Source organism: Saccostrea echinata, unplaced genomic scaffold (genome assembly GCF_033153115.1).
Source record: "Saccostrea echinata isolate AGI-Se365-2 ecotype Australia unplaced genomic scaffold, CSIRO_AGI_Sech_v1 ptg000014l, whole genome shotgun sequence".
Taxonomy (NCBI): Eukaryota; Metazoa; Mollusca; class Bivalvia; order Ostreida; family Ostreidae; genus Saccostrea; species Saccostrea echinata.
Window position 1 is genome coordinate 2,860,211 of NW_026889763.1, and position 144,179 is coordinate 3,004,389.

General features: G+C 32.4%; 4 protein-coding genes and 1 pseudogene across 4 annotated transcripts; 4 read left to right on the forward strand and 1 right to left on the reverse strand.

Annotated features, from left to right (window-relative positions):
- The first annotated feature begins 9,028 nt into the window (after positions 1 to 9,028).
- On the forward strand, positions 9,029 to 10,657 carry LOC133186993 (uncharacterized; annotated as a pseudogene).
- A 7,206-nt stretch (positions 10,658 to 17,863) lies between these two features.
- LOC133186632 (probable sodium/potassium/calcium exchanger CG1090) lies at positions 17,864 to 48,027 on the forward strand. The gene is made up of 11 exons (XM_061321866.1): positions 17,864 to 18,098; positions 27,105 to 27,302; positions 28,399 to 28,499; positions 31,184 to 31,270; positions 37,178 to 37,278; positions 42,232 to 42,446; positions 43,086 to 43,178; positions 43,605 to 43,829; positions 45,606 to 45,707; positions 46,276 to 46,407; positions 46,785 to 48,027. The coding sequence occupies exons 1-11, from the start codon at positions 17,942 to 17,944 to the stop codon at positions 46,982 to 46,984; spliced, it is 1,611 nt and encodes a 536-aa protein (XP_061177850.1). The 5' UTR covers positions 17,864 to 17,941; the 3' UTR covers positions 46,985 to 48,027.
- Positions 48,028 to 63,652: 15,625 nt separating this feature from the next.
- Positions 63,653 to 65,185, forward strand: LOC133186635 (short-chain collagen C4-like). Its single transcript, XM_061321868.1, has 4 exons — positions 63,653 to 63,881; positions 63,971 to 64,048; positions 64,256 to 64,492; positions 64,941 to 65,185. The coding sequence occupies exons 1-4, from the start codon at positions 63,653 to 63,655 to the stop codon at positions 65,183 to 65,185; spliced, it is 789 nt and encodes a 262-aa protein (XP_061177852.1).
- Positions 65,186 to 66,919: 1,734 nt separating this feature from the next.
- On the forward strand, positions 66,920 to 81,435 carry LOC133186638 (uncharacterized). Its single transcript, XM_061321873.1, has 6 exons — positions 66,920 to 66,965; positions 67,324 to 67,403; positions 78,450 to 78,681; positions 78,779 to 78,859; positions 79,073 to 79,309; positions 81,191 to 81,435. Exons 1-6 carry the CDS (start codon positions 66,935 to 66,937, stop codon positions 81,433 to 81,435), a joined length of 906 nt encoding a protein of 301 aa, XP_061177857.1. The 5' UTR covers positions 66,920 to 66,934.
- Positions 81,436 to 97,719: 16,284 nt separating this feature from the next.
- LOC133186994 (uncharacterized) lies at positions 97,720 to 99,294 on the reverse strand. Its single transcript, XM_061322370.1, has 4 exons — positions 99,091 to 99,294; positions 98,928 to 98,999; positions 98,476 to 98,712; positions 97,720 to 97,964 (listed from the first exon to the last, which is right to left on the reverse strand). The coding sequence occupies exons 1-4, from the start codon at positions 99,242 to 99,244 to the stop codon at positions 97,720 to 97,722; spliced, it is 708 nt and encodes a 235-aa protein (XP_061178354.1). The 5' UTR covers positions 99,245 to 99,294.
- Positions 99,295 to 144,179: the final 44,885 nt, after the last annotated feature.

Genomic DNA, 144,179 nt, shown 5'->3' on the forward strand with positions numbered 1-144,179 from the left:
AATTCCTTTACATTACAAAGGGTTCTCCATCATATCAATTGTTGTGGCGCAGACTTGAGGGAAGTGGAAAAATTAGCGGTCTTTTCGAGACCGAATTCGCGGAGAAATCCTGAATGAATTGAAAAAGACACAATTCTTCTGTATCACCAGTTTTATTCACGAATACTATCAATCATTTCGAAATAAGATTATGATTTTAAGAATAAAAAATCTATTACGGAGTGAACATGGTATAAACAATAATAAGAAATCAATGTTTTCAATACTGTAAAAAACTACAATCTATCATCCCCCCACTGCCACCACCACCTCCAACACAACTACACACAATTAAGAAATATATAAGTTAATACAATCTGACAATAATAGTACAAGTAACTTATTTCAAGTGTTAGACAAATTTTAAAAACTTATTTTGTTTACAAACTGTAAATAATACGTCTTCAGTTACATTTAAATTTGAAGAAATTCTGGTAGCTCACATAATCAAACTTTTCCCAATACATTTGCAACTATTGGTGTCAGTTGACTAAAGTTTCAGAGAATTTGTAAATTAAAAAGCACTTCAGCAGTTTAAAGTCACAAAATACGATTTTTGATGGATCTTTCGGTAATTATAGAACATTACATCATTAAACGAGAACGATACACGCACTATGTATGACTCACAGCGCCACACAATTTTAGAGACATAGTTATCTATAAAAATAAGGCTTAGTATTAATTGGTATTTTAAAAAAAATCATATTCAATTACTGAGAAGTGTGAAAACAAATTGCTTGTCTCTTTTCATTCATGAATAAAGTCCGGCGAGGGTGTAGAAGATAATTGATTGCAAAAGTCAATCCATGGGCCCTAATCGGAGTAAATTTACAATTAAGCATTAGAAACTAAAAACAATTGTACTTAATTGAGAGTATCATTTATAAATTTGTAAATTTATACATTTATGTTCCTAATCGACGATGATCTTACTGTGGTGCTACTTTTTTTTTTACTGTGGCGGTACTATGGCGAAAACTTTTTTTACTGGGGCGGGGCCACCACTTTAAACGACCCATGGAGAAGATGGTTTACAGCTATCCAATTTTGGCAAAAGGTAAAGATAACAAACAGGAATCAAACTCATAAATCAAGTAAAGAATATAAATCGTGAACAGGGCAAAAACACAGACACCTGGAAACACCAGAGGTGGGATCAGGTCCGTAGTACGAGTATTCATCCCTTGTCGATCTGTATTACGCGCCGTAGGTCCTATGTATTGAACAGGTGGACGGAGTAATCCATAGTCAAAATTAGTACAAAACAGTGGTTAAACAATTGGTATGAAACACGTCAGACTAGATACGATCCAACGATAAGTTGTAATTGCAAACAAGGCCATTATAAAGATCATAAAATTTGCAAAATGCTGACTTTAATCACGGTTGTTGAAATTGCACATAACATCAACTTATGTGTTAGTAGTCTACTTCTGTTTTAAAATTTATAGCACTCAGACCATCTCTTGTGTATCGAATCATTCGGGAGACATAAACACACTTTGCAGGTAAATATAACTAGATAAAATAAGGTCAGTTGACGATGGAAAGGTTTGTCATACTTTTAGTTGGCCATCATCATCTATTGTCAGTAAATCGAAATTTGAAACAGAAGTAGTAGATTCTGTTGGGTCTGCTATTTTGAGTTTGCTTGGATATATCAAGTCTATACATAAATGAAAGTAACTATTGTTTATTGATAAGTTTTCTTTCTTTTATGTTTAGGCTTTTGAATAAATTCTGCTTCATAGAAATATAAAAACAGGTCGGCAGACAAAGGAGCACAGTAAGTGATAATCGGAATTGCAACAGATGTTTTGAAGTCCTGGTTTCCAAACACTACATAATAATTTTCAATGAGGAACTCCAGCATTTTTTAATATCAATCAGATTACTTGTGAATGGAATCAGAATGATTTTTAACCAAGTAATTTTGTAGATAACCAATCACAAGATGGAAATTTACGAGTTCAATTTATTGAGGAAGCAGTTTTCGACGATTTCAAAAGCAAGCTCTTCAGTTTAAATGAATCTATAAAACGTTGAAAAGTTTTATATTTTGATGCTTTTAATTTTTGATTTTTTTTTTTTTTCAAAAATTCTTTTGAGTTTCTGAAATCAACATTTCATTATCACCACCTCTTGAATATGTTGTAGAATAGTGCGTTTGAAGTCTCTCTTTAATTACAGTTTATATTTTGCTCAGTAAACATACATGTAAATTAGAATTACCTTGATCAAAGCAATTGCCAGATCAAATATCACAAATCCATCTAGACTTGGTCCTAAATGTGCTTTTTATGCAGAAATCTAAAACCTTTACTGTGTTTAAAAATTTATAAGCGTTGGTTTTTTTTTTTTTTTTTGGTTTTTTTTTGTATCTGTGATCTTCATGATTTAGAAATCATGTACATGTATGAAGGGTGAACCAAATATAATAGAACACCATTTTTAGCCAAAAAAATGAGACAGGCGGCGTAATGCTATCTGACTAAATATTCATCTATTAACAGTATACACCGTAACTATTATAAAATATAACGAGGCATTTTCTTTTCCTATTTCCCTTTAACATTCATACTTTTAACTGTATGATAAGTGTTTAGGTTTGTGTAAACAGGTTATTTACCTTAATTTACCAAAAAAGGCCTATAATCACATTACTTTTAAAAAATGTAATGTGTTGTGTTGAGCGTGATGTTTCGAATGACCTCACAGCTGCCCATTATACAATTTACTAACCACATTTGATTAACAGTAATGTTATTTATATTCATTTATTTATATCTACAGGATTATGTTAAGAAGAAGAATGCAAATTATTTTTTCTGTTTACTTGTTTCTTTAGGGTTGTAATTACAGATGCAAACAAATATAATATGTATTTCTTTTTCAATGGAACATTGATATATGTTACAACGCTAAACGCATAAATTCACGTTCTTTGGAAAAGAGGACAATGAAGACACTAAAAGTAATACCGATTTTTAAAAAAAAATATATATCATATATTTTTATAATTAATTCTTGCCCCTTGATCAGGAAATTCATCAAGATGAAACATTGTTTTTAAAAGGTGACATTCATGCTAATATTTTAAGGATAATAGATAGCATGGGTAATTATATTTAAGGAGGGATTCTTCTCATATTTCCTGTATTTAAAAATTAATGAAATTTTCATAGATTCAAGAAGACATTACCATTAAGTAATATAATCAATTAGATTAAATTTGATCGGTTTATTTCAAAAGCAAGGTCAGGTCAAGGTTATTATCTTTTTCCTTGACCTTAGGAAAAAAAAATACTGTTGCCAATCATGCAATGCTTACTTCTATTTCAAAAGATTAATTTTTTTCTTTTTTCATAAAAAGATATAACCATATAGGGTCTATCAGATGATACTACCAAATTGACATTAATAATTTTACTAAAATAGATATTGGCTAATCCGAATTTCCTCTGTTTTTCTTAGATTTTTAGGATATATTAGTTATTTTTTTATGCTTTGTATATTTAATTTTTTTCTTATTTTCATATATGGTAAAGTAATCATATAAAAACAAAAAGTTTTGACCGTTTACTAAGCGAGAAAAAACACTTTTTACGGATTTTGGCTCAAATCTGTACTTAGATCGGAAGCTTTTAAAAGTTAACAAAATTGTAGTTTGTTTGGAAAATCATATTAATTTGATATATTTCAAAACTTCAGTCCATTATTTTTAATTTTACTTACATTTGAAATTTTCTTTTAGTCTGATTGTTTAAAATTTTTTAACTAAATTCATTTTTCTTTAGTAATTTTGAGATGCAGAAAAGGAGATATTTTCATACGCCGCCGTTCCGCCAAAAATATAGTCCCTGCTAGATTTCAAACTCAGTTTACCATTTCTATTTAATGTTGTACAATTATGATGAGGAAAGAAAAATATGATCTTTTAAATCTCTTACATCTAATTATATAAGACATATAACCAAATATACTTTGAATATTTCATCTAGTAGGAAACCAGAGAAGAATCCCTCCTTAAGAAACCTTTAACCGTCCTTCAGGAATATTGATGCAATCGTAAACTTACTAGTATATAAATTAATCTTTTAGTATTTAGAAATGTCTAAACGACTTAAGGTCAAGATCTACAAATACGATGCTAGGTCCATTATGACGTGATAATGAATTTATACTTACACCCCCCCCCCCCCCCCCCCCGTACTTTATGGCTGTAATAAATCTATACTAGAAAATGAAACACTTTCATAAAAATCAATTTGAAATCATGCCAAAAGTAATGTCGATCCTATATGAATTCATCATTATTTTAAACAAAAGGCCAAGAATGCATAAGTTAACATTATTTTGAGAGATTAAAGGCAATTTGGATACATTTCATTTATCAAATATAGGGGGAAAAAAACTCTATATAATATATGGTTTTCTTCATTTTGCATTAAATATGAGATTTTCAAAATATGTTGTTTTTTTTTTTTTTGTTTTTTTTTTGTTCTTTTTTGCTGTTGTTGTTGTATTTACCTTAAAATTATGTACCGATACACCTTAGTTTATCAAGACATAGTTATAGAGCAATGCAATTTTCATTGCAGTGATAGAGTTAAATGTTAGTAAAGGAGCGACAACTCTGTGTAAAACACTATTAGCTTATCCATAAATACTTCCAAAATTTTGTATGAATATAAATTACATAATCAATATGAAGAATATTTAATGTGCTTTTTGTGCTCGTTTAAAGTCATCATTTCGTAAGTTCTATGGTCGATACAATGACCTTGACAGCAAATACAATTTATCATTGAGTCAAATGCTGACTGACGTTTTTCATACTTATTGTTAGGCCATTATTTACATACTGAATTGTCGACGGATTTTTCCGTTATTTCCCGATCATGACAAGGAGCACACGGCGGGTGTGACCAGTCGGCAGGGGATGCTCACTCCTCCAAGGCACCTGATCCCACCTCTGATGTTTTGGAGGTCCGTGTCTGCTCTGCACCTATTTTGTAATGTTTAATGGACTTCTGAGCTTCAATACTGTTCGTTATCTCCATATATTTCATTTCATTTTTTTTTTTTTAAAATAGTCTATACTTAGGAGAAGGGGTTGCAAAGAATTCATTTTCCAGCAGCTTACATCAAACATATAAAATCGCAACTAGAAATCCTGCATATTGTGCAAAATATGAAGATTTAAAGGTTTTTTCCCTATAAATGCTTATATTTTCTGTTTTATGCTCTCAAAAGCGCTTAAATTTGAGACAAAACTAAATTACTGGATTATGATTTAGCTTCCTAACAAGGTAACTCTTGAAAGTGTGACATATAGTGTATAATTTGAAATCTGTCATACTTGCGCAGGATAAATCTGTTAAAGAAATATTTTTCAACGTCGTTCCTCTGAGCATTTTGGTTCCTCTGTGTATTTTAAGTTATATGGTAAATATTTTTGTATTAAATGGACGAAGCCTTGCAGTGAGTAATCACAGTGGAATGGATTTTGACTTACATACTTGAAGTTAAATATAGGTCCTTGTATATATATTATAAATAAGCTTTTTTTAAAAAAAAAAAAAAAAATAATTATTACTTTTGTTAATATAGACTTATGTTTTCATTTTTTAAATTATTTTTTCCATCTTTTTTCATCCATCTAAGTTCACACAGATTGTTTTTATTAGACGCACCAAATAATTCGCAATTATATCATTTATACTAGTTTATACACAATGTACTAAGCTTTGAAAGAAACATTTCTTAATGTATAACCGTTTATTTGAAACAGGGAATCAGTAATATCAATAAAATTTAATTCAAATAAAAGCTCAAAATTAATTTAATTGTATCCATAAAAATCAGTTGCATAATTATTATATTTAAATTTTAAATATGTTGCAGTCATGGTACCTTTTTTACTTTAGTACAAGCAAGGCAACTTTTTCTTACAAATTCAAACTTAAGAAGGGCACGGTTAAAGTTAAATTTGTTTCTTTAAAAAAATCAATAAATAAAACTTGATAATTAAATGATCTGGGTGAGAAGAAAGCTTTGGGAGAAAATTGTATAAATTTTGTACAAGACAATTTTAATTCATTTTTTTTTTTAAATCATTTATCGTACATGGAGAGATTTCGTATATGTTTTCAACAACTTAACCTTGTAGTTTTACTTACATATACTGTAATTTGGTTAATACAAGAAAGGCCCGATTGTCAATTGAAGATATCTCATTTCCATCCAAATAATTGCAGGAACCAACGAAAAACAGTACAAGTCCAATTCAAATAAATCATGCTCAGCTTGATATTTTAGCAGACGCATTCAGGAGTATATAAGGGAAAAAGTTTAAACAAGGAGAGTTTAATTCGAATTAAACATTAGCTACTGCAACATAAATTTGAACAACCTTCACACAGAGAATTTAATACGAATTAGTTTAATTCAAATTAATTTACTGCGTATTAAATTGCTTTGCATTAGCTCCGTGTGACCGCTAAGCAAAGCTAATTCCAAATAGATTTTGACGATTGCTTAAACGGCAAAATTAAGTCAAATACCACATGTTCGTGGTCAGAACTATTTTTTTAATGGAAAACAAAGAAATGATGTGTTAATCAATCTCCAAACATTATGTCAAATGGCTCTTGCTTTGCATAAGGTGACGTGATTTGCAAAAGACGTCATAATAGTCTAACTCAGAGAGCCTTTCTGTAGAAATAAATTTTAATGTGCATTAGTTTACTTTGTATTTACTGTCGTGTTAACGCATTTTAATACGCATTATTTTATTTCGCATTAATTCACTGCAAATGAAATATTAACTTCGCATTTTTTTGAACAGGGCACAACCAAATGAAGGGTCAATATAATTTATTTTATAATTTGTTTTTATTTATCCTTCTTTTAATATTATTTATAACAAATATAATACTAACACTGTCCTATTGCTATGAACATCATTTTTTTATCTCTCTCTGTATATATATAATATATCTAGTTAAATCAACCTTTAAGTTTCTACCTTCAATCGCCGTCTGTGAGATTGGTAGACAATAAGAAAGCTCGTAATAATAATAATATATATTGTGTATATGAGCAAATACTTACAGTCTCTGCAGATTAGTCAGGTTAACAAAGGCTTCCCTCTTAATCTTGGATATTCTATTCCGAGGTAAGGACCTTGAAGTTTGAAAGGAAGAAGAAAAAAATGAAAATCTTGCACATGTTTTATATAAACTGTATACATATAATTTTCAATCTGCTTCAACCCCTTTTTAGGAAAATGGAAATAAAAATGGCATTACAGTACAAGTATTAAAGTTCCTTTTTGAAGAAACAAATTAATGGAAACTGCATGATGCTTTATTTTGCAAAGAATAAAAAGAATTAAACTCCATATATTAGAATACTATAAAACTTAAAATAAAATTTATTACAATACCAGAATTGCACACATTTCGGTTGTTCAAACTTTTTTTAAATTTCCTAATGAAATAAATTAATCCATTCAATTTATGTCTTATTTTTCTAAACATTTAGTTCAAAACCCGCTAGATATATATGTACACTTTACGGTGTTTTGCTTCATTTCTTTAATATCTGTTACCCACATGAAACAGTCGTTAGATCATTTCGTTCTAGAATTGGGAAGTAAAAAATGACTTGAACTTTATGTCTTGGGTTCAAATCCTTTTACAAGAGCTTTGAATGAGACCGTGTAAATCGAAGCCCCGCGTTCTTCGTAGGTGGTAAGAAAAAGATTCCGCACTGCTCAACGGCCGAAGGTGCCAGGTACAGGTCTAAAATGCAGCCCTATAGTGGTGTCCCAATTGCAACTTGATGGAAATTTTTCGAAGGGACGTAAAGCCATCAAACAACTAACCAACAATATCTTAATGTATATTATTAAAGTTAAATTTAAAAACTTAAGAGATTTTTTTTTTTTTGTATATTAATTATTATCTTACACACACTACTTACAGTTCACATGTATTTCGTGGATATCTATCTGGGACAGTAGACAGTCCTTTATAATAACAGAATACATAGATTCCCTGGCACACATCCGATGAAACACACTCGCACAGATCAGGACAGTATTCCGTTTCAAGGCTATATATCGTAACTAGAAGGGACAAAACGTCACAAGAAAAACTTCCCATATCTGCTATAAGAACAGAATGACAAATAAATTCGATGTATGTTTAGAAAATAGTGTCCATGTCTTTTAAAACTGAAATGACTTTGATAAATATTCGATTTCATAATTTATGACATTTAACCAAATTAGTCAGACTTCCGTCTTTTAAGTTAAGTAGATTTTAGAGCCACTAAAAAGTTGTAATTTTTAATAGAGTATATGAGACACCTTGTGACCTGAAGAGACATATCTCGAATACTGAAAGGGTGGAAATATTTGCAATATTTTTTTAGATGTTTAGAGAAGGTATATTTTTGTAAATAAAAAGAAAATAGGTTGTTTGTTAACAATCTGAAAATTTAAATTGTCTCAAAAATACAAAAAAGTGTGTTTCAAGCATTCCACTTCAATGCTTAAGAAAGTACACACACGATTTAGTATATATATACATGTATATATATATATATATATATATATATATATATATATATATATATATATATATATATATATATATATATATATATATATATATATATATATATATATATATATATTGATCACTCTGTAAAGTATGTGCAATATTCATAAATTGTAAATGAGTTCTTGACATATCTATTTTCATAAAGAATTATCTTCAAAATCAACCTTAAAAATGTTTCGGGAATAAATTTTATACTAGAATTAATTACAACGATCACTCAATATGCTAGGTTTAAAAATATGTAACCTCAGAAAGTTTTATGATTGTTATAATTTAAATAATGGATTTGAAATATAATTACAGTGAAAAATGATCTTTTACTGTTACATGTGTAAGGTGAACTGTTTGCAAAGATGACAAGGTGAAGATAACGAACAGTGATCGATTTCGTAAAAATCTACAAAAAATACAAATTTGTGAACAGGGCATGAAACACGAACCCCTAAAAATTCCGCAGGTGGGATCAGGGGCCTAGGAGAAGTAAGCATTCCCTGTTGACCAGTCACACCCGCCGTGAGAAGTATTGATCAGGAAGACGAGACATTCTGTAGTCAAATTAAGTTAAAAAAAAAAAAGGCAAACGCGTCAGCCAAAATACGACCCCAAGTGAAAACTGTGAAGTATATGACAAATTTTTACTGCATACCACCATTTTGCTTCAGCATATCCCTGTTGAGGGAGATTACTTCTTCAAAAGACAAGATGCAAAACGAATCATGATAGCTATCAAAATCACAGAGATGAACAGTGTTAAAAAAGACGGTTCAGAAATCAATTAAAAAATTACGGAACTAGGGGTAATGGAAGGAGATATGGTGGTAAGGGTACAGCACCTTCAACCTTATCTTACACGTGAATGGAAGGCTAGATTGCCGCATAATATAGAAAAGGTTTTTACAAAGTGCTACATGTAATGGTGATGAAATTTTCACGATTATGTTCCAAGATTGGAAGGGCAGAAAGAAGTTTGAGAAATTATTGTTCCATACCCAAAAGTTAAAAGGTGTTTTTTTTTTTTTTTTTTTTTTTTTTTTTTGGCTGCCTTTGATATACAATACTATGGAAACTTCATATCAGCTTACCCCTCTGAATGTCAATTTGATGTCTCAAAAACACAATCTGATAATAGGCTTCTTCTTGGGATTCCATCTGAAAGATTTATCCATCCAGATCATGAAACCATACATGACTTGGTGAGAGATGTTCCCACGGGTCTAAAGGATCTGGAAAAAAATGTTTATCTGGTAGGTTTATAAATTAAAAAAAACTTTCAGCTTCAATGGACAAGTTTGTTATATACCCAGAGATCCAAAATTTCATGGGAATTGATTACTTTGTATACGTGAGAGTCAAAGATGAAACGGTCGCCCGTGTGGCGCAGTGGTTAGAGCGTTCGCTCTAGAGTCGCGGAGTAAGGAGTTGATCCTTACGTCGCGGGTTCGAATCCCACTGTTAGACCGGTCATTCGGATGAGGCAATATAAACCGAAGTCCCGTGTCGCAGTAGGTGCTTTCAAGAAAAAGATCCCTCACTGCTCAATGGCCCTGAGTGCCGAGTATAGGTAAAAAAATTTGCAGCTCTCCACCGGCAAGTGGTGGCGTCTCCATATGAGTGAAAATTTCTCGAGAGGGGCGTTAAACAATAAAAACAAAGGAAGATGAAACGGAAGCATGCACCCCTGGTAAGATGTCACGTCCTAGGAAAAGTTCAGTTCTTTACCTAATTAAAGTTGCAACTGGTGCGGAAATACAATAGGATGAACTTTGAATATTATGAAGACAGTTTTTTTTTTCAGATAACACTGTTACATGTACCATCCACGTTGTTGTGATTATTGCTAGAGGTGACTCACATACATATCCTTTATCAAACATCACAATCTTGAACTTGTATGAGAAAACTTCAAGCTGTCTCCTCTTAAATTGCAGTCAAACCATCTCTTGCACAATTTTTTCTTACGATTGATGGGAAAGAAAAATGATTATAAAAAAAACTGTTTTATAATTTGAAGAGTGAACAGGTTTTAAAATTTATCTTAACATAATTTCCCATGCAGGTTTCATTTGATTCCTGTAAACTGTACTCAGATTGAAAGATATCCTTGTGATTTCTAGTGATGTTTTTGTGGATTAGTAAATATCATATATTTCATGTTAAACTTATTTAGTCTTTTTAATACATTTTAGCTCACCTGTGCTGAAAGTTCTGATCACCTTTTGTTGTCTGCATGTCTGTAAACTTTTTACATGTTTTACTTCTTCTTGAGAACACTGAGTCACCCGGCCAATTTCAGGCGAAGTTGGCACAAAGCATTTAAAGAATGATGCTACCACAAACATGATGGTAATACCGGTAGATTTTTTACCTGTAAGTGCTGAAAATGGAATTCACTTTATAGAATGATTTGGATTCTACATGGAATTTCAAATCATAAACAAAATTTTGACTCGCAGTGTAGAACGATTATAGGCATCCATGCCTACTGTTCAATCCGTGTCAAGTAGCACTGAATAGAATATCCTTTTAAAACAAAAGGACGAATCATAAATCAAGAAGTCCGTGGGCCAAAATGCTCTTCGAGGTAAATGAGGATACGACGATGTTGGTCTCATTAAATCTTTCGAGTACAAAGATCTGGCTTTTTTGATGAATTGATATAATAAGGGACTTCAATCTATACTATCTAAAAATGGTTCCAAATTGTTTTCAGAAATGTATCATTGTTTTAAAGAAGATTGTTTTTCCTTGCGTAAGTCCAGAGAGAGAGAGAGAGAGAGAGAGAGAGAAGTGTTTATAATGTCTATCTACCGGTTCATCAAGTTGCGTTTGAGTGCATGTATTTTGAAGTCAATGATTTCAACAGTGTACATACACGATATTTTTGGGTTTAAGCAAAAGCATCGTACAATTTAAGTATTAAGAAGAATTACATGATGTTTTAAATACTTTTGGTACAATTTCAGTAAAAAACGAAAGAACAAGCGTTAATGAGCTATCCATTAAGGTAAGCAAAAGTAAAGAGGGATTTTTAAAAAAAAAACATACATGTACTGCAAGTAACACTTCCATGCAAAGGAAAAGAGTCAATAAGAGAAAAACTTGATTCAATATTCTTATCTCTTCCTCAGCGTGCACTTGATCCATATGCTTTATACATTACCATATTTAATTTTTTGGATGCTCTCCTTTATCAAAGGAATGATTATTTTTGTCCAAAGACGAAACATCAAATCTGTTCGGACTGATATGTTATTCGCTGAAATGTCCAAGGAAATATCCGGTTCATCCGAACAATTTCGAACAAAAACATTTTAATCTACTTTCTTCTAAAGTGCGATTGTATTTAATTCGTCCGAAGGAAGAACTTCTTTGTCCACACAAATACTTGTTCGTCCGAACGAAGAACAAACTTAATTGTTTGAACTATTATGATCTCATTTGTCTGAACTATTATCCAATTTGTCAGAACATGTATCTAATTCCTTCGAAAAATTATATTTTTCTGGGCTTCAGCGGCACCGTACTATTGCTTGGAGTTAATGCCTCCCTGTTGATTTGATACGCAAGAACATGCTTTGCATAAGAACAATTTTCAAAACGAGGCAAGATATTTACAAATAATTTGATGATACAAGGATATCAACAGTCTCATTTGAAGTCAACATTTTGCAAATTCTATGGTCGATACAATGACCTTGTCAGCAAATATAATCTATCGTTGTAGAATGTTGCCTGACGTTTTTCATACAAATTGTTAGAGGTCGTTATTTTTTCACTGAATTGTCTACAATTTTTTTTCCGTTTGCCAAATTATGACAAGGAGCACATTGCGGGTATGACCGGTCGACAGGGGGTGCTTACTCCTCCATGGCACCTAATCCAACCTCTTATGCTTTAAGAGGTCCGTATTTGCTCTGCTCCCAATGCGTATTGTTTCAATGGTTTATGTTCTTTTAACCACTGAACATGTATCTCTGCTTGTGGACAGTCCGTCCCCGAGGTTACTTGAGTACTTGTAGTTCGGTACTCATTCATTCATAAGTAGTACACAGTATGGCGAAATGATACTGGCAGACGCGTCGGCTTGTAAAATGTGTCACTTTTTTAGTTTATAAGGGGAAACACACACACAGAGATTTCAATTGGTGAACCTCGGATAATTCTCCAGGATATTAAACATATGTTATGTGTGTGGTCTTCATATTCCTAGGTATAAAACCAATAGTTTGTACAAAAAAATTGAAAGAATGTAAAGTTTCTAGTAGAGATAAATTTGATGAATCCTTTTCCGATCCCGTATTATCTATATATTACTAAACAATCTGCCATAAACTGTAAAACCTGTGATGTTTTGATAACAAGCTATTCTTGTACTAGTAATCATACCCGACAAAGCTTCTATTAACAAAACTTGGGAAATACAGTGTATAATCTGCAAATCTTCTAATGTTGTCTTGGAATAGAATGCACTCTTTGTGGGCTAAAAATATTTATGTTGGTGAAACCAAGGGTTCACTTAATAAAAAAATATCGGGGCATATAGATTTCAATTTATCAACGGGGCTAGTATCTTCTCTACAAGCACTTTAATTTACCTGATCATTCTATTTTGTCGGTGAAAGTTTTTGTTTGTTTATCGTTTAACGTCTCTCGCGAGAATTTTTCACTCATATGGAGACAAGGTGGATGGCTGCAAATTTTGACCTATATTCGGCACTCAGGGCCATATAGCAGTGAGTGATCTTTTTTCTTGCCAGCATCTACTGCAACACGGGACCTCGGTTTATACGGTCTCATCCGAAGGACCGGTCACCACGTCCAGCAGTGGGATTCGAACACGCGATGTACGGATCAACTCCTTACTCTGCGACTCTAGAGCGAACGCTCTTAACAGTGCGCCACGCGGGCGACGTCAGTGAACTTTGGAATTCTAGAAAAGATAAACCATCTCTAATAGACCATCATTGAGTAAACCTTTCCATAGACAACGAGAAATATACTAGAAAACTAAGCATGGTCTTTCCATGTGGTAACAATGACAATGTCGATAGTGTTGGGAATCTTTCAAGTCCACAGTGTAGCAATATGAATATGATGTGACTTTTTAACAACACACAGAGACGTATAATTAAGCGAAGTAAAGAAAATCGGGTTTACAATAAACCAATTTTATGTCTCTCGATACTGTACTTCCTTATATATGCAAATAAACATTTAGGTTTTCATCACTTTACTCCGTCTCTTTGAAAGTTTGAAATGATCTATTTCAAAAGGTCCAGGAAAGTCCATATTTGGATTATTCAGTGGCCATCAGAATACAGGCTTGGATCTGTGATTATCGATATAGCATCATAGGTTTTTTTTTTAACCACCACGCTTTACGGAAGAGAAGTTAGTGCTCAAGCAGCTCATATTTTCTCAAACTTCAATTTGTCAACAAAGGAATTGACGCATTAAATATTAGTAATAAACTTTATCGCAAAAGGTCCAGTCTTGTATTCCACTATATTTCATGTTGAAATCCACACCTTGTATTTCCTACAGATTTTCATCCACTATTGCTTTCAATCATTTTATTTACAAAAAAGTGCCTAGATATCGAATATCTAAAACATAATCCTCCTACGTGTTCATGTTGTTCTTTACCCTACATCTATAGCCCTGCTGGACACGTCATTACTGATGACGTAAATATGGCTAATAATGAGGACCTTAAATCACTTATTTTCTAAGGGCCAAAATTTAGGGAACCACGATCTTTCAATTGACGTCATAATTTCATAAATATTATGAATTCTGTGGAAGATAGACTATGAGCCAAACGTGACAAAAAAGACCTTTACACTTTGTCAGAATGGATGGATGTTGAAATCTCGCATTAAGCGATTGAGGGGCAATATGAAAACCATCTATCCTTCTGTCTTCAGTAATTCAGAGGTGAAAAAAGAATTAGATTACACAATCAATATGCACTGGTCCCAGCTGAAACATTCAATTTGCCTTGTTGGTAATTAATGATTATTACTTAACTTGTATTTTAAAAGAATTTGGATTTAGTTCTGCAAGTAATCCAACTTTTACTCATGAATAGCTGTATAGTTCCCTTTTTAAAGAAGAAATTCTTCAAAATCATTTTTCCAGTTTTTTTTTTTTAATATTTACAATCGAATTTGAATTACCATGCCTATAATAGTATCTAAACTTCATAAAAATCCTTACAAACAAAAATATATACATATGTACATGTAGCTGGTTCCAGTAAACGTTCTACTAAGCCTCTTTCTTTACATATAAACAAAATACTACCAACAGTGAATTAGAAACTTCAGGAGTACTGCACAACAATTTATTACATTTTCAACAGTGAAATACTGTAATTTATTTACTGAAAAAAAGTGATATTCCGACACAGTGTGAAAGGGTATCAAAATGGTATTCTCACAGTGTGAGAATATCAGAAGTGTGGCAAATTAAAACGATTTTCCTTCGCACTCGTGAAAATATCAAAACACTCTGTCCCACTCGTGAAAAAATTCCTTATTCATCTACAAAACATTGAATATCCTCTATGTATTTAAGAAGTGGTGTTTATCAGATAACGGTAATTCCAAGGAACTTTTAATTTAAAATCACAAAGTTTGGCGAAAAAAACGTACGACTTTTCAACACTTTATACAACCATTCCCAACGACAACTTTAAGTCCAGGCTTTTTGACATCATTGACAGCTAGCTGCTTTTTCAATAAAAATGGAACTCGTAAATTTACTTGCCTTGTCATTGGTCATTTGTAAAATTATTTTATTAAAAAACATTTTGATTGTATATATACACAATTACTCCGAAGATGATATTAAAAAGATGCTGGAAAAGGTCTAAGTCTATTTTAATAAGGAAATAGGTCCTGACCATTTTCTACAGTGACGTTTTAAAAAATGTTTCTCGTTACAGTAGCATTTTTATTACGGCAAAGTCAAAAAACTGTTCTGGATAGTAGTTTTCGTAATAATTGAAAAAAAAAAAATCAAATCAAAGCCACATACAGAAATAGAAAATCCATTGTTGATTCGCTATATTAATTGTTCAAAGTGAACCAAATGTCGACATTAAAGCAGCAGATGAGAAGAACACTGTATCTGTGTTCTTATCTCTGTAAATGGGGTGATTGATATAGGAAGCACTTAAAGTACTCCAAGTTCACGTGCAGCAAACACTCATCAAGCTTTCAACACTGCTTTAAATATCTGCTATGATTTTCCTAGAACATCTTTTCGCTTTCAATTCCCCGATCTGTCAGTTGGTCTAATATTGCATTTCATAGATTATTTTTTCCCGTAGTAATTTCTGTTTTAGGACAGTTAAATTATATGTTAGTGCCCTTTAAAATAACCTGCTAATGAATTAAAAGTTGTCAGAAAGTTACCAAAACCTTAGAGTGTCTAGGGATATTTTCTGCAAAATAATAATGGAACCACTTGAAAATTTTACCATCTCAAGCATCACCTTTCCCTAGTAACATTTACTTGCAACATTGTCTTCTTCGGTTTACGACCAATTCGTCACTAAATAATCCCGAGAACTATAGCACGATTCGATAGGGCTCATAATCCTTAAATAATTGGCCAGGTCAGCCATTAATATCTTTATATTCCAGGGATTTATACTTTCTTTTCTGAATAGGTACCTCCCCATTTGTTATCTCAACTTGTATTTACCTTTTATCTTCATCTTTTATAAGTTTCATTCACTAGTTAAAAGAGTTAAAACGTTGACAAATATGTTGCAGAAAGAAAAAATCTCAGGCCTCTGTCGAACAATAGTTATCTCTCTTATCTCTCTCTCTCTCTCTCTTTAAAGTAATTTTCAAATTTATTGATTGAGTGTCAGAGTATTTTTTTTTCTCGATTGGATTTATTTAATTTTCTATTCATTATATTTTATCAACTTATTCCTACTGACTTATTTATATTTTTTACCATAATACTTCTGAAAGCATTGAAGATACCTTTTCAAAATAGCAAGCCATGTCCCACGACCACTTTTATAATATATACGGCATGTACCGAATGCGCTCCAGCAGAGAGGTTTAGAAAAAGTTTATACACCGGTAATGTCTATGTTCTTTTTCAATCAGTTTCTTGAAATAATTCAACGAGAGGTTGTCATTAATGTCCTTGTAATTAAAAAAAAAATCACACAAGTGCTTTAATGGTACATGTACTGTTCCCATAAAAGATGTGGTGATTACTATGGAAATTAGTTAAGAAACATAAAAAAAAAACAGTTACTTTTCATCAAAGATAATAAATTAATTACGAAATTAAAGCAATTGGTGTCGGTAATTATTTTGTTACAAAATATACTTCAATTAAAAACAAAAATGAGGGTTTATAAAATTCTGTTTTTCATAATTGCGTTGGAAAAACTTTTAAGAATCTCTGATTGGTGCAAAATTACACTATTGTCGTCCTTTACAAAGTTAGATTTCTCAATATACATGCACTAAGACTCTGTATTTCTGAGTAATTTTTTTTTCTTCAGAAATCGGAATAAAAATGAAATATGTATTCTGGAAGTATGTTTGCTCGTGTATTTTGTAAGGATATCTGGAGGATAATTTATATCATTCTTACTTTAAAATCGTCAATCATATGGGCAATTATGCAAAAAAGCTATATCCCATATATTTCGAATTTGTTCCATTGTTTACATTAGGAACAGTTCTCATATTTATCATTGCAAATAAATATTTGACATTTTTTTTAGAGAAATGCATAGTTTGCATTTTCATGTAAACTAAGGAGGAATATAACCAATAAGATAGCTTGAGAATATAAATAAATGAGGAAAATATAATATCTTTTCCTTTTTAATCCACAAATCAAGTAGGAAATTTATTAAGCAATAAAGCATAAAGAATCACGAGTGACGAAATTTAGAATTCCGGGATAAGAAAACCTATCTCAATCGGAAACGAATTGCAGACACAACACTTATATTTTGTAGTTTTTTAATGACTGAAATTTAAGAGAGATATATGTAAAATAATAAACAAAGTTTAAAGGTTTTGCTTTTATTTAACTCATTTTGTTTAACAAGAATAAAGGATACACATACAGACCAGATCAAAGCTGTCCTCCCTCGGTTGATCAATGAACTCGTCCAAAGTGTTTGTCGGCGATAAACTGCGGTAATGCTGTTTCGTGATAGTCTGTGAATGGACACGATGGACAATATACCACAAATTTGATTTCGTTTAGATAACAGGATGAAAAAGGGCGACATTCGTCTCCTTGTCGGCTGTTCCGTGATTACAGCAACGTGTATATTATTGTGTTTTGTTGATGTGCGAGGGTTCTCGAGTCTGGAATCGCCATGGTCTCTAGCGGATGCTTTCTCGGAGGCCGATTCCTGGGAATCGATAGGTAGGTGTACTGTAAGGTTATTCGCTTATTCTATAAATCTTTGTAGATCTTATAGCCATTTTTATAAACACCATTGTGATAAAGGCTTATATTGAGTATTAAATCAGCACGTGTAGGTTTTCTATACTTCAGTAGCACATTTATAGTCATCGCTCATTAAGTATACTGTACAGTGTACTATAAACCTATTTCACAGATAAGGGGCACAGTATTGAAGTCAATGGTTTAAGTAAATGATGTTTAAATTGAATTAAACTACAAGCACTTGTTTCTGTAATAAAATTCCACCCAGTAAAAGTATTGTAGTTATTCAACTGGGTGAATTTTATCACAGAAACAAGTGCTTGTGAACATGTTGAATTGAACATGTTGAGTAAGTCCAAAGAAAATTTTTTTTTCCTTGTAATGTTTTATAAAACTTTTAGGCTTTCAAAAAGATTAGAAACATGGCACTTTTACAAAAATAGGAGGTACCTTGTGGAAATGATTTAACTAAATATTACGTTTTATTACTTATTAAAATTTTTCTCCATCGAATATTTTGGCCATTATAATCATGATTTCAGTAGGGATCAAAGTACTTGGTACTGGCAGATTTTGAAAGGTTTGACTTAGGGTAAGAATGATTTTTTATGCCCTCTGCCATGAAATGGTTGCAGCATATAGTGTTACCTTTTCTATCTGTCATACTGTCATTGTCTTTCCATCATTATTAGTTTTCTGGATATTTTTTTTTTTTTGCTGTGCTAGTAGATATTGAACTGACTTTAAGGAAGAGTCTTTATATTGATGACTTTGGATCAAGTTTGTGAGTTTCAGGTGGATTGAGGCATTTTTCCAAAAGTTACCATGCTTTGAGTTTGAAAATTTCCTATTCGGTGTTTTTTGGACTTTTTTCTAATTCGTTAGCCCTTTATACTTGTCATGATCACATTTTCATGGAGCTGGATTCTCTTCAACATTTTTAAGTTGTGGTGGGCAGGCAGATTTTATTTTAAAATTTTAATTTTTTTTTTACTAGTTTTCATTGTACAGAAATTTTTGTTGACCTTAATCAATAGGCACAGATTTATATATATATCTATTATGCCCAAATAAAAGTCATTATGGAGATCCATTTATGGGTACATTATAATTTTCTAGTACATAAAGACAACAATCTTTCACAAGCAGCAGTCCTCAATGTTTAATTAATATAGCTGAAAATCACACTCTTGGGATTAAAAACAAAAGTTGATGATGGAATGGTAAGTTGAACACCTACCCTGCTGGGGGGGGGGGGGGGGGGGGGGCTGGGCAGTTGGGAATGAGAATCTAGCTGTAGGCACTTTTTGTCAAGACAATTAGAAAAAATATTATAGTTGATTGATTACATTTTGTCATATTAGTCTGACTCTATGTGGAATAGGGCTATCTATTCAGTCTCATGCTCACAAAACTTGGCAGAAGAAATTTTGCAGCACAACTGGCACCAAACATCACTACAATTAGTCTGTGGGAAAGTTTATAAAAACTTAGTTTCACTTTAAATTCAAATTAAAAATTCATATTAAGTTAATGCAAGTTTGCAAGTGTCCAACCTGTAGATTTTCCTGCAAATCTGACATTGAATTCAAATGACTACTAGCATATCTGGTATATATTGGATAGTGTATATTAAATAGTAAGCATGAATATATTGGTAGATAAGACAGTGTCTAGGATCTTATAATTGATTTCAGATTTACATATATATTTATGTATATCTATATCTCTCAAATTATGTTTATCGTAAATATATCACTAATGTTGTAAAGTAAATCAAGGATTTATTGTGTTTACAGAAGTTTACGTATGTTGATTCAGAAACTATGGAAGATACATGTGACAAGAGGACACTCTCAGTGTTTTTCTCTGTAGAATTCCCTGTATGATAATTAAAAGCACAAATGTACATATTGATTATATAGTCTTCTGTCTGCCCTCAACTTTATAGCATCAGGATTGTATCTCTCTGGGAATATATAAAAGTTGGACAGATCCTCAGCTTCGCAGATCCAACCACTGAAAAAGTCTTTGATATAATAAGGCAACTTTTTTTGTCACAAACTTAAAGGGTATTATTTCTTGCATTATAGTTATATACAAAATCACACATACTTAAAGCATGGTATTCCTGAATTAAATATATAATTACCAGTACTCCTCTTTATTGTTCCTTCATGTACTGTAACATTTTTATAATCATGGTTCCAGATGGCCCTCTGTGTCCTTCGAGGCATATCTACTACCCTGCACTACAACTAGGGGGAACAAATAACTAACACAGGGTATTATTTAATCTCAAACCTATTATTTGGCTGGGACTTTTCATAATTTTCAAATTTCAGTTCAGTTCAGTTCTTTATTCCGTGGGATGTACATCCCATCAGTATTTAGTGTAGTAAGATTTATTAAGAAGATAGAAAAAAAAAAAATTTTTTTGAGGGGGGGGGGATATTGAAAGTCTGAGTAATACCCTGTTAACTGGGGTTTCACTACAATTACTTTTTGGAAACCTTTTTTCTTTTCCATAATGTGCGAGGAAAAATAAACTATATTGACCTTTTTGCATATCAACATGATCAGTAAGTATAAATATGAATATTAAGTTTCTTTACAGTTAAAACATTGCTGTGATGTCATGCCTTTGGTCTTGCAGTCTAAAAATTTACCTGTAGCCGTCCGATAATAATAATTAGCAGTCCAATAATATATTATCGGACGGCAGTGATAACAAAATCGGACAGTACTAGTTAAAAAACAACAACTAGAGTGAAATCAAGGTTTAATATGTCCAGAAACCTAAAAATAAAAGTTAAGGAGAAAAAATTCAGGGAAAGTAAACGCGGGCCTCAAACAGTCTGATAATTTTACATATAGAACAGTATTCAGCATATATCCATTACATATATATTTTTCCACCTTGTGTATCAATAATTCAATGTGAATTGATTGCAAGCAAATACTTTTACATGCCTATAGCTTTTGATGAGTAAGACAAATGTTCTGATCTTATGCATGAATTCATTTAATTTCCTGAAGATATTTTTACTGAGAAAGAGTTGTAGGGCAATAAAACTAAAGTTCTTCTTTGACATATATTGATTTAATTGTTCTGACCTTCCTGGATAATCAGGCGGGCCTGCAGTGTTGGTGTTTTATTGATTTATTCTTTAGTTAGTGGAACATTAAAATGACCTTCATAATCTGCGGATTAAACATGTTCAAGTGATTTCAAGCCATGCGTTTTAATTTGCACTATATATTTTATAGTGGTGTCAGAAGTTTATTAGTAACTAACATAGAGGAGGACTTGTCAAGAATTTTAATATGGATTTACTTAGGATTAACTTCTTGAGGCTGATTATACTATTAAGATGATTTGAATTATTATAAATGGGTAATTGGGTATTTATTTTTTATAGTAAACAGCAAAACACAAAGCTAAAACAAACAAACAAAAAATATTATTAAGACGAAGTTCTAGAATTACCTTTAAGATGTATTGTGAGTCCGTTGTTCACCCAGAATATTCGTCATATGAATGACTGTTTATCAAATACACACTCTTGACCATAGATAAGTTGGTAGAAGCCTAAAGGAGAGAGTAAAAATGAAAGATCTATGGTTAAAGGTTATTAAAGACTGTCTTTCTCTTTCTCTCTCCCCCCCCCCCCCCCCCCCATCAAACTATGAAATACAGTCATAGAATGACTACAGTTGTGTACCATTTTGTGAAGAGGTTGTTAATTTATAAAACAAGTGTTCCTTTAGTTTGATTATCTGTTTATCCTTTAACATATGTACCAACCAGGAAGGGTACAATTTCACATTTTATTTAGAAATCATTTGTATACATCTATCAGTTACAGTTTAATGATCTGATGTACATGTAGACATATAATTTAATACATCAAAATAACATCTGCAGGATTTGTGTATAACATTTTAAACATGTAAGAAGACAATATTTTTAATCTTAAAACAGAGTATTGTCACACTATATTGTATATATTCAAAATTAATACTAATGTAATTAATATTGATAATGTTATTCCAATTTCTCTGTGCCTAATGGTTCCCAATCCCCTAAGAAAAAAAAAAGACAGAAAGGGGTTGGGGGGTGGGGGTGGGGGGTGAGGAATCGAAGCAGTATTTTTAAGAAGGAAACTTCTTTAATACCCAGTCTGTGACATGTCTATCTGAAATTTTTATTTCAATTAACCTATACCACACAGTGGCAGTTGAGAGAACTTAATACACATGCGATAATTGAATTTGGGTCTGACAAAACTCAGGATTTGACTTTTTTTTCACCACTGAGCAGCAGCTTAGTCTGTATAGCTCTTATGTGCACTGAAAAAAAGACAACAAAGTTCAGGTTCAGTAAAATCTGTGCCCACTGAAAACTTTCATTCATTTTAATGCATGTATTGCAGTCAACTGGAAAAATGTGATAAATTCAGATGATTAATCACAGTGGTTAAGGTTATATTAGTCTGATCCCTAATTTTCCATGAAAACCTGCTCTTGCATACAATCATAACCTTATATCACAAATCTTTATTCTATATGTATGGCGATTTCTTCATTTGTGTCTATCAGGGGATGATATTTGTAAGGCCATGGCCTCTTAAAGGCCATTAAGCATGAACATTACATACGATCAATTGTTAATGTATGTTGTCTGTAAAGAAAGTAATGTCTCTTGAAATTGATAAGGCTACACCCATTTGTACTGAGTAATATATAATAAATAAATCTTTCAAATGTGAAAAGAAGTAATTTCTACTATTATAATTACGGGACTGAATAAGTTACGTTACAGTAATAGTATTGAGATGAATTGTACATGCAGTACTTCTGTGGTTTAATTCAGCAATACTTGTCGGGATCCTTTTCAGTTTTAGTTTCAGTTTTACCATGATAGTATGTCAAGAACTCTTAAATTGCATGGTTGCAATATGTTTTAGGAGGCTTCTTGGAGCTTTCATTGTTTTTAATGAAAGCTGAAAGTTGCTTTTTGTTTTGCACTATCAGATTGATAAAAATGTTGTACATGGTCAAAATACATCCAGGAACCATGTACCAAATTCCTTCTCCACCTCTTTCATTCAGTTAGGGTTGCATTGTCAAGAGAAGATCAATCCATATATTTCCAGTATAATTAAATGTGGATGACCTTCCTATTTTTTAGCTAGGTCATGATGTTGAGATGTTATATGGTTATTTGTGTGAAATTTCGAATTGTCACAGTTCATGAAATTTTCAAGACTACATTATGTTATACAGACCCTAAAATGTGCTACTACACCAGGGCTCGACAATAACGCTTGTCCGCTTGTCCGGTACCAGTGAAAAAAATTACGGACAAGTGAATATTGCTGGGCACTTGTCCGATTGGACAAGTGCATTTTAATATATAGGAGTCTCTAAATAATTAAAAAAACGACTGTTGATAGTTAATCGGTAGTTTCAAGACGGAACTGTACATAAAAACCGGACTTCGATCCCCATAGTGATCGTGAGTTCACATTCAATCGGGATCGAAGTTCACTAATTGCATACTACTGAAAAGGCATGGAACTTATGAACTTGACGAAGTTTGGTTCACTTGTGGACATTTATGTTGTTGTCAGACCAGAAAGACTAGATAAAATTTCGTTTAATGTGTTTGTTGTATTTATCAATAACATCATGAATCAATCAAGCACATGTCACGTGTAATGGACTTTATTTTAGTTTTCCAGTTGACAGTATTAGATATTTATTGAAAATTTTTCGGACAAGCGAAGTTGAAGTTCAGACAAGTAAATGTCTTGGTCACTTGTCCGAATGGACATGAAAGAAAAAAAGTTAATGTCGAGCCCTGAACACCACTTGCACGGTTCGGTTCATTTTGTTTTGTGTACGGTACGGTACGCTTCTTGCACGGAACGGTACGCTTTGTGAATGGTACGGTTCGCTTTGTGCACAGTACAGTACGCTTCTTGCAGGGAAGGGTTCGTTTTGTGTACAGTACGGTTCGCTTTGTGCACGGTACGGTACACTTCTTGCACGGAACGGTTCGTTTTGTAAACGGTACGCTTTGGTGAATGGTATGTAAATTAAGTGGGTGGAGCCTGTACGCTTTAGTTTATGATTGGCTACTTCATAAAGTCGTTTATTTCTTTATTATAATCTCTTTATTTTATATAAATGGAAGGACGGTATCGCAAGCATTTTTAATATTAAGTTGTTTTTAAGTTAAAGCTGATATAGATATTTCCTTTTTACAGCTCTATTTTCATTATTACATGTAACTAGCTGTAATAAGTCATCTTATTAACTGTATATTTTTTAATTTAATTTCTGTATGAACTACTTTCAATTTTTAAAATAAAATAATTTTACTTGTCTATTTATTATCTTATTTTGTACACATGATTACCTTATGGTTCAATAACTTGGAAATAAATGGAACATATCAACAAACACAGCATAACAAGGATGAAAAAAAAAATTTGGTTGTGTCGCCATAAAGGCCTTTCTGTATTTTTTTTAAGAATTAAAGCGTACATATGTTTTTTTTTTTTTTTTACTTTTAATTTTCCTAATTGAATACAATTATTATTTTAAATATTCACTTATCACACTTTTAAACAAATGAGTTTGATTTGATAAATCCCTCTGCTTTCATTTCGTCTACCATTCTTTTTTAAATTACCGTAACGTTCTTGTCGCTGTTGCTTCATTTAAAAAAAAAAAAAAAAAAAATTTTCTCTTGACCGAATGATCAAACAAATAAAAAATAAGTCATTATTTTCATATTTATTTGCGAGGAATTTTAATTTTTTTTTTAATAGATTGCTTACTAGGTGTTTGGCTCACTAGGAAAAATATATTGAAAAGTAATCGGTGGAAGCGCACACAATTAGTGCAAAATATTACTTAATTTTTGTGCACGGAATTGTTTTCCTTTTTACATAAATTTTACATCAATGTGTAAAAATGCTTTTTAAAGGGAAGTTACAATCAAGAAAACGGTTAAGACAGCTTCAATTCCATGTACAATGTATAAATGTATATAATATATATTGACTGCAAAGAAAGATTTCCGAACTAAATAATATGTTATAAAATGTTAGAAATAAATAGTCCGTTTTCAATTAGGTAGAAAAAAAAATAATATGCAGCCATGCATGTCCTCAAAAACTTTGAAAATGATCGAATAATGTCGGGTGCTACCCTCCTCCCTTTGTTTCCTTGTCAAACTCAAACTTTTTTATCGAAGATCTAGAAGAAAAGCTGACTGCACATGAAATTCTACTTATCTGCTGATTAAAACTGGTTCATTGTTGTAGACTTGCTGTATATAAGACAGCAAACTGTTGATACACGTGTGAATGTAGGCATATCTGGACTAACAGGATTAGATACGGTTCAATATACACAGTTTAAGTTTTTACCTGTGCACGTGTGATGACAATACTTTAAGATTAAATTGGGCTTTATGTGTAAATTCCAGGTAACATATTTTATCTGCAGGTTTCAGTGAATGAAGTAAATGAAATGGGAATATGTTTTAAATAAAAATTAATTCTGACATATATCCAGATTTTTAAAATTTTTTTTTGATCACGTGTATTAAACTGAAAATTCCATGCGAAAATGTGGCGATCGAACTTTTTGACAGTATGTTATATTGGCGATAACATCTTGGGTTGGTCAGAAGAGTGTAAACCAACACATGTTATTTGTATATACATCGCTTTTATTTATTTTTTTTTTGAGTGATTGAGAGGTTTTTCATGTCCGGTTTCAAATTGACAATTTAGTTCGTAATTTTTTTTTTCTTTGCTAAATCTGTAATCATTTCTCCCTAAAACTATTACTTACATGAATAAAAAATGATTTTAAGGGCTTGATTTCGGAAAATAGCACAGAATCCTAATACATTTTTCAATGTGTCTTGGTTTCCGAGAACTTTCATAGAGACAAGAATAGGGTAGATAAAAGCTATAGAAATAAACGATAACGTGTTTAATTCACTTTTATTTATTATAAATTGTACAAGAAAATATAAAGATGCAGCATTTAATATGAAAAAAAAAATTAGTCAAGCACAACCCGATCATGGATAGCAAATAAGGAATCGCCTCACACTCTGTCAAGTTGTTTTGAAGCTGTGACTAGTTTTGAGTAGTTTCCTTATATTAAAAGATGTACATGATGTAAGTCCAGATGCATGGTACATAATAAAAATATTCTGAATCTCTAGGGTTATTGTCCATCCTTCTTTAACGGGCGCTGCATCGAAAGAAATGAAAAAAATTACTTACTGTAATTGGTCACTGCAAGTTTGGGGCGTGGCTTGCATAATTATTTTAAAAATTATTCATGAACGGTAGGTTCACTTTGTGCACGGTATGGTACGCTTCTTGTACTGTATGGTTCGTTTTGTGTACAGTACGGTTTGCTTTATGCACGGTACGGTACGCTTCTTGCACGGTACGGTACACTTCTTGCATGGAACGGTACGGTTTGTTTCTGAGGTGTAGTAGCACGTTGTAGGGTCTGTACCCAGTAACATATATTAACTTCAATGCTTATTTGATAATATCATGATTATGTCACATACAACTGTACATCGAATGTTGTATAATAATAATTCTACAATAAACAGGATAAATTCAGCAGGACATTTATTTTATTGCATGCATTATTTACACTGTATAGATCTCTAGGTATGTTAGACTTAGAGAGATTATTATATGGTGAGATAATCATGGAAGTAATGATTTCTGCAGTTAATAAAAATAACAAGCACAACTCAAATACATACAATTGTGTGCTGCATTATTCAGAGAGTTTATTGAAAATCAGTTGATTATTAACTGCAAGTTATTTGATTACCTGTATATATAATGTTTGCTTTGATATTTTAAATGTCATGAGTAAAAATGAAACAAACATTAAATTTACTGTTTTCTTCAAATTCTGCAGTTGCCACCCGGAAGTTGAACTCCCTGACCAACTGTACTCCCCGGGCCATCAGACAGTTCCCCACGGGCCTCTTCTCCCAGAAGCAGCGGGCAGGTGGTGCTGTCATCATCCATATACTGGTGGCCGTGTACATGTTCGCGGCCTTCGCTTACATCTGTGATGACTACTTTGTTCCATCCTTAGAAATTATGTGTGATGGTAGGGGTTTATCTAAGTTACCTACTTAGTTGTAAGAATTGAAATTTATAGTCATCCATTGTGTGCAGTATACACTTCAGTGGTTTCCTTAATTTTCTTGGGGATCCAATGTTGACTGTGTTTTGGCAAAATAATTATACAATGTCTTTGATACATCCTGACCTATTTTATGATAAGTAAAATTTGTATATCATTGATAACCTTATCTCAATATCTGACTCAACCACGAAAACAACAAAAATTGATCTTCAGCCAAAAAAGAGGAAACATTCGAAGATGGAAGTATGACTGAGTTAACTTATTCATTTATTGCATAATGAGGCTGAGAACCAAATCACAGTCTCCATGCAATGACAGTTAATATTAGGATGATTTTATTTAGAATCTCTTTTGAATAAACAAAAAAAAAAAAAAAAATAAGCTCATGCTTATACATGTGTTCAGTTTAAATTTGACAGAATATGTTTTTATTAAAAAGGCAAGGTTTATGCATGCAGTGTTCATAGTGATGTATGGCAATATATCTTAAAGGAAACAGACAATAAATCACAATTGGTGGGATGATTAAATAAGTGAATGTCAACATTGGTCACATACATTGACTGAAAATCTTCATTGAATTCACATGGCTGCATATTACTGTTTGTAGGGAATGTCATTGCTTAGTAAATTTATGCAGAGCTTTGCTCGTTAATTAACAGAACAATACATCTTCATGATTATCTATTACAGCTATGCATCAATCATTCTAAAATGAGTATAATTTTAAATCACTAATCTTCAATTATGTTTATTTTAAATCTTTAATCCTTTTTTTTTTTCAAGAAAACTTGATCATGTATATATATGATCAAAGCAGATTTTTTTTTTAATTTATATGATTAGATTTAATGCTGAAACTACAGTTAATTGTCTTTTCAACATTGTTCAATAAATGTAGACTGGTCAGAGAAATAAGAATCCTATTGTGCAACTTGTGTGAAAGTCTAGGTTTCATTTTCACAGAAAAAAGATGCATGATCTTTATAAAATAGTGAGACTATCTTATCCCTTTCTTTAAAGTATGTTGTTGTTAAATTTTATTTTTTATCTACAGTGTTTCACATTCAGTCTGATGTAGCGGGTGCCACATTGATGGCTGCGGGAAGTTCAGCTCCCGAGCTAGCCACGGCAGTCATTGCTGTATTTATAGCACAGGTACAGTACTGTAGTATACGACTTGAATAACAACTAAGTCATTGCTGTATTTATAGCACAGGTACACAATTTAAACAACAGCTAATTAAGTCAGTTTGTATTTATTGCACAGGTAGTATACCACTTGTACAATGGAAGACATACTGAACAAGCAAACCCAAACATACAATAGAATAGGACCCTTAGGTTTGCCCTGCTTTTTATCATGTTTAATATGTTAAAATTCTAACTTACCAATTGATTCAAACATGTTGAGGAGCAATTATCATTAATTAAAAATTTAAAAATCCCCCCCCCCCCCCAATACAATAATGGGCATTCATGTGTTCATGTGTAGAAAAGGTTGGCAAAACAATTTGCATCAGAATTAACTCAATCATTAAACACATCTGAATTTAGCAGCCATATGTGCAATTGCTAACAGAAAATTTTCAAATGATTGCACTAAAAATAGTCTTGAATTTAGCTTAATATGTTACTGGTGTTCATCATTTTTGCAGACGCATGCATTTTAATTCATACAATTGTAATTTAGTTGAATTCTGACAAGCATTGATTAATGCTTGTTAAACATTACTTGTAACATGAGTATACAAGAACACATCTGTAGTTATCTACAATTGACATCGGAAAAATTATTGTTTTACAAATGTATGAACTGATCAATATGAAAAAAATCAATAGGTATACATAAAAATTCATGTTAGATCTATCTTAGTAGCATATGTATCAATGATAAATTTGAGGAAATAAAACAGAAAAAAAGTAGTTTTACAAGAAATGGAAACACCAATCTCTTCTTGTTTTAAGATGTATACTGGAAATAAATTAGTAATATGTAGCTGAATGAGGCTATAAATACAGTAGATCTAGTCTAATCAGGTAATTGTGTATTCTGAAACCTTGCATATTACAATGTAAATTTTTATTTCATTTCATTAATAAATTTAATTGTTTAAAATGTTGCCTAATCCAGAATGAACTGTCTAACAATGGTCAATTTGTATGGAAGCAGTGATGTCCAGAAAAGACATGTTTTACTGTATTTATCATGTTTATAATTAGATATATTAGTAAAAACTTGGAAAGATCTTCTCTTTTTATTTACATGTACTAGTACTTGTCTTCAACTTGAACTTCACCATCATATGTTATTTTCAAGTAACACCTCTTGGCAAGAGTCAAGGTCATAGTCATGACTTATATCAGATAAAGGTCAGATTAAGAGGTTAAAGGTCAAGTAGAGAATTGATACATGTACATATCTTGATAGGCTGTTATACAGGGAGTTGCACTTTTTTATTTTTACAAGTACTTGTATATAGTTTGCTTAAATTTTAACATTTTATTGCTGATGCTTTACAGGTAGAAATAATAATTATATTGGAAATTCTAGTTTGCTTAGTATTTGGTTCTGTCATAATGACAGCTGTGCATGCGTGAGAGCAGTGTAGACAGGTGCACCATATGTTGCTTGTATGTCCACTGATGAAAATCGGATTCAATGTATATTTAACAAATTTGTACTGCCTCTTTGTTTGCCTTTGCCTTTATTTTTGCTCAAAATGTCTGATTCATTAAAAGGTCTTATAAATTCATATTTTTATACATGTATATAGTTAAGAGTGGTAATTGGCCAGTATTTGTGTCATATATGACCTTGCAAAAAGAACCATTGGGCAAGGGCAGAAGAAATGATAAAATATAGAAATGTAGAATTTTTGTATGGTTCTCAGTTCTCACCATAATTCATTATTTTGTAGTCTTTAAAATGAGAAGCTATAGAAACTTGTTTTACTCACACATCTTACTCAAGACTGGAGGGGATGGTTTATGACCCTGAATTGGGGGCAATTGAAGGTCACATAAATTGACCTTTGTTAGAGTACAACAGAGGTATTAGAGTTTTTTAAAAGACTTCTTCTTGCATTCAGACTTCAAGCATTCACTGCTTCAAGTTTGCCCACTTTACTTCATGTTCTTTGGTAAAATTATACTCCTTTGCATTTATCTCCATATAAACAATATGTAAAACCAGGCAAGCTACAAGCTGATGAAACAAGGATATCAACAGTCTCGTTTGAAGTCACCATTTCACAAGTTCTATGGTCAATACAATGACCTTGTCAGCAAATACTATCTATCATTAAGTCAAATGCTGACTGACTTTTTTCATACTAATTGCTAGGCCATTATTTACACACTGAATTGTCTACAGATTTTTCCGTTTTTCCCGATCATAAGTAGAAGCACATGGTAGGTGTGATTCGTGTTTGCTTCTCCATGACACCTGATCCCATCTCTGATGTTTTTTAGATGTCCGTGTTTGTTCTGCTCTTGATTTGCATTGTTTAATAGACTTTGAGCCTGAATAATGTTCGTTATCTCCATTATTCATTTCACAAAGTTATTTTTTTTCCTTTGAGTGTTGAAGAAAAAATATTTGAATTTTAGAATTATGGAATTTTGATTTTCTTCCCCCTGTACAAATGCAAAGTTAAGAATCATGCAGTTGTATCAAACTTATTATTTAAAGTAACTTAATTTGATAGGTTCCAAAACACCTCTGAAAAGAAAGTGCAACTTAATGCAAGTGTCTCAAAAACTCATCAGTTGATAAATATTCACATAAATTTTATTATTTTTTTCAAATTCATATTCCCATTTATTTCTTGATTTTGTAGGATGACATTGGACTAGGAGCTGTGGTTGGCTCTGCTGTTTATAATGTGTTGTTTGTCATCAGTGTGTGTGCCTTCTGTGCTGGCATGGTAAGTGATGTGCTGTTTATACAATGTGCTCTGTCAGCAATGTGTGTGCTCCCTGTACTGGCTTGGTTAGTCTTATAGTGCTTTTTATAATGTGCGTTCTGTCATCAGTGTGTGTGTGCTCCCAGTGCTGTCGTGGTAAGTTTTGTGCTGTTTATAATGTGCTCTCTGTCATCAGTGTGTGTGCTCCCCGTGCTGGCATGGTAAGTTTTGTGCTGTATCGTGCTCTCGTCATTAGAGTGTGTGCCTTCTCACAGTGCTGGCATCCTGCGTTTTGTGTTTGTTTTTTTTCTTTCAATTAGTATGGCAATGTGGATTATGCATGTATTTTCATTGAAATGTGTAGTTTTAACAGATCTTCAAAACAAAAAAACAAAAACAAAAACAAAAAAACAGGGAAAAAATGTAATGTCAAGTATTTTGATGTTTTGATTGTATTTATATATTTTAACAGGTGCAGCTTATTTTAAAGCTTCCAAGAATCTCTCTTTAATTTAATACATGCCTGTTATTTTGATATATTGTTACAGGAAATTGTTAATCACTGTTAAAATAAAGATATTTTTATGCAAATCAAAGCCTGGCTGGTTTGTCTTTGCACCATGATCAGAACTTGTGAACTGTGCAGCATGCATTAATTCATGTCGGGCCCCTGTCACATGGATTCAGAATTATTTCCCCTTGAACAACCTCTCTCATAGTTCAAAAAACATCAAATGATTCTTTTCACCATTTACTCTCTGAAAATATTTTTTTCATGATCGTTTTGAACAATTTAATAAAATAACCACTGAATTTAAAGGTGCTTAGACACAGATTTGAAGTTAATATTTACTCAAATATTCTGTATAATTTCATGACTTATATGTTGCTATAGCATTTCATACGAAAATTTGATAAAAATCTTATTTTATCTGGAAGTTATTGAAACTTCGAATTTCTGGACACGTTTGATAGATACATCCTTGCACTTTCACAAATTTTAACTTTATCCTTATTACTTTAGAAAAGTAGCAATTTTGTTGTTTATTAAGGTATGTCACTCGTGAAATTTCTTATATCAAGGATTTTTTGAGAAGTATATTTTGGATAAGTACTCATATAGTATGACTCAAAATCGCAGAGAAAATGGGGTGTCAGTGTGCATCTAACTGAGCTACGGTACAATTAAGTTGACCTTTTTGCACTTAAATTGTAACTCTTTGGTTAATCACTTTAACCGTTATCATATTTTATAAGATGTAACCATGGCAATAAACATATTAATCTTATTTTACTTAAAATAGTTTGAATAATATTTATCATTGAACAAATCATGCAAATTAATGCGCGTGAATTATTGTGTTACCTTTTTGCACTAAAAAAGTCTCATATTTGGGGTATTAAAAATCTAAATAGGCAATAGAATATTTTCTTGTATCAAACTTTTTATGACTTAAGTGCTGATTGGTCAAAAGTATCGAGTAGTTTAAAATAATGAAAGAAAAAGTTGGGGTCAGTGATGTAAATTTTGAAATATTGGTCAAAATATGCGATTTTCTGGCAAAAAACTGTTTAAATTTTATCTTGACTTCTTTAATATATCTTCATTTCTTGGCAAAATTTGTTGAGCAAAGGTGTAAATTTTGTTATAAAAATATAAATTGAGACCTATATTTAATATCCCAGGCATATCATAACGGAATATGTTCTCTGAGTAAAAATATGTGAGGCTAAAGTTCCAAGATATTAAATAAAATAAATGTGTAGATTTGCAGAAATTTGTGCTAAATATCCTTCCACCACAAGAAATAGTCCCTTATAAATTTTGTTTCTTTATGAATTTTTGAGCAGTTTTTTAATTGAATGTTGAACATTTTACATTGTTTAATTTAAATATGTTATAAAGATTGAACTGTAATAAATAGTTTTTAAGTTAGAGGTTCTGACTGAACTTTTCTAAAAGGCAGACGAGTGACATACCTTAAGGAAAAATATTAAAACTGATAATGCAGAAATTTCAGAGTAGAAATGTAGAAAGCAAAATCCTCTCAACAGTATTGTCAGTCGGTGCTCAGTGGTGTGTGCAGAGTTTAACAATTGAAAACACCCGGTGAAATGTTAACATTAACAACAACAGAGCTCATGCCCTGTTTACAAAAACAGTTTACGTTTCAAAGGTGTATTCAATTTGTTAAACTCTGTACACAACTACACAACATTTAGCACGGGCTGACAATACTTATAAGTGAGTGGTTTTTGCTTTCACACACTTTTACTCTGAATTTTCTGGATTATAGATGTAATATTATTCATTAATACACAACAAAATTGCTACTTTTCTTAAGTATTAAGGATAAATTTAAAAATTGTGAAAGTGCAAAGATGTGTTACAGTCCCTGAAACGTTCTACTTTCCCACTTGAACGGTGAGCGAACGCTGAACGAACGGTGAACGAACCCTGAACGAACGCAGAGCGAACGGTGAGTGAACGATGTGTGAACACTGAACGCAACTTGGTGAACGATGTGTGAACGGTGAGCGAACGCAGAACGCGAACGGAGCGCAAACGCGAACGCAAAGTGAACGGTGAACAAACGGTGAACGCAAGATGAACGATATATTCGGAATGCCTCTGATCTTTTCCTTGCATTGAAACTATTTTATTGTATTATAATGTCAGGTGCCAAAAAAAAATAAAAAATAAATAAATAAATAAATAAGTAAACCAATAAATGAATGAATAAATAAGTAAATAAAATAAATTCTCCAAAATTGTCCTAAGAAAGACGATTCATGCACATTAAGTTTTTAATCACACGATTTTTAACGCATTAAAACATTGCAATTGTTGCCGAACGCTGAAGTATAAAAGATATTTTTTTAGTTGGAAAATAAAAATGTTTATTCTTATTTGATAACAAATCAGAGAAAACTTCTGACTTATAGAATGAATTAAATCGATTGTAACATCCATTCATATATGTATCTCCGTGTCAAGGCGATTTCATGTAAAGTAATAAAAAAAATTAATTACAAAGGTCAGTGGACGTTTTGCATTTATACGCTCGTATTTTAAATGTTTAATACAATAATATATTATGTGTCATTTCTATTTTTCATGATGATTTATTGAGCAGACTTCTACATGTATCTGTAGATGACCGTGATTATACTCAGACAAGATAATACAAAGATACATATTCATATTATTTGTTATAAATTCAATTTTCAGAACTTGATATTTAAGTAATATGCTGTTATAATTTTTATCAAACAGACAAATGAGAGAGAGAGAGAGAGAGATACATTCCGTTTCAGCCCCCCTTCCTTTCAGGCTTCACTAAATGCACCTATATCAAACAATAACTCTGATATTTTTTTCTAAATATATTAGACAGTGAAAGTAACTTTTTTTTTTTATCAACAAATCATATCCATCTGTTTGACAGTATTACTCGTTTTTATTTTCCTGCTTCAAGTTCACACGAAGTCCACGTGCTTGTCCTGTCAATCAAAATCATTCGACACTGTGCAGGTGTGAAAGTTTCGTCACATCGAAGACGAAGTGCGAGTATTTCCAACAAGTTAAAACATTTATTTTTATCATTTCTAGATTTGATACCAACATTTGAATAATTAGTGAATAAAATATATTGGGCATTAACACTTGAATTTGAAACATACTCTCTGCCAATTTCAAATACCACCGCCGACACGTGTACATTTTGAACTACTATTGTTTTGTGACTTTTTTAGATGCAAGTTTGTTTTGAGACTGAAATTTTTGTTCTAAAAAAGACCTTAACTTTTTTTTAACAGGTTAATTAAAATTTTCTGGAAATACAGTACTGACTAAGTAACCGATTTAGGGGAAAGGGGGGGGGGGGTATTAATTATATCGAATAGCAAACATATAAAGTTACGGTGAAGAAAGATTTTTTCTCTATAACTATAGACTTTACATACATGTATTATAGTAGCGAATATTCTGTAGTGCATTACATTTTAAATAAATATTTCCTTTAAACACACTATCAATTTAATTCGCTCCAAAGATAATAAATTAACAGGATATCCGCAGTACTATGTATAACTCTCAGAACTAGTTCTATCATATTTTCTGTAGTAATTGAATAAAAAAAAACGCGTTAGAAATAAATATTTTCGTAATTTTGCTGCATAATTATTTGACTTGGATAATTATATCTCCATTAACGATTTGTCGTCTTTAACAAAACATCAAAATGTTGCAGTGCTTGAAGTATTTGCACATTGGCCTTAGTTAAATTTAATATTTCAGCATCGTTCTAAATAGGTACAGGATGTGCTTATAAGAACATTTTTTTCCAGAGTAATTTAATAAATAACCTAATAGCTAAGTTAGAAAATATATATCTTAGATTTTTCCCCCATGAAATAATGATTCTTCGAACACGATATGTTAGTATTAAATTAAAAAAATCTGTAACTCCTTACCTACAAAAAGATAAGTCCCACTTGGGAGTTCCGAATGGCAATGACAACTGAACGATAGGTGAACGCTGAACGCAAGGTGAACGCAAAGTGAACGGAACGAAGAGCGAACGCTGAACGCTTTGTGAACGGTGAACGCGAGCGCACGGTGAACGGTGAACGCAAAACTGTGAACGGAGAGCGAACGGTGAACGCACGCTGAACGAACGATGAACGCATGCTGAACGAACGGTGAACGAACAGTGAGCGAACGGAAAAATGGGAAAGTAGAACGTTTCAGGGACTGTAATCAAGCGCCTCCCGAAATTTGTAGTTTCAATAATTTCCAGATTAAGTATTAAGTTCTTAGTTTTATTTTCCTGTGAAATGCTATAGCGCAACATATAAGTTGTGATACTATACAGAAAATTTGAGAAAATATAAACTTCAAATCTGTGTCTAAGCACCTTTAATGAATAAAAGGAAAAGACAGTGTAGGAGGTGACTATTAAGAGATGTTTATAAAGAGAAAATTCAGTAATTTGTAGTTGGATATGGAATTTATTTTATGAGTTGGACAGGAATTTTTTCTTGACATTTTCACAGTGAAAATAGCACATCCTTGAATATATCAAATTTATTAATTGGATGACTGTTGAACATTGTGAAAAGTTAATGATGTGGTTTTAGCAATGGTGCTCTTTCATCCTGTGCAACTAAGTATTTTCTCTTCCTTCCTATTCTTGTATTGTTTTTTGTCTTACCCTTTTCAGTATATGTACACAATTACACATAATATATGTACATGTATAGCTTGATCACTGCACATGTGGTGTACCTGTCAGCCCAAGGAATATCTGCCAAATTCAGAATCTTAGTGTTTTTTAAGTGCTTAATAAGTAATTTGTTTTGATGATGCTTTACTGCTTAAATAATTTCTTTTGATGATTTAGTGTAAGTCCACTGATGAATATTTTGATTTTCCCATCCAGTTGACATTAGAACTGCAGACTTCATTGCAAGACATTGCAATTAACTGTAATGTTATGAGTAATGCACAAATATGCCTTCATTTTACCACACAACTTTGTGTTTGAAACTTTCATTTAGTTCACGAGACAAAGTTTAGATGCCATATTATTTATATTAATCTGATCAATGGCGGCACGTTCAGCCTTGTCTTTTCAATTCTGACATATGACAAGTCCATATTACATGTATTTCAATTACCCTTCCGTAGCATATGTAAATTCTGGGGTAATTACTTTTATCACATTTTGATATTAGACACATCTGAGCCTTAATTAATTTCATTAGTCAGACTGTACAGTAATTACATGTATAATGTTGATTTTTTAATGAAAAGTACATTCATTAACAAAAAAACATGAAAGTTGGGTAGCAGTGATCAATGTTCTTATGCCTAGCCATTTAGATTTAAAACTGTGCTTTTAGATTTGATTTTATTTTTGACAGGTTGTGCATCTACACTGGTGGCCATTATTCCGAGATTGTGCCTTCTATGCCCTAAGCGTTGGAGCTCTGGCCTTTGTCATTTTAGATGAAAATGTCTTCTGGTAAGCAAAATCAATGATTTTAACTTTCAATACAAATACAATGACTCCCACTACTTTACACATGATTTTCTTGCCCTCACTATGGCAGATGGCATTTCTTAAGTAAATAAGTTAGGAATGTCAATCATTTTGAAAAATCATTCATGAAAGCTCTTGTGGTAACACTGACCATGTCATTTAGGTAGATGACTTTTACAGGTGCACAGTTTGTAGAATTTTTTTGTAGTTTAATATGACAGTAAAAAAAATAAAATATTAAAATAATATCAATTTCTCTTTCTCTGAAATGCATGTAATATCTATATATTTAATGGAAGTGCCATATTTTTTTCTTTTTTGGATAAATTCTGGAAATGCTATGTAATCTCTTGTGATTATCCTGATGAAAAATCCTGGCTCTTTAATGTGAGCAGGAGCTCCACTTTGTGGTGCCTTTGTTAATTCTAAATCACTTTTATTTGATCATAGACAAAATGCATTCATGAACTATATTTAATCTTGGAGTAATTCAGAAGATCATGAATTTGAAAGCTTATAGATGTTATTCAACCACATCTGGTAATCATGGAAATGACAGTGCATGCATCTTAAGGCAAAGTTGAACTGTAACAATATAAACTGAATGAAAAATTCTGGCTGAAGTGCATAATTCATGAAATATTGATTAGGTTTATGGGTTTAAGAGGTAACTTCTTAAGCCTTTATAATCAGATTTTGTATGTAACAGTTTGAGGGTGTTTTATTAATGGTCTTTTTATGTGTTCTGGAGAACTGCATGGTTTTCAAAGTTGGGTTTTGCTCTTTATTTGACCTGAATGTATTATGTGTAGCCATTGATATATTTTAATTATACCACCATATTATTTTCTTCAAAGGAACTGCATGTAAGATTAATTTTGACAAATGAATATAAACTGAGGTTAAAAGCTCCCCCACATACATTGAACTTTTTTTCAGTATTGATTATAATCTTAAATATCTAGCCAACTCAGGTATATATGTAGATTGAAAGATCACAAGGGCTTTATTTATTAACCAAAAAGTTTTTCTTTATTCAAAATTTTTATTGACAAAAAAAGCTTTTCTTTATTCAAAATTCAGGAAATTTTTTTAAAATAGAAATTTTACAAAGAATTACGGTAACCCGCGGGACAGGTACAATTAGAAGGAACACACATACATTTACATAAATGTATTTTATGAAATTAGTGTCTCTCAGACAATAAAGCTTGCCTTTTTAAGTTTCAAAAAGAAAATGTTGTGTAAATTAATTAACTTGATCTTTATATTACAGTCATTTTGCTTGTTGTTAAATAATTACATGTAAAAACTTAAACCAGATGGCCTTCATGCAAGTAATCTAACTGCCTGTTACACCTAAACACACACAAAAAAAATTATCATCATGCAAGTCATATGTAGAGCTATCATTATGCATGACTTTTCCCTTTTAATTTAGCCTAATTAAGGGTAATAGGGAGTGGAAGGTGCTAGCTGAAGCAAATGTTTTTTTGTCCTCATGACAAATTTTTAACTACAAACTTTCTTTGAAACTTGAACAGTAAAACTTGTCTAATCCGGATGTTCTGTATTCTGAAATTTTGCATAATATAATGTAACCTTGAAGTCCCTCTCAATAAATTCGATTCTTAAAAATGTTAACTAATCTGGAATGTTGTCTTATCCATCCAATTTATTTAGAACCAGTGATGTCTGGATTGGACAAGTTTTACTGTACATTATTTTTGAAGTGCAGAATTATTGACTGGATACCTTTTCCTGTATAAATATTAAACGACAGCTTTAGAGAAATATATGAATTAATTTGTATGGTTCACAAGATCTGCTTATAGCATTGAGAATGATAATTGCACTCATAAGATCACATCACCCAGATATACAGTAAACCTCAAGTGTCGATCAAGATAACTGTACAGGGTAGAATTCAAGTGGTTTGACTGATTATCCAGAAAATTGGCAGTTTGGTGTTCCTCCTATTGAAGTATATACGGGAACTAACATGATAAGGAAAGATAAGAAAGCTAGGCCAAAACAATGGTGGTGGTTATTATTACAAAACATTTGCAATTTATGGAACATTCTGGATGTACCAGTACTTCTGGATCTACTAGTTTACAATTTGTCTTTATTCATTATATAAATTCAAATCATAATCATGATAATTTCAAGTATTTATAAGGTTTTGAAGAAAAAAAAGTTATTTGAATACAGTTAGTAGGGTAGCATGCTAATATAGAGATACCTGCACTGTCATATACATTCTATAATAACCTTACATATAAAATGGTAATGTAAGGTAATTTAGAATGTACATGGATTGAGAGTATGTGTATCTCTTTATTAGCATGCATTCCCTACTGATTGTATTTAAATAACTTTTTTTTCCAAAACCCTATCAATACTTGAAATTATGATTTAAATTTATATAAGCATGATAAGGAAGCATTGTGAATTGTAAACTGGTATACTATAATGTTTTTGTTCATCTCTCAGCTATGTACACATGTACATTGTATATTTCATTTATGTTGCATGTTTTAAGAAGGAATGACCCATATGTGTAAAGTGAAGTACGGGTAACTCTGAAAGGGGAAGGCTTTTTATTTCCTTTAATATGTATAATATTATAATAGTTGTCAACTTATTGAACAACGTACAATTTATTTCAAATTTTGTCTGTTTATAAAAATTCTAAATTTCCTTGAATTTAATTCATTTTCATTTTTGACTTTTGTAGGAGAATTAGCATTAAAAAAAATTAGAGTATATACTTTAGAGTTTTAGAAAGCTAGGATTTACAGTTTTTTTTGTATAGAGAAATGTAAGTCTTTGTGATGTATTGGAACACTCCCTATGGACACACATTTGACAGACTTTTTTTTGTTTTGCATTCATAGTCATTCAAAAGAGTGTTTGCTGGCTGTCATATTTTTATTTCATAAAAAGAAATCTTACATCTAGGTTTAACCTTGAATGACAAACAACTTATTAGAGGTAAGAGGTTTAGGCTACAGATGAAGGGAACTAAAGTAGATGGCACAGAACTTTACTACATGTACATGATTTAAACTAGACAACAGCTTGTGTTGTAGGCAATAGTTTACAAATTTAAATCAATATATATGTCTAAATAATAAGATTTTTTTTTGAAGACTGCTCATAAATTTATTAATATTGATTCTCTAGCTGTCACTTCTGAATAAAGATACCTTTTAAAAGTTGAATAGTCCCTGTAAATTAAGGTTTCCTAGCTAATCTGTTGGTGATCTTAAAATTAAAGGGTATTTTTAATGTATTTTACATGTATTTTTAAAGGCCCTCTGATTATGGTCATACAATCCATTAAGCATACTTACACTAACTTGATTGTTTGATATGTTTTTTTTTTTTTCACTTTTTGTCCTATGATTTAGAAACATTGAAGCTGCATTTAAAAAAAGCTGCATTAAAAAAATTAAAGGGAGAGCAAATACAGGAATTACCTATAGGCAAAATAATGGGAATTATAAAATTGCTGGCTGCATTCTATTATTTTTTCAAGGCACCTCACTCTCTCACTCTCTCTCTCTCTCTCTCTCTCTCTCTGCATGGTGCAAGGCCAGTGCAAAGCAAATTGCACAAATTGACTTTATCCACACTGTAGTACTGGAAATATGTATTTTAGAATTAATCTCACTGTACTAAAAATGGACACATCGTCATTTGCATTACATATATTTGCCAAACTATAGGGAATTATGCTATTTCAAAATAAATTTATAACAATTAAATTTAACTGTTACATTGAAAATTTAAAAAAAATAGTTTATATACCTGGGTAAAAATAACAAAATCAGAGAATATTTGGTTTCATTGTTCAATGTATGATTACCATGGTAACAGTTGCATTTATTATTATGCAAAAACAAGTATACAGATTATGATAAGAAATTGGTAAAGAATTACATGCAGGCCTAATGGGTTTTTTTTAATCAGCTGAATGTTTATTATTCACTTAGTATTACCATGATTAATAGTTTTTGAAACGGAAGTTGATTACCTGGATAATAATTATAACAGTAACTTTGTAATTACTTACAGATGTATTCAATTTTTATGTCCCAGTGTAATCAAAGATTCGGGGACATATAGTTTTTGCTATGTACGTCCATTTAGCTATCTGTCTGTCTGTTTGTCTGTAAAGACTTTAACCTTGCCCATAAATTTTGACTGGTTGGAGCTGTGGCTTTCCTATTTCACATTTGTATTCCTTGTGACTTTGAGTACCATCATATTTGACTTTTTCACCTTGACCTTGGAATTTGACCCAGGTTTTGCAAAATTTTACCCAACTTTAACCTTGGCCATAAATTTTGAACAGTTGATGCAAGGGTTTTCATACTTCACATGTGTAATCCTTGACCCTTTGATCTTGACTTTGGAGTTTGACCTACTTTTGGAAAACTTTAACATTGCCATAACTTTTGAACAATTAGTGCTAGGCTTTCATACTTCACATATGTAATCCTTGTTACAAGACCTTCCTTTGGATACCAACAACTTTGACCTTGACCTTGGAGTTTGACCTATTTTGGAAAACATCGGAAAACTTTAACCTTGGCCATAACTTTTGAACAGTTGATGCTAGGGCTTTCATACTTCACATGTGTAATCCTTTGACAAGACCTTATTTTGGATACCAACAACTTTGACCCTTTGACCTTGACTTTGGAGTTTGACCTACTTCTGAAAAACATTTACCTTGGCCATAACTTTTGAATGGTTAGTGCTAGGGCTTTCATATTTCACATATATATTCCTCGAGACAAGACCTTACTTTGGGTACAAACATATTTGATTTGCATTTGAGAAAGTTTAACCTTCGCTATATTAGTTTGCCTTATGGGGGCATCAGTGTTTCACAAATACACCTTGTTTCCTTGGTATTTGCAGGTATGAAGCTCTCATACTGGTGTTATTCTATATAGCCTACATCATCCTGATGTACTTTAACTCAACCATAGAGGAATGGATTGTGCCAAAGTTCAAACACTGTTGTAGACCATTCTCAAGAAAAAAGAATGAACCCGAGTCTGTAGTTCTGTACGAGAAGCTCAGGAACCCTGGAGTCGGAAATGGGTCAGTGTCCAAGATGGAGAATGGTGGAGGTGAGTCATTATGGGAGCTCAAAAATTAAAGTATACTTCATATTTATTTAGCAAGTTTTATTAATCATTGAAGCACTGAAGATTTCATTGTAACATAAATCTAAAATGGTATAGATTTATTGTAAACAGAATATATTTTATTGCTTAATTAAGCATTTCATGGTTAAAATTAGATTTCAAAATGTCAAGTATTTGATAATGTTTAGTATTCTGTGATTGGCATGGTTTTAGGAAGTTCTACATAAATGTTGGCAGGAAATCATAGCTGTGCGATCACAAAGATTTTTGAAGAGGAACCTTTTTATGTTTTTCATGAAATTCTTTTGCAGAAAAAAACAAGCATTGATTCTATAAACAGCATCAGGAAGTTTTTTTTTTCTAACTCTAAACAATTTGTTTTTAAAAGATTTTTTTAGGGGCTGATACAGATATTTGCCTCTTCTTTTTTTTTTTTTTTTAAAATTGGAATGTTTATAATTATATGCCTATGAAATGACACTGTCAATATTGTCATGAATAAGGCTATGCAAAGAGGTTCAACTCTGATAATGTTAGAATAAAATATAGTTTATTCACTATCCATAAGAAGTTGTTTTTTGATTGAAAGGTAAAGGAAAAAATTACTTTTTTTAATTGTAGATAAATGGGATGGAGCACAGATTGCCTCCCCTGACTCGGATTACAATTCTGAGGAAGACATCAGCGAGGTTGATGTTATGTACAAAGAGATTGGTCAGTGATCTATATAGCTAACTTGTATTAATTCAGCTGCTTTATCTAGCAAATAAACTTTTTTTTGTTTGTTTATTAAAACAGATATGCCATATAGTTAATTCAGGAAATAACAAAGAAAAAAATGTCCCTTTATGATCTTTGATTTATGGACTGTTTAATACTCCATTCACTCCCATATCTCTGTGTTTTCTGGATTATAGCTAATATAATCATTATATTAAAGAAGACATCACAGTTTTTTAAAAATTAAAAGGAGTTCATAATTAAAAATTATTATTGCAAAAATTTGAATATTTATTTGATCAAGTTTTTGAAAAAAGTTTAAATAGCTGTATTGAAACAAGATTTATATTCAATTTGTATTTCAAAATAGAAATAAAAACATATATTGCATATAATAATAGAAGTGTATCCTGCTTGTAGGACCCAAACCAACAGAGGAGCCACAGTCTGTGTTTGAGATGCCCACAGGCTGTGTAAGGAAGAGTATATTTATAGTCTCTATTCCAATCAAAGTACTCCTGTACCTGACAGTGCCAGACTGCCGGCAGGCACGCTGGAGGAGGTGTTTTATTCTGACATTCTCTATTTCTCTGGTCTGGCTTTCTGTGTTCTCCTACATTATGGTGTGGATGATCACCATTATAGGTAATTGTCAGAACTACAGTAATGATATCTCAATTTTCCAGTGCTCCTACATTATGGTGTGGATGATCACGATTATAGGTAATTGTCAGGACTACAGTAGTCACCTATGTAGAACAGTGGTTAGAGCGTTTGCTCTATGAGAAGTTGATCCTTTGTGGGTTGGAATCCACTATATGACTATGACGTGAAGACTGGTCCCGAGTCACAGTGAGTGCTGGCATGAAAAAGTTCCCTTAATGCTCAAGGACCATAAGTGCCAAGTTCAGGTCTAAATTTGCAGCACTCCATGGGCAAGTGGTGGCTTTTCAGTATGAGTAAAAAGTTCTTGAAGGGACATTAAATAAGTAAACAAACACACCAGGTCCTACAGTAATGATATTTCAATTTCCCATAATTGCAGGTGATTGTGTCCTCAGGGATTGCTAGTATGTTTATTGGAGTTTTGAAATGTTTTGTCCCTCAAAATAACAAAACGGAATGTTCGATGAATAATAAAATAAAGTTGATTGTTTTGAAAGTTTTGATTTCAGCATCAGAATTGTTAAAGAAAAATGTATAATTTATTTTTTCTTCTAGTTTCAACAAAGTTTTTAGCTCACCTGAGCTGAAAGCTCAAGTGAGCTTTTATGATCACCTGTTGTCCGGCGTCCGTCTGTCTGTCTGTCTGTCTGTCTGTCCGTCCGTCTGTAAACTTTTCATATTTTCAACTTCTTCTCAAGAACCACTGAGCCAATTTTAACCAAAGTTGGTACAGAGCATCCTTGGGTGAAGGGGAGTTTAAATTGTTAAAATGAAGGGCCAACCCCCCTTACAAGGGGAGATAATCAAGAAAAGACAAAAATTGGGTGGGGTCATTAAAAAATCTTCTCAAGAACCACAGGGCGAGAAAAGCTGAAACTTATGTGGAAGCATCCTTGGGCAGTGTAGATTCTAAATTGTTTAAATTATAGCCCCCGGGAGTAGGGCGGGGCCACAATAGGGAATCAAAGTTTTACATTGAAATATATAGGCAAAATCTTTGAAAATCTTCTTCTCAAGAACCACAGGGCCAGAAAAGCTGAAACTTATGTGGAAGCATTCTTGGGTAGTGTAGATTCTAAATTGTTCAAATCATAGCCCCCAGGGGTAGGGCGGGGCCACAATAGGGAATCAAAGTTTTACATTGAAATATATAGGCAAAATCTTTGAAAATCTTCTTCTCAAGAACCACTGAGCCAGAAAAGCTGAAACTTAAGTGGAAGCATCCTTGGGTAGTGTAGATTCTAAATTGTTCAAATCATGGCCCCTGGGGGTAGGGCGGGGCCACAATAGGGAATCAAAGTTTTACATTGAAATATATAGGCAAAATCTCTGAAATTCTTCTTCTCAAGAACCACTGGGCCAGAAAAGCTGAAACTTATGTGGAAGCATCCTTGGGTAGTGTAGATTCTAAATTGTTCAAAGCATGGCCCCCGGGGATAGGGCGGGGCCACAATAGGGAATCAAAGTTTTTCATTGAAATACATAGGCAAAATCTTTGAAAATCTTCTTCTCAAGAACCACTGAGCCAGAAAAGCTGAAACTTATGTGGAAGCATCCTTGGGTAGTGTAGATTCTAAATTGTTCAAATCATGGCCCCTGGGGGTAGGGTGGGGCCGCAATAAATATTACAAAGGGGAGGTCTTGTGAAGAACAGCAGAGCCAAAGTAACTCAGGTGAGCGTTGTGGCCCATGGGCCTCTTGTTTGATTTATCAGATCTCTGTGCCAATATATATACTTTTATTCATTTTTTTTAGGTTACACAGTACATATACCTGACACAATAATGGCCTTGACCTTTGTAGCCTTTGGGGTCAGCCTCCCAGATGTGATATCTAGTGTCATTGTTGTCAGAGAAGGTCAGTAAAAAAGCACAACAGCACTAAATGTATTCTGAATTGAGGAATGTTTTTAAGTTGTGTGTTAGTTATTGAAGTGTAAATCACAGACTTGTCACGTAGGCATATTTCATGAAGCGCGCTAGCGCTTCATGAAAAATATGCCTACGTGCAAGTCTGTGTGATTTACACACCAATAATTCACACTGAACTTAAAAACATTCCTTATATTTACATATTAAATGTTTAAATGCAGCAAAAATATACTCGATGTTTGAATTTCTCGCTGCCCTATATCGTCATATTTTATTGACGTCTCTTTGTTTATATATCGTCATATTTTATTGATGCCTCATTGTGACATCACTTTAGCGCGAGTTTCATCCTTGTATATATTTCTACATGTGAGTATATACAAAAATTGCTTTCAAATCAATTTCACAGTTGGCTTAGTAGAAAAACACAGCAAATGTAAATATTTCCTTATAAAAACATTCTCTTATAATGTCATTCATTCTGGATAAAGATTTCTTTTTAAAAAAATTATGAAACAAGCAAAAACAATAATTAATTAGTTTTTAACATGCAGGTCTCGGTGACATGGCTGTATCGAATGCTGTGGGGAGCAATGTCTTTGACATTCTGATTTGTCTAGGAATACCATGGCTTCTAAAATGTGCTCAAGGAGGGTTTAAAAAGCCCATACAAGTGTACAGTGAAGGTGAGTCAGTTATTACCTCCCTTAGACTAGTAATAATGTGTTGGGAAATCCCAAAATAGTATAGGCAGTAAGTAAATACTTGGTTTGTGACCAAAAAATTCAATATTTTATTTTTGTGCAATATATGATATGCCTACATAACAAGTGAACAAGGTTTTGAAAAATAAATTTCAAAACTGAAAAATATGTGTACCTAATACATATACATACTGTGTTAAATAGTTATACTTTCTGTGCAGCTTAATAGACAAAGTTAGCTAGATCACACAAGTTTTATTTTTGAAATGATATTCTTTTTTATCTCTAAGAAACCTTGGAATTATTATTTTTTTTCTATCAAAGTGGCATAAATTGTATTAGCTATTTCTTTTTTGTAGGTTTGCTGTACTCAACCCTGACCTTGCTGTTAACCATTGTCTTTCTATTAGTGGCGACACATGCTAATGGATGGAAACTGACCAAGAGATACGGAATGGTCCTTATGATTGTGTATATACTCTTCACTGTCCTTACTTCTTTGTATGAACTCAATGTGTTTGGATATGTTCACCCTAAGGAATGCCAGAGAAGCGATTGATCTGTATGGAGGGTTTAAATTATTGTCTCTTTTTGCATTTCCAAAAAAAAAACGACCAAATATTTCTGTGATCTGAATATATATTTTTGTTTTATTTATATTAAGTTTTTTCCTGTACAAGAAAAATCTCAAAAATTTTAATTTTTACACTGTAACACAAATTGTGATCATGGTGCTTACTGGAATTCTGTTTTTTGGTGTTTTTTACACACACTACAGGGTCAAATCTTTACATGTCTCATTGTCCATTAAACACTGAAATAAAATAAAATAAATCTTCTTGGCATTAACTTGATGTCATTTTCCCCTCACCCCACAAAATATTTAAATAAGGATTTTTTTTTTTTGCACGTTATCTAGTCTAATTTGTTAGATATATTTCATTCTAGAGTAACTCAGTATTGTAGCAGCTACTTATTGCTTCTTAGAACTGCAATATGCTATCCTAGCTGCTACATAGGGAAAGCTAATTCACTGTAAGGTACTAAATTCAATATTGCAACCTTTGTTACTGATTTGTATCCCATGACATACATACATGAACTGGTGGTGTTTTCTCCTTTTTATGGAACAAAATGTTTTATTATTACATACAATTTTGCTTCATGCCCTTTGTCTAGCTTTGCTTTGAAAAATAAATAATTATTGAGGTATTTGTATTCTAAATATCACACCTAGAAGCTTGTGTTGTTGCCTGTACTATAGAGATTTAGATATACTATGTGTATCTAGTGCCTAGAGGCTAGCTAAACTGCTGTGTTCATGAACTGCACACAGTCTCTATATTCTTCTGATCCTTTTGTATAAAAGTACACGGTCATGTAGAATATCAAAATGTATTTTGCATGAATAAAATTTTATGTTGTCATTTGGTTAAATTTTTAATGTATATTTCACACATCAGATGTTAAAGATTTTGACTACTTTTGGTGTCTGAAATTTTAGAATGAAATGCATTACCTGTGATTGAATTTTTTTTTTCTGAAAAAATATATTTTTACGTGATGTTGGTCAGTGTATGATTTTCTTCTATTTACATTATACAGTGGATTTGATATATGTAAGATTTCTTTATTTCAAAATAATTTTTCATATTTAATTTGTTTTAAATAATTATGTAAAATCATTTATTTTGTCGCAATTAAGTGTTCTTACTTATATGTACAAGATTTGGATGTTAACTTTTGCTAGAAATCTTTCTATTTTCCTCTCTTCCTTTTTTTTTTTAATAACATTCCATTTTGTGATAATATTTAATATTTTAAAAATATGCGGAAATCACAAACAAGTTATTTACATTATATAGTTTATCCTTTAATCTCATTTATGGAAATTATGTTTTAAAATCCAAATAAATATATTTTGATTATTAAATTAAATTCTTGGTGCACTTTCGTTTGAACTGTTACATGTACCTATACATGTAGCTATTGGAGTGTCCTTAATATAAGATTTCATGGTCAGTATTGATGCAAGGCATTATACTAGTAGACATTTGTCTGACAACATGTTAAACATTTGCCTGGAAGAAAAGAAATTTGAACTGCTTACTGTGGAACTCTTTCTACTGAATTCACATCTTGACAGCAGCATCTGCAAAAAAATCAATGGAAACTACAATGTTAACTCCAAAAAAGCCAAAGAAAAAAAAAATTAGAAAATCAATTTTTCATTATTAGAAGTTAAATATAAATATTTCTATCTTTGATAAAGAATTTAATAAATTATGCTGTGTCTTGTATGCAATAAAAATATTACAATCAAGTAATTTCACCAAAAAAGACGGGACTTGTAATTGCAAAAAATACTACATGCAGTTTTTCATATCAATCCTTGAGCACAAACCAAATTACATGTACACGTATTTTCTGGTCAAAATGTGTTTGTATTTTCCTCCACTTATTATACTTTTCTTGCTCTCTTGAAGAGTTCTGATAGGGGACCCGTAACTAATTCAAAAATTGCGCCAATTACTGTTAGACATATTCACACTTGTCCCAATCGAAAATGATGGCAATTACATTGGAAAAAAAATTTAAAAGGATCAAATTCAAATCATATGTTCATGAATTCTGTTTATCTGATGTTTTATATCTTTTGCGTTATCTTGCTTGTATTCTACCATGGACCTATATACATATGAAGGTCCTTGATTGTACTGGATTCCTTTGAGATGAGGACCATTTCAATTTTTTTTTCATTCAAAGAGTAAGATTTTTCATCTTTAAAACAGATACACTTGAACGTTTATCAATCGGTTCAAGTGAGAAGATTTCTAGTATTATGCTGTATAGGAATATAAAAACGAAGAAGATACAATCAAACCAAAGGTGCTTGGGTTTTAAATGAATTTACATTTTAGGTGTCATGCTTATTCATACATGTATACAAGTAAATCCCAAACACCTGTGATCAAAATAGATATATCTGAAATGTCGAGATCTGAAAGGGAAGAAAAAGCAAAAAAAAAAAACAAAAAAACAACAAACAAACAAAAACAAATAAAATAAAAATCGTGTGAATGTATTAGAAAACACTCTCAGCGATCGCACACTATTTAGCTTACCTGAGCCTTAGTCTCATCATGTAAGCTGTTTTAATTTGAACGTGCTAATGATCTGTCTGCCTTTACTAGTATTTTTTTTTTTTCAAATCTTCATTCTTATAGAACTATGTTGCCAATTTATTTAAAAAAAAAAACCTAGATGAACACAATTCAGTAAAGGAAATTAAATTTAAGTCGCTATAGTAACATTGTTATATATTCGTTGTCATCCATCTTCAATTTTTTTTTTTCACATATTACATGTGTACTGTAAACATCCTTTTTTTTCACGGGGTCATGATTCTGCGGAATTACAATTTCTGTTCAATCCGCCGGAAGGAAAGAGCCATAGCTGCCTCCATGACGACACGGCCGACTCAAGAATTTAAAAGGGAATCACCTGTTTCTATTTATAGATATACCTTTTCAATTCAAGATCAAACTATGTAATATGATTTGAGGGCGAATGTTATATTTTCATAGTTGCAAGTATGTCAAATGACAATCATTTAATTTGTTCAATACTCTAATTTTGAGACAAAAGATTTAGAAAATCAATTAAAATAAAACAAGTAGCTATGAATTTGCAAACTTTAATAAAATAGTTTAGGACTATCTTTCATAGTGTAATGTGTATATTATAACTTTCTGAAATTATGTATATTATAAAACGTAATAAAGAAAAACGTAGAAAAGATACACACAAAAAAAAAAAAAAAATTAAAGAAAAGCATAAGTGGAAAAATGTGGGGCTCGAACTCGCAATCACCATATTTACATTCCAGCAATCATACCACTGCGCCAATGAAGTGAATGACGTCGAATGGATAGATTTAAGACAGATTGCTAAATCTTACGATTATATGAGAAGAAAAATTGAATATATATTTTCATCATTTTCAATATGAAGACCACCTTTAACCAAAATTATCTAAATGTAATGAAGTGCAGACATATCCAAATAAAATTATTCAAAAGTTGTTTTTCTGGTTAAGGGTGGTCTTTGGCAACAGTGTGTCATCTTTGGGTGGATACCTCAATATTTACTATATACTCCATACAAACTGGATAATTTTCATATTTATCATATGAGGGAACTATTAATATTGAAATATCAATATTGTGTGGTTTGGTTTTACGCATGTGTAAACTAAGATTGTATGACAAAATTTTGGTTAAACAATGAATTTAAGAAATCACTAGTAGAGTAGGCGAAAATGCCTATCAAATGCGCTATGGCTCTTTCGCGGATTTCCTGGAGTGCCATGATTGCATGTTAAAAACAGATGAAACTTGTGTAGAAGTTTACTTATCAATAAATATTCAAGCTTCTTTAATGCATTTCAACCATGACCCTTTAGAGCGGAGACGAGGCAAGAAAGGGGTAAAACTTTTACATTGAAAGGAAGAAATGTTGAAAAAGCTTCTTGACAACTACATGGCTTCAAATTATCTAATTGATACGCAAACAACTTCATATATGTTGTGAAAAGTAAGACTAATTCCTCATATCACTTCAATATCTCTACTAATATTTCACTTCAACTTTTGCCATGACTAAAAGATTATCTCAGTCACCTCAATATCCAAAGTAATTAATGAAATACACTGTAAATGGTATGTCAAAATGAAGTTGATTAATTATATTGTGTATTAGACAAAAAATGCAGTTCTAGAAACTAGTACTCCGAAGTTGATGTTAAAAGATACTTGAGTTTCTTATTGACAATATTTAGTATGTGTTTTTCGGAAACCAGGAGCCTAATCTGTTGGATTTCACATGAGTTCTAATTGTGCACTTTTTTGTATTCATATGAAGCAGTATTTATTCAAATACTTCTACATGAAAAGATTTATCTTGCTTCAACTTAATGATATATCAACGATGTTTTTTATTAACAATATTCAGTTTCATTCCTACATTGATTCGATATATCCTCGAAATAAAAGACGCCACATCTGTTTCATGTGATGGCAAACTAACAACTAGACTTTATGATAAACATGAAAATCCCAACTTTTCTATCGTCAACTTCCCTTGTTCATCTTATCACCTGAATATGGAGTTATGTCTCTCAGTTGATACGATACGCAAGAGCATGTTCTATGTACAAACAATTTCTAAAACGAGGCAGGCAATTGACAAATAAGTTGGTGATACAAGTATATCAACAATCTTGTTTAAAGCCAGCATTTTCTAAATTCAATGGCCTTGTTTGCAAATACAGTCTGCTGTTGGGCCGAATGTTGACTGACGTTTTTTATACACATTGTTAGGCCATTATTTTCACACTGAAACGAGTACGGATTTTTCTTTTCCGTTTACCCGATCATGACAAGATGGGTGTCACCGGTTAACAGGGGATGCTTCCTCCTCTCTGGCACGTACCTTATCCAACTTCTGTTTTTAGAGAACCGTATTCATTCCAGTCATGCAATTAAGCGGAAATATTGCCTAACCTCAAACTAATTGCATCATGAATTATTTTGTCCTAAATTATAACTATTATGTACAAAATATTACCATAAACAATCTTAAATCTTAGAAATGTAATGAGTAGAAAGTGACTTAACGACATCCGCTACTCAGCCAGGAAGGATAACTCTTAATATTATTATTTAATTAAAAAGGTCTCAAAATTAAGCTTGGAATTGAAATTTTATCGTGCAACAATTTTCATTGCATGCATCTGAAAATGAATCAAGGTTTTAGAAATAGTCTTGTAAAAAGTTGTCATTTGTACCCCATAGAAGTATAAAAATAAATACATTTTTAGAAAAATCGAACTTTCTTTAATCTAGCCTTGGATACCAATGTTTATTAGCAAGATATGAAATTAGAAGTGATCTATGTTGTTTTACAATGATAGCACAAATGTTTTACACTATGTATTATATCACAATTAAGGTATTCAATGTATAACGACCATGTTTTGTACCTAATAAATGGATGCTCCAATATTTTTAATCATGGTAGCATTTTGAAGGTGTTATCAAATAAAAATACTTCACCGAAGGAATTTACAAAATTTTGATCATTGTCCAATTAATTGCACCTTGAATTTTACATTGAAGTCTATGGGAAGCGCAAGTGTTATTTAAAAGATATTGTAAAAATTATTTGAACTTCATACAAATCTCTTGGTGAAAATATGCATAAACTCTCACTTTATTAAAATATGAAATAAAATGAATCATTTACCTCAGTTATTTTGACAAAATTAAAATTTTCTTCTTTTCATCAATGGCAGATAACTCTTAAAAAACATATAAGGTGCAAAATGGCCGGTTTCTTACATGTATATATTATCATGCAGTCATGTGAATTCGGTTCATTTCACTTTCATCGATATCTAGCAATCCTTATTTTTAAAACTAGTTTAAAATGATTCAAAATTGTTCAATATCCCTTCGTTATACATTGAATACCTTAAAGTAAATAGAAGAGCTGAAGTACCGTAAAAGTATAAAAATATGCAATTTTCTCCAAATGTGTGGACACCTAATAATGAGTATAATTCCTTATCCTAAAATATATTTGTTAATCAATTTTCATTCAGAAAATGCATAGTAGGTGGATCTATTCGCGTTTCCTGAAAGTATGTTAGAGATTTGATAATTTTCCCTGTATAATGTGATTGACTGTAGTGATGAACTTTGAAGAAATACATGTACCATGGGTAAATACACATTACTTTGAGAATTCAGAGACATTTTTGTGAGCATCTTCATCTACCCAACTCTTGATTTTTAGAACCTGAGGATCGGAATACCTTAGTTAGCTATAGGAATTAATATAAAAAAGGAGCGCAACTCTGCAAATCTTTTCATTGTTTTACTAAAGCAATTAACATAAAGTCCCTGTTATCCATGAGAGCGTAAACTGATTAAAACTCTAACAGATAATTGTTTCACATAGATAACATAAATTTGAAACGAATATTTTGAATTTAATTCCATATATTTTTTTTAAATTTGGAAATATTAGCATTTTTAGGAGACAGTGAATGCAGAATTTAAGAAAGAATAAAAATAAATAGATTTCCCTTACAGGCGCGTAGCTGCCTATACGCAAATACGCAAGTGCGTACACATCATTTTCAGGAAAAAAAAGTTACGAAAAAAGAGAGAATTGTTCGGAGAAAAAAATCTCAGTACCATCCAACAAATATTCGTGTTTCAAATTATTCTGTGTCATACTGTGTCGATTTAAATTTTAAATTATCATGGCTGTATGATAAGATTTGAAATCTTTTATTTAATAACTGGCAAATCCAAATAAATCATTCATTATTTTGTCATTGTTCTATCATACATTTTTTTTTTAAAGATCTTTGAAAAAATAAAATTCAGCCACATCGTTGAATGCTATGATCTACTAGTATGATTTACAATACGATATTTTTTGTTCATAATTAAAATTTTGTATACGTGTTTTTTAAATGTTAAGAATGATTATATGATACCAATAGACTGTTTCACGATAACTGCGGTACTGCTCTTTTGCAGGGCAAAATGATAAATTTTGGTGAAATATGACCTAAAAGCAAGTGTTTAATATACGTCATTTAATTATCTGTCATCAAAAACTTAATTCGCCAAAAGTTATTAATTTGCCCTGCAAAAGAGTAGTACCGCAGTTATCGTGAAAGGGCTAATTAATATATCGGTTAAATTTTAGTCTCAATTATATGTACAATAAGTTTCCATGGAATATTAATTTTCGTTAAAACAATAAATATTACTATGTCTTTTATTTCCTGAACAAAAAACTAAATGGCATAATTTTTTTATATTTCAAGAAAATGAATGAAATATTTGGTAAAACTCAGGAGCTTCTGGGCCCTCACCAGCAGGCACGTAGTATCAAGGGAGCCTCCCCACTATTTATTCCCAAAACCTAACCTTTTACGGGGTCAAACGCTGGTTCGAGTCTCAAGGGGTGATACTTATGCCACTAGGTCTCACCACTTAAAACCTTGAGTTAATGCCCACCGTCTCTAAATAGGTTCTGCCAGCAAGTCACATGCCACACCTCCTCGTGGTGACCCTGGAAATGCTTTAGTAGCTAAGTGGCAGTGGCAAAAGGCGAGTGTCCGGCGCCTTGAAATAACTGGAACCCGTGGCTAAGGGAAGGATACCCTGACAGAAAACCACTGGCCCTTCGAGTCCAGGGGGTTGAGCTTAGGGCTAACAACCCTAACTCATAAAAAGTATTGTTACGGAAACAGTAACGAGGAAAAACACCAAAAAAACAGAGGTCATGACCCTAAATGTAAACAACCCACAAGCGGTCCAAGTGGAAAATCACATCCTTCCATGCACCAACACCTTTACATACTTGGGTAGCAAAGTAACAACAGATAGTGGAGCAGAGACCGACATCAAAGAGAGACTATCCAAGGCAAGAGCAGCTTTTAACAACCTACATACTGTTTGGAGATCAAGTCAGTACACAACAAGAACAAAGCTGAAACTATACAAAAGCTGCATACTACCTATCCTTTTGTATGGATCAGAGTGTTGGAGAATGACAGAGAGCGACCTGAACAAGCTGTCAACATTTCATACAAAGTCCCTGAGAAGGATCTTAAGAATATTTTGGCCCAATACCATCTCAAATCAAGACCTTCTCAACAGGTGCCAGCAAGAGGACATGGCCACAATCATCATCATCAGACGCTGGAAGTGGCTTGGCCATGTACTTAGAAGGGACTCGGACAGCATCATAAAGACAGCTCTCTTCTGGACACCAGAGGGAAAAAGGAAGAGAGGAAGGCCCAAAGTCACTTGGCGGCGGACAGTGGAAGCCGAACTTAAAGAACAAAAGAGAAGCTGGGGCACACTCCAAAAGCTAGCCAGTGATAGACAAGGATGGAGAACCCTCGTTACTGCCCTATACGCCAAAGGCGTCACGGGCAGTAAGTAAGTAAGTAACCTTTTACTATTGAAAAAAACGTACATTGAAAGGGTGGGCCCCCACTATTTGTTGCACCATTGTTAAATCATGGTAATTTGTATTAATAAAAATTTGGTTTGTGAAAGATGGACACACCTCCCCCCCCCCCCCCCCCCTTTCAACAAACACACACACACACACACAAGAAATAGGACCTCGAATTTTGACAATCTTCCTTTTTCACCCTTGCTAGACAAATTTTTTTAAAGTTGTAATTTTTTCCTGGCTGGCAAAAGCTATATTACGTGCCTGATAAGAGCCCTTAAACACTGGGGGGGGGGGGGGAGGCTCAAGACACCCCCCACCCACCCAACCTCCTGCCCTTCTTTGCGTACACATCATTTCTATTCTGGCTACGCGCCTGCCCTTAGATTAAGATTTAGTATGCATGGATCATTTTATTTCGTGCATAAATGATAAATGTAATAAAAATATGCATAAAGATTTAGAGACAAAATTTGACGACCTATGTTTTGATAACCTCAGCCCTAAGAATTTAATTATTATGAGGCTTGGAAATGCGACATGCACTCTGAAGTGAGCTGAAACATCGGTAAAAAAATTGTCTCGGGTATAAAAGGTTTTACTGCATCTGTAAATGACAGTTCATTTCCTCTTTCTTCAAGTTAGAAAAAAATGCACCAAAATTTTAAAGCAATATGTGCTGTAACTCTGATGTCGAAAATGTTGCAATATTGTAATTAACTATTTCAATGACAGAAATAAAGTATGTTTATAAACTTGTATTGTTTATATTTGCAATAAAAAACTAATTCTAAGCTTTGATTGAAGCAAAATTACGTACATTATTGTCGTCCTGTACGATATTGATTTCTTTTATAATAAAGGTTTACAAATTCAAATTTTTCTTGCTAGTTGTACTCCATTTTTGAGAACAACTGAAAACATGACATCACTGATTCCATCATCAGTGAACTTTCTGGGATTATAATTTTTCTTATATTTTGCATTATCATAATTTTAGATTTATATGATTGTTTATGGTACTTTGGTATTTTTGGTATCATGCTTGATATTCAGATTATGTCCATTTAGATGTGTGACATATATTATGAAACACCCTGTACTATACAGAGCTTAGATGTGTGACATATATTATGAAACACCCTGTACTATACAGTCCATTTTACAGAAATCTTTCTTCTGAAACAATTTGATACTTTAATTTAGTCCAATTGATCACAAAGGTCTAAGTTACATATAGCTTTCTCATAATAGCACATTTTAACATCAAAATAAAATTCTCAATAATACAGCTCATATTGCTTTAACCAAAATTTACTAAATTGAAAACAGTTATGCCCCATTCCTGTAGTAATTTTCATAGAAAAATTATGGACCCTATTTAACGAGGTTCTCTCCTAAGCTTTTGAGCAGATTTTTGTCTTAACCTATATCTAAAAAATTCTGCATAATGTTTTAGTTCTTACAATAAATTTGGATTCTACAATACCAATTTAAATACATTCAGTTAAATCTCCATGATTAAATTCCATACCAAAAGCATTAAGTGAGGAACTATATTTTGTGGCGGAAGGTTTTTAGAAGAAAATGATCATTTTTTCTCTTTCGGTGTATTTAAAGTATGTTAAGTTTGGATTCCTATTTTTCCATGCAGCCTGCACACGGAGATATTCTGTACCGTGAACTGTTTTATGCTGGTCCTTAATTATTTATCAAATAAACTATCATGAATTCTATCATCATATTTGATAAATATAGCAAATTTATTGTGAAAATCCAGAAAAAAAAAATAGCCATAATTTAAGCTTAAAGTTAGCACTTTTTTCGTAATGTCTGAAAATGAACATCATAGACCCCCACTTTTAATTTTCCTTTCTGAATATATAAGATACTTTTAACCATTCTTTTTAGTTTCAGTAAAATGTCATTACTTTCAAATGATTTTATTGTTTGTTAAACTTTTAATGCCAGAAAAATAACTTTTTTGAGTGCAAAAAGGTCAAATAATTGAACATGTGAAGTAATTTGAAAATTTTTTGTTGTCACAAATTTTAATGTGTCTATTCAAGATGAAATAAGACTGTGTTTGTTTCCATAATTTATCTGAATAAAAAGATATTGGAGGAAAAACTTTTTTTAAAAATGATTTATTTGTAAGACGTATTTACAGTGCAAAAAGGTCAAACTAAATGCTCTGTAGCGCCAAAAGAAGCACATTGACCCCATTTTTTGTTTTGATTTTTAATTAAGCTATGTGTGTAGATTCTAAAAATATACTTGATAAAAAATTCTCATTACTTTTGATGGCAGGACACAACCTCCTTAATGCTTTCCTTTCATCCGATTTTGTCAGATTTTTTTATTACATTTATTTTTTGCATCCTAATAGTTTATCTATAATAAAAGTTTGAAGTTTCATGATAAATTGACTGAAGTAATTGGTTCTGCTCATAATTTGTATTGTTTGAATGGCCTTTTGAGAATGATCATTGTTCATCTATCGAGTCGACATATGATCGATGAATGAAATTAACTATTGTTAATTGATGAAAAGTCGTCAGAATATCGAAGTGTTGAGTTGAAATGCAGAATTTTCTTCTTCTTCTTAATGAATTTTTATTTTGATAAATTCAGAATTCTAATAGATTGTTGGAAGACCTGGTCTTCAAAGACTAGTACATAGATATTGTCAATTAGAAACTCAGCATCATTTTAAAGTCATATGTGGCGTATTTTTTGACAAGTTCAGATAACCAAAATTAAAAAGATCTTTCTATTTGTTTTATTACTTTACATAAAGATAGGACTTTCCTGTAAATTACACAATTTAAATCATTCGCATTTCAAAGATATACAAAACTTAAACAATAACCGATTTATTTACCGACTCCACATTTAAATATTAAGACAAAGTTCAAAGTCAGTTTAATTTAGGAACGTAAGGTTTATCAAGTTACAAATCGGTGAAAGTTTTTATTGGAACGCAAATAATTTATATCATGTGTAATCTACACTTATTCTCGTATTATTATTTTTTAGCTCAGATACGCCATAATATAGCTTTAATGTCAACTTTAGAGTACCTGCATGTAGAGTCAAAATGATTCTTAACAAAGCAACTTTGTAGATAGCCAATCACAAGACATGAAAATTTATATATTAAAATTTACGAGTTCAATTTTTACCGTGGAAGCAGTTGTCTATGATGTCAAAAAGTCTGGTCGATCTTTAATTTATCGTGAGGAATGGTTGTGTAAAGCGTAAAAAAAGTCATATGTTTTGATGCTATTTATATTCGAAAAGTTTCGAGATTTTGAATTTTCCTAAAGTTCTTTGGAGATTTTTTAGAATTCACAATTGTTTTAAACCACTTATTGAATATGTTATAGCAGAATACATCTGACGTTTTCCTTCACAGAAGTTTCTAATTTTGTGAGGAGTAAGGACAGGGGCTTTCTTGAACATTTGCTGGACCCTGCAACATATCTTTGTAAGGATTTTTATAAAGTGTTGGAATCCAATAAAGGTATGGTAAATCAAACATTTCCATTAATTGGAATATTAAAAGTATTGAATACTGATTAAAAAAAATCATTATACAAGAAGGGGTATAGGTCGGAATACCAGATGTGGAATTCAAACCAAGTTCTAAAATTCAATTGTGATGATGAGCCTTACAAGCAAAGACTACGTTATAACAAGCTTTGTCAGCCGGGACCAAAACATGTTGTTACGCTTTTGTTTTTTATCCTTAGTTTGACTATGTATTATTTCCTTTATCTGAGCAATACATTTGACTCACGGCGGGTATGATCTGTCGACAGGGGATGATTACTATCCTATGGGTACCTAATCGCACCTCTGGAATTTCCAGGGGTCCGTGTTTTATGCCTTGTTCACAGATGTGTACATTGTTTGCAGCTTTTTTTTTTTTTTTAGAATCGATCACTGGTCGTTATTTTCATCTATTTTTTGTAGTCCTTCTAACTCATTTATCACTTTCTTTCCGGTATTCTGAAAACGGAAGGATGGATGGTTTACATTTTATCCTTTGATTTTGAATGGGATTCTTTAATATATAGTATACTCCTCGCGACGAAATTCATGACAGAAATGAAGTTATGTTCCTCATGAGAATGATTTGAGAACCCTGAATATAGGACTTTTTAAAATGATAGCTTAAAGATAGTCATTTTAGACTATGTTTACATCACAAGTAACGATGTGTCAAGCTGAACTGTAGTTGAAAGAGGAGGAAGAACAAGAACACCTATATTATAGGAGTATTTTGTTTTAGATGGTTACACACTGCAGAGTTTGTTTACACTTGAAAGTTTTTAATGCAATGGTAGGGAATATCTGTTGGAAATACAAGATATAGACTTCAACTTACAAAAGGTAAAAGCGAATCAAATGAAACATCGTGTATATTTTTGGCTTGTAGTTTAAATGATATCCATGACTGCGCTTACGTCTTGACGTACTATTAAAAAGTCCTATCACATTCATATTGTCACACCACAGGCTTGAAAGATTTCCTACATTATTGATATGGTAATTGCAACCATGTACGTAGTAATGAAGTGCCTAGTGTCCTAATCCAGTATTTATTCAAATTTTCTACGGAATGGAGTACTAATAGTAAAACTGTTTGTTGGAAATGTATTTTTTTCCCCAAAAATCTGGCCCTCGTAGAAGACTTACAACTCAGATCTTCACAACTTTTGGTATTAAGTCTTTGTCCTATGAAGTTGCTTTTAAAAGACTTTCTGGTTATCAAAATAAAGGTTTTACAATTTTTGGTACAACATTTGGAAATGGAACACATGGTATCCTAATAGGAATCGTCGAAAACATCTCTGATCTTACAATCTTTTATTCTAGAGAAGGTGCAGTGTGTTTTATATTAAAATTTGTTATCTGAAGACTGTATATAAGACGAATTCTTTGTCTCCAAGGACAATACTAGGGACACCAACTACTTTGCTGGAGTCTGCCTCTTATAGACTCAACAGAGTGACAACTTTTTATACTTGACGACGTGCTAGACAATGGAGATTTCTTTTTCTTACTAAAATACACCAAACTACATGTATCAACTGGGACAGATTGTTGAAAAGAAGATTGAGATACATGATCAGTAGTTAAAATGTAAATCAGAAGTGAAGAGTAAAACAGTGATCAGTCTTATAAATCCAGTAAACAATCATAGACAGAATTAAAATCTTCATGTACTAGTATCAAAACAAGGCTTTGATGGCGAACATATTTTCTTTTCTTTATTCGATAAAATTAGGCATAAAATAAGAAACCATTTTTCACTCAGAACTTTGAAAACTTAAAAAAACGAATTTAAGATGAGGGGTTTCTGACAAGTAATAATATAAAATATGAACCTTTATCTAGCAAAAGAAAAAGAGAACAGACTTTCTTTTTTTTACACTTTTTTACCAGTCCATTTGAAAAAAAAAAATCTTTGCTTGCACCGATTCAGATAAGTCTGAATTTTATATAAAATAACATAAAATCTTTTTTTCCTTAAAAAGACTTTCTGCTTTTTATTGTTTTAATTTCTTCTCGATTTTTTTTCTTTGATTCTATAAGATATCATTTGAAAATGAAGAGTAACTTTAAAAGATAAATGTATTTCAATTTCTCATACGTAAAGAAGTGATCTGAGTAGAGACACAATAAGCTTTACAATAAGTTTTACTCATAATTTGTTTGTGAATTGAACTCCCAAAAAAGTGGAGCACTATAATAGTCTTGTTCATTTTCTTCATCAATGTAAAATACGTCACCCCCCCCCCCCCCAATTACTGCAATAAGAATTATCATATCATTATATAAGAAGAAGACATCCTTGACTTCTTTATACCATACATTCATTATTTTATGTCCCCATACTTAATTTAAATGTTGTAAGACTTATTGAGAACAAATTTGACTTTTGCTTAGAAAATTTCCACATCTAAATTTGGTTATGAGAGAAGACAATGCTCATTTGCCTACTTTAGCATTCTCCTTCCTCGACTTTATGTTTAATTAATTTCATAAACACTTTCTAACATTCGTTCAAATAATTTGAATATAACTAAAATTTTACTTCATAATTTGAATCTTAAATGCTATCAGTCATCATGGTTAACTAGACAAACATAAAATGTGCATTAAAACCTTTATAATGTAGTTAAGGAGAGATTCTTAGCATATTTCTTGCATTTAAAAATAAACGAAATTTTTATAGATTGAAGAGGACATTATCTTTAAGTGATGGTATCAATTAAATTAAATTTGTTTTATTTCAAAAGCAAGGTCAGATCAAGGTCATTATCTTTTTTCTTGACCTTAAAAATAAAAAAAAAATACTGTTGCCAATCATGTGATGCCTACTTCTATTTTAAAAGATTAAATGTTTTTTCTTTTTGCATATAAAGATCATATCACATTGACAAATAAGTTGATGAAACAAGAATATCAGTTGTCTCGTTTAAAGTCATCATTTCGTAAGTTCTATGGTCGATACAATGACCTTGTTAGCAAATACAATTTATCATTGAGTCAAATGCTGATTGACGTTTTTCATACTAATTGTTAGGCCATTATTTACACACTGAATTGTTGACGGATTTTTCCGTTATTTCCCGATCATGAGAAGGAGCACACGGCGGGTGTGACCGGTCGGAGAAGTGAAGAAAGAATTAGATAGATTACGTGATCAGTACGTACTGGTTCTTGCTGACAAAGCAGGTAACAACATTGTCTTTGTTTGTAAGGCTCATTATATTAAATAAGGAGCACACATCGGGTGTGACAGGTCGGCAGGGGATGCTCACTCCTCCATGGCGCCTGACCCCACCTCTGATGTTTGGAGGTCCGTGTGTGCTCTGCTCCTATTTTGTTTTGTTTAATGGACTTTTGAGCTTGAATACTGTTCGTTATCTCCATATTTCATAGGGTGTATTAGATGATAATACCAAATTGAAATAAATAACTTAACTATAATAGATATCATCTATTAATCTAAATTTCCTCTGTTTTTCCTATTTTTTTAGAATATATCAGTTATTTTTATATGCTTGTATATTTACATTTTTCTCATTTTCACATATGGTAAAGAAGTCATATAAAGATACAAACTGATACAGAAACAAAAAGTTTTGACCGTTTACTAAGAGAAAAAAAACCCACTCTCTACGGATTTTTTTTTCAAATCTGTTTTTAGATTGGAATCTTTTGAAAGCTAACAAAATTGTAGTTTATTTAGAAAATCATATTTATTTGATATATTTTAAAACTTCAGTCCATAGTTATTAATTCTACTCTCATTTGAAATTTTCTTTAAGTCTTTGATCGTTTAAAAATGTTGAACTAAATTCATTGTTCTTTAGTAATTTTGAAAAGCAGAAAAGGAGATATTTTCATATGCCGCCGTTTCGCCAAAAATGTAGTCCTTGCTAGATTTCAAACTCAGTTTACCATTTCTACTTAAAGTTGTACAATTATGTTGAGGAAAGATAAATATGATCTTTTAAATCCCTTACATCTAAATATATAAGGCATATATGCAAATATACTGTGAATATTTCAGCTAGTCTGAAACCAGACAAGAATCCCTACTTAAGCTTATTTCATAAATGCCATAGATTGCAAGGGAAACTAGAATGTTCGTTATTATTAATTTATTTTCCTTACTTCTAGGTGTTTAATTACAATTTGATGGAATTAACATAGATATTAAATAATGTTTTAATCTATCTTTTTCGTGTCTCACTGTGAAATCAAAATGCGTGGGTTGATACCAGATGTTAGTCCTCAAATTTTCAATCATTATATTTGATGCAAAAAGAATATAAGCATAAATATTGGCCGAAAATCACATTTCATTTTACCTAGGAAACATTCATTACGAAGGTAGGAGGCAATGAAATAAATTTTGAAAAATTGTTTTGTATACCATTGCTTTGTATACCACAGTCTGCTTATCTTTTCATGAGAAGAGATTTATCATTTAAAAATAAACATAAGAAATGATAATAAAATGTCTAATATTTTTCGTATATTTTTCTTCTTTCTTGAAAATTCATTGTTAATAAACAGCTGTACCATATTCAATTAAAAACGTAGTATCTCAGTTAGAAAATTTAAAAAAAAAAAAGCCTCATGTTAACTTTAGATAATGGCGTTTTATCTTGTCCTGGTTTTTCTTCTCCACAAGACAATTGGAGAAACACAGACCGGAAATTGTAAAGACATGTTACAGGGTTACTTAACAGGACAGCTGTCGTCTGCTCTAGGAGCATATCAGGTAGAAGCTTTAAGGCGGGAATTCAAAAGCTTCACTGGTGTCATTGAGAAATCCATGAAAAAATTCAAGGAGGAAGTAAATGCTAGCATGCAGGATGAAGGTATTCTATTCGAACACTTATATAATATTTGTATTCTTTAATATTTATCATTTGATATAAAAAAGAAATGGAATTCTTCGTTTTCGTAGGTATAGGAAACAAAAACATTGTATACACTAGATGGGGAAAGAAGATGTGTCCATCCAACGCAAAACTTGTTTATTCTGGTAAATAAATTCTATACCTCGAAACATAAATGATTTTGTTTTTATTTATTTATTTATTTTTTGAAATATGTTTTTGAATTGTATTTATTCGGGAGAAAATGTTCAACAATTGAAAAATTAGTCACTAGTAACACTGCACTTTTATGTAGATATAACGGATAGATATTGTTACATTACGAACTTTATCAAGGATTTAAACTGTTATAGGATTCTCTGGAGGATCTTATCATACTCATAAAGGAGCGGCTATAGATCCTCTTTGTTTACCGAGGGATCCGGAGTGGGGGATCTACAAGGATGGAAATGATGGAGCTAGGGCCTATGTATATGGAGCAGAGTACGAACTGGATTTTTTCCCAAATCACTTTACTTCACTTCATCACCAAGACGTACCTTGTGCTATCTGCCTTGTTCAAAACAGATCCGTTATGAAAATGTTTCCAGGCGAGTAAATCAAAATGAATAAGAATGATATGTCTACAAATTCATGTAATGTTGTGTAGAGTCATATTTTTTTTATTTTGTATCAAGATTTTGTACAATTTAATTGAAATAGAAAAAAAGTACAGTCTGTTAATACATTCCTTGTTGTCAGATATTTTTTTTGCAAAGCAAAAATCTTTTTGTATGAATGCAAAACGTCCAGATAATGTAAACTGGTACAATCTCTAAAATAAAACAACAAATCCTGTATTATTCATTCAGAATTAGGTTGTTATTCAAGTTCAAAGATATGCATTTTTTATGCTATTCTTATGTACACGTAAGTCACCACTTTTACAAAAGGCCGATTTTTGCATGACTTTAGAAATCTGTGTATTCTATCTTCTCTCCACATGGCTAATATTTTTTTCCTCTCTTTATCAAATCTTCAATTTTTTAAAAAAATTAGCAAGGAAAACCTGTTACAAAGGCTGGAACCTTGAATACCATGGTTACCTAATGGCTGGGTACCATGATCATGCAGCCAGTACAACATACAAAAGTGTAGACGGGAATCCAGACACCTTACATGGCGGCCAAACTGGAAAACATGGCTACCTATTTTATCTTGTAGAAGGTCGCTGTGGTTCATTGAAATGTCCACCATATGTTGAAGGAAGAGAACTAGCGTGCGCTGTTTGTTCCAAAAAATAAAGAATAGATATATTGCAGCAAAGTGCTTCATTTCTTTGTTTCTATCAGTTTATAATCATTCGTTTAAAGCGCATGTGTTAACCTTGTATTTGGTCTCGTTATTTAAAGGTATTTGGTTGTTAGGAACAAATGAGTTTTATCGTTACATTAATGTTCTACCATCTATTTTTTAAAGTAAATAAAACGAAAAAGGAGGATAACGGCTGGATATTCATTTTGTGACCTCCATTACATTTTCGATTCCGTTGACGTAGAAGAAAGAAAAATCTGGGTATACCCATCTATAATCATTCAGAATCAGTAGGGGAACAAAGTATAGCACGTCAAATAAAAATTTCTGAACCTGCAAAGAGTATGCAAAATTAATGGTTCAGGAAAATTGTCCACTAAAACAAAATAATTCCTGAAGTTGAAACAGTACAAGGAATAAGCAATCACCTAAAGAAAAAGGTATTGATATAAGAGTAAAAAGTAATTTCCACTCAATCGCATACTCAGTTTTTTTTAAAGAATATTTGCTAGAAAAAAAAAAGAAATTGCATAACTTAACGTATGCCTACCCTTAAGTTTGGAAACTCAAAACTTTTACATTCATTTTTATATTTATTGTCGGAAATGTGCATTTTACCGATTTCAAAGCACCTCTGACCTATTGCCTCGATGATTTAATGCATGAAAGTTGATTATAAAGCACTATGATCAATCTCATAAATCGAGCAAAAATACGAGACGTAAGCGGACGCAGCACAGTTAAGGCTACAAAAATGAGGCGGGGTCTAATTTATACGAGAAATATCTATTATATATGACATCATACAGAAATATTGTTTCTTTAAATTACCTCAAAATGAAGGATTTCTTATTTTTAACTGTAGGAGAGCTTTAAACTACATCAAAACTTATTATTGCATACTGTTTTGCTGTTAATAAAATCCTGCAAGATATAAACCATTCAATGATCGCAATGCACTTGTCAATGTGACGTCATATCGTAAAATCTATGCAGCGAGAGGCGGATCAAGTCATATTTTTTAAAATGAAAAATGTAAAAATTTTAAAGCTCGAGGGTTCTAATTAAATTTGAAAAGTTTTATATTCTATAAAAATTAGCTTAATAATTCGTCTCTCTATAAATTACTTGCATTCCCTTGCATTATACATCTACTAAGCGCTGTAAACACATTTCCGAAAACCTTAGAAATATTTAACACTGAAAAACTCGACAAAGTTACACTTAATCTTTCTACATATCAATGATGCTTCTGCAGAATGGAATTTGCTCTCAACATGAACTATTCCAATTACATCCTGCTCAATTAGAGTATTTCGATAGAAATCCTATCTTTTTCTTCTGAATAGAGTTGAACAAACAATAATTGAAAAAAAAATCAACATTTGAATTTTGTAATAGAACCGCATTATACAATAATAATAAGCTTTACAGAGCGGGGTATACAATGTTATTTCAATTAAAATTAAAGTCACGTGGTAATATAGTAGCTTTAAAAAATAAATTAAGTTTAAAAAGGTATCTATTTATGCACGTTTATATTTTGTTGATTTCTACGTGGTACACCTTCAATGCTGTGTTAATTATGAAATAATAATTAATTTTACGTCCAATTTGATTACTTCATTAAAGCAAGAAAAACTTACTACACAGGATGGAGCTAAGGTTACCTAATGGCTGGATTTTATAATCACCCAGCTGATACAACATAAAAGTTTGTAGACGAGAATCCAGACACCATGCATCGCGGACAAGCTAATGAAGACGGCTATCTATTCTATTGACCGTTCACGGTAGCTCAGTCGGTAGAGCGCTCGCTCCGTGATCGGGAGGTCGTGAGTTCGAATCTCGGCCGCGACAGACCTAAGTCGATAAAAAATAGGTAGCAACTGTTCCTTCGCCATGCGCTCGGCACTTTGAAGTGAAAGTTGCGGGTCTTTCGGATGAGACCTTAAAAACCGAGGCCCCGTGTCACGGCAGGCGTTGGCACGATAAAGATCCCTCACTGCTCAATGGCCCTGAGTGCCGAGTAAAGGTCAAAATTTGAGGCCCTTCACCGGTATATGGTGACGTCTCTATATGAGTGAAAAATTCTCGAATGGGACGTAAAACAATATACAATCAATCAATCTATTCTATTGTTTAGAAGGTCTTTGTGGTTCATTGAAATGCCCACCATATACTAAGGGAAGAGAACTTGTTTGTTCTGTCTGTTCCAAAAAGGTACAGATGAATATACAATTCAATTGTTTTTATCTGATAGAATCGTCATTTTACATGCATTGATTGAATTATATATATATGCGACCCTCGTGTTGGTCTATAGAATACCACAGAGTCTGACACATCTGTTTCATATTTGGATATTTTACTAAAAAGGACGTTAATGGTAACCTAAAAAATGGTAAACGAGATGATTTTAACTCTTCTATTGTCAACTTTCCTTACTAGTCTAGCAAAATACCATAATCACCTGCATATGAAGTTTATATTCCCCAGTAGAGCATGCTCTACGTACGAACAATTTCTAAAATGAGGCAAACAAGTAGATGAAACAATGATATCAACAGTCTCGCTTAAAGTCATCATTTCACAAGTTATATGGTCGACACAATGACCTTGTCAGCAAATACAATCTATCATTAAGTCAAATTTTTAATACTTATTGTTAAGGCTATTATTTACACACTATATTGTCTATGGATTTTTCCGTTCACGATCATCGCAGCACAGTTAAGGCTGCAGTAAGGAGGCGGGGCCTAATTTATACGAGAAATGCTTACTATGACATCACACAAAAATATAAGTTCTTCAAATTACCACTAAATGAAATGATTTGCTATTTTACACTTATGAATAGCTTTAAACTACATCATACTAACTAGTGCATGCATTATTGTCGTCGGTTAAATCCCACACAGCAATATATAAACACTTCACTGATCGCAATGAACTTGTCGATGTGACGTCATATCGTAAAATTTGACGCAGTTTGTATGCAGTGAGAGGCGGATCAAGCTATATTTATACAATGAAAAATGTATTTTGTAATTAAATAAAATATGAATTGTAGATATATAAGAGGCCATTAACTTGGATGCAATGTCTGTTTTATGATTTTATTCATATACTTCCCGTCCATTCCCTAGACAAGCGATACTGTCGTATATTTGTATGAAGTTTCATTGAAGGGTAATAGAAGGGTCGTAATAAATCGATATATTGCAAGGGCATACCCTCAATGAATTATGACAAGCTTTTACACATATACTCAAGAAGTATGAAGATATTTGAAAAGTGCTGCGAACCTGTTGAAATCTTGCAAATGAATTAATTACATCTATATTTAATGTACTTGACCAGCAAAATATTCAACATACGGTCTAACAAATGTAATTTTAGCAATTAGATAGTAGAATCTATATAGGTTCGCAGCACTTTTCACAAACTACAATGAGTGTTGAAAATAATTATATGTTAAACTTAGATTTTTAACTTCGTTATGCCCTTGCAATATTAGAATTTATAGATGACCACAATACTTCAGGTATATTTGCTAAAATCACGTGACTGCCACATCACGTGACAAGTCTTAATAAGAAATCTAATCGTCCTCAACATTTAGTTTTCAACCACATTGCATTTGTCCGATAATAGTAAAGTCCTAAAAAGAAATGCCCATCCTTGTAAAGAATGTATTTTCTATCTAAAAAATTCGCCGATATTTCCATTTGGCACCTTAACTGTGCTGCGATGACAATGGGCACACGGCTACTGTGGCTGGTCAACAGGAGATGCTTACTCCTCCATGGCACCTGATCCCACCTCTGGTATTTTTTAGAGGTCTGTGTTTGCTCTGCTCCCGATTTTTATTGTTTCAAGTGAGTTTTGGGCTTGATTAATATTCTTTATTTCCATATTTTATATGTGCAGGAAAGCTGCAGGTTAGTATTCTCAAATAAGGCGGCATACCTTATGCTGTACAATATTATACCCTATTATGTTAATTTTATAAAACTCGTCATCTAATTGATCTACACACCCGTATCATTCCAACAATCTATTGGAATTTCCATGGGTACCAACTGCGCTCCGTTATTAGCAGACCTTTTTTGTATTCACATGAAGCAGAATTTGTCCAAAATCTTATACGTGATAAGTAGAAAACACTTGTTGTGGCCTTCAACTCGAGATTTAGGTATATCGACGACGTATTGTCGATTAACAATGGGTTATTTCCATTCTTATGTCGATACGATATATCTCGGTGAGCTTGAGATAAAAGATACCACAGAGTCTGATACATCTGTTTCATATTTGGATATTTTACTTGAAAAAGACGTTAATGGTAATCTAACAACCAAGCTTTATGATAAACGTGATGACTTTAACTTTTCAATCGTCAACTTCCCTTGATTGGAAGGTCGTATGTTCAAATCACGGCTGCGACTGACCAAAGTCGACAAAAAATAGGTAGCAACTGTTCCTTCGCTAAGCGTTGGCACTTTGAAGTGAAAGTTGCGGGTTTTTCGGATGAGGCCTTCAAAAACCGAGGTCCCGTGTCACGGTAGACGTAGAACTCTCACTGCTCAATGGCCCTGAGTTTCGAGTATAGGGCGAAATTTGAAGCTCTTCACCGGTATATGGTGACGTCTCTATATGAGTGAAAAATTCTCGAACGGGATGTAAAACAACATACAATCAATCAATCATATAACTTAACTGGGATGGTAAAAGGTGGATATCGAGAAAAATAGCGAACTCTGGTTCATTTACGCCAACACGGATGCTGCTGAATACAGAGCACTAATAGGGACGAGGAACCAGCCTAGAAATATCGTATCCTATGCCTTTGGAACACTCTGACGTGTACGTAAAGCAGACTTTGTGAGGGATTCTCGTCTGGTTTCTGACCAAATGAAATGTTAAGTGCGTTTTTAAATTTTTTTTTTATATTAAGTTAGGAAATTTTCTTTCCTTCTCATAATTGTACAGCTTTAAATAGAAATGGTAAACTCTATTTGAAATCTAGCAAGGATTACATTTTTGGCAGAATGGTAGCGTATGAAAACATCTCCTTAAAAGCCTCTCCTTTTAAAATTACGACAGTTTTTTTTTTTTTAGAATAAAACCTTAACGAAATTTCCTGAAGAAATTGGAAAATACGATTTAAAAAAAAAAGTTTTGAAATTTTTTTGCTAGCTTTTGAAGCTTCCAATCTATGAAGATATTTGAGTAAAAGATCAATATAAAAATTTGCCATTTTTTTCTCCTATTAAATGGTCAAAACTTTTTGTTCTTGTCTCATTTTTTTTTAAATTTTATATAATTACCTCACCATACGTGAAAACAAGAAAAAATGAAATATATGAAGCATATAAAAAATAACTTATTTTCCTAAAACTTTAAGAATAATTCAGGAACTTTGGATTAGTCAATATCTATTATAGTTAAATTATCTATCTCAATTTGGTGGTAGCTCTGGTCTTGTTGTGTTATCTTTTTATTCAAAGAGATAAACATTTAATTTTTGAAATAAAAGTAGGCATCACATGATTGACAATAATAATTTTTGTTTTTTAATGTCAAAGAAAAGATAATGATTTGTCCTTGCTCCTAAAATAAAACGGTCAATTGTAATCTATTTCATACCGTTACAGTGAAGTTGTTTTCTTGAATGAAATATATGGAGATAACGAACAGTATTCAAGCTCAAAAGTCCATTAAACAATATAAAATAGGAGCAGAGCACACACGGACCTCCAAAACATCAGAGGTGGGATCAGGTGCTATGGAGGAGTGAGCATCTCCTGCCGACCGGTCACACCCGCCGTGTGCTCCTTGTCATGATCGGGCATGAACGGAAAAATCCGTCGACAATTCCGAGTGTAAATAATGGCCTAACAATTAGCATGAAAAACGTCAGTCAGGATTTGACTCAATGATAAATTGTATTTTCTAACAAGGTCATTGTATCGACCATAGAACTTAGAAATGATGACTTTAAACCAGACTGCTGATATTCTTGCTTCATCAGCTTGTTTCTCCGAACATCTCCGAACATTTCATTAATTTTTATATACAAAAAATGAGAATTTCTCTTTTAACACACTGGTCGCGGAAGTCAAGTGGTAGGACGCTTGTGATTGGAAGGTTCCTGGGTTCGATACTCGTTCCCGGCGCTGCGCCAGACATAAGGTGATTAACATAAGTAGTAACTGTTCCTTCGCGCAAGCATTCGGAACTAGAAGTGATGAAATCTTAGAAACAGGTCCAGTATCACAGTAGGCGTTGGCACGATAAAGACCTCTAACTGCTTCGGTTGTACGCGCTACTTATGGCACTTCACCTAAAGCAGGGAACGTTTCTAATGTTTGAACATTTCTCGAATAGGACGTTAAACAACATGCAATCAATCAACATGCAATCAGCTGTATGTCCTCCTCAGCTTTTGAAAAAATGGGTTTGTTCAGATCCTCTGATGTCAAAATTCTTAATCACAATTCAAATTTTATAACATTTAAATTAGACTATGCAAATCATATAATATTCAACTTGAAACCTCCTTGCAAAATCGTAAAGATATAAGAATTACGGGAACTATTCCTTGTGGTGGAAGGAAATTTAGAAGAAAATACTTCAAATGAAATATGAAGATTACGAACAGTAATCAAGCTCAAAAGTCAATTAAAACTATACAAATTTGGAGCAGAGCAAACACTGAAATCTAAAAATATCAGAGGTGGAATCAAGTAGCATGGAGGAGTAAGCATACCCTGTCAACCGATCACACACATTTTTAGAATAAATTTAACAAATTCACTTAAAAGTAGCTTTGACAAAAAATTGAAGATATACTAAAATTGAAAAGAAATATTCTAGATAAATATATAGTCTAACTATCCACCAAATTTCATCAAAATATGACAACCTTCGATTTGAACAGTATTGCATGGTTTTCTCGCAGACTGGCTCTTGAAATCTGTATCATCTCACATTTTCACTGAAAATTCTGTGATTCCTGTGCACATTTTACTTATACAGAGCAGTGTCTATAACCTAGGTCTTACTAGTGTTTCAAAAGTATTCAAAAATAAAATTTTTCATGTACATATACCATATTGAGAGTGATACTATAATCAGTGATCGATAAATTTGTTACACCTCCACCCTGCAAAACACTTAAATTCATTTACCATTAAATAGATATAATTATTTTCTTTAATGCATAATATGATATATATATAATATAATAACATCGAGATTCATATCAATATTGATCCATACCTTATTTTTTTCCTTTTTGAATTTTGCCCAACTGTCCTGATAAACAATAAACCATTATTATTTATTATTATATCTATTTTAGAAGGGAACAACCATTTCAATTTCATTTGCGGGTAGTGGGGGGTGTTGGTGGGTGAGTTGGGCGTTTTAAAACTACCTAGTAGATGCACATGTATATTGAATAACATTAACTTGAAAATGAATAATTTTTCCTCCATTGGGTAGAAGATAATCTGACCTTGTTTGGTGGCGCACCCCCTTCCCCTCCACGCCAACTGTTTTCAGTGAATACTTACGTATACATGTAAAAAATGATAATAATAATAATTTCTACGATCATATTCAAAATTGAATTCTGTCTGCAAGGGTTTAATTATTATCATGGTCATTCAGACAGAGTATCAAATAAATTACAAACCATAATACAATTTAATAAATAGTATCATAAAAATAAATATGACACGAAAAATTCGACAGCCCCCTCCATTTGAATGAAACCATTCCCCCCTTATTATGTTTATACATGTAATATTCAAGACACTTTTTAATTCTTACCAATTGGTATTGCAAAATGGCATATGTTTTGGCTGCAGCCATGTGTTCTTTGCACAAGCAGAATATTGTAGACGTGTATCATAGTACTTGCTTTGGCCTTGCTTGTATTAGGATGATCTTTCTATCCGCATACATGCACAATATTTGCGGTCTCTCCAGTAAACAAAACGCCATCACGATGTTTTAAAGCATATAATAAAGGTTTTAAAAAGTAGAGTCTATCACAATTTCCGTTTCTAGCCACACTGATACAACATAAAAGGCCTTAGCGCTGGGACTGTTTGCTTGTTCAAGCTGATTTGTTGTTTCCTTCTTACATTGAAAGATCTTACAAATGAGCTTTCCCACTTTAATTTCATAGTGCAATTGCGCTCAACAACTCCCTAACTTAATAAAAAATGATCATACATGACCTTCTTTATTCCATGTTGATACACTTGTCATTTTTTACCCAATAATACTAAATAGTTCCAACAAGGGGAGATAACAATTTAACTCTAGGAAATTGGTTGCAGGGGGCTAAAATACATTGTAAGCAATAAAAAGTTATATGAAGTATCTAAATCGGTTATTTCTATTTTTAAAAAAAATATATTAGATTTAGAATCCTTTTTCTTCATTGAGACATTAAAAAATAGTCTGTGAATATGATAATATACTATTATTAAGAATATGTGAAATTGTAGCGATTTATGATAGGGCCGTAGGAAGCTATTTCACTTTGAGGGGGCACAACCGTACATTTTCAAGTTGACAAGCAAAAAAAAAAAAAAAGGTCATCAGACGTCATTAATGAGGGGGCACAAGCATATAATAGCTATCTATGTTTTCTATTTCATCAGCAAAATTATTGGGGGGCACGGCCCCTCGGTTCCTACGGCCATGGTATGGTATTTCAAAGTTAATTTACAACATGAAGATATTATTTCCCAAGCTCAATATTTTAATACATATTAGACCCAAGATCATTCTAAAGATTACACTATTTATAAAATTAAAAATATAAAATAAATTTAATTGTTTTTTTTCTTGGTCTTGAGAAAAAAATGTCAAAAATATCAAAATGGCTACAAAATCATTCTCGTTGATTTAGGATCTATAAACAGTCCTTCAAAAATTAAAACATTCATTTGAATTCCGTTTTTCATCTTTAATTATATAAATTAGACCATAAATTTGAAAATGAAAAACAAAATTTGAAACTACACTGTAAATTGATGGCAGAAAAGAGAAAAATGAATCGATCAATTTGTATAGTTTTTCCATTTAATTTAGTGTAATTTTCGACAATATGCAAATGAGCTGTCACTGAAAATAGATGCGAGGTTCGAAATTTTTTCTCTCGATATTCTGATTTCTACTTTTATGTAGAAAATTTCCAGCCACTAAAAAATCCTAAGTTGCAACCTTCCATTTGAACGATTTTTTTTTGTATTTTGCATGGTTTTCTCGCAGACTGACTCTTAAGAGACAGAAAAATTGTCAGTGAGTTAAAAGATGATGACTAAAAAGCTAATAAAGAGACTCTGTAAATTAGATTCAATGTAGAACATGACGAGTAAGGATTCAGACAGGGCGCACTCTACCTTCAGAGAGAGAGAGAGAGAGAGAGAGAGAGAGAGAGAGAGCTGTTGATACATGTAAGTTCTAGCTGGACATGCAAAAATTATTTTCTGAAAATAATTTTCTTTGATTCTCGATTAATTAAATTGTAAATAAGTATAGCATGAAATTCTACAGTCTTCCCTTGCTGAATTTCGCTGATGCATCGGGAAAAAGAGAATTCAGAATTCCCTGTAAGAGTAGTGTTTTTAACTTTTTTAAACAGAGTTTTAATTTTAAGTAGATATAGACGTTCCGTTATCGTGCCTTTGTTTGCGACAATGACAAAGCGAGTATACATTTGTAAAAACAAAAGTTACAACAAAGGATAAACTGGAAACATCACAGCCTCGAGTGATAAACATAAGTCGTGCATTTGCATTGAACCCTTGGGGACATAACATAAGGGGTACTTAATTCTATGACCACGCTTAAGAAGGATTTAAGTACAATCTTGGACTTAAGACCGTACCTAGAAGCGTGCTAAGTTTTGACAATCTTAGCTAAACTTAGGCGGCCGGTAGAGTTGACTTAAGTATGTTTGAACTATTTTATACACATATTTAGAACTATTAAACGGTGAACTTCTACGTTAAAACATTCCTCTATTCGTATTATGCACTAAAGAAAATAATTATCTCTATCTAATACTGGTTAAGAATTTTAGTTTTTCGTGGGGTGAAGGTAACATGGGATATATGTAGATGGAATTTTCTTTTTTTTTTTGGGGGGGGGGGGATTTCTTTTGAAATGGGACCTAGGTTATAAACACTAATCATTATAGGTAAATTGTACACAGTAATCATGTATTTGTATGTTAACTGTGAAAATGGGAGATGAAATAGACTTTAAGAGACTGAGAAATTGTCGATGAGCTTAGTTCGTTTTATTTTACGGCAGAAGACACACTTAAGGTATGTCACTCGTGAAATTTGTTATATCAAGGATTTTTTGAGAAGTATATTTTGGATAAGTACTCATATAGTATGACTCAAAATCGCAGAGAAAATGGGGGGTCAGTGTGCATCTAACTGAGCTACGGTACAATTAAGTTGACCTTTTTGCACTTAAATTGTAACTCTTTGGTTAATCACTTTAACCGTTATCATATCTTATAAGATGTAACCATGGCAATAAACATAATCTTATTTTATGTAAAATAGTTTGAATAATATTCATCATTGAACAAATCATGCAAATTAATGCGCGTAAATTATTGTGTGACCTTTTTGCACTAAAAAAGTCTCATATTTGGGGTATTAAAAATCTAAATAGGCAATAGAATATTTTCTTCTATCAAACTTTTTACGACTTAAGTGCTGATCGGTCAAAAGTATCGAGTAGTTTAAAATAATGAAAGAAAAAGTTGGGGTCAGTGATGTAAATTTTGAAATATTGGTCAAAATATGCGATTTTCTGGCAAAAAACTGTGTAAATTTTATCTCGACTTCCTTGATATATCTTCATTTCTTGGCAATGTTTGTTGAGCGAAGGTGTAAATTCTGTTATAAAAATATAAATTAAGACCTATATTTAATATTCCAGGCATATCATAACGGAAAATATTCTCTGAGTAAAAGTATGTGAGGCTAAAGTTCTAAGATATTCAATTAATAAATTTGTAGATTTGCAGAATTTTCTGCTAAATATCCTTCCGCCACAAGAAATAGTCCCTTATAAATCTTGCTTCTTTGTGAATTTTTGAGCAGTTTTTTAATTGAATGTTGAACATTTTACATTGTTTAATTTAAATATGTTATAAAGATTGAATTGTAATAAATAGTTTTTAAGTAACAGGTTCTGACTGAAATTTTCTAAAAGGCTGACGAGTGACATACCTTAAGCAGTACTTAATTAAGCAGTTCTCAGATTGTGCCTAAGTCATACTTATGACCCTACTTAAGTCAAAAACCTACAGGCCCGTAGGAAGCAATTTCACTTGGGGGGGGGGGGGGGCACAGCCACACATTTTCGGTTGAGGGGGCACTATCAACTACCCAATATTTCTTGACAAGCAAAAAAAAAAAAAAGTCATCAGACGTTTTTATTGAGGGGGCACAAGCATACAGTTTCTATATTTTCTATAGTAATCTATGTATCGGCAAAATTATTGGGGGGGGGGGCACGGCTCTCCCGTGCCCCCCCCCCGGTTCCTACGGCCATGACCTAGCAAGCTTTATGTTACGAGCTCCTGCAGGTGACAAAGTATGAAAGTATGTCGTAAGTATCTTTAAACATATTTAGAACTATTCATTATAAAATCTCGGTATTAGAACAATTATCTATTCATATTTAGATTAACAAATTGAATATCTATAAGTAATCGTTACATATGAACGGCCTCATGAGTCTTCCCTGTGGGGTAGGAGGGGGGGGGGCGGCGGCGGAGTGGATATGTAAATATTAGAGGTATATAACATTGAATTATTAGTTATAAGAAGAGATGTATTGATCATTGATCTTTAAAATAACACTTTTAACATACATGCGAATTATTATATGGTTGGGATACTTAAATCTGTTAAAAAAAGATTTTGCGAAAATCTCATTACATTTTATTAAGTGGTGTAGGAGGAGTTTCGGATAAGAGATGGGTACCCCAAGTGTACGGACGTGAGGACGTAAGGACGGAGGTGCGTACGCATGTACGGACATCCCATCCGTGTATACCCCTGTTTTCAAGAAGGGTGGGGGTGGGTGAGTATGAAAAGAATTTGCTTGCTGACATTCAACTACAATGGGCAAAAATTACCATTATTTTGCACTTTGCGAGGGTTAGTTTAAGAACATACCTTACCTACTGATAATTTTTCAAGATATTCTTAATTAAAGATTATAGTGCCATCAGTTGTTCGTAGACATAAAATCAGCATGCATTACCAGGGGTTTAGAAAAGATATCAATTGATGGAAATTCTTGTATAATTCAAAGAAAAATATACAAAAATTACTGAATATATATTCTAAATATTTTGTTTATCCAGAATTGTTTTAGAAGAAGTGAACAACAGCATATTAGGTAGACATTAAAATGTACACACATTTCCTTCAAGTATTGGAACTCTTCAACTCCAGGGAAAAAGACAATAAGTTCAACTACGTTGCGTATTTCCTAAAGATAGCTGGAAGCTCAGTTACATGTATCATGCCAAACGAGTGAACAATCAGATACAAGAATAGGTAAACTGAAATGTTTCTATGATATTTATTTTTAGCTATCGTGATAATCAGTAAAGAAATCAATTAATTAATATATATATGTGTATATATTTTGAAAAAGAGCAACTTTAAAAGAAGTTTTACAAACATAAGTTTGACATAGCGACGATCTCGCTTAGTTCCTTTTCTGTTACGGCGTAAGACATAGGTAAGTAGTACTTAGAGAGGGCCTAAGACTGCGCCTAAATCAAGCTAATGACCATTAAGTCAAAAACTTAGCACACTTTCTGAAACGAGCCACACTTGTTTAATCACAATCCCATGGACTTCGTATCGGTGTAAAATTACATTTAAATCTACCTTCTTCGTGTTTATCTGTAAGGCAAAAATGTGTAGGTTGATATCATATGACAGGTGAATCTTCAAATAAAGAATTATTATAAATTGACAGAAAATAATATTTTTATTTCTTATTTAGGAAACATTCATTACGAAGGTAGGATGCAAGGAATTGTTATAATTTTTAAGCATACCAAGATTTGACATATTTTCAATTTACAATAGTATTTGTCTTCATTTTTCATTGGACTGTATGGGCTATGATTTTTTTTAAGTATTTCATTTAGACAATAATGCTTCATTTCTTCCTCAGATGATGGTGTATTATCTAGCCTTGGTTGTTTTTCTTTCCATGGCAAGAGGAGAAATGCAGACCGGAAATTGTAAAGACATGCTACAGGGTTACCTAACAGGACAATTGTCGTCTGCTCTAGGGTCATATCAGGTAGAAGCTTTAAGGCGGGAATTCAAAAGCTTCACTGACGTCATTGAGAAGTCTATGAAAAAGTTAAAAGAGGAAGTAAATGCTAGCATACCGGATGATGGTATAACACAACAATAAATACATGAAATATACACAGTTAATATTTGCCATTCAATGTATATTTCTTTTATGAAAGATTTTTCAATTTCTTCTTTTAGTAGGCATAGGAAACAGAAACATTGTATACACAAGATGGGGTAAGAAGACGTGTCCATCCAACGCAAGCTTGGTTTATTCTGGTAAATAAACCTTATACATGGAAACTTAACTGATCGTATTTTGCTGTAATTTTTACACGTATTTTATAATTTTATTTATTTATGGCACAATGTGAATTGAAAAGTAAGTTGCTACGTACTATGTTCATGTATGTAGGTATATATAGTATTTTAAAACAAATGAGAGATGTTGATAATTTATATAACTTATTCATGATTAAGCACATTTCAAAGGTTTTGCTGGAGGATCACATTATACGGAGAAAGGAGCGGCTGTGGATCCTCTTTGTTTACCGAGGGATCCGGAGTGGGGGGTTTACAGTGATGGAAAGAATGGACATAAGGCTTTTGTATATGGGGCAGAGTACGAAACAAGTACATTCATTAGTCGCTTTGCTTCATTTCACCATCAAGACGTACCCTGTGCTGTTTGCCTTGTTCAAAATAGATCCATTGTGAAAATATTTCCAGGTTAGAAAATAAAAATAAGAATGATTTGTGTTTAAAGAAGCCCAATCTAGTTGAAAATTACGAAAACGGAACTGCAATTTCGTTTTGAATCTTAGATATATATATTTTTTTGTACCATGCTAAGCAAAAATTAGGACGAAATTTTATTACCTTGCCTTGATTGTAGTGGAACAGGAACCGTTTCAATATATGGACCATTTTTCGAAGTTTTAATTTACACACAATTATTTGGATAAGTACCTATTAAAGCAAGAAATTAAAAGTAATAAGGATAAAATATTTTGCTTTTTACAATATATTAGGCAATGTCCATTCCTCATAAAAAAAAATGAAAAAAAAAATTGGGGTAGCCTTTATTGTAGTGAAAAGGGAGTGAATCAAAACACAAAAATAGAACTACAGATTTTATCTAAAATACTTCATAGGTCCCCAGTAGGTTAACATAATATCAACAAATAATTTTTATGCTGTATATGTTTCCCAAAATTAATTGCTTTTAACATTATGAAAGAATTATTTTCTCTACACTCTTTACTTTATTTTAACGCACAACTTTGCAGTACATGGAATAAAGGAGGGTGGTTGAAAAGGCGCTAAAATTACAAAACTTGGTTATATGTAGGTAACTGAAATATTTCTCCTTTGGTGCATGTAAATGAATCATAGAATTTTTATTTAAAAAATTAAGTTATCATTAAGATGGTAAATAAACATTTTCAAGGGGAAAGACTAAATCCGTTTACTGTTGGTTGCAATAGTTTTTCAAGCTTAAAAATTAAATAAGATAAAACTGATAGAAATAGACAGTACGTCAAAATAAATTACATTACAAAGTTGTTTATAAATTAAAACTTACTTATTAAGACACAAAAAATTATTGAAATGCCAAAATGAGTGACCTTTCAACATGAACAGTACGACCTACCAGGTATCCAAAAATAGCGATATATTTTAGTGCAATTTAACGTCATTGAAACTGTGACGTTATTGTATTTAATTATGACGGCAACCAAGGGTACTGGGACGCGTTTGAAACAAGTCTGCATGAAAACCCACGCAGAGATCAAGTAGATTGGGCATCTTTAAAATGATTTGTTGGTGTCAATATCCATAAATGTACATAAATATTCTTATTCCCATATGTCATATACACGTACCTTTAAAAATATTCAGATGGAAGCTTGTATCGACAAGCAGAGAGAGAGAGAGAGAGAGAGAGAGAGAGAGAGAGAGAGAGAGAGAGAGAGAATACATGTATTATATTTAAGTTGTTAGACTCTCCTTGTGCAGAATACAAGATATACTACATTTTGGATTTTTTTTTTTAGAATTGTCGACCTTTCATGTTCCCATAACTTTAAATACAATTCTTATATTTCACATTTTTTATAAAGCTAGTAATTACGTTTGATCACACTTAACACATATGTTTCATATATATATATATGTGTGTGTACATGTACATATTCATTTTTGTCTCATGATCATATATAATCGTTTATCGTTGGTCTAGCTTTACTTCTGTTATGTATTTGTGTGATTTACATTTCGAATACAAAAAGGTACAATCTGTCAATATATTCCTTGTTGCGATTTTTCTCCGTAAGCTGAATGTATTATGTGTATGTTTGAAATGTCAGTTAATCAACTGGTTTAATCTTAAAATGAAAGAGAACCAACATTTTCCAATTAGAATCAGATTGTACAAATTTACAAATCAGTCTTTATATGCTATAATACATGTAGATATAATACATAAAACATGACTTTAACAACACGCTATTTCTGCCGTATAGAATGTTGTACATATTAATTTTTTCCAAAAAAAATCACCATATTTTTCCCTCAAATTTTGATAGTAATTTTGATGTTTTATTAAAGCAAGAAAAACCTGCTACAAAGGCTGGGACCTCGAGTACCAGGGTTACCTAATGGCTGGATATCATGATCATGCAGCTGGGACAACATACACATGTTTAGACCAAAATCCAGATACCTTGCATGGCGGTCATGCTACAAAACATGGCTACCTATTCTTTTTTGTAGAAGGTCGATGTGGTTCATTGAAATGTCCACCTTATGTTGAGGGAAGAGAACTAGTGTGCGCTGTTTGTTCCAAAAAATAAACTACAGATATATTGATATAAAGGCAACTCGTTATTATTTCATTGATATTGTCAAGGTTTGTTGAGGATTTTGTAAATGATTTGGATCCTTGAGTGTAGAGTAGTGAAAATAAGTATGGGTTTATGTGTTACTTGAAGCATTAAATCAATTTCTTTGTTGATAATAATCTTACATATCTCCTTCCTCTTTTAAATGAGATGTTTATTATAAAGTTTTTAGTTATATGTTCGTATATAACATTTAAGTTTATATAGTAGAAGCTTTTGACATCTCATATATTTCACTCAGTCTGGTTTTTGAATTATGTTTTCTTTGTGATGTGATATTCGAGATTAATTCCTTTATTGAGATACAAAAATCAGCATGTATGAAGTAGTAAGTCTAAATAATGATTTTTTTCATCGAAAATTTGTTGTTTAAAAATTATCAAGAAATGTACAAATATATATAATTCAACAAACTGTCCTTAGATTATTATTTACTTCCCCACAATTTTCTGCACGATAAATTAAAGTCCAGGACATCATGTAAGCTGTTCTTCCAATAAAAATGGAACTCTTTAATTTATATACTTTGTCATTGATCATTTGCAAGATTATTAAAAAAACATTCTGATTCTTCACACAAACACTCCGAAGTTGATATTTAAATGATGCTAGGATTTCTTATCGAAAATATCTTCAGGGATAAAGTCCTACAACAATCTGTTGGGATACAAATTGGTACTAATTGCGCCCCGTCAGGGCTGTAGAACGCTGGAGGGGGAAGGGGCAATTGTTTCTGAGTATAGTATTTTGCTATAGAAAATTTTCATCTAATTGCTGGTTGCCCCCCCCCCCCCCCCCCCTCCGTTTTATTGCTGTATGGTTGAGCACTGGCAAATTAAAAAAAAATGAAAAAATAAATGTACCAAAAAGTAACAGAAAGGTCCAATCCTCAGCCCTCCTCCTACGAAATAGGATTTTCGAGTATAAACCCTTATTTTATGTTATTCTATTTTTAATTATTTATTTATTCAATTTTTTGTGCTTGTCACTTTTTGGGAGGTTGGCCCCGAACTTTTTTTGTATTTTTATTAAACAAAATTTATTCAAATAGTTCTACATGAAAAGAAGAAGTATCTTACTGTGGCCTTCGATTCGACATTCAGATACATCGACGACGTCTTATCAGTTAGCAATTTTCATTTTCATTCATATATTGATTCGATATGTCTCTCTGGACTCGAAAAAAAGACACGAGAGATTCTGACAAATCCGTTTTATATTTTGATATTTTACTAAAAAAAATCAGTAATGGCAACAAAACAATATGATAACCTTGATGACTAACTTTTCTAACTTTATTTATGTAGCGTTATACCATTATCACCTGCATATGGAGTTTACGTCTTCCAGTTGATTCAACACGCAAGAGCATGCTCTACGTACGAACAATTTCTGAAACGAGACAAGCTATTGACAAACAAGTTAATGGTACAAGGATATCAACAGTCAAGAATTTAGCCAACATTTTGCAAATTCTATGGTAGATACAATGACCTTGTCAGCAAATACAAACTATCGTCCAAGTCAAATGTTGACTGACGTTTTTCATACAAATTGTTAGGCCATTGTTTTTACATTGAATTGTCTTCGGATTTTTTTTCGTTTGCGCCATCATGTCAAGGAGCAGATGGCAGGTGTGACCGGTAGGCAGGGGATGCTCACTACTCCATGGCAACTTATTCCGATTCTGATGTTTATAGAGGTCCGTGTTTGCTTTGCTCCCAATTTGCTTTGTTCCGATGGACTTTTGAGCTTGATTACTTTTGGTTATCCTCAGGGATCTTATAAGCATATTTTTACTTAAATTTTTTTCGTCCAACTATGATGAAAAATCATTTGGAATATTAACTATATATTTACTGTGAATAAATGTCATTTTTATACCAATGGTTACCTGAATGGGTATCAAATATCTTTTAAATAAACAAAAGACGCCAGAATAAGCTTAATTTATACAGTCCATTGGACGGTACAACGAATGTCTTGATTCGTCGAGACGAATTTATCAAGACAACAAATGCAAAGTATATACCGTTCAGCTAGCTTTTTTCAATTACATTTACTTTTATTTGGGACAAGTATTTATATTCTTAACCATGAAATGAAGGAATTCGATCTTTAACATTTTATTTTTTCTTCCACCCAGAGGATGAATCTAACATCTGCAATATTTACTATGTTATTACTCAGAAAATTAGTCAACTCTAGCCAAAAGTCACCTATATAAGTGACAATAATATGTAATGAATATATGAAGAACAAAGCCGAGAATATCAAGATTAAAACCAGAAGACGAGAAAACCCCAGTTAAAACACTGAAATAAAAAAAAAACTGTAATGGCATAAGTTTTCTTTTGCTCGAAATATGTTAGTCGGATATGTTTTCCATCACATCATATATTTAAAATTATAAATGAAAAAAGAAAGTTTTTGTTTTTTTTTTTAATATTGGGATTAATTTTTCTTAACTAATAAAGAGCTAGGTTCACTTTATGCATAAAATTGCCCTGTAAATATACCAATTTATTGACTAATACCTCGTGTACCATTTTCAACATTAATATAAAGTAGAGACTTAGTGCTTTCAGTTTATATAACAGAATTTCCCTTGAAGAGTCCAGGCATTGAAAATCAGGTTGTGTGAAATTGCATTGTCATTGAGTTTTGCAGAAAACAGTTGTTTTTGAGAACCTTCAGCAAAGAATTAAAATATGAGCACACCCTTCGATCCAAGAATTAAAATATGTTTTATAATCTTCATTAAAAGGTCTTTTATAATCTATTTACACACTTTGGATCGGAGGTTGTGCTGTATACGAAATATTGAAAAATGGCATCATATTTTGTCCATTTTTGCAGAAGTATTCAGGATATGTGAATAATGACGCAATTCATGACGTCATAATGCATTGACTAGAAAGAATATTACGTCATTTTCAGTAGATATTCATTCTCCAAGTGCTCAAGCATTTATTTATTGCCTTGTTAACTAAAACTATACAGTTTTGAATTTTCAGAAATTCACAGGGCCAAAAAAGGCCCTAAGTGGCTCTTGCTCTTTATGTCAGATATTTAATATATAACACTAAATTATCCAAGTAAAGGATTGTAAATTCTATATGTTTATCTAATTCTAGAGTACAATTCTGATTGAGAAGACCCTGACATAAATTGGCAAAATCGACGCATAATTGAATCTATTTAGTATTTACACCACATGTACAATTTTAGGAGTTTAACTCCTAATATCAAACATAGAAAACCTGATCTAAATTTCCCCACCCGAAAACTTTTCTGATGGTGGTTGATAATTTTTGTAAAAAAAAAATTATAAGCTCTCATATGGATTTTTTTTTTTTTTTTTTTTTTACTTTTTTGCAACTCATATAAGACAATCTACTGGAAACGTTTATTGATCGTTTTCAAACGGACATAAAGGATAATAAATGATTATTTTTTACAACCTTATTAAGTACTGATATTCATTATAAATAGTGTTTACTTTGTTCTCCATTGTCAACAATAGTGGTCCCTGAGAGGTACCTGACATTTTAACTTTCATATAATTAAGATATAATAAAATAATCTTTCAATGAAAGCCATCTTTATGGATGCTAGAAACACGAATGGACATAATTCCTTATGATTCTTAACTATTAAGATAATTATCAATACAATGAACGTTTTCTGTTCGGTTGTCATTCCATAATTACAAATTCCAATAAATCAAAGATTTTTTGATAATATATTTCGAATGATTTGATGTAAAATATATGGTTGTCTGGTGAGATAAATATTATTTCTTGAAAATTCAATATACTTTAGTGGGTACTTAAAGGACAGGAAAGGCTAAGAACCCAACCAAAAAAATCTATTCTAAACTGTATTTAACTAAAGTGTCAAAGTAATAAATGTAGTTAATCAAAGTTTTTTAAAGTTTTCACTATCATGTCTCAGTGATCAATAGAGTAAATGAAAGTTTCAACGTTATCAATTTAGTAAATCTAAGGGTCAAAGTTATCAATTAAGGCATTCCATCCCTAATAGCCTCAGATTCAATACATTTGAATACATAACAGATGTTTACGAGTGGAATACTCAGTATATTTAGACATAATTCCCATTTATTACTATTAGCATATAAGAATGGAGCGTGTCCTAATTCACGACCTTGACCTTTGTTGAAGAGTTATCTCCCTCTTTTTAAAGTAATAAATATCAATTTTAAAAAATCTATACAGTAAAAAAATCGTTTTCAATTGTCATTCTATTTCTAATGATTTAATGTATCTTCCCACCACAGTATTTATTGATATTCTTATTATTTGAATTTTTATTTTAAAAAAAATTGCTTGTCTCCCTAGACTTCAATGCAGTTTCTGTTAATTAAATAAATTACTGCTTTGTTAATTACATTTTTTGAAACTTTCTCTTCGTAAATCTTTTTCTACTGTAAAATGCTTTGAACTAATATCAGAGTATTATATATATGATGGATATTTAAGGATAGAGAAAAAGGTCCTATTAGGGATGGAAAACCTTAAGTAAATCAAAGTTGAATCAGTAAAGTATTTCAAAGTTTTCTAAATTATAGCCAATCCAAGTGTCTGAGTTGTCACTTAAATCACATTTTCTGTTATAGAAGTTTCATTTAATTGCATAAATTAATAATTAAATACCAAAAAAAAAAAAAGATATCAGTTGATGTCTTTAAATTTCTATTCACCACATGAGAAATTTGACATAAATTATATCCAATACTTTTTACGCAGTGCAGCAAAGGTGACAAATGGAAATGAAGGCAAATTTTACATATGAAAAAGACATCCTTACAAGAAAGGCCGATTCTTTTAAGAACTTTTCTAGTATCGGACAAATGTTATAGTACCAACCAGACCCAACCTGTCACCTAAGCAGTCCCAGAAAGCAGCCCTCGGGATTGCTTTGAGACCGCTGTGGGAATGCTCTGGGACCGCTATGGGACCGCTGTGGGAATACCCTGGGACCGCTATGGGACTGCTCTGGGACTGCTCTAGAAAGCAGACCCAGCAGTCCCTGGGACTGCTTTCTGGGACTGATGTGTTCACTCATGCGTAAAAAAGGTTCTGAGTGACATGATAGTTCCGCCCCTTTTGTATTCTGATTTTTCTTCTTAATTGAAAAAGCTAATACCATTCTTAAAAAAGAGCACTCCATGCTATTTTTAACCGCCCTCAAATAAAACCTAATAATTTATTAAATGACCATGAAAAAAATTATTCTACCATTCTTTTGTCACATAAACAATGTGAACAATTATTGGGGGATTTTTTATGAATAAGAATAAGTTTTTAATTTATAAACAAATTATTAAAAGAGTACATTTATTTAAAAAAAAAAATAAATAAACATTTGAAAATTTCAGGAATGTGAAGTATTTCTTTTTTTTGTTTTTGTTTATGTTTACCTGGCCGATTATTAAAAGCAATACAATTGAATAAATGGTTTCAACACCTGAGGTTTCAATCGCCTTTGGGCATAAATAGCAGAAAGTCAATGTATGTTATTTGGGTATCAGTGTTACACATCACTGAACACACTGGTCAACAATGACACTAATTTCAATCTATGTACTGCAAAAAATCTTTGTTTCAATAACTGTGTATAAATTTATTTTGGGATTAACTAATTTTGAACATAATCTGAGGGTTCCATTCGTTATATTTAGAGTACGAGTTTCCTACTGTATCGGAGATACAGGGCGGGGCTTAAGGCGAGAGCGATAGCTCGAGCCGGGCCCCGCCCTGTATCTCCGATACAGTAGGAAACGAGTACTCTAAATGACTTGTGACATGACCTTTCTTATGACCTCGCTAATTTACATGTGTATTTGGGTATATATCTCAACCCATCAGATGATTTTGCAGAAAGTTGATTTAGTACCCCTTTTTTAGCAATCGCAACTGAAATGCCGAGTGAGGTGGACGTGCAGGTATCTATCAATTTAAATAATTATAATTATGAGATGCATTATATAATGTGTTTTCCCAAAATTTAATTTATATTTGATTGCTTAGGGTTTTTTTTCTTTCTATTCAGCTCTTGTTGCCTTTTTTTTTAAATCTAAGCTACGAATTTAGTGCAAAACATTTTGATACATAAGAATCATATATGGGAATGTATTTGAAGCAAAATTTTTTCGGGGAGGTCGTATTCTGAGAGAAATGTCCGAAAATGTCATCGACCGGTCGTCATACATGTGTATACAAAATTCTTGACTTCAAATTGATAAACAGATGTAAGAAAGGGGGCAGATTACCTTCATGTTTGAAACAAAATGTAGAGGAACCAAAGGCAGATCCAGCACTCACTCGCGCGCGTCGGTATCCCCCCCCCCTTTTTCGATTTTTTTTTTCTTTTTTGGCTTTCGTAAATTATGTTTGCTAAACTTGTATACACTTTTAATTTATCAACACGAAATGATCACGCACATACACTGTATAGTGTCAGGCCTGATTATAAATCTACCCCCACGAAACTCCCGATTTTCCAGTTTGGACATTTTTTTTTTTCGAAGAAAACCATTTGTGTACTGCCTCCATTCCCTTCTTTCTAAAATATTTGAATCCGCCACTGGTAACTTTACGTTGTAAAATTCTATTCTTTATTCATCTCAAATTTTGAATAAATACTAACAGCGCTATCATGCTATCATGCGATTTGATTGAGCCTTATGTCAATATCATTTAAGATACAGATTCAGTTTCCCGTCATCGCTAAAAATAAACCGTACTGTATCGTTGATATTTTTCAGATACAGTACAGTTTCTGCCCATTTGCATAAGAAACGCCCACTATAAGTGTTCTGTATCGCAGTTATTGTACGGCTGACTTCAAAGGAAAACTCGCCGGGTCATGTCACAAGCGTGATTTACAGATGTACACTCGAACATTTATATAATAAAACACTTAAAATTGAGAATCTAACGATAATTAAATTGGCAAGTCATTAAAAATAATCATGTCTGAAATATAATACTCGGTAATATTTAACAAAGAATTTTTCAAAAGCTCCAATACTTAAGAATAATGCATTCAGAGTATAGTTTGGGAATCGGCCTTGCTCTATAATTATAAGATCTATTTAAAAGCTAATTCTGGTAGAAAAAAAAACAATTTAAGTTTAATTTTATATATGGAAAAAATTAATATGAAAGCAAATATCAATCACAAAAAATAAAGAAACTGATTTATTTTGGTGAAAAATTAATATACCAAATAATTATGTTTAAATATTCATGTTTTAATAGGTGTGAACGTCTTCTTCGTTCAATAATTATTATTTGTTTCATTACGCTAACTGTGATTTTCTTAACAGTTTAGAAATGACTGTCGCGTAAGAATTGTAAATGTTTGTTGATACAACTCAGAAAGAAATGATCTGACATCAGTTTTTACAGCCTTTTATGGTTACATTGTTCAGGATTCTCCATGAGCTGTTTTACTGTGTTGGCCCCGACACAGTAAAATTTTCCCCGACACAGTAAAGATTCAATTTTTATGCGTGCGACACAGTAAACATTTTGCGACACAGTAAGATCTGATAATCAGAACATAAATTCTCTCTGACTGAAACTTTATTAAAACAAATCTACCGTCTTTCAATTTTTAAAGCACAACACTTAATTATCTCTTAATTAGGGTACTTTGTCTCGCTTCAGCTTGCATAGTCAATTATCTCTTAGACCCTCCCTCGCTTGAGTTTACGTATGAAGGAACAAAGACAAATAATTTGTTTTTACACTTCCATGTAACCATATAATTGCTAGTTGCATTTATAAGTATTATTTAGAAGTTAAAAATTTATTACAAATATATGTCTATATACTTCAGAACCACATCTCTCGAATTATGTTGGCACTATGAGTCAAACATCTACCGTAATCGTTTATTTGGTGTAAATGTGTTGTTGAAGAATTTAAAGGCACCCCTAAAAGTATTTTACTATTCTAAAGTTTCTTTTTTAATTCGCTAATTCAATCAACTGACAGAAATCACAGCAAATTTACTTTTAAAGATGGTAAGTAGATCGATTGTATCGACCAGAATTTCCCCTGCTCTTCAGAGCATGTGTAAAGTCACAAAAATATCAAGGTTTAATATACACGTACAACTTGTAGACAATGATACAAGTATATCATATGTAAGTTTTTTTTTTTTGTTTTTTTTTTTTAATTTTTTGAAGTTGTGTGTTGGGGGGTGGGTAGGTGGGGTTACAGTTGGTTTGTCTTATAGCGCATTGTATGTACATTATTATTTGGATACATTCTAATTATTTTAAATATTCATTAAATTATTTTTCGTTGGTTTGTATGAATAAACTATTTGTATAACGAATTAGTTATTCAAATAAGTTGTGTGTGTTTGCTTTTGTAATAATAATGAATAGTGGTTCAGTTGCGAATTGGATCGCGAAAATACTGCAAATATTAGAGGTTCACGTAAAGTCTGCAACAGTGTAAAATTTCAAACGATGGAGAACCCTGATTGTTTATTGGTAATCTCATTCTGAGTAAGCTCCACCCATTAAATTAATTAACCCCGCCCACTGGGACTGCTGGGACTGCTGTCTGGGACCGCTGGGACTTCTGGGACCGCTGTGGGACTGCTCTGGAACTGCTTTGTGTCAGGTTAGGTCTGGTTGGTACTGTATGTGGTTCAAAATTACATGTTGAGGACGCTTAAATTTCTTGTTTAGACTTGTCATGTGATATTGCAGTCACGTGATTTAAGCAAATATACTTGCGGTATTGAGGTCATCTGTAAATTCCACTGTTGCAAGGCCATAACCAAGTTAAAAACCTAAGTTTAAATTTCATCAGGTCTGCAGCACTTTTCAAATATCATAAGACTTCTTGAGTTTATGTGTAATAGCTTGGCATGATCCACTGAGGGTATGCCTTTGCAATATTTCGATTTATTAAGACTGTTCTATTATCCTCCAATGAATATATATACAAATATATGGCAGTATCACTTGTCTAGGGAATGTACGGAAAGTATATGAATAAAATCACAAAAAAGACATCGTATCCAAGTTAATGACCTCTTATATATCTGCAGATACTATTTTATTTGATTACATTGACAAGTGCATTGAGATCATTGAATTGTTGATATCTAATGCTCTTTGGGATTCAACTAATTATAATGACAAAACTGCATTAAGGTAGAACCTATGTTGGAAAAGCCTTTGTCACAAGATTTCAAACTTTTCACAATGATAAATTAGCACTCGCTCATCAATCAGTTAAAATATATGGTACGTTTCCTTGTCATTAAATGTAGTGCAGCCTGTGCAACTTCGAATGGTAATCTTACACTGCGACTACATATTTTCAGTCATTTTTAAGGGTACTGGTCATAAAGAGAATAAAGAAAATCACAAAAATACTTCTTCAAACATCGTCGCTTATAGACTTCATTACCTGAACCATATTAAGCAATATTATTCAAGAATAAATTCATATTATTCAATTGACATAAAAGATTAAGCCCACATTTCAACGAATATAGGCACATGTGCTCAATATTTTTTGAGTCAATTTACAACATGAATTCGTAAATATTTTTTCAAGTCTTTGTCAGAATGTTTTCAATCTTTAATATGATGAAGAACTTAGGCAAATAATTAGAAAAAAGTTATTAAAATATACTTCTTTCCCCGAAACTTATAAGAGACACTCTATCGTTCAATACTTCTTTTGTTGGCCTTTTTGTACTTACACAGGATTTAATTATTGAATGGTTGTTTTGGGGCTACGTTCAGATATACAATGTGAATATTTATCAAACAAGAGGCCCACGGGCCTTAACGGTCACCTGAGTATAATACAACAATTTAGAGGATCCATAAAGTATCAAATAAACTGATAGATGAAACTTTGTTGCCCAAAAACAAGAGAAATAGGATGATCAGGATTAATGAAATAATTCGTCTAGTATTCAGTAACAAATTAAACTAAATTCTAATCTATCTCCCATTTATCACTATCGCAGTGCAGACAATTAACAAACTATTAGTTCTTCTGTGCCACTTTTAAACCCATATTGAGACCTCCCACATTAGCCTCTCTTGGTCTTTAAAGAACATTTAATGAGATAAGTTATTTTTTGTTTCATTCTGATTTATTTATTATTTACAAGTCTATCTGATCATTAAAACTATGAAAGTACTTTTTGTATTATACAATATCATTTCATGCATAATTATCTTAGTCTATTGACCTTCAAATACATTATTTACAGTGATTAATCATCAAAAGTGAATGGCAAAGGAAAATAACTTCTCTCAATAGAATACAAATTAATAGAGCGCTGGCCAGGACCAGAACACTTGACCAAATGGTCCTGATGTTCAAAAATCTGGTAAAATTATCCTTGCTTATTAAAACTTATCATAACCCTGCACTTTGTTTAAGAAGAGAAAAAGATTTTCAAAGAATTAATGCATTTTCACTATACGATCTATATAGCCCCACCCTAACACCAGAACCCCTGACCCTGGGGCCATGAATTTCACAATTCTGGTAGAGGGCCCAATGCTTATTACAATCATGCCAACAGTTTGACTGCTCGGTGTCCAGGAGTAAAGAAGAAAATTTTTAAAGATTGCATTAATTTTGGTGGTTTTAGCCCACCCCTCAGGCCACAGGGGGGCAGGGACCATGACATTCACAATTTTGGTCCCCTTTACCCATAGATGCTATATGCCAAAATTGGTTGAAATTGGTTAAGCGGTTTTGGAGAAGAAGTTGAAAATGTTTAAAAGTTAACACACGACGGACGACGCACGACGCAAGTCGCACGACGACGGGCGAAAACAGATAGCAATAGGTCACCTAAGTTTACTCAGGTGACCTAAAAATGTATTTTTTTATTTAAAAAGATAATATTTAAGGGAAACATTATTATTATTATACACCAACCATTATGAATAATTAACAAATAATTATGAAAAGGAATGCACGTCATTTCCTCATAGACATTACAAAATTAACACACAATCTTTAACAGATCTTTGACTCAGACGCATTTCATCAAGATATTGTACTATTTAGATTTCTTAGAATTTATGCATTCCTTCAAAATAGTTGCATGCCATTCACATAATCACAGTTGTGCAATTTCATTACATGAGACGCCGTAAAGTACGGGAAAAAGTAACATTAAATTAATTATGAAGTCATAATGGATCTAGCACCAAAAAGACAGACTAAACTCATTCACTAGATATGACGTCATACGACATAGGTTCTACGTTAAGGTCAGACGACACGTTCCTCAAAGATATGTTTTGTACGCCTTGGTATTATATAAAAAATTATTCATTATTGTCATTCCCTTCTGATTTCTAAATTGTTTTCAATATGTTTTCAATAATAAGTACACAAAAATTGTGACATTGGCAATTCAAAAGATTATACAAATGGATTACATAAGAAATATCACCCTCTGGTATCCTGCCCAAATGCCTGGTAAGGTGCCTCAAATTTTGATGAGGAAACTATTTTAAGTAGCAATACTTCAATAATAAATTCTTGGGAAAAATCATAAATTTTAGAGGAAAGAGTCGTCTGACCTTAAATTTTAAGTGTTGATGTAGTTGAAAGCTATCCAACATTTTAAAATAGCAAATCATTTCATTTTGTGTTAATTTGAAGAACTGATATTTTTGTGTGATGTAAAAGTAATCATTTCTAGTATAATTAGACCCCGTCTCCTATTTGTAACCTTAACTGTGCTGCGTTTTTCGAAATTTAATTTCTACTCTTTGAAACCAAATATTGTTCAATGATTATGTTGTTTTACGTCCCTTGCAAGAATTATTTACTCCTATGAGACGGACAAGAACCTAATTAATATCTTTACGCGGTACTCAGGCTGTTTAGCAGTAAGAGTTCACTTACCTGACATAGAAACTCCCTTTTTTAGGTCTCATTCTAAAGACCCACAACATTTTGCCCAACACAAGGTTACAGTTCAGGTTACCTTGAACCTGATCTTTGGTTCGCTCACAAAAGTTCATAATAAGCACTTTAATCTTCGAAATTAAAAAAAAAAAATTCTTCATTTGTCTTCTTATGAGAAAACCTTTTTGATGAAATATATGGAGATAACGAACAGTATTCAAGCTCAAAAGTCCATTAAACATTACAAAATATGTGCAGAGCAAACACGGACCTCCAAAACATCAGAGGTGGGATCAGGTGCCATGGAGGTGTGAGCATCCCCCGCCGTGTGCTCCTTGTTATGATCGGGAAATAACGGAAAAATCCGTCGACAATTCGGCGTGTAAATAATGGCCTAACAATTAGTATGAAAAACGTCAGTCAGTATTTGACTCAATGATAATATGTATTTGCTGACAAGGTCATTGTATCGACCATAGAACAATTACGAAATGATGACTTTAAACGAGACTGCTGATATTCTTGTTTCATCAACTTGTTTGTCAATAATTTACCACGTTTTAGAAATTGTACATACGTAGAGCATGCTCTTGCGTATCGAATCAACAGAGAGATATAAACCCCGTATGCAGGTGATGAAGGTATATTGCTGCATAAGTAAGTGAAGTTGACAATTGAAAAGTTAAAATCATCATGTTTATCATAAAGCTTGGTTGTAAGATTACCATTAACATTTTTTCCAAGTAAAATATCCAAATATGAAACAGATGTGTCAGACTCTGTAGTATCTTTTATCTCAAGCTCACCAGGATATATCGTATCGACAAAGGAATGGAAATAACCATTGTTAATTGACAATACGTCGTCGATATATCTAAATGTCGAGTTGAAGGCCACAGCAAGTGTTTTCTTCTTATCACGTATAAGATTTTGGACAAATTCTGATTCATATGAATACAAAAAAGGTCTGCTAATATCGGGGCGCAATTGGTACCCATGGGAATTCCAATAGATTGTTGGAAGACCTGGTCTCCAAAAACCACATACATATTGTCAGTCTGAAACTCAAGCATCTTTTTAATGTCAACTTCAGAGTACTTGTGTGTACAATCAGAATGTTTTTTAACAAAATAATTTTGCAAATGACCAATGACAAGGTAAGTAAATTTGCTAGTTCCATTTTTATTGAAAAAGCAGCTGTTAATGATATAAAAAAGCCTGGATGTTAATTTATCGTGGGGAATGATTGTGTATAAAGTTGAAATGTCGTAAGTTTTGAAGCTGTTGATTTTGGTAAAATCTTGTGAATTCAAATTTTCCAAAGGTTCCTTAGAATTTTTAAGTATCCACATCTGATTTACACCACTTCTCGAATATATTGTTGCACAGTACTCTTGAAGTTTCCCCTTCACCACTGATAATATCTTAGTGAGGAGTAAAGAAAGAGGCTTGGTTGAACATTTACTGGAACCCGCTATGTATCTTTGTTTGTAATGATTTTTATGAAGTTTCGGAATCCAATATAGATATGGTAATTCAAATTCATTTTGGTTGTTTGAAATATTAAAAATATTCAAAACTGACATATGATTTTGAAGAATTTCTTCCTTAGAAAGAGAACGATGAGTATAAGTTGGATTACCACTTGTAGAATTAAATCCAAGTTCGTCTAAAGTACATGAAATATATGGAGATAACGAACAGTATTCAAGCTCAAAAGTCCATTAAACAATACAAAATAGGAGCAGAGCAAACACGGACCCCCAAACATCAGTAGTGGGATCAGGTGCCATGGAGGAGTGAGCATCCCCTGCCAACCGGTCACACCCGAATGTGTGCTCCTTATTTAATTTAATGAGCCTTACAAACAAAGACAATGTTGTTACCTGCTTTGTCAGCAAGAACCAGTACGTACTGATCACGTAATCTATCTAATTCTTTTTTCACTTCTGGATTATTGATAAATAGTAGCCTTACAGTCTACTTAACTGGTTCTTTGACCCTTTTTCATCAGTTCGGTTCAATTTAATTAATGAAATCAAAACGTTGGTACATGAGGCACAATGAACATATGTGCATATACAGGATATTAAAACGTTTACCATTTCAGTCAGCGAAAATGAGTTCGCTCTTCCCTACCTATAATGGATTCCTAAACTTCATATTAACTCCTTACAAACAAAGCTACTTGTTGGGTCCAGCAACTGCTCTACTTAGCCCCTTAAGTATATTTACTCTTCACAAAAATAATAAATGCTGTAAAGGAGAAACTTCAGACGTACTGTGTTACAGCATATTCGAAAAGTGGTGTAAATCAAATGTGGATTTCTAAAAAAAATTCCAGATTTTTTTTTTTGAAAATTAAAATCTCAAAAATTTTCAAAAGTCAGTAACATCAACACATATTACTTTTCGACACTTTATACAATCATTCCTCAGGATAAATTAAAAACTAGGCCTTTAATATTAAAGACAACAGCTTTTTTATATCTTGTGATAGATATACAAAATTACTTTGTACTCTGATTCTACACATAAGTAGTCGCCCGCGTGGCGCAGTGGTTAGAGCGTTTGCTCTAGAGTCGCGGAGTAAGGAGTTGATCCTTACGTCGCGAGTTCGAATTCCGCTGTGGGACGTGGAGACCGGTCCTTCGGATGAGACCGTATAAACCGAGGTCCCGTGTCGCAGTAGGTGCTGGCACAAAAAAGATCCCTCTCTGCCGAGTATAGGTCAAAATTTGCAGCTCTCTACCGGCAAGTGGTGGCGTCTCCATATGAGTGAAAAATTCTGAAGAGGGACGTTAAACAACAAATAAAGAAACAAACAAATCTACACATAAGTTCTCTGGCGTTGATATTTAAGAGATGCTGGAGTTCCTCATATACAATATCTATGTAGTCTTTGGAGACCAGGTCATCCAACAATCTGTTGCAATTCCTCTTGTCACTAATCATGCTCCCTTTTTAGCCGACCTGTTTTTTATATTCCCATGAAGCAGAATTTATTCAAGACTTCTACATGAGTAGACTAAAACACTGACGGTGGCTCTTAACACATTCAGATATATCGACGAGGTTTAACAATAAACAATAGTTACTTCAATTCATATGTCGACTTGATAAATTCTAGTGAACTCGAAATAAAAGACAACACATGTATATGGTCCTCCACATTTGTTTCATATTTAAATGTTTGACTATAGACGATAATGATCATCTAACAACTACACTGTAGGACAATTGATAGGACTTCAGCTTTTTCATCGTCTTCTTTCCTTATTTATGTATATATGTAATGCTATTCCACTATCATCTACATATGGTGTTTATTTCTCACAACCTATTTGAAACTCATAAGCATGCTCTGAATACGAACAATTTTTAAACAGATGCAAGTTACTGACAAATAATTTGATGTAACAGGGATTTCAACAACCTTGTTTTAAGTCAGCATTTCTTTAATCTATTATGACCTTGTAAAGAAATATAAGATACCATTTGGTCGTATTTAGTCTAATATATTTCATACCAATTGTTAGGCCTTTGTTTTTTTTTTTTTTATCGGAAATCTGACTATTCCGTTTACCTTAGCAATACATGGGCATCATGGTGGGTATGACGGTCGACAGAGGATGATTATTCCTCCCAGACATTTAGTCCCACCTCTGAAATGTCAAGGTGTCCGTATTTATGCCTTGTTCACAGATATCTATTGTTTATATGTTTTTGAGATTGATCGCTGTTATATATATATATATATATATATATATATATATATATATATATATATATATATATATATATATATATATACGTGTACCATAGGAATAAATCGTGAAAACCCCGAAATAATCGTTCCACATAAAAAATACCCCACTATACATTATAAGAGAGAAATGTATGCCACTCCGGTTTGTTTACGTTGTACCCCCACTGGTCTTTCTGGGTTTAAAAACAGGTATTTATTTTATTTTAACCTAAAATATCGGTTCACACTGTCTCTACATATATTTCTTAGTTCATGCTGTCGGATTGACTCTGCTCCTCGTAAGAATCCCACAATTTCTCCTTACACAGCATTGAAGTCGGTGCCTTGAGAAATCCTTAGGTAAATGCAACAAAAGTGCATAGACAATATATTACCTATTATGACAACGCCCGAGAGAGTTTGGCCTGACGTAATAATATCTCTATAAATATCTGACAAATATTGGCAGAAATATACCTTCATAATTATCAATCATAGAAGTCTAGAATCTTCTTTATTAAAATGTATATTTATTCTTTACGGTTTTGAACAGATAGCACAAACTAGTTCTCTTCCCTCAACATATGGTGGACATTTCAATGAACCACAACGGCCTTCTACAAAATAAAATAAGTAGCCATCTTTATTCGCATGACCACCGTGCAAAGTGTCAGGATTCTTGTCCATACACTTGTAAGTTGTACCAGCTGCATGACCAAAATGTCCAGCCATGAGATAGCCCTGGTACTCGAGGTTCCATCCTTTGAAACAGGTTTTTCTCGCTTTAATAAAACACAAACATAAAAAATATTAAAATTTGTCGAAAAAAAGAAATTGTGATTTTGGGAGGAAGAAAATAATGCGTGACTAGCTTTCCATCGGGCAAAAGTAAGGTTCTCTTCCGACTTAATTACAATTATTCAATAATATAATTAGAATAAAGCAGTGCAGGGTTGATTAATTTCTTTATATTCCGTTACAATCAAATTCAATCGCCAGGATAATGAAATAGGTATAACTGGATTAAAAGTAAGAAAAAATATAATGTCAACAACAAGAGTCGAGGTTGATGATTAAAATTTTTCCAAAATCTGGTAGAATCTGTATTCTGCGCAAAGGAAAAAAAAACAAGAATGTAATCTCTCTCTCTCTCTCTCTCTCTGCTGTAATCTGAATAATATGGGGACAAGAATATTTCCATGCACATACAACAGTATACAGACACAATAAGGATTAAATTATATTGCAAATCACACATTCTTTTTACTGTATTACTGATATTTATTTTCTCACCCGGAAATAATTTTACAACGGATCTATTTTGAACAAGGCACACAGCACAGGGTATGTCATGGTCAAGAAATGGAGAAAAGTGACTTGTAAATGCCTTTGTTTCGTACTCCGCTCCATATATATAAGCTCCGGCTCCGTTAGTTCCATCCCTGTACATCCCCCACTCGGGATCCCTTGGCAAACAAAGAGGATCTACAGCAGCTCCTTTGTCAGTATAATGTGATCCTCCAGCGAATCCTATAAAAAGTTTTAAATCCTTCATAAGCTGTAGATTTTATAAATCATCATTTCAGTAATTTCAGAATAATATAAATATTTTCAGTGAATATTATACATTTAATATGTACGTAGATATTAACCTATCTTTTCGTAATTATTTTACCCCTGCTGAATTAATAGAATGAATGGAATGCAATGTTTTAAAATTTCAAAATGTAAATATAATTCTTTACCAGAATAAACTAAGTTTGCGTTTGAGGGACAAATCTTCTTCCCCCATCTTGTGTATACAATGGCTCTGTTTCCTACATTTAAGATAAAAAGATTTCAATTTTCTTCATTATATTGAGAGCTAAATTTCCAAACTACACAAATAGTTACGTGGTCGTCGTATACCTTTATCTGGTTTGCTAGTGCTCACTTCTTCTTTGAACTTTTTCATAGATTTCTCAATGACGTCAGTGAAGCTTTTGAATTCCCGCCTTAAAGCTTCTACTTGATACGCTCCTAGAGCAGACGACAGCTGTCCTGATAGGTAACCCTGTAACATGTCTTTACAACTTCCGGTCTGTGTCTGTGCAGTGTGAAGAAGCAAAACTAGGACTAGAAAGAACTTCATCATCTGCGGAAAAAAAAACAACAATAAGGCATGAAACCGGTAACTGTCTAAATTACGCACTTATGTTTTTTTTTTCTTTTTTATTTATCTTAGAAGTGATAATTAACAATAATTTTTCTAATCCATAATGATGAAAATTAACTATTCTACAAATCGAAAATTCTACAAAAAAATATTCTATAAAGAATAATCATTCGTATGTAACTTGTGGGGCGCTCGCTTCGTGATCGAAAGGTACCGGATTTGATTCTAGTTCCTGTATTCCGCCTCAAACCTAAGACATAATCATATGTAATGAGTGTTCCTTCGCCAAGCCCCGGACACTAGAAGTGAAAGTCATGGGTCTTTCGGAGTAGACCTTAAAATCCTAGGTCCCATGTCATTGTAGGCGTTGGTACGATAAAGAACCCTCCCTCCTCCATGAACTCGAATGCCGTAACTTTGATTTTAAATACATTTCCTTACAGTCATGTTACCTTTGTTCCAAATGTTTCCTTTATAAAAAAAATGTGATTTCTCAACGATGTACCCGAGGTACACGCATATATATTTTTATATATTTTTACCAATCAAATCTCTAATTTTAAAACTGAAGATTAACATCTGATATCAACCTACACATTTTGTTGTCATAGTAAGACACGAAAAAGATAGATTTAAATGTAATTTGAAACCAATTTGAAGACTATTGAATTGTAGTTAGACATGTTAGAGGCATATTGTAGTATATAATGGCATTCCAGAATAACAATCAATCATATGAAATAACCAGGTGCAAATTATATATTGTAAGTTTGTCTAAATAAATACAGACATATAAAATCTAGATCACATCAGAATGTACAATAATACATTTTAACTTAATTTTTGATAGAAAGAAACTGCAAAATTGTATGGCATAATGTTTAATGGTGTTCCTGAAGTTTTTAGAATATGAAAATGAGGGGAAAAACAATATGTAAATGACTATTGAAATCATTGATAACTTTTAAACAAGGGCAAAATTTGTTGAAATCAAAGCGTACAATTTACATCGAATATGTGCAAATTCAAAAATATTTAGATATGCCATAAAGAAAATAATCTTCCTATTAATTTTAATGATTTTGACGAATGTGTAATGTATTTTGTATACATTTAAATGGAAAATATCGAGAGCATAATTGTGTAATATCTAATATATGAGTTTTCTTAGGACAATGTTTTTTTTTAAGATCGATCCTTGTTCGTTATCTTCATCTTTGTCATCCAAACTGCAAATTATTGCAGTATGAGTTTTATGGTTTTAAAATTTCCAAAAGGGCTGTTGCTAATGTGGAACAAAAAAAAACGGTCATTTTTTTGCAAGTAGTAATTGTTTACTCTGCATTTAACTCTAATATTGCATCGTGCGTGTCAGTTTGGGGTGAATTATGCTACAACTTACAATGTACAATAGCAAAACGTCAGTTTCTTTTTGTTAAGAACCAGCTTTTATTATATTCCTATAAAGAAGAATATTTATTTTGACCGTTCTTATGGTAAATATTTTTTACTAATGGATTGAAATGGATAAATTATTTACATGTATTTCTTCGATATTCATAACCAGTCACGGTAGCTTAGTCGGTAAAGGGCTCGCTCCGTGATCGGAAGGTCGTGTGTTCGAATCACGGCCGCAAGTGACCTAAGTTGATAAAAAAGGTAGCTATAGCAACTGTTCCTTCACCAAGCGCTCGGTATTTTGAAGTGAAAGTTGCGGGTCCTTCGGATGAGACTTTAAAAACAGAGGCCTCATGTCACTGTAGGAGTTTGCACGACAAAGAACCCTCACTGCTAAATGGTCCTGCGTTCCGAGTAAAGGTCTGAATTTAAAGCCCTTCACCGATATATGGTGTTCACGTCTCTATGTGAGTGAAAAATTCTCGAACGGGAGATAAAATAACATACAACGATCAATTAACAATCGATTTACATAAAGTAGTCTTCCAGAGAAGCTGACATAAAAATCAAATAATCATGGAAATTGTGGTAGAGGCATAAATTTTAACTTTATTTTCATTTTTTTTTTTTTTTTTTTTTTTTTTTTTTTTTTTTTTGTTGTAAGTAACACGACAAATTTCTGATTTTTGAATAAAAATAAAATCGTTATAAATTTCAACATTTTAATGATTATGGAAAAGTGATTATACGAAGATTGTCTCAGAAAAACGCGAACATTTTCAATATCTTTTGTTTCACTAAACACTATAAAGTTAAAAATTAGCATACACCATAATCACCATTTTTTGAATAATGCATGAACATTTCAATAAAATATCTCTATAAATAAAATTTTTCTCTCAGTAAACGAATCTCACAAAAATGCTGTTGGCGCAACGCCGACGACGTAAAAACGTAGCTCGTGAATTTATTATGGAATCGTGCGTCTGATAAAATTCGTTAGAAACAAAAATTCGACACTGTATTTAATTTTCTTTTAGTTACCAAGTTATCAATCTCGGTTATTAGCATTACCAAATGATCTTTTATTAAACTCTTGAATGAACTCCTAAAAGACATTAGAAATGCATCTGCAATAAATCAGTTTAAAAGTCTTATTAATAACTGGAATGGAGATTCCTGTAAATGTGGCTCCTGCAGATCTTAAATCTTAGATTTAAATTCGTTTTTTTTTTTTTTTAAATTTTCAGTTTTCTGTTTCTTTTGTTTAGTATGTTTGTTCATTACATGTATAATAAATAAATTTACCATAAAACTTAAGATATTAGAAAGTTTTACTTTTAATTCAGCGGAAGTGCTATCTCATATTTTATACAATAATATAAATTATAGACTATCCTTTTTAGAGTATAAGTGCTATTTTGACCGTTCACTCATATTATTTCTATGTATTATCCTATATGTAAATGCATGCTTCATGTGTTGTTTGTTGTTGTGTTTTTGTGTGTGTAATTTATGTCTCTTGTACTGCATGCCATTGAAATTTTAACCATGTTTATAAATGTGGATAAAGTAATTTTTGTATTCCAAGTATAAGTATATGTCTTCTTACTAATCATGTCGGTCGAAAGCTCTATAGAGCTTATGTTATTTGTTTGAAAATCCGACTTTAAATAAAATTTTCTGATTCTGAACATTCCTCATATCCTGGTAATAAGGAAAACTTCACAGACAATGCTATTTCTTAAACTCAATAAAATGCCGTTCGACGAACACCGGTATTTGATCCCCTCTAAATGTATTTTCATATCCATATGACACTAACATAAAAATTATTTTTCAAAATAACGAAAATATTATTTCCCAACAAAGTGCAAAAAATCTTAATTTCGGTTAAATAGTTTTTTAGATATCTATCTTCGATCCATTACGGCATACTCGCCTATTAGTCGGTCCGTTTATAAGCATGCTCTATACAGTGTCAATTCTCCTGGACTACTTTCCCTACGAATAATCAGTTGTAGCGTAACGTAATACTGGTCTGTCTGAAGCTTGGTTTATAAGTCGGTTGTATTTCTTCCGATTAATGCAGAAATATTAATCATTGACCCGCTTATAAGTCGGTGATATTTTGCTTGAATCTGTAGCCAATTTCAGATGAATAATCTATTGTATTTACCAGATTTTCAAAGTATATTTTGGGGCAAGACAGATATTTGATTTTATTGACAATTTCTTAACACTAGTGTTATAATTATGATTGTGGTAATCTTAGATCTTCATTTCCTGCATTAGAATAGTTCCGTTCTTTATAAACGATTGGTTACAATATTGCTATATTTCTTCAAGAGAAATTCCAAATTTATAAGTGGAACCTATACTTTTGGTTCAAAATTTAATTCCCCAAAATCCGACTTATAGGCGAGTATATACGGCATCTTCTTAGCACATGTATTTAAATTTCAGTATTTGTGATAGTTACAGAACTATAGCGTTATGTTTTATATTTTAGTCTCTGACCATGACGCTTCAGACCCCGTTATGAAAATAATGTGCAATTTACGGTGCAAGATTTTCTGCGCACGGTTTGGGAGAATTTCTCAACTTTCCAGCATTAATCAATCAATTACTTCTTACTTCCTCATTCTAGACACTTTTTAACAAATTTGTATATTTTGTCCATCTCCCAACCCTATGTAGTTATCTTTACAAACTAGCTTGTTTCAAATTTTCTGCCACCCGAAAAAAAGATATATATCATGCAAATTTAAGCATGCTACATTCGAAGAGAGTATGATTGTTCAATAGTTTTCTAAAAGCGGGGCTCTAATTGGCGACTAATTAAGTTGCAATGGCGCCTACAATTTCTCTAATAGTCGCCAAATGCCAAATTGACAATCATTTTAAATTGACTTGGTGATAATTAAATTACTGAACTATAAAAAAAATCATTTTTTTTTTTTTTTTTTTTTTTTTTTTTTTTTTGGATAAAGAGCAGAAAAGAAGTATAAAAGTTAGCTAACGTTCAAGTTTGCACTATCATCCCGAATGAAATTAACCCGATAAAATTAACTCAAAATCAGCAAATTTTGTCATTTTGATGCAGTTATCAAGGAGAAATCAATTTGCTTAATTAATAACTTAAATTATTTGAAAACATATTGCAGTAAAAATCTTTTTTTGATTGTAAAATTGAAATTGTTAAAAATATTTCTAGTCGGAATCATTTAATTTAGATCGGGTTAGGCTCCATTATTGCGATTTTTTTTACAATTTTTTTCCTGACATTTTCTAAATTATGAAGTAACCGGGTGGGAGTAAATATAAAATTTAGAACAGGATAGCTGTTGTTATGTTGTAATTTTGTATTTTTTCCAACTTAATAAATTCAAGATATATAACATAACATATTTATAAAATATGATTGTAAATTATTTCTTTTAAATTTCTGAAACACTTTTTCTGGAGATTAAACAAGATGTATTTTTGTGAAACACTGATGCCACGTATGGCAACTTATAGCGAAGGTTAAACCTTCTCAAAGACAAATCAAATAAGTTGGTACTCAAAGTAAAGCCTAGTCGCATGGAATATACCACTCCTGTAAAATATGAAAACCATAGCAGCAACCAGTGAATAGATATGAAGAAGGTAAAAGTTTTTCAAAAGTAAGTCAAACATCAATGTCAAGGTCAAATGGTCAAAATTAATGGATCCCAGGGAAAGGCTTTCTCACAAGAAAAAGACATGTCAAATATGAAACCTCTAGCACCAACCGTTCAAAAGTAATGGCCAAGGTTAAAGTCTTTCAAAAGTAGGTCAAACTCCTAGGTAAAGGTCAAACGGGTCAAAGTTGTTGGTATGCAAAAAAAAAAAAAAAAACGGTCTTGTCACAAGGATTACACATGTAAAGTATGAAAGCCCTGGCACCAAAAGTTATGGCCAAGGTTAAAGTAGGGTAAAATTTTGCAAAGGTCAAAAGGTCTTATATGATGTCACAAGGAATACACATGTGAAATATGAAAGCCATAAATCCAATCAATCAAAAGTTATGGACAATGTTAAAGTTTTTGCGGACAAACAAACAGGCAGACATAGGGCAATACTATATACCCCCGAATCTTCATAAAAAGTACATATATTATCAATTTATTATTTTCATATTCATTTATTATTTTTCAGACTCTTTTTGATTATCTTTTAAGATACTTTTTAAGGCTTAATTGACAGCAAATTTGAAGCTCTCAAATATCTTATTTGCAACAAAAACATTCTTTCTATTTTCTATAATAAAAAATAAACCATATGTAAAATACAGTTAAAAGCATATATCCTTCCTACAACCGTAGCGACAAAATGGGCTGCAAGGGAGGATTTTCCTTAAATATTTTGAATTGATAGTAAGAGCAAGTTGCATTGACAGTTGTTAAAATAAAGAAAGCTCTATTTTATTCTGTCCAATATACGCAGATACGCCACAGACATAACGAATTCAAGAAAGAATTTTCCGGATTACCATATCCTTCAAACTTTGACTCTGCGTAATAGGCATTTACATAATCTGGATGTAAGAATAAAGGAAAACTCAATAAAAATGGGAAAAAGAAGGAGAAAAAGAGAAAACAAGTTTACCTTAAGAAAATAACATATTCTGAACTTTTATTTCCAATAATTGAAGGACCTTTTGTGCAATTTTATGATTCCTGGCAATGATGTACACCTCCTTTGAATCAAATTTATAGAATATATAAGCCAAAACTATATTTTTGTTAAATTTTCTTTAAACTTCCATTGGGATTCAGATGGAAATGGAAACAGATGGAGATTGCAGAGGCGTCAGCAGTATGCTCGATTTACCATGTTTGGGAACATGTACTCTTGATGAAGATGGAGAAACAGGGGTCCTTAGGCCTCGCCTCGGATATTTCATTGCAGATTTCCTGGGGGATCTGTTGGAGACGCTCTCCGAACGATACTCCAGCAACGAAGGAGAATGCACCAGGTTAATGAAAGACTCGCGTGTCCTAACAATCCAGGTTAGGGGCTTCCCACTATACCTGTTGGTAATATACTGCTCCATGAGATACCCTCTAGTTGATGGGAGTGTATAGTGACAAATGGAGTATTCCAGGAGGTCGCCATGACCTTCTTAAAAATGCCTTGACAGTTGTTTTTCGGAACTCAAACGTTCTTGGACAAATCTGACAATCAAATATCTGCCATTAACATAAAAAAATGTATGAGGAGACAATAACAATAATAATAAATTCAATATTTCGAGAAGAATATTAATTAAATTTTCTGTAATCTTCATGTGTCTGTACTTTATTTTAGAGTTCACTTGAGTGCCAGCCTATGTCCTTCCCAAACAGGGTCTGAACAAATTGTGGTGCATTACTCTTCTTCTCTTACTCTTCCCTGAAAAACCTGTAGAAATTTCGTAGGTAACGTGAGATATTTTCTGGTTAATAGTACAAGGACCCCTTCCCCACTTCTTGCAAAACTTAGGGTAGCTCGATGAATATTTAATAAGACAAAGGTCACCCACATTGTATTGATTCTGCTTTGCATTATGCTTATACTTTCTCTTTTGTCTGACCCAGGCCTTTAAAATTTGTGACATTGCCAATTCATGGACATTAAACACTGTACTTTGTAAATCTAGTGCATAGTCACTGTAAGAATCAGCTAGGACTCTGGGGAAGTCATTGCAACCATATAACAAATCAATAGGAAGCTAAACTTCTCTACCAAGCATAAGTAAACAGGGGGGTCTCTCCGATACTTTTGTGAATTGAAGATCTATATGTCAGCAAAAGGAGGGGCAAGTAAAAATCTCAATCTCTTGGATGCTTTTCCACATATTTGTTAAGCATGCATTTTAAAGTTCAATTAAATTGCTTGGCTAAGCCGTGACACTGGGGATGGTGGGAGGTGTTCTCGTTTTATTAATGCCCGGTTATTTCGCATATTTCTTTGAACGGATCAGATTCGTACTGAGTGCCTTTGTCTTCGTCTGTGAGCACTTGCTGGGGGACACCAAACCGACATACAAATTAAAAAAAAAGGCCTGTGTAACTATTAAACCTTCAATATTTGTCAAAGAAAACCTTCAGTCCAGCGACTGAATTGCTTACAATCTATATGTAAAGTTCAGCTGCTTTTGATCAACAGCTACTCTCTCCAGGGTTCACCACAAGGGGTTTTACCATGGTGGCCCGCCATGGTTAAATTTATGTGCGTCATGGTTAAACGAGCTGCGCCATAGTTAAAATCGGCGGCCGCCATGATTAAATTTTTATTGCATTTCAGTATTGACACCCACTTTTTAATGACTTGACTGATAACTGTGTTTATACTACGTCTGCCATGCAACTGGAGAGAAAGCGAACTGTGTTAAACAAACACGGTAGCTGGTCGGCGACTAAGCTGTGAAGCGTGACAATGGAGAGTCAATCAGCTGATGATCAATATCTTGAGTTTATTTGCCTGTAAACATGTAATTTGGGGATTTCAACGTGTTTAATTATAGTAAGATAACAGATTTACAAAAGATGACATAACGAGTAGTAACAACATGATAATCGACAAGCATCCCATTCAAGTTTTTGTGCCCCCCCCCCCCAAAAAAAAAAAAATTAACCCTTTCAAAATTTCCTATTCCTTAGTATTAAATTAATTCCCCATGTTCTGTTTTAAGTATTAACTTTATTATATTTCTGATAAAATGTACATAAGTGCCAATCGCCGTCTTAGTTTTAGAGTTATCTTCCCCTTCCAGAGTACTTTGTGGAAGAAAAATAATTATTTTCGCAACATTTTTTCTGAATTTCAAAAACTTATCAAATGCGATCCTGGAATATTTTTTTACTTCGCTTTTTTTCGAATGATCCCCCTTTGCTAAATAAATCATATCATCTGCATATTAACATACAGTTACAGACAGGAAAGGAAAAAATCATTATACATATATAAAATGCTTGCCTTTAAGATAAAGTGTATGAACAATAGAATTGTGATGAAATGTATTTTGCTACCAAAGCAGGGAAATGCCGTTAATCTGTTAACTCTCAGGAATTGAATGCATGAATGCACTATTTGAGCGAGGACGGAATCCTTTCAGTGTAAAACAATTAACAACAGACTTTACCAGAATTAACAGCCAGGTGTTATACATGGACAGGTTTTGATATACGTATATATATGTTGGGTTGAAATTCAGATGAAGAGATGGACAAATGAAAAAAAAAAATTCGGAGACCTAGAAAGAGTTGTCGGGGTTATTTTAAATAGGTAGGCCTAGCTTCCCTTTACATTTACGAACAGTTTACAAAGTACACAAATATCATGTAAGAAATTGTACTCATATTACTGATAAGTCATTTTAGTGTAATTGTACGAAACAGCTGGTAATGACAGGGCAAGTTGTGAATGCTGTTTGTTCGAAATATTTTACTCGGCATATGAATATTTAGGTCAAATATTGTTAAAATTATGCTATGCGTTGGGCAATCATTTCTTTTCATGTTGAATCTCACTTTTGAAAGATAGATATTAAATGATGAGAAATAAATCCCATTTTTTTTTACTCTGATCGAGATATGAAAGAAAACATGGACGTAAAACTTTTTCAACGATGCACTCTGCGCATTGGAGAAGCTTTTCGTCCAGGTTTCCTTTTATATTTTGACCTAAGAAAAGATAAGACTCATTTTGTAATAAAAATTCTCATACAGAATTTTCTCCATTTTCCCCCGAAAAGGATAGAATAATATATATATTTTTTTCGTTGTTTTAGCTCACCTGTGCTAAAAGGTCAAGTGAGTTTTTCTGATTATATTTCATCCGTCATCGTCTGTCCGTGTGTGTAGCTGTCTGTAAACTTTGCACATGTTTGACTTCTTCTCCAAAACCACTGAGACAATTTCAACCAAGGTGAAGGAATTCATATTTGTTCAAATAAAGGGCCATGCCGTCTTTCAAGGGAAGATAATTCAGAATTCAAAAAATTCGGTGGCATCTTTTAAAAATCGTCTGCTCAAAAACCATTGAACCAAAAAGTTGAAACTTATGTGAAACATTTATTATACAGTGTTGACTCAAGTTCGTTCAAATCGAAACTCTCGAGGGAAGGTTGAGGCAACAAAGGGTAATAAAAGTTTTACATAGCAATATGTAGGTAAAAATATTTAAGAATCTTCATCCCAAGAATAGCAAACTGTAAGATCATAAGTCATATATATGTAGAAGCATTATCAGTAGTGTAGATTCAACTTTGTTCAAATCATGACCCCTGGGGGTGGGGGTGGGGGGGTAAATGGGACCACAGAGGGATCAAAGTTTTAAACAGGAATATAAAGGAAAAAAATATTTAACCTGCTGCTGAAGAAGGACAGCGCCAAGTTGAAACTTGTGATCGTTGTGGCCCATGGGCCTCTTTTTTCGTAAAATTTTGTTCCCATACACATTATATTTTTTTCTAAGCTAAAGTTATAAAGAATTGTCAAAATAATATATGCCTCAAATTTGAGGAATCTGTAGGCGCCCTCCGATTACTAAATGATAAAATTGTCACCAAAATAGAAAATGATACACTGTAATCCAGTATCAACAGAAAAAATAAAGTGTGGTACATAATCAAGTATGAATCAATTTTATGCCTTTAGTTTTGTAAGACTTACCTCTCCTTGTTCAAAAGCTTTTTTAAATTCAGGTCTATAGTAAAAATAGACATTCTGCGCAGCAAGGAGTATTTAAATTTTATATTTTGACTGGTAGTGTTTACAGCGGATTGTTCTCAAAGGTAAGTGGTTCGGTCTTTTTCTGTTAAAATGTATTGCTTTCTTGTATGTGCTCTCGATTTGGTAGACAAGCTCTGTAGATATTTAGATAAAACAATGTTAAAGTAAACGTAAGTGCATGGACTAGTTAGTAAAAAAAATGAACAAGCTGTAAAAATCCCATCATATTGAATAGATGTTTTTCAGCTTATTTCCAACATTTCTCTGTCTATCATTCAGATTTACACGTATAAAGAAAATAAGTAATTGTTCACTGCTGACATAATTTCGCAATCTATGCTTATATCTGAAAAGAGAACCAGACTGAAAAAAATACAGTTTGAAGGTCTTAACCTTTTGAAAGTTTAGAATGATCATTGTGAAAATTCTTTGAATATGAAGAGAGTATTAAATAAGATCCTTATTCTTAAATTTTATTGTACTCTTTTTTAATTTGAAATTTGCAACAGATTTCTCTTATAAGTAATAGAAATGATAGGTGACTTTAGTTTTAAGGTACCTTAACAGAGCGTAACTTCAAATTGAACGAATGAGTAAAATATGCATAAAATGATTATTTAAGATATAAACTCAAAAGCTGATCATTTTATAAAATTTTAGATATGGTAAGGAAGATTGATATGTATGTTCAACAACAATCACGACTGAAAAATGTCATTTTATCTAATTTTATATTCTTAACACTACTGTAGTGAATTTCTCCCTTAGATTAAAAAAAAAAAAATAATAATACCCTACTCTACGCAATTCTCAAGTTTTGTGAAAATATACATTTAGTCATTAGTTATATATTTGAAATAGGTTTAGTAAATTCTTTCCAAATATTATTGTATTGTTTGTTTCGTAGCTTTTCAGGCCGCACTTTTTATTGCGTCTTGTGTAGCAAGAATGGCATGAAAATATATTTTAATTAACTAATTTATTTATTCAAGTATCTGCTTTTTTATTTATATGTCTGTTTTTTTCATCAATTTATTTATTTCATTTGTTTATTTTTTTATCATTTAATATCTTCATTTAATAATTAATTCATTTTTGTTTGATTTCATTACCATCAAATTAATGCATTTATTTATTTGATCATTTATTTTAATTAATCAATTAATTTTATTCCATTCAAGTTGTATTTTTCAACATAAACAATATTCGGGTGAAACAGATTATGCTTCAAAGTATTTTTAAGTATATTCACCTTAATTGTAATTCTTTTTATTTCATGATTGGTATCAAAATCATCGTCTCATTACACACAATTTGAATCCGAAGTTAAAATAAATAAAAATTAATAAAAAAAAATAAACAGATAATTTAACTGACATATAAATAAATAAACAGATACATTAATACAATAAAGATAAATAAATAAGTAAATAAATAAATAAATAAATAAATAAATAACAGCTCTATTTACTTGCCATTCATGCGGCACAAGACGCAGTAAATTGGTAATTTATTCTTTTCAAAGTAACTGGTATTTATTCTGCTTAAGATTTAGATGAAAACCCACCAAACAATCAATACAATCATATTTTAAAATACTTTTTAAATGACACTTATAAACAAATAACTAGTGACAAAATCTATATTTAAACAAAAGTATTTATTTATTTATTCTAATTCATTTTAATCTTTTCATTTATATTTTTTATTTATTTAATCTATTTGTTTAATTTATAACTAAATATTTGTTTTAATTTATAATTAAAAGATAAGTTAAACTAATTAAAATATTTTTTATTTCCTTCATTTGATTTATTTCAACCTTTTTAATTAATTAATTAATCTAATTTAATTCAATTTGTCTAGTTCTACATAAACAGTATAAGGGTTAAACAAATTATGCTTCAAACTATTTTTTTTTATCATATTCACATTAATTTGAATCTTTTAATTTCATGGGTATCAGAATCTCCGTATCATTACATACAAACTAAATGCGGAGTTCGTTTAATTGCTTCTTTAATTTGGTAAAAAATTGCTCCTCAAAAACTTCTCATTGTTGGGAAAGAAATAACACCTGCAGAGTGGAAACGGTCGTGCTACCACAGAATAAACAGTGTATAGTGGTTAGTAGAAAGCAAAATAGGTGTCTGGTCTGTGTACACCAAGTCACTGGTTAACTATCAATAGCTCGGAATTACTTTCACAACCATGACAGTTTGTTGAGGAGCATTTTTTGGTAACAAAGTTAAAGTAGCAATAAAAGAAATTCCGGATTCAGATTGTATGTAACAAACGATAAATTTGATACACATCATGAAATGGAAAGAATTAAAATCATTATGAATATGCTTAAAAAATAGTTTGAAGCATAGTTTGTTTACCTGAAGACTGCTAAGGCGGACGAACACAAATAATTTAAATGAATTAATTAAAATAAATTCAAATATATAAAGAATAAATAAATAAATAAATAAATAAATAAATAAATAAATAAATAAATAAATAAAGAAATAAATAATACTTTTTTGAAAATTTTTCACTAATCATTTGTTTGAGTGTCTTAAAAAAATTCTTTAAACAATGATTATTTTGATTGTTTGGTAGCTTTTCAGATAAAAAGGAGAATAAATGCCACTTACTATAAAAAGAATAAATTACCAATTTACTGCGCCTTGTGTAGCATGAATGGCGTGTATATGTATTTGTTTATTTGTTTATTTGTTTCTTTCTTTACTTATTTATCTATTAATTTCATTAATGTATCTTTCTATTTATTTCTTTGTCTGTTAATTATAAATTATCTATTTATTTTTTTTCATTTATTTAATTCATTTTATTTTATTTAATCTATTTATTAAATCTATTTTTACATATTTGTTTTATTTCATTATTAATAAATAAGTAAAACTACTCAAAATATATATTTTATTTTGTTTTTTTCATTTATCTTAATTTATGAATCAATTTTATTTTTAATTCAATTTGTGTAGTTCTACATAATATTATCAGTCTTTGGGTTAAACAAATTAAGCTTGCTTTAATAAAGCCCTGGGAATATATATCATATGAGAAAAAAAATAAATTGAGTAAAACTCACTTAAATCATATTTTTCTTCACACGTTTGGATTTTTATATATGATACATATTGCAGGATAAAATATTTTTGCTGCATCGGTCATAAACTTCACTTAGAGTCAGAGACCATGGTAAGTTCATCATAAAAATAATTTTCCTGACAAAAAATGATGGATCTGCTATCGAGCAATCGATATACAAATCATTGTCGTTTATGATATGATACTGATGAAATTCCTGACAAAGTATTTCTATTTTAGATTTTTAGCAGTGCAATTAATGAACTAAATAGATGATCATCTTTATGTCTTCTATTTAATCAATGTTCAAGTATCCGTTATGCTTTTGTAGGCTTCCAAGACAAGGGACGGTTTCTACGACCAAAACATAAAATCTCTTATTTCAAGGTGTAAATATAAATCAAAAAGGGGAACAAATCTTTTCCTAGGTATCTGCAACAATAAAGAAGCCCTCCTAAAGCCATTCGAAACGTTAAATGATGTAGAAGTAGCCGTGTATGTTGATGAATTGTTTGATGACCCTATCATTGCAAGGAAAGGAAAACCGAATAACAGGTTTCGTCTAACTATTCAGTCAGATGGTTTCATTACATATGCGTGGACAAAGGAATCATGGAGCAAGTGTTTAGTACGTTTCACGAAATCGAGCCAATCGATCGCAAAGGAACTTTTGCAGATCCTTCAAAAACAGTTTTCCTCCTCTTTGTATTCTAGCCGTCGAAAATAAAATAAACTTAAATAAAGATCTTACATCATAAACTTTACACCCTGCAATCAACATTCTTTTTTTAAAATTCTGAAGTAATTCAATAAATGAACAAGGAATTCCTTCAGTTATTGTAAAATTATTTTTTTTTATCTGAAGTAAGATAACAAAATGAATATCAAAAACTTCTAAAACATTAACCAAAAATCAAAGAAAATCTTTCTCTAGCATAATGTATACACACATCCATTATTCAATGTTTTAATTAGTTTCTATGACAAAATCTATGTGAAGGATCAAAAGCAAAGAACTCTTACTACATGTATATTGTTCCAAGCGCTTTGGTCAAGATTTATAATTGTCTGCATATATGAATGCTTATTTCATTAAAAGATTCGTGAGACTGAAAATAAGCCAAGTGATTGATTGAAAAAAAAAAAATCAGAACTTAAGTATATCCGCTCCTCAGCCAGGAAGGATAATTCTCTAATATATTATTTAATTCAAAAGTCTCAGAATGAAGCTTGAAATTAAAATCTTTTCATGCAATAATTTTCATTTCATGCATCTCAATGTGATTCCAGGTTCTTTGAAGTCTTAGAAACGGCCTAATAAAAAGATAATATTTTAACCCCATAAGTATTTTTATGAATTAAATATTTAAAGAAATAAAATTTCCTTTATTTTAGCTTCAGATATCAATGTTTATTGGCATGATATGAAATAAGAAGTGATTAATGGAGTTTTTGCAATGATAGGAAACGCTTTATACACTATGCATTATAAAATAATTGAAGTAATTAGAAGAAACTAAGTACCAAATAAGTGTAAACACCATGCAATTTTCTTCAAATACCTTGATACCTATAGTTTTTTTTATCCTAAAATATATTAGTTGATCAATTTTCAATTAAAAAATGCATAGTAGGTACATTTATTCGAATTTCCTGATAATTTATTTGAGATTTACTAATTTTCTTATATAATATGATTAACATTAATGATGAAGTTCGAAAAATTACCGTGGGTAAATACTCGAATAGCTATGAAAATAATAACTGCAAGAATGCCATTTATACCTCTAGTATCAGTTTACCTTATCAAATTAATATGATATATATATATATATATATATATATATATATATATATATATATATATATATATATATATATATATATATATATATATATATATATACTCTTTGTTAATTGTTATAATCGAGAAGTGTAATTCGAAGAATTTGAAAACATTGGAACCAATTTTATCCCAAAACCAGTTGCATTAAAACGAGTGACTTTGCAAAACTCTATGCAAATCTTCCTTTTGATGAATTCAAGCTGATTTTCGACACCAAAGACAACTGCTACTTTAATAAAAATTGAACTCAGAAATCAAACTTAATACAAAGTTTTGTTTAAAAAGATTCTGATTCTAACACAAGAACTCTGAAGTTGATATTAAAAAAAAAACAAAAAACAAAAAAACGGACTTTTTCAATATCTATCAAGTCTTTCGAGTTTTCCGACAACTAATGGTATTTCCATCAATGATAATTGTGGTACTCTGTTAGCCAATTTGCTTTATGTGTTCTGCCAAAAAATACACACAGATCTCTGAAAAAAAGACAGTGCACAGTCTGATACATCTGTGCCATATTTAGATGATCTAATAGAGAAGATATTGATGAAAATCTAATTACTTACTAGTAACATTTAAAAAAAAAAGGAAGACTTAAACTTTTTACCATGAACATTTTTTTTTTATTCCTGTATCAAAATACCTTTATGACATGTACATGCATAAGGAGTTTTCTTTTCTCAGTTACTCGGATACGCAATAACATGTTGTGAACCCGTACCAAAAAAAAAAAAAAAAAAAAGGAAAAAAAAAAGAAAACCCCCCAAACCAAGATCTTATTTGCCTTTTGAGTGTCCTTTATGTACAGTGTTTGAACACAATAATACAATAGAAAAAAGATAACCCGAAACCGAAACTGAGAATCAGTTCAATTGTTGGTTAGCATTTAAATACTGCGCCCTTGAATCAAATCATTTACTGGGTCAAAGTAAACAGAACCACAGAAAAACAAAGGAGATATCAATAACATGGACCTCTAACAATATGTAATGTATGTTTTTAAGGGAATACATCCCGATAAATTTGTGCATTAGCAAAAATAAAACGTGTTTTATAAATTATTGTGACAAACCGGTATTTTTAATTACCTCTTGTCATTATATGAATCTTTTGATGGACATTGATCGGTTGCAATGATCTGGTTGCTTGCTTCATGATCAATTGTCGTACCAGGTTCCGCGTCAACCAAAATACGTTTAAGAAAGATAGTGACAATTACTTCGCTAAGCATTAGAAGTATATGCATCTTTATAATTCATTATAATCTCGTCAATTGACAAAAAACCTCACATTCTCAACCCTTATTTTGGCGACTTATACCTCTGATAGATTGATTGATTGATTGTATGTTGTTTTACGTCCCATTCGAGAATTTTTCACTCATATAGAGACGTCACCATATACCGGTGAAGGGCTTCAAATTTTGACCTTTACTCGGCACTCAGGGCCATTGAGCAGTGAGGGATCTTTATCGTGCCAACGCCTGCCGTGACACGGGGCCTCGGTTTTTAAGGTCTCATCCGAAAGACCCGCAACTTTCACTTCAAAGTGCCGAGCGCATGGCGAAGGAACAGTTGCTACCCATTTTGTCGACTTGGGTCTGTCGCGGCCGAGATTCGAATTCACGACCTCCCGATCACGGAGCGAGCGCTCTACCGACTGAGCTACCGTGAACGGTATACCTCTGATAGAAATATGTCTGCAAATTGAACAGAAATTGGCGCATGTTCTTTGAAATTGATTAAATTTAGGTACTGCAGAACACAGTCTTTTATTTCAAAAAAGTTGAGGCACATATATTAAGCCGTTAAAAGATCATATAACATTTATTTCATTGATCAAGTAATACATGTATATTTGTCTACTAAAAAGTTTAGTCAGAATTTGTCCTATTTTGATGCTATATTCTGATTATAGTTCCACAACAAAACTTAAAGTGGTCGCTTTGTTTGTAGTTGCTACAACAACTAGATGCTGTCATGAGACAGTAATACCCGCACTAATGTGTTTGCCTCTAAATGCAGGCACATAACATCGGGGGGGGGGGGGGGGAGGGGGCCTGCCCCCTTTTTTTGAAACATAACTTTTTACTATTGAAAATGTTCATGAACGGGTGGTTCCCCCCCCCCCCCCCCCCCAACTTTTTGTTGCATTATAGTCAAATAAAGGTAATGTAATAATAATAATAATACTTTATTTATAGAAGGTAACCTGATTAGTGCAAGCACTAGTCTTCCTCGGGGCCTTCTTTATAACACAAATCACAATTATGAGATAATAAAATATAAACACTATGTTACAACAGAATAAATAAAATCATCAAAGCCTAGTTCAAAATGTGAAAAGGATGGGGGAAAAATCACATATTTTTACGTAGATCTAGTACGTTTCGTAAGTAAAAAAAATTTCAACACTACTTTTAAATATTGCGAGGGATTGGGGTTTCCTGATACTAATAAGTAACTCATTCCAGATAATAACCCCTGAATTTTGTTAAGAATTTTTGAATAAATTTGTTTTATATTTTGGTAAACGAATGTTCGGAATTTGTTTCTGAGCGTAACGTGTATGATCCAGAAATTTGAAATTCAAAAAAATTATGCATATAATCGGGAGACATACCATGAAATGTTTTGAACATTAGAATGCTTTCTGTAAATATAGTTCATGAACCGTCAACCAGACTAAAGTGTCAAATAAAGGCATTGAAGGTGCATCATATTTTTCATTTAAGATAATCCTTGCTGCACGTTTTTGAAGTCTGTAGATTCTGTCGATGTTCGTTTGAGGAGATTTACCCCAAATAGATAAACAATATAAAATTGATGGTAAAATAAAAGCGTTATAAAATAGTTTTCTAGTATGCAGTGGAAGAAACTTTTTAATTTTTCGTAAAGTAAATAATTTTTTCCAGGGGGATCCAACCGAGAAATTTCTTGACAAGCAAAAAAAAAAAAATTCTATTTCATGGTGCTGGTGGCGGGGGGGGGGGGGGGGCGCTCACTTTTTAAGATTCATATGTATAACTTTTCAACTTAACAGGGGTCCGTGTTATCTAAGGGGGGGGGGGTTCCAAGGTCACTTTTAGTTGCTTTCGTATATAGATTTCGTGTATAGCTTCCGCACCCCCTCCTCCCTCTAGATCCGCGTATGTAAATATTTCATTACCAATCTGATATTACCTAATAATGTAAATTCTGATAAAGAGAGAATTTTTAAAAGATTTGTGTAAAAAAAGGGGGACGGTTAATTTTCTACCCATAATTGGAACTTGTTGAATTTATTGTCAAAACAACAAATATTATTATTTTAGTGCATAGCTTTTTTGATGAACTTAAAAAAAATAGATGCCAACTTGTGCAAATATTTATCAGTATTTGGGTAGGACTCGGAGAACCCCTTTCCAAATCTTGACCCAATCAACTTTGTCAAAAATCAACCCCACCCACGATTCACCCGTTTTCCTGTCATATTTAGAATAGATAACACAAACTTATGAAAAAAAATTGCAATTATAATATAAATTTTACAAATGTAGGCTACACCTTTTTGGAAAATTTCTAGACTCATTCGAGGAATTACGTCACACTGCGAGCACTACTTTTACCGTTATCATTATTGTTTTGCACATGGTGTATGTACATCATTATTACCACTGGGATTAGTAATATTTAGTGTGTGTTTTAAATAGATTTATTATTCTATCAAGTTAACAGTACCTATAACAGGCGGTAAGTACTGTATTTTGAATATATTATTTTAAACGTTTAGTATAGAACAGGGTTTGTTTGTTGTTTAACGTCCCTCTCGAGAATTTTTCACTCATATGGAGACGCCAGCACTTGCCAGTGGAGGGCTGCAAATTTTAACCTATGGTCGACACTGGTCTCCACGTCCCGCAATGGGTTCGAACCCGGGACTTAAGGATCAACTCCTTACTCCACGACTCTTGAGCAGACTTTCTAACCACTGCGCCACACGGGCGACTAGAACGAGATAAAATAATCGGAAATGAAAATGGTTAGGGGCCTATAGTTGGGGTCAAAGATCATCGGAATGCCACAATTACACAAATTATACAATGAGGCAAGTCCCTGGGGTCATTCCACTCGATCTTTGGAACCATATATAATATTGTCCCTCTAGTCATTATGCATTAAATGGTATAAAGGTTATGACCCCTTGAAGTCATCCTCATCCTGAAACTGGAAATGATCACAATATGACCTGCGTCAAAAGTGTGTTAGTGATAATCTGATTGACATTTTATTCAGGACCCCCTAGGGTCAGTCCACCCTCCTAGAATTAGAAAATGAAAATCATTCAGAGACCCGCCATTATACTTTGTGTACATATACATTTTTGTATTATTCACAATTTATTTTATACCAAAACAAGTTATAAATAGTTTGTATATTAAATAAATGAGCCTGGGGCTGGGAAGGGGGAAAAGGGGAAGGAGTTCTGTCTGCATGGTCTTAAATGTTGAAAACTCCTAAAATTTGTGAATGTTAACCCGGTCGTTTCCCACTTGTCATCATTATTTACTGATCTTCTCACAACATACATGTGTCTTTATTAAATCAATAGATCATGGACTTTTTTGGTCATATGCCTAGCTCTCCCTTGAATCAGGAATAGTGATATAAATATTTTAAGAATGATTAAGAATTAAAACAGTTCTTGCACAATCTCTTAAAATTGATTAAGCTCTGTAGTTAAATTAACTATACTGGTATAGCTTGGTTTTGCTATTCAAAACACTTTGATTTAGCTATTTAATCATACTTTTCTTTAATGTACATTTTTATCAATATAGATAAAAGTTGCACTATGTTGACATGAGTATAAATTTTAAATTTTCAGCTTTGAGTTTTCTGAAAACAATGCATGGAGGGAAATTGCATTTCAAAAATTGTCTCCTGAGAATTTGCTATCACAGATATATATATTTTGCATGGGGCTATATACCTGGAGTAATCTCTCTCTCTCTCTCTCTCTCTCTCTCTCTCTAACATCTACTTGAGTCAAAATTAAAGTGGAATTATAAGACAATTTTTTTTAAATTGATGACTTTTCAGGATTTTACACTAATTCATACTGCAGCAAGAATGTTATCCCTCCCAGAAAAAAATAAGTTTACTCACTAACTTGTCTTTGATATATAATTACAAAAGGACACAACCAGAAGTCTTTTAACGTGGTTTGTTACAAATTTCACTTGGAACTCCTATTAATTTGCTCAAGATCAGTATTTTCAGTAGGCAGAAATGAACTTGATCAATTATGCTTGAAAAGTACTCACTGTGAACAATCACCTGACTTGTTGAAGACAGGTAAACATACCCCTCAGGGTATAATTATCATACACAGGCCTGAATAAGTCATAATTGAATCATCATTATCTTAATTAAAATAAGAAGAAACACACTAGAGGTGTGATGAAATATTTAGAAACACAAAGAGTTTTATTTCTCATGCAAAATATTCTTTCTTGTGTAAAACAATTGTTCAAATGAAGGGTCAAACCTTCTTTTAAGGGAAGATAAGAATGAGTGAAAATTTAATGTTATTTCAAAAATCTTCTTCTGAAGAACCACTGGGCCAGAAAAGTTTAAAATTATGTGAAACTTCATTACTTAGTGTAGATTCAACCTTGTCCAAATCATGACCTTCAGGGGTAGGGTGTGGCCACAATAGGGGATCAAAGTTTTGTAAGCATGGGAATGTACAGTAAAACACGCTTATAACAAAGTGCCTGGGACGGACGATTATGCTTTGTTATAAGTGTAATTGCTTATATCCATTAAGTTTACAATATATTTTAAAGTCACAGGGAATGAAAATCGCTTTGCTGTAAGTGTCAATTCATTATAGGCTTGTTTTGCTATAGGTATGCTTTACTGTATAAGAAAAAAAATCCTTCTCAAGAACCACAAAGCAAGAAAAGTTGAATCTTATGTGAAAGTTTCATAACATAATGTAGAAACAAATTTGTTCTTTCAAAACTACTCCTCCTACAGGTTTGATGCAACAAGTAGACTTTACTAGTCTACATATTGTTTTTGTCAGTTTTCTTCTTCAATAAAATTTTGTCCGAGCCTTAACTTGACAACCCTTTGACATTAAGACTTCAAAATTGAAACAAGGAGAGGTGGTATGGAATTGGGGTTGAAGCCTCCAAACTCTTTTTACCTTGACCTTTTGATAAGGTGAAGGTTAATCTTTACATAAAATATAGTCCAGGCTATAACCTGAGAACCCTTTGACATTAGAATTTCAAATTTGTAACATAGAAAAAAGACATTTACAAAAGATGCACTGCACTAAAATGTTGACCTTGACTCCTTTCTTCATTCAAGGTCAAATTGAGAAAAACACCTCCAAACCATAACTTAACCTTTTCACATTAAAAGTTCAATCTTGGAACATGGAGAGGTGGTATGGAGAAAGGGTGCACGCAAACAAAATTTTTTACCTTGTTCTTATGCCCCACCATGAATATGGCCGGTGCATATAGTGTTTGTCATGTCCATCTTCCGTCCTTTCATCCTACCGTCCTTCCGTCTGTCTTTCCATCACGCTTTGCGTTTAGCTCTGTTCAAAGCTCAGTTTCAAGGAAACTATCAAAGATATTTTTATCAAACTTCATATGCTTATAGATATTGATGAAAGCTATGTAACTGCATCAAAAATTTTTTGACCTTGACCTTTCCTTTGGCCTTGACCTCACTTTTCGTAAATTAGTGTTTAGCTCAGTTTTAAAGATACCATTCAAGATAGTGTAATTAAACTTCTTACGTTGATACATACTGATGAAAGCTATTCAACTGCATCAACATTTTTTGACCTTGACCTTTCCTCTGACCTTGACCTCACTTTTCTTAAATTAGTGTTTGGCTCAGTTTTAATGAAATCATTCAAGATATTTCTATCAAACTTCATATGTTGATACATACTGATGAGAGCTATTCAACTGCATCAATATTTTTTCACCTTGACCTTTCCTCTGACCTTGACCCCACTTTTCTTAAATTAGTGTTTAGCTCAGTTTTAATGAAATCATTCAAGATATTTTTATCAAACTTCATATGTTGATACATACTGATGAGAGTTATTCAAATGCATCAATATTTTTTCACCTTGACCTTTCCTCTGACCTTGACCCCACTTTTCTTAAATTAGTGTTTAGCTCAGTTTTAAAGATACTATTCAAGAAATGTAATCAAACTTCATATATTGATGTTTACTGATGTTAGCTATTCAACTGAATCAACATTTTTTGACCTTACTCTTCTCAAATTAGTGTTTAGCTCAGTTTTAATGAAATCATTCAAGATATTTTAATCAAACTTTATATGCTGATACATACTAATGAGAGCTATTCAACTGCATCAATATTTTTTGACCTTGACCTTTCCTCTGACCTTGATCCCACTTTTCTTAAATTTGTGTCAAAATTCATATGCTGATACATACTGATGTAAGCTATTCAACTGCATCAATATTTTTTGCCCTTGAACTTTCCTTTGACCTTTACTTCATTTATTTTAAATAAGTGTTTAGCTCAGTTTTAAATAGACCATTCAAAATATTTTTATCAAACTTAATATGCTGATACGTATTTGTGAGAACTATTCAATTGCATCAAAAATGTTTGACTTTTAACTTTCCTGTGACCTTGACCTCACTTTTCTTAAATTTGCATTTTGTTTAATTTTAAAGAAACTATATAAGATATATTTATGTAAGCTTAAGCACTTATACATAATTTGGTGAGAGTTTATCATCTATATCCAACTTTCTAGATTTCAGTTTCAATTTTAAAGAAACTATGCAAGATATTCTAATCAAATTTCATACACTAATACAAATTTTCATGTTGCATTTCTAATAAACCCTCGGCGGGGCATTCATGTCCTATGGACATATTTCTAGTTGTATAAAAAACCGTCATTTTTCGACCCCCATTTGACCCCCAGGGTGAAAATGAAAATTCCGAAACCTTACTGCACATCTACAGGACACTACTATTCATCTCCCAAAAGATGATTAGGCTACTGGGTAAAATGTAAGAGGAGTTCAGGGAACCAGGGTTTTTTTGCATAAAAACGTAATTTTTCGACCCCCATTTGACCCCCAGGGTGAAAATGAAAATTCTGAAACCTTACTGCACATCTACATGACACCACCAAACATCTCCCAAAAGATGATTAGGCTGCTGTGTAAAATGTAAGAGGATTTTGAGAAAGAAGAGTGTGACAGACGGACGGACGGACGGACAGACATGAGTAACAATAACAACAATATACCCGAACTTTCTTTCGAAAGTGCGGGTATAATCATGACATCTAATTGGCACTATGACATTATTTAATATTGATTGACTAATGTTACGTGCATCATTATACTATGCAAACAAAAATTTCAACGGTGTCTCTTTCCAGGGGGTTGATGTTCATCTACCAAAGCGACTTTATGGGTCGTTCCCAGAAAATACTTTAAATAATTCTTTTCAATGTCAAGAGAACTAATAATCCTAAAAAATTTAAACGTTGAGCAAATAATTTCAAGTCTAAACTAAATCTGAATAAGAGTTTCGGTTTCAGGTTTGCAGACTGCTATGACGCACGTTAGCATCTGAAATGTGCAAGATGTTTCAACAAGTTTCTGGACTGGCGCCATGAGATTAAAACCTGACCAATGTACATCAAGGGGATTTGTGATTAAACTCCTTTTTAGGCATTATCTATTCAGTCTCAAGAATAAACTATAAGTCAGGCTTTTATCATTACATATACCGTCTATGTTTTTGTAAAAAAAAAAATGACGTTGCCAGTAGGCGAAACCTTAAAATTCCACGTATTTCTACCATGTCTTACAGAAATTATTGATAATATCATTTGTAATACAGTCATTCGGGTAAGTTGGCACAGTTATTCCCTAAAATATGCAAATTTTAATCCATTCTGTCCTTTGTATAAATCAAAAGTTTATTAAGATGGACTTTTTCAATATCTATCAAGTCTTTGGAGTTTTTCGACAATTAATAGGATTTCCATGATTAATAATTGTTGCACTCTATTAGTCGATCTGCCTTATTTGTCTGCCTAGGGAAAATATATATTTAAAAAGAAGCCTCTTGTGTCATTTAAATTTTAATTAGAGTTATTCTACGAAATTTTATTAATATTAATATTCATTTCATAATCATTTATACATTGATTTAATTTTTCACAAAGAACTCTCAATAAAAGACAGTGCACAGTCTGACATATCTGTTTCATATTTAGATGATCTAACAGAGAAGACATTGGAGAAAATCTAATTTCCTACTAGTAACATTTAAAAAAAAGAAGATTACTATCTTTTTACCATGGCCTTTTTTTTTTTATTCCTGTATCAATAAATCTCTATAATATGTCCATGCATAAGGAGTTTACTTCTCTCAATTACTCAGATATGCAATAATATGCTATGAACCCGTTTCAAAAAAAAAAAAAAAAAAAAAAAAAAAAAAAAAAAAAAAAGATCTTATTTCCCCTTTAAGTGTCCATATTGTAGAGACTTTGCATTCAATAATAGAATATAAAAAAGATAACTCGAAACCGAAACTGAGAATCAGTTCATTTGTTAGTTAGCATTTAAATACTGCACCCTTGAATCAAATGATTTACTGGGTCAAAGTAAACAGAACCACAGATAAACAAAGAAGATATCATTGATCTCTAACAATATGTTTAAATGTTACTAGTAGGAAATTAGATTTTCTCCAATATCTTCTCTGTTAGATCATCTAAATATGGCACAGATGTGTCAGATTGTGCACTGTCTTTTATTGAGAGTTCTTTGTGAAAAATTAAATCAATGTATAAATGATTATTACACAAATGAATTACACAAAAGACAGAATGAATTAAAATTTGCATATTTTAAGGAGTAATTGTGCCAACATACCCGAATGACTGTATGACAAATGCTATAATTATCAATAATTTATATCTATAAGACATGGTAGAAATACGTGGAATTTTAAGGTTTCCTCTACTGGCCACGTCATTTCCGACAAAAACATAGACGGTATATTTAATGATAAAAGCATGACTTATAGTTTATTCTTGAGATTGAATAGATAATGCATAAAAAGATGTGTAAATCCCCTTGATGTACATTGGTCAGGTTTTAATCTCATGGCACCAGTCCAGAAACTTGTTGAAACATCTCGCACATTTCAGATGCCAAGGTGCGTCATAGCAGTCTGCAAACCTAAAACCGAAACTCTTACTCAGGGCTAGTTTAGACTTGAAATCATTTGCTCAACCTGAAACCTTTTATAGGATCTTTAGTACACTTGACATTGAAAAGAATCATTTAAGGTATTTTCTGGGAATGATCAATAAAGTCGCTTTGGTAGATATACATCGAGAGGGACGTTAAACAATAAACAAACAAACAAACAAATCAACCGATTTGAAATGATGTCATAGTGCCAATTAGATGTCATGACTGTTGAAGCAACTTCAAGCAAAGCGACCACTTTAAGTTTTGTTGTGGAATTATAATCAGAATATAGCATCAAGATAGGAGAAATTCTGTCAAATCTTGAGTCCTCTTTATTTGGCACGTACACGTATTCATCCTCAGCAAATAATTCTTTAATTTCTACATTCTCCTATTAAGGTTAAAACCCTTGTTTCTAGAAATAAAAAAAATTTTTTTAGTAGACAAATATACATGTACATATAACCTGCATTACTTGATCAATGAAATAAATGTTATATGATCTTTTAATGGCTTGATATATGTGCCTCAACTTTTCTAAATATAAGACTGTGTTCTGCAGTATCTAAGTTTTATCAATTTCAGAGAACATGCGCCAATTTCTGTTCAATTTGTAGACTTATTTCAATCAGAAGTAAGTCACCAAAGTTAAGGCTTGAGAATCTGGAGTATTTTTATCTATTGAGAAGATTATAAAGAATTATAAAGATGCATATACTTCTAATGCTTAGCGAAGTAATTGTCACTATCTTTCTTAAACGTATTTTGGTTGATGTGGAAACCACGTACGACAATTGATCATGAAGCAAGCAACCAGACTTTTGCAACCGATCAATATCGATCAAAAAGAAGTAGTAGTATAAAAAAAACCGGGTTGTCACACATATATCAAGCCATTAAAAGATCATATAACATTTATTTCATTGATCAAGTAATACATGTATATTTGTCTACTAAAAAGTTTAGTCAGAATTTGTCAGAATTTGTCCTATTTTGGTGCTATATTCTGATTATAGTTCCACAACAAAACTTAAAGTGGTCGCTTTGTTTGTAGTTGCTACAACAACCATGACATCTAATTGGCACTATGACATTATTTATTATTGATTGACTAGTGTTACGTGCATCATTATACTATGCAAACAAAAATTTCAACGGTGTCTCTTTCCAGGGGGTTGATGTTTATCTACCAAAGCGACTTTATATGTCATTCCCAGAAAATACTTTAAATAATTCTTTTCAATCTCAAGAGAACTAATAATCCTAAAAAAAGATTAAAGGTTGAGCAAATGATTTCAAGTCTAAACTAAATCTGAATAAGAGTTTCGGTTTCAGGTTTGCAGACTGCTATGACGCACGTTAGCATCTGAAATGTGCAAGATGTTTCAACAAGTTTCTGGACTGGCGCCATGAGATTAAAACCTGACCAATGTACATCAAGGGGATTTATGATTAAACACCTTTTTAGGCATTATCTATTCAGTCTCAAGAATAAACTATAAGTCAGGCTTTTATCATTAAATATACCGTCTATGTTTTTGTAAAAAAAAAATGACGTTGCCAGTAGGCGAAACCTTAAAATTCCACGTATTTCTACCATGTCTTATAGATATAAATTATTGATAATATCATTTGTAATACAGTCGTTCGGGTAAGTTGGCACAGTTATTCCCTAAAATATGCAAATTTTAATCCATTCTGTCCTTTGTATAAATCAAAAGTTTGTGAAAAATCATTCTGATTCTATCACAAGAACTCTGAAGTTGATATTAAAAAAAAGAAAGATGGACTTTTTCAATACCTATCAAGTCTTTGGAGTTTTTCGACAATTAATAGGATTTCCATCTATACTTATAAATTAATTAATTTTTGCAAATAAACTCCGAAACGGGTGCACCAGAGCTCTTACTTACTCCTCTAACAATGTACTTGATAGTTTCATATGTTATCCGTAAACTTAATTTAGATTTCACTTTCAAAGTAAGTATTGTCCATTAAATTAAAAGTCGACTTTCATTTTCTATAAACAGCAATGAAATAGCAAAAACGTGAGTACGGTGGCGTTTCCTGTTGGCGGATCTAAGATACTTGCAATATGAAATGAAACTGATAACAAGCAATCGTTTATTTATTTCATAAAACGTCATCACTGAATTACTCAATCAAAACTTGATTTAAATGACATAAAAGAAATAAGTTGTGATAACCGATTAAAAAAAGGGAAATGTGCAAATTATTCTCGTCATTCACCGATCTTAATATTGAGAGAAGCTTCTAGAACTACATAAAGCATCGAGCCCGATGTTAAAAAGAAAAACGAAGCGATTATAGCTACATGAACATAAAAAAGCTTCTGTGTGAATGGTCATTGCAATAATGGTAAATCATTGATAACATTTTAAGTTGTGAAAATATTTATATATCGAAAGACTATTACACATATATGTATGTAGTAGGTTTTCGTAATAAATTTATCGGTAAAATTACGGAGAGCAATGTGGCAACGAATTCGAAGTACAATTTGTACTTCGTAATAAACTTGCTTAAATGAAAGAGAAAATTAATGAAAAAGGTATTGTTCAAATACAATTAAAGATGCAAAATATTATGCTTAAATCAATATGTTTCAAATTTTTTTTTCTAAATACAGTCTTTTGTATCAAATACTCGGCCTAATCATAGGGCGTTAAAAGCTAATTTTTACACAGGTACTTGGGTCTTGGTTTATAAATATAAGTACATTATTTACATATCAATAAGGTACATACATATTTATAAACCAAGACCCAAGTAACTGTGAATTTTTACCGCCACCCCCCCCCCCAACCCCCCATCACCAAAAAAACCCAATTTATCATTAAAATTGCATATTCGCTGCTTTTATCCTTGACGGAAATGAAATAAGAGCATCTGAAGTACAATATCCATAACATAGCATAACAGGTTTCACAATAAACGTCAATTGATGAAATTGCTATTTTTTAAGTTTTTACAAAAAAGGGGGGGGGGTGGAGACGTACATCTACTTCATCCCGGATTTTGAACAAAGTATTTCTTCCTGCTATAAGCCTGTAGGCTGTCAGTAAAAACTACAATGTATTTTCTCTCGGTAGGGGGTATAAATTCAATTCCCCGCGCTTACGCGGGATTTCATCGAGTGTATAATAATTGTGGCACTCTATTGCATGATCTGCTTTATGTGTTCTGCCAAAGGAAAATATATAATTAAAAAGAAGCCTCTTGTTGTGTCATTTAAATTTTAATTAGAGTTATTCGACGACATTTTATCAATATTAATATTCATTTCATAATCATTTATACACTGATTTGATTTTTCACAAAGAACTCTCAATAAAAGACAGTGCACAGTCTGACATATCTGTTTCATATTTAGATGTTTTAATAGAGAAGACATTGATGAAAATCTAATTACTTACTGGTATTCTTTTGAAAAAAGGATGACTAACTTTTTACCATGAACATTTTTTATTCCCGTATCAATATACCTTTATGATATGTCCATGCATAAGGAGTTTACTTCTCTAAATTTCTCGGATACGCAATAACATGTTGTAAACCCGTAACAAAAAAGAGATCTTATTTGCACACAATAAACGAATATAGACTAGAGCAGAACTCGTTGCAAAGCAATAAGTAGGTCTTCCTTTGGAGCTGCGGACAGGGCGAAGTGATCTTAAGTCAAGGTCATGCCAAATTCTAAGGGTATTAGCGGTCTTTTATGGGGTCAACTCGCAATGTTTCACCAGTTAGAGCTTAAGACAGTAAATAGATGTACAGTTCCCATGTCAGTGACCTTGAACTTGTCCAAATGTCCCAGCGTCAATCCGTGACACACTCTGTAGCTGGTTATGATTGTTTGTTGTTCTTTAACGTCCCTCTCGAGAATTTTTCACTCATATGGAGACGCCGCCACTGCAAAAGGGCTGCAAATTCATACCTATACTCGACACTCAAATTGAGCAGTGAGGGATCTTTTTCGTGCTAACACCTACTGTGATACAGGACCTCGGTTTATACGGTCTCATCAGAAGTACCGGTCTCAGGGTCCTGCAGTGGGATTCGAACCCGCGACGTAAGGACCAGCTCCTTACTCCGCGTCTCTAGTGCAAACGCTCTAACCACTGTCTCACTGTCTAACTGTGCCAACTTACCCGAACGACTGTATTACAAATGATATTATCAATAATTTATTTCTGTAAGACATGGTAGAAATACGTGGAATTTTAAGGTTTCGCCTACTGGCAACGTCATTTTTTTTTTTACAAAAACATAGACGGTATATGTAATGATAAAAGCCTGACTTATAGTTTATTCTTGAGACTGAATAGATAATGCCTAAAAAGGAGTTTAATCACAAATCCCCTTGATGTACATTGGTCAGGTTTTAATCTCATGGCGCCAGTCCAGAAACTTGTTGAAACATCTTGCACATTTCAGATGCTAACGTGCGTCATAGCAGTCTGCAAACCTGAAACCGAAACTCTTATTCAGATTTAGTTTAGACTTGAAATCATTTGCTCAACCTTTAATCTTTTTTTAGGATTATTAGTTCTCTTGACATTGAAAAGAATTATTTAAAGTATTTTCTGGGAATGACATATAAAGTCGCTTTGGTAGATAAACATCAACCCCCTGGAAAGAGACACCGTTGAAATTTTTGTTTGCATAGTATAATGATGCACGTAACACTAGTCAATCAATAATAAATAATGTCATAGTGCCAATTAGATGTCATGGTTGTTGTAGCAACTACAAACAAAGCGACCACTTTAAGTTTTGTTGTGGAACTATAATCAGAATATAGCACCAAAATAGGACAAATTCTGACAAATTCTGACTAAACTTTTTAGTAGACAAATATACATGTATTACTTGATCAATGAAATAAATGTTATATGATCTTTTAATGGCTTGATATATGTGTGACAACCCGGTTTTTTTTATACTACTACTTCTTTTTGATCGATATTGATCGGTTGCAAAAGTCTGGTTGCTTGCTTCATGATCAATTGTCGTACGTGGTTTCCACATCAACCAAAATACGTTTAAGAAAGATAGTGACAATTACTTCGCTAAGCATTAGAAGTATATGCATCTTTATAATTCTTTATAATCTTCTCAATAGATAAAAATACTCCAGATTCTCAAGCCTTAACTTTGGTGACTTACTTCTGATTGAAATAAGTCTACAAATTGAACAGAAATTGGCGCATGTTCTCTGAAATTGATAAAACTTAGATACTGCAGAACACAGTCTTATATTTAGAAAAGTTGAGGCACATATATCAAGCCATTAAAAGATCATATAACATTTATTTCATTGATCAAGTAATGCAGGTTATATGTACATGTATATTTGTCTACTAAAAAAATTTTTTTTATTTCTAGAAACAAGGGTTTTAACCTTAATAGGAGAATGTAGAAATTAAAGAATTATTTGCTGAGGATGAATACGTGTACGTGCCAAATAAAGAGGACTCAAGATTTGACAGAATTTCTCCTATCTTGATGCTATATTCTGATTATAATTCCACAACAAAACTTAAAGTGGTCGCTTTGCTTGAAGTTGCTTCAACAGTCATGACATCTAATTGGCACTATGACATCATTTCAAATCGGTTGATTTGTTTGTTTGTTTGTTTATTGTTTAACGTCCCTCTCGATGTATATCTACCAAAGCGACTTTATTGATCATTCCCAGAAAATACCTTAAATGATTCTTTTCAATGTCAAGTGTACTAAAGATCCTATAAAAGGTTTCAGGTTGAGCAAATGATTTCAAGTCTAAACTAGCCCTGAGTAAGAGTTTCGGTTTTAGGTTTGCAGACTGCTATGACGCACCTTGGCATCTGAAATGTGCGAGATGTTTCAACAAGTTTCTGGACTGGTGCCATGAGATTAAAACCTGACCAATGTACATCAAGGGGATTTACACATCTTTTTATGCATTATCTATTCAATCTCAAGAATAAACTATAAGTCATGCTTTTATCATTAAATATACCGTCTATGTTTTTGTCGGAAATGACGTGGCCAGTAGAGGAAACCTTAAAATTCCACGTATTTCTACCATGTCTTATAGATATAAATTATTGATAATTATAGCATTTGTCATACAGTCATTCGGGTATGTTGGCACAATTACTCCTTAAAATATGCAAATTTTAATTCATTCTGTCTTTTGTGTAATTCATAATTTTGTGAAAAATCATTCTGATTCTATCACAAGAACTCTGAAGTTGATATTAAAAAAAAGAAAGATGGACTTTTTCAATACCTATCAAGTCTTTGGAGTTTTCCGACAATTAATAGGATTTCCATCTATACTTATAAATTAATTAATTTTTGCAAATAAACTCCGAAACGGGTGCACCAGAGCTCTTACTTACTCCTCTAACAATGTACTTGATAGTTTCATATGTTATCCGTAAACTTAATTTAGATTTCACTTTCAAAGTAAGTATTGTCCATTAAATTAAAAGTCGACTTTCATTTTCTATAAACAGCAATGAAATAGCAAAAACGTGAGTACGGTGGCGTTTCCTGTTGGCGGATCTAAGATACTTGCAATATGAAATGAAACTGATAACAAGCAATCGTTTATTTATTTCATAAAACGTCATCACTGAATTACTCAATCAAAACTTGATTTAAATGACATAAAAGAAATAAGTTGTGATAACCGATTAAAAAAAGGGAAATGTGCAAATTATTCTCGTCATTCACCGATCTTAATATTGAGAGAAGCTTCTAGAACTACATAAAGCATCGAGCCCGATGTTAAAAAGAAAAACGAAGCGATTATAGCTACATGAACATAAAAAAGCTTCTGTGTGAATGGTCATTGCAATAATGGTAAATCATTGATAACATTTTAAGTTGTGAAAATATTTATATATCGAAAGACTATTACACATATATGTATGTAGTAGGTTTTCGTAATAAATTTATCGGTAAAATTACGGAGAGCAATGTGGCAACGAATTCGAAGTACAATTTGTACTTCGTAATAAACTTGCTTAAATGAAAGAGAAAATTAATGAAAAAGGTATTGTTCAAATACAATTAAAGATGCAAAATATTATGCTTAAATCAATATGTTTCAAATTTTTTTTTCTAAATACAGTCTTTTGTATCAAATACTCGGCCTAATCATAGGGCGTTAAAAGCTAATTTTTACACAGGTACTTGGGTCTTGGTTTATAAATATAAGTACATTATTTACATATCAATAAGGTACATACATATTTATAAACCAAGACCCAAGTAACTGTGAATTTTTACCGCCACCCCCCCCCCCCCCCCAACCCCCCATCACCAAAAAAACCCAATTTATCATTAAAATTGCATATTCGCTGCTTTTATCCTTGACGGAAATGAAATAAGAGCATCTGAAGTACAATATCCATAACATAGCATAACAGGTTTCACAATAAACGTCAATTGATGAAATTGCTATTTTTTAAGTTTTTACAAAAAAGGGGGGGGTGGAGACGTACATCTACTTCATCCCGGATTTTGAACAAAGTATTTCTTCCTGCTATAAGCCTGTAGGCTGTCAGTAAAAACTACAATGTATTTTCTCTCGGTAGGGGGTATAAATTCAATTCCCCGCGCTTACGCGGGATTTCATCGAGTGTATAATAATTGTGGCACTCTATTGCATGATCTGCTTTATGTGTTCTGCCAAAGGAAAATATATAATTAAAAAGAAGCCTCTTGTTGTGTCATTTAAATTTTAATTAGAGTTATTCGACGACATTTTATCAATATTAATATTCATTTCATAATCATTTATACACTGATTTGATTTTTCACAAAGAACTCTCAATAAAAGACAGTGCACAGTCTGACATATCTGTTTCATATTTAGATGTTTTAATAGAGAAGACATTGATGAAAATCTAATTACTTACTGGTATTCTTTTGAAAAAAGGATGACTAACTTTTTACCATGAACATTTTTTATTCCCGTATCAATATACCTTTATGATATGTCCATGCATAAGGAGTTTACTTCTCTAAATTTCTCGGATACGCAATAACATGTTGTAAACCCGTAACAAAAAAGAGATCTTATTTGCACACAATAAACGAATATAGACTAGAGCAGAACTCGTTGCAAAGCAATAAGTAGGTCTTCCTTTGGAGCTGCGGACAGGGCGAAGTGATCTTAAGTCAAGGTCATGCCAAATTCTAAGGGTATTAGCGGTCTTTTATGGGGTCAACTCGCAATGTTTCACCAGTTAGAGCTTAAGACAGTAAATAGATGTACAGTTCCCATGTCAGTGACCTTGAACTTGTCCAAATGTCCCAGCGTCAATCCGTGACACACTCTGTAGCTGGTTATGATTGTTTGTTGTTCTTTAACGTCCCTCTCGAGAATTTTTCACTCATATGGAGACGCCGCCACTGCAAAAGGGCTGCAAATTCATACCTATACTCGACACTCAAATTGAGCAGTGAGGGATCTTTTTCGTGCTAACACCTACTGTGATACAGGACCTCGGTTTATACGGTCTCATCAGAAGTACCGGTCTCAGGGTCCTGCAGTGGGATTCGAACCCGCGACGTAAGGACCAGCTCCTTACTCCGCGTCTCTAGTGCAAACGCTCTAACCACTGTCTCACGCGGGCGGCTAGCTAGTTATGAGCGAACCTCATCTGTGTGTTACCGACGTGACAAGTTCTGACATATCCTTTCAGTCTATTCATCCAAAAACACCTTATTCTTGGTGATCTTGAACTTGAGTCACGGCCATTACACACTGCATGACATCAGCAATAACCTACTGCGTGTTTCCGACTAACCAAGTTCACATTTTTCTTATCCAGACCATACATCGAATCAAAATATCTTAATATTCTCTATAGTCGTATTGTATTAGGTTCAACTCACTGCTTGATTTAAAGTTTCGGTGGCAGGAGATAGTTTCGAATAATTATGAGATATATTTTCAATGTAGCTGAGTGCTTGATGAAAAAAGATGTGCAATATGTAGGTGTCACTATGATGCTTAGCATATACAGAGTTGTAAATGTGAAACTAACACACGTGGTCTGTTGTAGAGGAAATTCAGCTGGAAAGTAGTAGGGCTTAGAAGGTGTGTATCTCAGAGGGAAGGTAAATGGCCCCAGATGCATTGGTGAATTTCCATTGGGACATGCATTGATTTACAGAATACTGGGTGTTTTATTATCCTCGCTCGGGACTGGAGGTGGGCTGTATGGGTGCGACTGAGGCCCTCTTGAAAAACAAGCCAGAATTAAGGGTGTCCCCAAGTGCATTTTCGGTACATGTACACTCAGATAGGTAGATTACATGTTATATGTTGGCATAATTTGTGAGCTATGGGCATATAAAGTGTAATTAATCAGCCCTTAGAAAACTGTCCCCATGTATATGTTTTATTGACTGCATGTATATGTATATCCGCTCGCCACATTTTGATATGAAAAAATCTTTACCCTGCCAACTTCATTGTTAATGTCTTATGTCCGGTTTGGACATTGAACTGTCGATCACGGCTTTGGGTTTCTGAACTGGCCTTAAATCTGAAAAGTCTATTGTACATATACAAAGGTGTCCAAGGTTCATTACAATACACTATAATCACATCATAATCTATAATGCAGAAAATATTGCCTGCGTTACAACAAGATAAGAAATATTTGATTATTTAATTTAGTATCTTATTTTCTATGCCTTACTATCAATGTTGATTTCAAACGGAAACATGAAAAAATTAATTTTCAAATTAGTTATATTTTTCGATGTACATATACGTATACAGAAAAATGTTTTGAAAGTTTTACTCGCTATCGTAATACACATCTTCAAAAAAAGTGTTGGGGATAGAGTATGCCTTTCGCTAACGTTCCAGTAAATTTTTGCTGGAATTTGTCCATGTATGACCGTACTAAAACAAAAAGTGGGGAGGGGGCAAGCAGTCCGAATCAAAATTTACATATTAAAACTACAGTAGAAGGCTATTCTCAGAAAAAGTCTAGGTAGCCCCCCCCCCCCAAAAAAAAGTCAAAAAGTCATACTTCTAGCATCGGAACGTGGGGGCAGAAACATTTTTATATAGGTAGTATCATTATGAAAGTCATGTTTTAGCTCAGGCCCGTAGAGTGCAGTCCCAGCCGTTTTTTTGGGGAGGGGTAACCAAACAAAAATTTCTTGATATATAAGCAAACACAAAAAAAAAAAAGGAAATGCATAGGAGATCATTGAATGAGGAGCCGTAATTTAAAGCTATATGGTGACTAGGAAAGAATGAATTGTCATTTATCAAATTCTATTACCTAAACTTTTCACTTTCAATTTTTAATTACAGATTCTTGTTACAAAGAAAAAACATATATATTTATATGTGGTACAAGTATTTATCAGATGCATAATTTATTTTATTAATCATATTATCCTAAAGGAAAAGTAAAATCTCAATAAAGACTTTCTCATGTTGTGCTCTCCGATTCATTATTATATATATGGGTCCTCAATAAGAAATGCAGGTTTGAAAAATTCACAGCATGCAGCTCCAGCTTTGTTCCAAAATATATCTTTAGAGTAGTAAAATTAGAATTGACCAAAAGAACTTTTTAAATCATATCGGAAATGCTTCCGTGGCCACAATTTTAATTGACCGTTGTAGCGCCGTGCATCGATTTCGTGTAACTATACATGTACAGATTGTGATTGAAAATAATAAACAAACCGATCTAAAGAATAGAGTTATATTGTGATTGGTATTGTAATTTTATACAAAGACAATTAAGAGTAGTTTAGTTGAGCTGGCAATTCTGACTTTTGAAGTAATAGGTTTAGAATAATTAATCATTGAAGCGAAGTTGTAAAAGTGTATTATAAATTATTTTCGTCATTAGATGTCTAATAAGTTTGTGATATTCAAGTACCTGTGCAGTTGTATGTATGTTCTTCTTGTACATAAGTTAATAGGCACCTAAGCTGTTACCAATATTTTATCGTACTAAAAATTATGGATACATGTAACATAAAAGATGTATTTAAAAAATTGGGCACAATATAGATTTTCAGTTACTTATACATACAAATCAAATTAAATGTAATTCTTTTCAAATTTTGAAATATTTTATTGAAACTTTACGATATCTTTCCGTTAACGTGTATGTTATGAACACAGTACACAAGATTTTCCTGTCCCCTCCCCGGATTTATCTTTTACAAATTTTTCATGTAGCATGCCACAAATTTAATACATGTTTCGTCAAACAGAAAAAAACAAAATATTTCTATTTACTTCAAATAAAAATTCAGAAAGCGAATATCATTTCAAAATGCAAATTAACTAAATAAATGCGAAAACAATGGATTCTGAAAGACCGTTTTTCTAGAATAGGGTGGTGTACAACTATGGTTGTAATATCGAAAAAGCAATATTTTATGAGCCCCCCCCCCCCAATGCAGAAAATTATCATATGCCAGAATAGTTAAGAAATATCTTTCTGTAAATTGATGTAACTATTTGACGTTAGTAATAGAGAGTCCATGTAATTTTTCTTTTGAACAATACTCCTAAATATATTTTTTTAAAACTGAGATCTTCTGTGCATAACATTGATGACAGATCAGACGAAGAATATTAAACTGTTGCTAATTCAACATAATTATTCAGTAAAAGTTCAGGGAAAATAATTATATGATCATATTTTATGTAAAGATATAGTAGAAAACAACTTTATACATTGGGAAAAATTTACTCGCATATATTTGAATGGAAGATAATCTAGCACGTTTTTAATGTTATTCGAAATAGTTATATAATCTGACAAAAAATCAGACAAAGCTGATTATTTTCTTACATTTTTCTTTTTGTAATCATTAAAATTGATTATACATCTTGATAATTCCAAAAAAAGTTTTCAATATCAAGCAATAAAAAGTTTGAGATTTATATGCTGCGATTTTATTTATAAATACAAACAGTTAAAAAAAACAATGAGGTGACTTTTCAAATCTAATTTATCAAGAAATCGGCCGGTATATGTCTCATATGCTGTATTTTATACACTATATGCTGTACACTCTCTAAAAGTATATTTTTATTCAAAAATCCTTCACGTTGATAGAGATTATAGACGTACCTCCTTTCGTCCTTATTTTATTCAAAAAAAGTTGCATTCGGATTAAACTCATTTTATCTTTCTCATTTAAACATTCTTGTTTTGACTTTCTTAGTTTTACAACTTCGGTATTGAACTTTTATTCTACTTATACCGTTAGAACTGAAATAAAAGAAAGTCTTTCTAAAACATATTTTAAAGATATATAGGATTAAAATAAGGAAGTTCGTAAAAAATGTCAAAATAAAGTTAAAATCCAAAATACCACCAACAACAACAACAACAAAAATAAAATGAAATTGGAAAAATCAAGACTTTGAAATCAAAATTAAAAATAAATGTATTTAAAAATAGAATAATGGCACATATATCCTGTCATTTTATGCAACAAAATATGAAAACACAAGAAATTTTTAACAATACATAAATATTTCCCATTCTATCAATTGTATGAACACATATACTTTTTGTGAATTTTCCTCTAACCTTTTTTTTTAATTAAAAATATTTACGAAGAATATATTTCAAAACTCTATTTCATAAGAGAAAGTATTAGGACATGCTGAATGAAGTTGATACAATTCAGCAAGATCTGAATTAACCGACCTTCGTGGAGTAAGAGGACATAGTACCCACTAATACTACAAATTTTATTAACATTAATATGGAGTAGCAATGAACATTTTCCTCTCCATTTAATTTTTAAATTAAGAAATGTTGCCAATCAAAAGCAATTTTCCGTCTCAAGAATATACATGTAAATAAATGTATATGTATTTAGCTTGTTTTATGTAAGATATGCTAATATAAACTTGCTTGAATGAAATTTGTTTCGAAGGCTAGATTAAATGGACTGAAAAATAGGAGAGCTAAAGTGCCTCATATAATTATGCAATTCTGAAACCGAAACTGATAATCAATGTAAGTTAAGCCTTAAGAATTTTTAAATGGTATTCTTTAGACTTTGCTGGTTTATTTATTGTAATTATTCTGAGCTGTATTAAGTAATTTGATACCACAATCAAATATCGTCATGCTATTCAGACACAGTTAGATCTACCGATTGACTTTTTTTTTCAAGGAAAACTGAATGATAATCTTCTCATTGAACTTCATGTGCTAAAAAATTGTCAGAAACTTCAAGAGAAAAAATAATGGTAATGCATGCAGAAAAATGTGACAGTGTGCTGGCGTATTAGACTTGAACATAAGCTTTACACAGTGTGGTTTTGTCAGTTCTTGGATGAGATTTGAAAAAAAACACGACAGTTTCTCTCAGAATGTATAGACCTTTTTGTCCAATATAATTTTTATTTTCTTATTCAAATAAATTACTCAGAACTTATTTAACTAATTCAAAAATGGAGAAGAAAGTAGCCGAACTTAGAATGCTACAGCTCTTGTACTTAAAATGCATACTTTTGTGGATATGGAAGAAGAATGTTTTTCACGTAAATTTTTTCAGCAACGTAAAAATTTCTTCCATTTTCTCGACTTCCAAAAATCAATTTTAATCAGAAAAATGCGGTTTTTGTTGACAAGTTTTAGTTTCAAATGACAGCAATTTGCTAGCTTTGTTAGGGGAACATCAAAAGGAGGAAGTTTTTTTTAAGAAATGAATTTAAATAAAATCGCAAAATTCGAGAAAAATGTCTTTTCTATATACATTGTTATTAAATTGTGACTAATAATCCAACAGTAGATCGTTAAATTAACACAATGTCATACATGTATCACATTGTAAAGGTTCACTGCCAAAGGAAATAAAGAAAATAAGGGAATATCCAAGTTAATCAGTGATGCCAACGTATAAATGTATCGCTTTGAAACAATGATATTCCGTTATCCTTATTCAACTTTGTATACAAGTGACTGCCTATATTTGACAATTTACAAATGAGTAAGAAATATGTACTTCAAAACACAATTTCAATAATATACTTAAGCATTTGAAACTCAAGGGGCAAACAACGATTATTTTCTTCACATATACTGTATATTCTGATATTAATTGAATAGTTTTGATATCATTTAAATAGGAATAAAAGTTATCAATTTCTCACTCGTAAAATTATCATTAAGGAAAGAGTTTACATGTAAAATCTATCCAAGTTATACTGTATAACCTGTATGACCTGCATCTGGGTAAGGACAGTTTATGCTTTATAAACCGTGAAGTTATCCTGAAGTATAAAAAAAGTTTTTTCCTTAAAAAAGTCCTTCAAATGCCTTCAAATTGTACAAATTTTAAATGTAACTCGAGAGATTGATACGTTTTTCACGTAAGTCATTGTGAAGTAGGAAACACAGGTTATACGATATTTATACAAATTCTTGTATCTAATCAATAGATGGCATCAAGTTTTACGATGATATCTATTTATGCTGGATAAATAATATGTCTGAATAAATCCAAAAATGGAACCCTCCGATTATTACTACTTATAGTTCGATCTGCTTTTAAGATGACTGTTGTTGTGTTTTTCAACAAGAATGTTCTTTTGTTTATAAATAAAAATTAATCCTCGTGTCTTTAAATGTATTTACGAATAAGTACTATACAAACAGTGATGTAATAAAACTAAGAAAACTGCACTAAAAAAGCCAATCTTTAAATAAAATAAAAATGCTACATGTAATAGTCCATGAGTAAGGTTTAGACTGAAAAACAAATTACACCAGAATTTTTTTTAATTTGAAAAGGTAGCTAAAGTCCATGAAGATCAATGATAAGGCTACTTTATTGGTGTGCTTTAAACTGATCTGTACAGAACCAGTAAATGAAACGTAGAGGGACACATGATTTAAAGTCTAAACAAGCATTCGTTTTCGTTTTCGGTTTCTGGTTTGCATATTTGCAAGGCGCACAATGCAGTTCTATTTAAGAGATATAACCGCACACATATCACTCGGTACAGTGTTTAAAGTTTAAAACTCTTAGGCTTTTTTTAAAAATTCACATTGCATATGGACTGAATTATACATTTTCAACTCAGCAACAACGATGTCAAGGCCTATTATCGTTTTGTATATATTGTCGTCGGCGACAATATGCACCTACCCTCGCTGCACATATTGTCGTCCATCGGTACACAATATGTGCCGATACGAGCCTTATTTTCCTCCTGCATAATTGACGACAAAATGTACAGTCACGGTACATATTGTCGTCAATATATTGTTTTGACGAATATTTAATAGGATCGTGAAGAGAGAGATTGATAAATATACACACACCCGTACATAGGGAGACTGGCAGCATTACTCGCAATAATGTAGGGAGAAAACTTTTTTGCCAGAAAACTGTGTCCAGGATCGGTGTACACGTCTATGATATAAAAAGATACCGAAACTCTAGATTTAACTTATAAATTAGAATACTCTTTTTCTTTCCATATATATTTGGATGTCACTTTGTGTCTTCAGTAGTATCAATTATCTCGATAATATTTCTGTTTTATTCCTTTACAAGTAATGATGTAATTAAGGTTGGGTCCACATGCATTTTAGCTCACCTGAGCTGAAAACTTCAGTAAGCTTTTCTGAACTCTCGTTGTCTGGTGTCCGTCTGTAAATTTTTCACATTTTCAACTTTTCTCAAGAGCCACGTGCACTCGGCCAATTTTAATCAAACTTGGTACAAAGCATCGTGCAGTAAATCCTAAATTGTAGAAATAAATGGCTTAGTCCTTTTCCAAGGAGAGATGCTCAAGAAAAGGCAAAAATAGGGTAGGTTCATTTAAAAAATGTACTCAAGAACCACTGAGCCAGAAAAACTGACACTTATGTGGAAGCTACCTTAGGTAATAACGAATGATAGTTCCGGTAATGGCAGAGGGTAGTCCACTCCATCTCACGAAACAGTTTTTGGAAAATAAGCAGCTAATGCCGAGATATACAGAGCTATGTTCGGTGGGTGCTTCTTTGTCGTCAATCGACACCTCGCAATTCTGTCATGCACCACCCCAGTATGATCAAATCATCTCATCACAAACTGAAGTGCCCAGTTCACAGAGTCACAGTGATCTACTCACTCAGCCGGACGGCTTTCATACTTCTAATATTTTTTATCCAAATGCTGATTTTACATCACTAGATTCAAATTTACAAAATCTACCAAAAGAGCTTTATGTAGAAAAGCTTTTAGAGCTTACAAATTCCAATGAACATTTTATCATTGACTATAGAACATGTTTGTGTTCCAAAGCCAAGGTCATTGAGGGGTGCCCCACGGGGAATCTCAGACTGCGCAAAACATCTACGAACAATCCAAGTGTCAACAGATATGCAAAAGACTGTTTTGCACTAAACATATTCTGTAACGGTGATGACTCTTGTCTCGGGGAAGTTTTCGATAGATCTGAAGTTAAAGCTTCCGAACTTCCCAAAAGGTCTGCAGTGGAATTGAGGTCGTCAATTCAAGCTCTTTTTCAAAGAGTTACTCAACTTGAAAATACACAATCTACTCAGGCTAAAACAATTGAATCACTACAGAAATCAGTTAATGATCTCAAGTCTAAAAATTCGACTCTGAGAACGGAAAATGAAAAATTAAAAAGTGACCTAGAGTCTCATGCAAGTGGCTTTGAGACTTTTTGTAAACTAGCAAATACACAGCTTTAGTCTCTTCGGGGTCTGGACTTCACAGAGTACGAAGTCAAATGCAACCAATTCCAACAGGACATTTCAAAACTCACAAAACTCTGATCCAGTGTTCAGAAACAGGTCAGAGAAGTTAAGACATGTAATCCTTCCACCCCTTCGTGGGCCTCTCGCGTTATATCTGGGACGCAATCTACCTGTAACGGCCCATCTCGGCTGATTGACCTTGACTCGCCTCTATCGTATCAAGGTGAATCTACCAAAACAACTGAAGTCGATACACGTGACCCAGCTCCAAAATCAGTATCGGTCACATCGCATGTCCTTGATCCTGCTCATAACAACACTTCTGCTGCAACGACTGTACAACCGAAAGAGAAACTTACAATAAACTCTGCAAACCCTTACAAGATGCCTCAAATAAATAACAATTTGAAGGAGCGCGTCAATGTTCTAAACGATAAAGAACAACAGCAGCCGCCTACTCATTCATACTGCTCCTATTTCACACAAACACACCCGTCTTCTATGCCAGAAACGGTAAGCGGAACTACTGATGCTAGAGGGGAGGAGAATATTTTTGAGGGTGTTACCTACAAACGAAATGCACGCTTTTATATATCCGGAATAGGCCCGCGGTCCACACAGCTCGGCATGATTAATTTTCTTAAAGACAGAGGCATATCCGTTTCCCTGTGTGTGTTTTTCAAACCTAAACGAGAAGGTGCTCGCCGCAATATTAATGTCAAAATCAATGTGGCTGTGCGTGATACTACTATCATAGAGTCGAGTTGCTTCTGGCTGAAAGGTATCTCGTGCAGACTTTGGTTAAGCAACAAGCAGTTCTGACGACGACGTAGACTATGCCGACGAAGACTGGGAGCCGGAAGACCATAGTCATGATTAAAAAAAACATTTCTAGTACTTGCTTATTTGTGTATTATATCATTATTTATGCACATGTCGGGTAATCTCAGTATTTTTCTAGGAATGTCAGAGGCATAATGTCATCATCAATTTGTCTGTCCAATATGCTTGATCATGTTTATTGCGATATTGCAATCATATCTGAACACAAACTCAAGTAAAATAATGCTACATATCTAGACTCGATCCATTCTAACTATTAAAGTTATGTTCGTACAGAACCCATTGTTGAAAATACCCAGTTTTCACGTTATTTAGGTAAAGGTGGAGTTTGAATTATGTATAAAAAGGATCTAAAACAGTCTGTATGTGAGTAAACAGAAATAGACTCATCACGTATAATAGGATTAGAAATCAAAACAATCACGCGAACGTTCCCTGTTTATCCTTGGTGCTTATCTTCCGGCAAATAATGCTATCCAGTCCTATGCTAACGAGTTAAGCTTTCTTGAAGATCTTGTAGTTCACTTTTCATCCATAGGAGATGTAGTTATTGGGGGTGACTTGAATGCTATTGGTTACGACACAGACTCTGGTCATGTTAATGTGTACAATTCTAGTTTGTTCAAACAGTTTGTAATGCGTAACTTCATAGGATGCCCCCGCGTCTATTTTAACGCATTTTCAAGGATTTCAATGTTTGCCAGCATGGCATAAAACTGACTCTTGTAAAATCAAATCATATCAAGACTTTGTTTCAAAAGAATCTAGTTAATTGCTACAAAGAAACCTGGATTGTGCTGATGATATTGATGTTTTTTGTTCTGAGTTTAACTGTCTGTTACGCAATGCTGCATTCCAGTATATCCCTATGTCTAAATATAAACCATATCTAAAACCGGAATGGACACCAAAAGTAAAACAATCCCATGTTGCAGAACGACAAAAACTCAGGATATGGTTAAGTGAAGGTCGTCCACGCGGTATGTGCCACGAATCCTATAGAAACTATAAGCGCGGCAAAATGGACTTTCATAAAGAGCTTCAAACTGCGCACGATGATTTTTTGACAAGTGTATTTAAGGATGAAGCTTCTGAGTGTAATATGCGACGCTTTTGGAAGCTCATTAAACGATAAAGACCTCGTAGCTCCCAAATATATCCTGAAATAGAACTTGGAGATGTTACCTATTCAAACTCTGAGGATGTAGCTTACTGCTTTGCCCATCACTTCGAACATATCTACAATCCACAGGATAATGAAACCTTCAACTCTAACTTCTACCAATTTATCGAAAATTCTCACTACGATCTTAAATCAACTGCCAAAATTCTGACTGATAAATCGTTTCCAGGTGGAGATGTCACCACCGACGAAATTTCCACAATCATTAGTGAGTTAAACCGCAGAAAAGCTCCTGAATTAGACAAAATCCAGAACGAACATATTATCTACGGAGGTTCGGGACTCAAACTGTGTATACAACATCTTTTTAACTCTATTGTTAAAATCTGCCAAATCCCAGATTCTGGGAAAAAAGACAATATTGTCCCTGTACACAAGGGAAGCAACAAACCACGGGAATCACCTGACAGTTATAGACCGATAGCTTTACTTCCGTGCCTTCTTAAGATTTTCGAGAAACTGCTACTACTCAGGATTAAAACACATGTTTTTTCCACTATTGATTTTCCAAACACACAACAACAAGGATTCCAGCAAAAACTCGGCTGCCTCACTGCATCTTTCAACCTTCAAGAAACCATGTATCACAATATAGAACTCGGTAGTCCGGTATACGTCGCTTTCCTGGATACCCAGAAAGCATTCGACACAGTTTGGAGACATGGCCTTTTGTATATAAGCTACGAGGCTGGGT

Bases quoted from the DNA above. Each gene is read 5' to 3' on its own strand.
- LOC133186632 (XM_061321866.1), top strand. From the start codon at position 17,942: ATGAAAAAGGGCGACATTCGTCTCCTTGTCGGCTGTTCCGTGATTACA. The intron at 42,447-43,085 runs GTGAGTCATTAT...TTTTAATTGTAG, and splicing joins CAAGATGGAGAATGGTGGAG to ATAAATGGGATGGAGCACAG. The intron at 45,708-46,275 runs GTCAGTAAAAAA...TTTAACATGCAG, and splicing joins TGTCATTGTTGTCAGAGAAG to GTCTCGGTGACATGGCTGTA.
- LOC133186635 (XM_061321868.1), top strand. From the start codon at position 63,653: ATGGCGTTTTATCTTGTCCTGGTTTTTCTTCTCCACAAGACAATTGGA. The intron at 63,882-63,970 runs GTATTCTATTCG...TCGTTTTCGTAG, and splicing joins TGCTAGCATGCAGGATGAAG to GTATAGGAAACAAAAACATT. The intron at 64,493-64,940 runs GCGAGTAAATCA...TAAAAAAATTAG, and splicing joins CGTTATGAAAATGTTTCCAG to CAAGGAAAACCTGTTACAAA.
- LOC133186638 (XM_061321873.1), top strand. From the start codon at position 66,935: ATGCATCGCGGACAAGCTAATGAAGACGGCT. The intron at 66,966-67,323 runs ATCTATTCTATT...TACAATCAATCA, and splicing joins ACAAGCTAATGAAGACGGCT to ATCTATTCTATTGTTTAGAA. The intron at 78,682-78,778 runs GTATAACACAAC...TTCTTCTTTTAG, and splicing joins TGCTAGCATACCGGATGATG to TAGGCATAGGAAACAGAAAC.
- LOC133186994 (XM_061322370.1), bottom strand. From the start codon at position 99,244: ATGTTACAGGGTTACCTATCAGGACAGCTGTCGTCTGCTCTAGGAGCG. The intron at 99,000-99,090 runs GTATACGACGAC...TCTTAAATGTAG, and splicing joins CACTAGCAAACCAGATAAAG to GAAACAGAGCCATTGTATAC. The intron at 97,965-98,475 runs GTGAGAAAATAA...GTTTTATTAAAG, and splicing joins CGTTGTAAAATTATTTCCGG to CGAGAAAAACCTGTTTCAAA.